The sequence below is a fragment of the Jaculus jaculus genome, chromosome 1, assembly GCF_020740685.1.
Source record: "Jaculus jaculus isolate mJacJac1 chromosome 1, mJacJac1.mat.Y.cur, whole genome shotgun sequence".
NCBI lineage: Eukaryota > Metazoa > Chordata > Mammalia > Rodentia > Dipodidae > Jaculus > Jaculus jaculus.
Genome location: NC_059102.1, coordinates 168,302,312 through 168,414,049, shown reverse-complemented (window position 1 = coordinate 168,414,049; position 111,738 = coordinate 168,302,312). Strand labels below are relative to the sequence as shown.

General features: G+C 39.5%; 2 protein-coding genes across 2 annotated transcripts; both read left to right on the top strand.

The window, feature by feature from the left end:
- Nucleotides 1–27,359: 27,359 nt before the first annotated feature.
- On the top strand, nt 27,360–43,325 carry Ms4a12 (membrane spanning 4-domains A12). Its single transcript, XM_045139047.1, has 6 exons — nt 27,360–27,626; nt 38,694–38,831; nt 39,357–39,413; nt 41,733–41,849; nt 42,929–43,039; nt 43,218–43,325. Exons 1-6 carry the CDS (start codon nt 27,360–27,362, stop codon nt 43,323–43,325), a joined length of 798 nt encoding a protein of 265 aa, XP_044994982.1.
- Nucleotides 43,326–56,737: 13,412 nt separating this feature from the next.
- Nucleotides 56,738–106,947, top strand: Ms4a13 (membrane spanning 4-domains A13). Its single transcript, XM_004667568.2, has 8 exons — nt 56,738–56,819; nt 61,294–61,400; nt 62,677–62,817; nt 66,901–66,957; nt 68,757–68,876; nt 72,756–72,851; nt 106,661–106,733; nt 106,823–106,947. Exons 2-8 carry the CDS (start codon nt 61,356–61,358, stop codon nt 106,945–106,947), a joined length of 657 nt encoding a protein of 218 aa, XP_004667625.2. The 5' UTR covers nt 56,738–56,819; nt 61,294–61,355.
- Nucleotides 106,948–111,738: the final 4,791 nt, after the last annotated feature.

Here is a 111,738-nt window from a genome sequence, read left to right as displayed (position 1 = left end):
CAGGATGAATGTCACCTAAAACTCTATATGCTAACCAAAAATCTTGTAAAAAATGTTAGCCTACAATGCTATCATTGTAACCTCTTATAGGGTGCTATGATCTAGTTGCTTCCAATATGGCAGGTAAACAGACAATGTATCTTACACTCCCTGTGCTACGTCTGCTTTGTTAGCAATTACCAGTGGAAGGTATCTGTAATTACTAAACAAGGAAGTAAAACTTCTCTCTATGTGAGGTCTTCAAAAGGAGCTCTTAATTGAATAAAATATTATGTTCTTACCTGCAAGGGATGATTCCAACTTGGATGCTTCCCAGTCTTTCTTATTCTATAATACCAAGCTATGGGATGCTACTCGAGCCTTGAGTCCATTATTTACATAACCCCAATCGGTGGTTGGTGAAAACCAGGTCATTGATGTTCCTGTTAGGATGTTCTTATATTCCCAAGGAAATTTTTCATCAATTAGATCATTACTGATGCATGACTCACTCCCATAAACCCACAGTATGATTCAACACATTCAATACAGGGCAGGTGTCTTTCATTAAAGAAGAAAAAGCTTATGACAGTGACTGTATCAATTCAGGGGGTGAAATTTAAAAATATTTAATATGAAAGATTCATTGCATGTTCTTCTTCATCCTTAAACTAGAATAGCTTGAGCTGCAGGCATACCTGACAAGCAACTCAAGGGACAGATAAGAGGAATGGAAGGGTTTCAGAAGGGGACAGGAGGATGGGGGAGGGGGAGGAGCTATAACCATCAATAGGAGCATGGAGGGATCACTGGTAAGAAGGGTCCTGGAGAGGGTGGGATGAAGCCTATCCCTAAAACTTCACTTTGGCTTATAACTTCTAATACCAGAAATTGGTTACAACCCACGTTGAATTGTTGATAGCAGAGACCTATGACATCTCCTAAATAAGACATACTTCTGTAAAAACACTTGATTACCCACCTGAGGTGAAAGGTAAGAACCTATTGCTGAAGACTCCACATGCTACCAGGCAAGGACATCAAGAGATCCAGCTGAATCTGAAAGGAAGCCAGTTGCCAGATGGTTATTCCATATAGTACTGAAAAGCACTACATGAGCTGCTAGGGAAAAATGGCCAACAACATTGTCAGCAAGCAGGGGACATTGCTATATGAAAGCAGCCAGCCTGACAAGATGTACACACCTGTGCAATAGTGGCACATAGCCTAGGTAGATAACCATTGGTTCTCTAGCTATAAGATCCACTCAGTGGAAAGGAACACATAGCTAGAACTGGGAACCAAGCCAGAATCCAATGGAGACCAATATTAGGACTCCAGTAAGAAGTTCCCACTAGTCTTTGGCCAAAAGTGAGGCTACCTCCAACCAAGTCTCTAAATTAACAATGTTTATCACCTTTAACCTATTCTGATCTCACTGTCCTTTGCAGAATCTGCTTTTTTATTTTCCCCAGAAAGCAGCAAGAAAAGAAGACAACTAGTATCTATGAACAAGGGAAGAATAGATAGCTGAATGCCTGTCAGCAGATCAACCACCCCTAGCATAGCAGCTAGGTCCCAGGTGAGACCACAGAGGAATTGGTAAGATAAGCAAGAGTGCTGCTTCCACAGCAAGCCTGACAGCTTACACCAGGATGATGGACACAATCACCGTAGTTACTCAAAATGCACCAAAGCAGAAATCCAGAAACTGCTGAGAACTCAACACTAAAGCAGACTTAAAACACACTCACCATAGCTCAGGAAATTTTTCAGAAGAGAGAGCAGAAAGAATGTAAGAGCCACAAGGTGGGAGGGACTATCCAGAGGTATTGTCCTCTACCTGCACAATGACTGACTGGCTCTCACGACTCATAACCCACAACTCCATGGTGAATACCAGCAATGCCACTGAGGAGGGCCCTCAATAAAGTGGGGGGAGGGAGGAGGAAAAGGATGGTACCAATACATGATGTATCCATACAAAGTTTCTGCTTAATAAAAAAAAAAGTTTATGGGCTGGAGAGATGTCTCAGTGGTTAAGCACTTGCCTGTGAAGCCTAAGGACCCTGGTTCCAGGCTTGATTCCCCAAGACCCACGTTAGCCAGATGCACAAGGGGGCGCATGCGTCTGGAGTTCATTTGCGGTGGCTGGAAGCCCTGGCTCACCCATTCTCTGTCTGTCTCTATCTGCCTGTTTCTCTCTTTGTCCCTCTTAAATAAATAAATAAACAAAAAATATTTTTTTAAGTTTAAAAATATTTAATTTCTAAATTTCACCCTGTCTAAAATGTAGTTGAGGATCTTTCTCTAAACTCAGTTTCCTAAGTAATCTTATTACTATTTCAAGTGATTTGTCTTTACAAAATTCACATATAACTTCTGAGATTTTTTTATGTTTATTAAAGAAGGAAAATCCTTGCTTTCTCCCCAGTTACCCTTTGTCAGTACAGGATTTAATAACATTGGTCAGTAACAAATATGTCTGTCCCTGAAGTGGAAGATATATTCTTTGGCTCTAAGTTGTATTTTCCTGCCAAATTTTATTTTTTACAATCAATTTTGAAATCACAAAGAAAAAAAAATTAAAATGAATTAGTTACAGAGGCTTGGGAGACTGTTCAGTAGTTAACAAGCCTGACAACCAGAGATCTGGTCTCCAGCACCCACATAAAGCAAGACACAAAGTGTTACATGCATCTACAACCCCAACACATGTACCACACAACAGGAGTTAGAGCAATCCTAATGTTCACAGGGCAGCTAGATTTGCCTTCCCAGTGGCTGTCTTAAAACAAGGTACCACAGCATCTGGGAATCTGAACTCAGGCAAGTGTTTTGTCCACAAAGCCATCTCCCTGGCTCCCATAATCTATATTTCCTATGTATCAGTACATCATAGACTTTTCTTCATTGATACATGTTTTATTCTTTATTTTTCTTTATTTGAGAGAGAGAAGAGACAAAGAGAGAGAGAATGGGTGCACTAGAGCCTCCAACTTCCACAAATGAACTCCACAGGCATGTACCACCTTGTGCATCTGGCTTACATGGGTCTTAGGGAATCATACCTTGGCCTTTTGGCTTTGTGGACAAGTACCTTAACCTCTAAGCCATTTCTCCAGCCCCAATATATAATTTTTAAAACAATAACTTCCCATTGCAACTTAAATTTCATGACTCATGATGGACTATTTTAACATTTCACTCTACTGGGGCATATAGGGTATTTTCTTTATTATTGTTTTACATTTTGTTTGTTTCCTTTTGTGGGTGTATTAGTCAGGGTTTTCTAGAGGAATAGAACTGCTAGAATGAATTACTTTAAAAAGGGAATTTATTGGATTATTTTACGGTAATCCAATAGCAGTTGCAGGCCCGAGAATCACGGTACCTGGTAGCTGCTCAGTCCACGTGGCCAGATGCCTTAGCAGTCCCAATCCAGCCCAGCACTGCAGATAGTGCTGGAAAGCCTGGAGGCTTCCTGAGGAGCCGCTGGGTTTCGATCCATGCAGGTCTTCAGTCCACGCCAGTCTCCAATCCACACTGGGAGGCAGCAAGTATCTCCAGCAGCCAAGTGGAAGGAAGGAAGGGCTCTTTTTACCCAGAGCTTCCTTATATAAAGTCCCCCTCTGAGCAGGGCCACTCACTGTGGGGGAAGGGCTCACTCTGGGGGAAGGACTACCTCCTTTAGTTGATCCTTCCTGGAAGCAACCTTTGAAACCCACCCAAAAGGGACTTCTGTAGATTACCAAACAGATCAAGTTGACAACACCTTAACTATCACAAGTCCACCCCTTGTCAACTTGATATCAAATCATATCTCCTTACATCATAATTTCCAAATGAAAACAGTAACAAGTTCATAATTCCACCTAACATGGTGTAACTATCCCACGTGCAACCTGAACCACAAAATCTTCCACACAACACAAAGCTTAGTATCTACAGTTAGCTAGTGATAAGAATCTTAATACTGGTGTAGATATGTACAAACACTCTGTTATCAAGGTAGGACAGAAACATTGCAATTACAGTACTTGTTTCTGTAACTGGTCATGTGGCCTTAGCTGGTATTTGTAACTGCCTTCTTCTACTACCTATTCTGTATTTCCTCCATGTTCAGCAAGCACCTCAGCAGGTCTTGGTTCCTTACCTGGAGGGGTGACCCATATCTTCATTCCTGAAGGATCTGGGCCATTTATCACACTACTTCTATTGGGTTGTTGCAGTCGTCCATTGACTTTGACAACAGGACATGGTAACACTAAGAGATGCCCTAAAGGATCTCCTGCACTCCAGGCATACTCTTCCTTATCTCCATTGTGAAGGAGCAGTCCAATTTCCCCCTGGAAATCTGGACCAACCACCCCTGCTGTCACTGTAACTCCTTTCTCAGCCTGTTCACCCAAGGGCATTAGGAGCCCAAAGTAACCAAGGGGAAGTCTTAGCTTCCAATTCAATGGAATGTTCTTTGTGTCTCCTGGAAAAAGCACTCTCCCCCTCTGGGACCAAAACTTGTAGTCCAGCAGAGCATAAGGTTGCGGGAACAGGAAGCAAAAATTTAGCTAATGGGTTATTGGGGGTGATGGTAAGTGGGACCATTCCCATTTCCACTCCTTGATTCCTGGACCCATGAATCCAGGCTATATGAGAAACAGTACCATATATAGAACGCTGATTCAGAGCATATACAGCCTGCTAGAGGACACTCCCCCAGCCCTCCAAGTTATTGCCACCTAGTTGGCGCTGTAGCTGTTTCTTCAAAAGGCCATTCTACTATTCTACCAAGCCAGCTGCTTCAGGATGGTAGGGCACATGGTAAGATCAGTGAATTCCATGATCATGAGCCCACTGCCATACTTCCTTGGCAGTGAAGTGCATTCCTTGGTCAGAAGCAATGCTGTGTGGAATGCCATGACGGTGAATAAGGCATTCTGTAAGCCCACAGATGGTAGCTTTGGCAGAAGCACTATGTGCAGGAAAGGCAAATGCATACCCAGAATAAGTGTCTATTCCAGTAAGGACAAAACGCTGCCCTTTCCATGACTGAAGAGGTCCAATGAAGTCAACCTGCCACCAGGTTGCTGGCTAGTCACCCTGAGGAGTACTACCATATTGGGGGCTTAGAGTTGTTCTCTGCTACTGACAAATTTGGCACTCAGCAGTAGCTGTAGCCAGGTCAGCCTTAATGGAAGTCCATGTTGTTGGGCCCATGCATAGCATGTATCTCTGCCACCATGGCCACTTTGTTCTTGGGCCCATTGGGCAATGACAGTGGTGGCTGAGGAAAGAGGTTGACCACTATCCACAGAACGGGTCAGCTTCTCTACTTGATTATTAAAGTCATCCTCCAATGAGGTCACCTTCTGATGAACATTAACATGGGACACAAGTATCTTTATATCCTTTGTCCATTCATAGAGTTCTATCTACATACACCTTCCCCAAACGTCCTTCTCACCAATTTTCAAATTGTGCTCCTTCCAAGTCCCAGACCATCCAGCCAAACCACTGGCACAGCCCATCAATCAGTGTATAACTGCACATCTGGCCATTCTTCCTTCCAAGCAAAATGCACAGCCATATGCCTGAAGTTCTGCCCATTGTGAAAACTTCCCTTCACCACAGTCCTTCAGAGTTGTCCCAGAAAGGGGCTGCAATGCTGCAGCTGTCCACTTCAGGGCGGTGCCTGTATAATGTGCTGAACCATCTGTAAACCATGCCCTAGACCTCTCCTCCTCAGTCAATTGATCAGAGGGCACACCCCTTGATGCCATAGGTGCATGCTTGGGGACAGAATGCATTGCAACAGGAGTAGCAACCATAGGCATTCAGGTAACTTCCTCATGTAACTTACTCATACCTTCAGGGCCTGCTTGAGCCCGATCATGTATCTACCACTTCCACTTAATGACAGACTGCTGCTGTGCATGTCCAATTTTATGGCCTGGTGGGTCAGATAACACCCAGCTCATAATGGGCAGCTCAGGTCACATAGTAACTTGATGGCCTATTGTCAAGCATTCAGTTTCCACTAAGGCCCAATAGCAGCCCAAGAGCTGTCTCTCAAATGAAGAATAACTGCAAATGATGGCAGGGCCTTGCTCCAAAATCCCAAGGGCATTCGCTGTGATTCACCTATGGGGGCCTGCCAAAGGTTCCAAACAGCATCCCTGCCTGCCACTGAAACCTCAAGTACCATTGGATCTGCTGGGTCATATGAGCCAAGGGGCAGAACAGCCTTCACAGCAGACTGGACCTGTTGAAGAGCCTTCTCTTGTGCTGGGCCCCACTGAAAACTAGTAGATTTCCATATATGGCATATGGGATGGAGTAAGACACCCAGTGAAGAATGTGCTGTCTCCAAAACCCAAATAGGCCCACTAGATGTTGTGCTTCTTTCTTAGTGGTAGGAGGGGCCAAATGCAACAACTTGTCCTTCACCTTAGAAGGAATATCCCTACATGCCCCACACCACAGAACTCCTAGAAATTTCACTGAGGTGGAAGGTCCTTGAAGTTTAGATGGATTTATTTCTCATCCCCTGATACACAAATGCTGTACCAGCAACTCCAGAGTGGTTGTACCTCTTGCTCATTTGATCCAATTAGCATTATGTCATTGATATAATGGATCAATATGACACCCTGTGGAAGAGACAGGCGATCAAGGTCCCTGCAAACTAAGCTATGACACAGGGCTGGAGTTAATATAACCTTGAGGTAAAACAGTAAATGTGTACTGCTGGCCTTGCCAGCTGAAGGCAAATTGCTTCTGGTGGTCCTTATGGACAGGAATGGAGAAGAAAGCATTTATAAGATAAATAGTTGCATACCAGGTACCAGGAGAGGTATTAATCTGCTCAAATAAAGATACCACATCTGGTACAGCAGCTGCAATTGGAGTCACCACCTGATTAAGATTATCCACTGTCATTCTCCAGGATCCAACGTGTCTTCTGAACAGACCAAAGAGAGTTAAAGGGAGATGTGGTGTCCTTCAAGTCCTTTACAGTGGCACTAACTTCTGAAATCCCTTCAGGGATGTAATATTGTTTTTGATTCACTATTTTCCCTGGTGGTGGGAGCCCCAATGGCTTCCATTTGGCCTTTCCAACCATAATAGCCCTCACTCCACAAGTCAGGGAAGCAGTGTGCGGGTTCTGCCAACTCCTAAGTATATCTATCCCAATTATGCAATCTGGGACTGGGGAAATAACCATAGGGTGAGTTCAGGGACCCACTGGACCCACTGTCAGTCTAACATTTGCCAAAACTCCATTGATCACCTGACCTCCATAAGCACCTACTTTAACTGGAGGGCCATGGTGCTTTTTGGGGTCTCCTGGAATCAATGTCAATTCAGAGCCAGTGTTCAGTAGGCCTCGAAAGGTCTGATTATTTCCTTTCCCCCAGTGTACAGTTACCCTAGCAAAAGGCTGCAGGTCCCTCTGAGGAAGGACAGGTGTAAGCTTAATATTGAAACTTTGGGGGGTTGTAAGAGGGTCCTTACTCAAGGGGACCCAGCCACCCCTTCAATCAAGGGGCTCAGGATCTGTAAACTGGCTCAAGTCTGGAAACTGATTAAGACGTCTTTGATTCCCTGTTGCTAAAATTCAAAGTGGCTTTATGTTCCCTTGCTCTGGAACTTTTCTGCTTATACAGACCAAGAAGAAACTCAGTAGGCTTCTTATCTATTTGGCTTCTGGGAACACCATGATCAATCAGCCAATTCCAAAGGTCCATACAAGTCATACCTTTATGTGCAGAATTTTGCCTACGCTATTACAAAAAACATGTTCACCCCACCTTCGGTGATTCAGTGCTTCCACTTGGCCCTTGTTACCTCGAGATCCAGTTATACCCATTGCATCTAAATCACCTAATGCAGCAACTGCAGCTCCCACTGTGAGGTCTTCCTTACATAAAAGACCAATGACAGGGGGCTTTAAGTATGCTGGTGCTCCCTTCACAGATCTGTTTCTTATAGTCTTAGTGAAGGGCACATCTTCTGGATGCTCCCATTGTGGGGGCAAAGAAAGTGGCTTTATGTTCACATGGCAAATCCACTCCAGCATTCCAAGTTCTCTGAGCTTTTTAATCACTTCGTTAACATTAAGCCAAAGGATATCAGGCAGCTCGAGCTTACTCACAGTAGGCCATCTTTGGATCCAAACTTCAGCCAATAAATAATAATCAAATCAAATAAACCCTTGGCACCCCTTCCAACTGCACAAGCTGCAGTGTTACTACAGCTAAAATCTCTGCTCAATGGGCCTATTTCAGCCTGATCTAATCTTATGTTCCTTCCTCCATCATCCTACACCCTTAAAATCCATTCCCACACATATTCCCCATGCTTCTGCCTGTACAAGTTAGAAAACTCCTGAAGTTCTTTAGGGGTGTACCTCACCTCCTCCTGTGTCACACCTTGTATCTCACCATTAAAGGCCTGCCTAGCCTTGTCTGGTTATAGGCCTAGAGGCAACCCTGGGTGGGAACTGAGAAGTACCAGCACTCCCTGCTGATTCCTCAGACAAAGAGGGATTAATTCCCTCAGGCAAGGATGGGGCAGATAATACTTCAGAGTGTGGAGGTGGGGATACAACTGCTGCTAAGGAGGGCAGAACACTTTGATGACCCCAGGTTCTTCAGGGTCTTCCCACACATCACCACCCCAAGTCACAGGATCCCACTCTTTTCCAATCAGTGCCCTCACTTTAACTTTGGATAGCAGATGAGACTGAGATTTGAGTTTATGTTGCAGGTTAATCAATCTTACAATGAGAGCTTGGGTTTGGTTTTCTGTAATCTGAACCCTGTTCTGGCTAGAGAGGAGATGTTAAGCCCAATTCTCAGCAACCCCAGTGACCACCAAGGAGAACCAAACACATATGTAAGGGCAAGGAGCTTTAATTTGGACTTAAGCTCGGTCTCTTGACTTCACCAATGCAGGGGGTCCATGCAAGAGCCCCGAATAGTGGGAGGGTAGGGTTTTTATAGGGATTTGAACATAGAAGAAAGGGATGGGTACATGATTGGTTGATTTAAACAGTGTCCTCCTCTGGTTGGTTTAGGATTTTGGTGGGCAAAGTTGGAGGGTGGGAGCTAGGTAACGAAGCAACAAGCAGCAATAACATTTGTATGTATTTTGATTGGCCAAGACAGGGAAGTAGAAGGGATCAATCTCTTAATTGGCTGGGGCAAGGAGGTAGGAGGGACAAGTCTTTGGCAAGTCTCAGGTGTCCTGGGCAGGGGGCAGAGCAGCTGCCCCTTGGTTCCTTTGTCTAAGCTGAAATTTGTAACTTAGGCCTAACCAAGGCAGCACTCTACTGAAGCCTGACATGGCAACATTCAGTTTCTTGGCCCTTCAGAGACTCTCCTCCAGGGCTCCCTTAGAAACCTTAAGGTCATGTATGTGGGTCTTAAGCTTGGAATTTTCCTTTTTGAGCTTCTGTTGTTTCCTCACTAGTTTGTCCAGAGATGCTAAAAGCAACCAACCAGCCTCATCATTGGTCATACTTTTCCACAAATATTCAAATGTTTTAAATACAGAGTCATTAAATTCCTCCCTCTTCACAAGACATGACTCAGGCTCACCAAAAACATATATCTCATGGAGTTCTTTAAATAATGCACACCATGGATTTTTAGTGCCCTCCTTATTTCCAGTAAAAGCACTTCTTTTATCACCAGTAGGGCCTTTAGTAGCACTGAAGTTGGAGAGCCAACCCCAGATAGCACCAAGCCCACTAGAGAAATCCATCCTTACAATTCTGTTTCTCTAGAACCGCTCCTGGTACCAAAATCTGTATTAATCGGGGTTCTCTAGAGGAACAGAACTGCTAGAATGAATTATTTTTAAAAGGGAATTTATTGGATTAGCTTACAGTAGTCCAATAGCAGTTGCAGGCCCAAGAATCACGGAACCTGGTAGCTGCTCAGTCTTCATGACCAGATGCCTCAGCAGTCCCAACCTGGCACTGCAGATGATGCCAGAAAGCCTGGAGGCTTCTTGAGGAGCTGCTGGGTTTTGACCCTCGCTGGTTTTCAGTTGATGCTGGTCTTCAGTCCGCCGGTCTCCAATCCACACTGGAAGGCAGCGAGCAGCTCCGGCAGGCAAGTGGAAGGATAGAAGGAAGAAAGGGAGGGAGGGAGGGAGGGAGGGAGGGAGGGAGGGAGGGAGGGAGGGAAGAAAGGAAGGTAGGGCTCTTTTTACCTAGAGCTTCCTTATATAAACTGCCCCTCTGAATGGGGGCCCACTCTGGGGGAAGGGCTCACTCTGGGGGAATGACTTCCTCCTTTAGTTGATCCTTCCTGGAAGCAACCTCTAAGACCCACCCAAAAGGGATTTCTGTGGATTACTAAACAGATCAAGTTGACAACACCTAAGTATTAAAAGGGGGTATTTATTTTCACAAGTCACTTCTGGAACTGCTGAGAGTACGTGCAAGATATATATATTGTATTCTCTTCTCATTATTCAAAATGTGACTTCATGCTTCAAGCTTTGTCAAAGTCTACCTGTAAGAAATACTACTAGAAACTAATAAATTGAATTATTTTTGTTATTGTTGAGGTAGGGTCTCCCACTAGCCCAGGATGAGTGGCCACTCACTCTGCAATCCCAGGCTGGCCTCAAACTCACAGCAATTCTCCTAACTCTATCTCCCAAATACTGGAATTTTTTTTAATATATTTTTTAATTAATTATTTATTTATTTGAGAGCGACAGACACAGAGAGAAAGACAGATAGAGAGAGAGAGAGAGAATGGGTGCGCCAGGGCTTCCAGCCTCTGCAAACAAACTCCAGACGTGTGTGCCCCCTTGTGCATCTGGCTAACGTGGGACCTGGGAAACTGAGCCTCGAACCGGGGTCCTTTGGCTTCACAGGCAAGCACTTAACTGCTAAGCCATCTCTCCAGCCCTGGAATTTTTTTAATTTTTAATTTATTTATTTGAGAGTGACAGACAGAGAGAGAAAAAGGCAGAGAGAGAGAGAGAGAGAGAATGGGTACACCAGGTCCTCCAGCCACTGCAAACGAACTCCAGACACGTGCGCCCCCTTGTGCATCTGGCTAACATGGGTCCTGAGGAATTGAGCCTTGAACTGGGATCCTTAGGCTACACAGGCAAGCACTTAACCACTAAGCCATTTCTCCAGCCCAAAATACTGGAATTAAAGACATGCACCACCATGCCCAGCCAGGAAATTGAATTTTAATCAATTTAATTCACTTTGACCAAGTGAAATCAGCAGAGATCATTGCACAAAATAGTGGACTCAGATTTAGCATGAACTCTTTTATGGAGATTTAAAAATTCTTGGTGAATAATAATTACTATGGGGGGGTATGGTGGTTTGATTCAGGTGTCCCCCATAAACGTAGATGCTGTGAATGCTAGGTTCCCAGCTGATGGAGATTTGAGAATTAACACCTCCAGGAGGCAGTGTATTGTTGGGTGCAGGCTTATGGGTTTTATAGCTAGTTTCCCCTTGCCAGTATTTGGCATAGCCTCCTATTCCTACTGTCTACCTGATGTTGGCCAGAGAGTGATGTCCACCCTTTGTTCATGCTGTCATTTCCCCATGCCATCGTGAAGCTTCCCCTTGAGTCTGTAAGCCCAAATAAACCTTTTTTTTTCCCCAAAAGTTTCTCTTTGTCTGGTGATTTCTGTCAGCATTGCAAACCTGACTGCAACAGGGGAGATAAATTTAAAATCTGTGTAGACTAAATCTACAATTCTTGAAGCAGTTTTCTCTCTGCTAAGCTTGTTAATGTGTTTTGAGCTGAAGATGCCCATTGCAAAATAACACCCCAGTGCTTCATATTAAATAATTTTTCAATTTTATAGCACAAGAGAGTATTACAAGAAAGCTACATAAAACAGGAAGTATTCAAATTGAATTTTGAAGAAAAGGTAGACATCACACAGTAAGAGAAAAAGAGAAGAATGTTCCACATAGGGGAAGAACTATCTATACCTAGTCAGAACAGAAACATCTATTTGTTCACAAGGACAATAAATGAATAAGAGGGCTTCCCTTCCCTCCCCTCTCCACTCTCCCCTTCCTTTCCCTTCCCTTCCAGCAGCTTAACTGAGATATAATCAGGGCAGTAGAAAAAATTCTGTAAGCACACTATACATAGCTATTTTAAACATTCTTTTCACCTAGACTTGAACTGGCATGTCTTAGAGAATCACTTCAGGTATCAGAGTAAAGAAGTAACAAACTCAAGTTTAGAAAAAAGTAAGCTACCAGAAGTTACCTGGGAACAACCTGAATTAAAAATAACAAATATTGGATTGGGGCTAATAGGTCAGTACTTGGGTACTAGCCTAGAAGGAAGAGTAGGTAAATTTTATTGTTATTTTGTAGTCAAAATTTAATTGATATGAAATATTTCATTAGATATAAACAATTAAAGGGGAAGAAATCAAAGGAATATCTCATTTCTGAGTTTGGGTAATGGGGAGGAAAAGAAAAGGGGTCAGACAAGTAGTGATTCTGATGAAAACATATGGCAAGCTGAAAGGAGAAACATGGGTTAGGGATAGGGTTATTCACTGGGAAATGAAGATAACATGGGAGCTTCAGACTATGAGAACAGTCTCTGTTTTTAAGATGTCAGGTTGTAAAGAAAAGAAGTGAAAGAATTCTGTGGTTCACATGAGAACCAGAGAAACTATTCACAATGGCGGGCAGTGTAATGCCTGTGACACACACGGAAATACAAGGCTGGATTCCCTTAACAAACTGAACAAAGAATCACAGAGCACTACTATGGGCTACTACTTGTTACTGTTCTAAGGATGGGATATATAGTACTGAGTCACAGACAAAACATCCTGCTTTGCAAAGTTTAAAGAATTCAGATGCATCAGTCTCCATCTCACTAGTGAGTAGTCAAGAAAATAATAGGCGCTGGAGAGATGGCTTAGTAGTTAGGGAGCTTGCCTGTGAAGCCTAAGGACTCATGTTCGACTCTCCAGGTCCCATGTAAGCGAGACGCACAAGATGACACAAGTGTGCAAGGTCGCACATGTACACAAGGTGGCACGTGCGTCTGCAGTTTGATTGCAGTGGCTGGAGGCCCTGGAGTGCCATTTCTTCTTTCTCTCTCGCAAAAAAAAAAAAAAAAAAGAAAGAAAGAAAGAAAGAAAGAAAATAATAGAAGCTCAATTGTCTTTATTCCCTTAGTGCTAAGGTTCACTAATAGCATTTCCAACTTGCTAATATTCTACTAACTTATTAAATATAGTCTAAGGCTTTTACATTATTCTTGTTCTGGAAAACAATTCATACTCATTTTTAGGTGTGTGTGTGTGTGTGTGTGTGTGTGTGTGTGTGTGTGTGTGTGGTAATGCACCTACCACAGTGTATGTGTGGAGGTTAAAGGACAACTTTGGATGTCAGTCCTTATTTTCTCGACCTTGTTTAGAAGCAGGGTCTTTAGCTGTTTACCACTAAGTTCAACTGATTAGCTGGCTCAGAAGCTTTTGGGAGATTCTCTTCTCTCCACTTCCCTTCTCACCATAGACACACTGGTATTACAGATGTTCATTGTTGTGCGTACTTTTATGTGGGTTCTGGCAATCCAAACTCAGGAATTCATGCTTGTATGAGACTTGTCCACCACCCTATGCTCATTTTGACAGGAATGACTACCACGGTCCATACATTAGATATGAATCTGTGGTCTGCATGCAGCATTACTCAATAGACAAACCAAGAAAGCCATGCCTTAAAGTATCCAAGTGCTCTTGACATGTTGCAACTCTAGCACCAGCTGCATTCTTAACTTTTACTTTTATTGGCATGCAAAGATTTAGATTTCAGGGGCTGAAGAGATGGCTTAGTGGTTAAGGTGCTTGCCTGTGAAGCCAAAGGACCCAGGTATAATTCCCTTCTGTCCACATAAAGCCAAATGCACAAGGTGGTGCAAGCATCTGGAGTTTATTTGTAGTGGCTAGAGGTCCTGGCAAGCCCATTTTATCTGCCTCTTTCTTTCTTTCTCTCTCTGAAGTAAAATAATTTTTAAAAAAACAATTAGATTTCATTACATTGTTTTCAAGCAAATTTTGTTTTGTATCCCTTTCCCCCACATGTAATCTATCTACAATTCTCTGTGCTTTTATCTTTATAGTAAATGAAACTTGTTAAAATTGTGCTTTTAGATTTTACAGGAAACAGCTGCAATGAATCTAAGCTTATGACATGGGTAATGCGTGTCACAAGATGTTAGCAAACTTTATAAAAAACTTTGAGACAGATATATAGTTCTTTTTTAATTTTAATTTTTGATATTTCCATATATTTATATAATGTATTTTGATTTTATTTCCCCATTTACCTTCTTCTTCCACTCCTCACAAAAACCATTCCAACTAATCCCATCCTACTTGCATGCCTTGGCTGGGGAAGAGGGGGTGTTTCGGCTGTTGCTTTATTTTGATGAAAGGTGAGAGGTTATGTGATTTCAAATAAGCTTGATCTTGGTGCTTGTCAACATAGTAAGTGAAGCAGAACTGCAAGAGATTCTTTCAAACACCTTCTCTTACTTGTGTATCATCAGGAATCTTTAAGCAGACAAACTCATAAAATAACAATGAATGGGACAAAAGGAGTAGATTTAAGTAGAACTACGTCTTGTCCATGCATTTTACCATCTTAATCTAGGAGACATGACTTTATAAAAATAAAATTGTTTTTCAACTGCAGGTACACCATGGAGACCGTAAAACCCGAGACCTTAGAACTCCAGATGCTTGAGTGCTAGCCCTAGGATTTTAATGGCTTCTGGACTCAGTTTAGGTGTGAGGGTTGTTTTGTTTTGTTTGCTTTTTAACTCCCTTGTGAACCTAATATGCATCAGTTTGAGAACCACCATTTTAAATTCTTTCTGTGGAGTCCCAAGTAATATTAAAACACAAAATCAAAAAAGATAGCGTATCTGTCCATCCTTCTTCTCTTCCCCTCTCACTCCCTCCTTTCCTTCATTTTGCTTACTTTGTACAGGGGAAGAATGGAGTACTTTTAAGAAGGTAGATGATATAATTTCTGAAAATTTAAACAGGAGGATGCTTTTGAGGAAATAATTCAACTAGGTGGTCAGAGATGGTGATAGAAAGATGCAATGAGCTAAAGGGGGTATGAATGGATTCTTAGTAGAGCAAAAGAGAAGCTTAGCATAATTCACAGCATTCTGTTACATTATCCAGGAGGAAGATGTTGATGATACAGAATATCCTTGAAGAGGCAAACTATGTCCTGTAACAGGTGGAAGGATCACAGCTCTTTTGTACTCATATGTGGAAGCTCAAGCAGAAGATGATGGATGTGTGCAACGTGGTCCATGTAATTAATCACCAAGTTCTGTATTTCCTCCAGCTGGATGGGAAGAAGAAGATATGGCAGACAAGTAGCCAGAAAGCAATGTTCAGACTACAAGGACTCTTCAGGCAAGGCAACTCAGAGTTGTGTTTGCATTTCAGAGAACTGTAGCAAGAAGAAATGTGTCTAAATACAAAAGCCACATCAACTCAAAATAGGAATAAGAAACTTTTTTTTTAAAATATACCATGTGACAAGTGTCAGCGTATAAATGCTATACTCAGTAAGTCCTACACAACTCACCTCCACCCAGTTGGTGTGTGATTCAATTTAACAGAAGAAATGGATTTAAAGAACTGTCACTTCCCAAGGCCAAGATCACACACTATTGAGGAAGGTATTTGGATATAAACTTTAGAATGAACTGTAAATCTTCATTCTTTCTCTTTGGAGTTTCTTGACACTAAAAAGAAAAATCTATTTCTATACAATATTTAAAGATATTACATTAAATCTTCACTCTTTTCCACACTGCAACATTTTTGAAATCTTACAGCATGATAGGATAAGTTCCAGAGTTTATCATAATTGATGTCCTACAAAGTAGTAGCGCATCTCACCTACCCTGCTATGATAACTTGAAGTATATATATAACTGACTCTTGACAGAAGTTCTGGCAGATATATTTAAATAATAATTATGATGATGATTATGGCTCAGATGCAGATATTGACTCTTAGATGAACATAGGGACCAAGAATAGAAAAATTCTGAGACGACCTGTTTTGTCTCTTTTTTTCACATTTAGTTTGATAGTTTTTTTGTTCTGACATATTCCACTTGATATCACTCATAAATGTCATTTTTACCAAAATTCTTTTGCTTTATCTGAAATTTGAAAAAGTACAGAGGGCTGGAGAGATGGCTTAGCAGTTAAGGTACTTGCCTGTGAAGTACAAAGACTCAGGTTCTATTCTCCAGGTCCAACATAAGCCAGATGCACATGGCAGCACATGTATCTAGGGTTTGTCTGCAATGACATGCCCATTCTCATTCATTCACATTCTCTCTCTCTCTTTCCCTAATTAATAAATAAAATATTTTTTTAAATAAAGAAAAATACGCCTCAAAACTTCCATTAATAGGAGCTGGAGAGATGGCTTAGTGGTTCGAGCATTTGTCTGCAAAGCATAAGAACCCAGGTTCCATTCCCCGAACCCACGTAAGCCAGACGCACAACATGGTATATGTGTCTGGAGTTTGTAGTGGCTAGAGGCCCTGGAATGCCCATTTTCTCCCTCTCTTTCTCTCTCTCTCTCAAATGAATAAAATATTTTAATAAAAACCAAGAATATAAGAAAACCTTCATTAATAATACAAAAGCTAAAGTGTTTATTGGAGAAAGATGTTCTGTAAAACTGAAGAAGGAGCAAGAACAAGAAAAAATTAATTTCAAGAGGTTAAGCCCATGATAGATGCCTTCTTTACCTCTTTGCAGAGAACAGCAACTCAGTGGAAAGGGATGTTCCTTGGATGGTTGAGATAAGAATGGTCCTGTGTTCTCCAACCCTCCTACCTCTGCTCCTTAGCACAGGGATGGGGTGGGGCTCCATTCTCCTCCTCCCAACCCCAGAGCTCTATGTTTTTCAACAGGTGGGGCCCAGAGCACAGGAAGAGCAGATAAAGACCCTCATGGCCACAGTATGGAAGAAAATTAAATTCTGCTTATAAACCAGTTTTCTTCTGAGATTCAGAGACCCAAGAGGCCTAGCATCTCAGAGGAAGTCCTGCTTAAAGACAAGGTCAAGGTTTTGAGAAGTTTTACCTCATCAAGCAGTATATATGCTTCTCTTATGAACTGACTGGATTTCAGAGCTGTGCATGCCACTGAGTAGATCTCTTTCTCATTGGAACATAAACTTCTTGGAGGTAAAAACTATTTATTCTCACCTCAGTTTCCTCAGTATATCCTCAGCCAGTGATCTTTGAATAATTACATCAGATCTCAGTGATTCTTTGAGAACACAGGAAAATCATCTCATCACAATTTCCAACAGCAACACTAACTTCTCAGGGCATTCAACTTGAAACACAAGTGTATACATAATTTTTCTTCCCTTTAAAGGAGATATATTGAAGGAGATTGATAAGTTAATTACTTTATCACTCTACACGGTAATGTATGAAAATATCACAACTTATGCTACAAACACATGCACTTTTTATCTGCCAATTAATGTGCTTAATAAATCAATTCAGAACTGGGGAGACGACTCAGCAGGTAAAAGCACTTGTTACACAAGCATGAGGAACCTAAGTTCAACCTCTAGCACCCATGTAAAAAGTTGGGTATAACCACACATGTTTGTACCCCAGTGCTAATTAGAGGGAGGAGACAGGAGAACCGCTGGAGTTATCTAATCAATCACTGTAGCTTAAAAAACTACAGGAACCTCCAGGACCAGTGAGAGACTCTATTTTAGAGAAATAGGACAGAACAATAGAAGAATGCACCAGATGTCTTCTTGTGACCACCACACCCCAATGTTTCTAATCCACACAAGTGAGCAATAAAAAAAGCCACCACTAGAAAATTAAAGCAATTGTCCAACAGATAACACATAGTGTGACTTATAAACAAATCTATACTCCATACTAAATTCTTTGCTCACCAGTGAATGAGGTCTAGAATTCGCCTAAATTCCAGGAACTTTCTAGGAGTTCTAAGCATCCAGAACTCTTCTTGTGTTTGCTCTGACCTAGTTGATATGACTAGCCTTTGTTCTTTTTCTTAAGTATGTGTGTGCATGCACACATGTGCCCACACATGCATGTGCCCACGGCATGCATACAGAGATCAGAGGGAAAACCCTGAGGTGTCTACAGTCTGCCTGCATTGAGAAAGGGTCTCTTATCACTGTAAACAGCCAGATTGCAAATACATGTCAGACTAGCTGGTCTGCAAGCTTGGGATTCTCCTGACTCCACCTCCCATTGTTATAGGTGCCTTGAGATCACAGATGCATACACCACTTTGCACCTAGCTTTATGTGAGGAATTGGACCTGGGCTAAAAGGCTTTGAAAGCAAGTGCTTTTAATTGTTAAATCATCTCCCAATCTCTAATCATAGTTTTTCTTTAGCCTCTTAATCACCATCTCCAATGCCATAAAGCTACACTTGGAGCAAGTCCTTTTAGCCCTAGCTATAGAATGAGCCAGTCTGGCAAACATGGAGCCATAATGACTGGCACAGGTGGCTGCTGCTGCTGCTGCTCAAACTATACACCACAGACAGATGCTGGATCTCTCTCTCAATCTCTCTTGTGATATCTCTCTCTCTCTCTCTCTCTCTCTCTCTCACACACACACACACACACACACACACAAACACAAAGAAAATATAAATACATAAAAACCATACAAAAGAATACTTGGTGACTTCCACCTCAATGAATGAAAAAAAAACATATGGACTATGCCAACCTTGCAGAACAAGCTGTATGTGCTATGAACTTTGCATTGTTCATGCTCTGTAAGAACACACTGCAATATGTGAAATGATAAGGTTGGTTTGGCAACTATAATCCTCAAAATATGTAAAAATTTGAGACAATGTAAAACTTTTTGATATTATCCAATGAGAAAAGTTGTTTGCAATATTTGAAATAGAGAATGAATAGTTTGCTTCCTCTTAACAAGAAGCCAATTTATTCTCAACTTTTCAGTGATGTGCCAATCATCAGATTTTCTTTTTTATATGCTATCTTTAATAATTTATCATTGTAATAATTTCATGCAGAAAAACTGCAATATATCTTTATGACATAATTTCAAGTGACACAAACAAGAGCTCAAAGCTTATTTATAGATACCTATCACATACAGCTTAATTTATCAAATAGCATGAAAGTGACAGAGAATTTTTTATGTCACATATCTGCATAAGTTATTACAATCATCTTGTAAATTTTATGTTCCATCAAAAGCACAAAATTTTGTCAGATCAATTCTTTGATAAACAGTAGAAACAAAAAAAAGTTAGCCTATCACTTTACAGAATAAGCTTTGGGTCTTTGAGCCAAGATTGCTGCCTAAAACTATCACTTTAGGTCCATCATAACAGATTTCCAGCATCTTTTCTCTATTTTAGAAAATCAACTTTCTGTCAAAGCACTTGATTACCCACCTAAAATATAAGAACCTATTGCTAAAGACACCACATTCTGCCAACACAGAACACTGAGAGATTTGGCTGGAATCTGGAAGGCAGTTCTCAGATAGCTAGCCCATATAGTGCTAGAAAACACTACATGAGCTGCTGGGGGAAAATAACCAACAACATTCTGAGAAAGCAGGAGACATTACCATAGGAAAGCAACCAGTTTGACAAGATGTACATAGCTGTGTAATGGTGGCACCAAGCCTAGGTGTAACCAATGGCTTACTGATTGGCAAAAAGATCTGCTCTGTGGAAAGAAACCCATAGCTGGAACTGGGAACCCAATCAGATTCCTATGAAGACCAAGATTATCAATTTCAACAAGAAGCTCCCACTAGTTTTGGCCAAAAGAGAGGCTACACCCATTAAAATCTCTCTAAATTATCCTTTTACCCTTTAACCTATCTCTTGTCCCTTTAACCTATGTTGGAGAATCTCTCTTTTTTCAAAAGGCAGCGAGAACCAAGGACAACAAACTTATCAACAAAACAGTAATAGATAGCTGACTCCCTGGCAGAAGATGAACCACCCCTCACACATCAGCTAGGGCCCAGGTAAAACCACTGAGAATTTGGCAAGATGAGCAAGAGCACTGCTGTTTCTACAGTAGGCCTGAAAACCTGTGCCTGATGGAGACAGATACTGAGGATACTCAAAACACACCAAAGCACAAATCTAAAAGCTGCTGAGAGCTCAACACTAAAGTAGACTTAAAACATACCCACCAAGGCTCAGGAAATTTTGTGGAAGAAGGGGCAGAAAAATTGGAAGAGCCACAGGACAGAAGGGAATATCCAGAGGCACTGCCCCTTCCCCAATGACTAACAGCTTCTCTCACAATTCATAACCCACAACCCATGGTGAACACCAGCAATCCCACTGAGGAGGGCCCTTAGTGGAATGGGGGCAGGAAAGAGGGGAATGATGGTACTAACACATGATGTGCCCAAACAAAGCTTCTATTTAATTTACAAAAAAGAAAGAAAGAAATTACACAAACTCACATGAGAAAGAAAACCTTTAATAATGCACATAAACAGAAAAGGATTTTTTAAAAATTTTCTGTATTCACTCCACTAACTTATTTAAGAATCTTATGTGAAATATGTGACAAATATGAGCTGTAAATGGGTCATGGGTCAGCCCCTAGTTCAAGAATCTTGGATCTTGATATACTCATTTGTACCTATGAGACACAAATAAAAACTAATAATTAGAACACAATAGAACATTTCCAAAAAATATAATAGCATGTCAGCATGAAAAATTGTAATGGGGGGGTCCACTAGAGAAATGACTTAGCAGTTAAGGTGCTTTCCTGCAAAGCCTAAAAACTCATATTCAAATCTCTAGGTCCCAAAGAAGCCAGACACACAGTGATACAAGTGCACAACATTACACATTAGCACAAGGAGCACATGCATCTGGAGTTCATTTTCAGTGGCTGAAGGTCCTAGTGTGTCCATTCTTTCTCTCTCTCTCTCTCTAATAAATTTTTAAAAAAACAAAGGAAAAATTATAACAGGCTGGAGAAATGGTTTAGCTGGGTGCTTGCCTGCAAAACCCAGGTACAATTCTTCCCCAGTACCCATGTAAAGCCAAATACACAAAGTGGTGCACACATCTGAAGTTTTCAGGAGCTAGGAGCTCTGATGCACACATTTTCTTTCTGTCTCTCTTCTGTCTCTCTCTGCTTACAAATAAATAATTCACTTACAAAAATTATATTAAAGAAGCCAGCATGGTGGAACATGCCATTAATCCCAGTACTTGGGAGACAGGGGAGACAGAGGTAGGAGGATTTCTGTGAGTTTGAGGCCACCCTAAGACTACATAGTGAATTCCAGGTCAGCCTGGGCTTGAGTAAAACCCTACTTCAAATATATAATAAGGGGCTGGGAGATGGCTCAGTGATTAAGGCACTTGCCTAAAAAACATAAGGAACTAGGTTAGATTCCCTAGAACCCATGTAAAGCCAGATGACCAAGATGGTTCATGTGTGTGGAGTTTGTTTGCAGTGGCTAGAGGCCCTGGCATGCCCATTCTCTCTCCATCTGCTGTTTCCTCTTGCTTTGTTTCTCTCTCCCTTGCTCTCAAAATAAATGAATAAAATATTAAAGAATATAATAGAGCTGAGGAGATGACTCACTGGTTAAAGGTGATTGCTTGCAAAGTCTGGGTTTAATTCACCAGTACCCATGTAAGCCAAATGCACAAAGTGGTACATGTGTTCTGGAGTTCACCTGGCACGCTCATTCTCCCTTTCCCCTTCTCTCACCTCACAATTACATACATAAAAATATTTTTAAAGATTCATAACATATGTTTACTGATATGCACAGAGGTATATAAATTATTAAGCTAAAGCAAGTGGATCAGACAATATATAGAATCTGATCTTAATTAGGCGATTTTACACAATTATAAAACAAATCAACATACAAAATTTGCAGATCTAAACAAAATATTATCACTGATTATGTCTAGGTGTTAATATTGATGCACCCCCATTCTTTCCTTAAATATCTGCATTTTCCAATTTTTATTCTATTTCATTGATGAGTACCAGCAAGTATGAAGGGTCTGTAGAAGCAAATAGCACAGTGCCTGTGGGGTGTCAAAACAGGCTTCCCACTACAAGGGAAAACAAAAGTACAAACTGCACAATCCATCCCGGGAAAAGTGAGCAATAAAAGGACTTTGGAATCATATAAAGATGGGAGATAGGTGGGTCTAGAGCAAGGAAGTCAAGGGTATTTACAAAAGCCAGACAAAAATCAGAGACCAGAACACAGCTTGGAGGAGAGAAACCGAGAGAGAAAACCCAGAGGTGTTGGGGAAGCTAAGTAAGTACATAGACACTGCTCTGCCCATCTTAGTGGGCATAAAGTGGCACATCCATCTGGGTAGTTCTCAGTTATGTTCTGTTTTCTGAGCTGGAGAAGTGAAATCAGTTCTTATTTCACCACCACCCCTTTCTCTTTCTCTCTTTCTCTCTGTTTGTGTGTACGTGCACATACATGTGTAGGGATGGGCTCTTGTGTGCTACACTGTGCATGTGGAGGTCAGAAGACAACTTGGAATGTCAGCCCTCACCTCCCACCTTGTTCAAGTCAGAGCCTCTCTTGCTTTTGCCACTACAAGCACCAGATTAGGTGCCCCAGATACATCAGGCTTCTCTCAACTCCACCTCCCATTGCCACAGGTGTGCTGGGATTACAGATCCATGTACTATCTACGTGGAGCTTTTAACATGGGTTCTGGGGATCCACACTCTTGTTGTAAGGCTTGGACCATAAGCATTTTTTATATTGTATTTTTATTTATTTATTTGACAGATAAAGAGGGAGAGAGTGAGAGAATGGGCACACCCAGGTCACTGCAAACTAACTCTAGACCCACGCACCACCTTGTGCATCTGGCAAACTCGGTTCCTGGGGAATCGAACCTGGGTCCTTTGGCTTTGCAGGCAAACGCCTTAACCACTAAGCCATCCCTCCAGCCCCCATAGGCATTTTTAATCACTGAGCTATCTCCTAGTCCCAAAACTAGTTTTCGATTCTATGTTGAGACAAATGGATAAATGAGAGGCAAGGAAAGGAAGAGAGGAATAAAACAAGAAAGAAATGAAATGAGATGAGATGAAAAGCTACTTACAAGCTGGGAAGATGGCTCAGTGGGTAACAGTGATTGCAGCACAAATGTAAAAACCTGATTCAGATCCCCAGGACTGATGCCAAACCCAGCAGCAAGCATTCCTAATTCCAGCCTTCCTACAGAGAGCTGGGCGGGGTGGGGGGGGGCGGGGTGGCAGAGACAGCCAAACTACCATACCCAGCAGTGATCAGCTAGAGACCATGTCTCCAATAGGTGCAACATGAGTGCCAGCAAAGAGGTGTCCTCTCACCTCCACACACACCCTCACACACACAAACACCCACTCAGACACACACTTTATGCACACACAAAATAATAAAAACAGAAAACCATCAGCTACTATAAAAACAATAAAAGGTGCTTCAAGAAAATTATCCGAAGCTAATGTTAAGGTACAAATGTATTAAACCAATGAATGCTGACCAATCAGGAGGATTTCTCAATGGTGCTGTGGTACCCGCAGGACCACAAAGAAGACAGAGCACCAAAGCACCTGCTTTCTAAGTACCACTCACTAAAGGTGCTTCGTTCTGGGAAGAAGGGGAAAATCCCCCTTTCACTAGCTCTGCATTTGCTTTTATTTGTGGAATGGCTATCTACCTTCAGAGGGACTGTGATTCTGTGGAAATGACTGTGTGTCTATGAGGTTTCAATGTTTGCTGTGCTACACTGTAAAAGATGATACCATCTTCATTCTGTCAAAAGTAAAGTTAATGTGGAAAGGAGACAGAAATTACAACAATATTTTTTCAAATTTTTATTTGAATTTACTTAATCAAATAGCAGACTGGAAAGTTGTTTTCTCCATATAACTATGTTCCTATACTCTAGATTTCATCAAACTTCCCATAGTTTTGTGACTTTGTGCTTAAAATAATGATAGTTGCTCTCATTTTTTAAAAGACAACTGATTGTAAATATCTTGCCCATTATTAAGGGAAAATATGTATTAAATCAATAGACGGAATCTATGAAAAAAAGACTATTCACTGGTTTTCCTTTTATTTTATCCTCTTCATTTTGATTGCATAATCAGTATCCCCCACGCCATGAGCATTTTATCTGCTTACACATTAAATAAATTGTTTGTTTGTTTGTTGAGGTAGAGTCTCTCTCTGGTCCAGGCTGACCTGGAATTAACTATGTAGTCTCAGGGTGGCCTCGAACTCATGGAGCTCCACATACCTCTGCCTCCCCAGTGCTGGGATTAAAGGCATGTACCATCACGCCCAGCCCACATTAAATTATTTTTACATGCGCTAAAAAGATAGGAACTGGTTCAGAATCTAACCTTGCAAAACAACATTCTGAGACTAGCTAAGATATTTATAGAGTTATCGACTAATAATCTGTATTCTATATGAAACATACACATATATATACATATATGTGTGTATATTATATATATATATATATACATACATGTATGTATATATATGCATATGTATATTTGTGTGTTCAGAAACTGAATATCAGAAAATGAGAAACTACTGATACATAAATTAACTTTTGAGGTTTTTCTTAGCCAACATTCAAAGAGATTAAGAGGTGCAATTGTTATGGTGAGGACCCCCAGGGAAGACCACAGGGATACCAAGTTATAGGAAAGAAATTTTTTTTAGCAGCCCAGCGACTACATCCAGGACTTGGGAGCCTGAATGCAGTACCAGGCTGCACTTCAGGGCTCCTTTTATAAGAGAAATCCGTAAGATTACACATCTTAGTTTTACAGTTCAAAAGTTTACTAATCAACCGGGCGTGGTGGCGCACGCCTTTAATCCCAGCACTCGGGAGGCAGAGGTAGGAGGATCTCTGAGAGTTCGAGCCCACCCTGAGACTACAGAGTGAATTTCAGGTCAGCCTGAGCCACAGTGAGACCCTACCTTGAAAAACCAAAAAAAAAAAAAAAAAAAAAAAAAAAAAGTTTACTAATCATAGTCTTACAAAACCAAGAGTTAACTTCAGAAGAAACTTTTCCAGAATCTCCCCTCCCTGCAGTTTCCCTCTCCTGCAACTTCAAGCAAACAGCAGTTAATACAGAAGCTATAGATTGCATTTAGCCATAGTGAGAAAAACATCTTGTCTTGTGATGACCCACTGTGTTAAAGTCAGCCAAGCATAAGGTTTAAGTGCAGGTGAGACCATATCCTATGGCGCCAGCTAAGCTGAACTTCCTTGTATAAATTCAAAATATGGAATCACTTATGTCCTTCTCCAGCTTAGGCCCTTGTCACACAATGAGTAAGATCTCTCTCTCTCTCCTCCCTCTCTCCCTCACACACACACACACACAACCACAGAACATTCAATGGTATACTTTTTTAAACTCAAGAGGATTTTTATTCTATTACTGTGCCTGTGATGCCCATATCCCATCTCCTTGCCCATGGTATACCCTCTACTTGAAATAAGATAGAAAACTTTGAGTTCTAAAAATAAAATAATGATCTTTTATCAAGCACTTGCCTCTTATTGGGAACTGTTATAGCAGCTTTGTGTGAATTACAATCCCTTGATCTTTACAACATCGCTTTAAGTGGTGTCTTCTGTCATTTTACACCATAGAAAGGAACACGGATTTAGTTGAGAAAGTTGCTCAAGGCAGCAGAGTGAGTAAAGTGACAAGTGGGGATTAGAAACCAGCTGCAACATTTGGTCTCAGAAACTGGATCCACAAAAGGAAAACCTCTCTGTGAGGATCCAGGGAGTCACTCAGGGAATATCAGTCACAGAGTTGGAGTTTTTTAAAGTAATCTTTACAAACACATGTTACAGACATATTTTCTCACTTCCCATCCAGTGTGTAGCACTGTCGACTGTATCTAGCATCTAAGCAGCTTAGAGTAAAACCTAAGGTTTAGGATCCCATTCTGTCACTGGGAAATGGGAATGATATTAACACTGTCCTGGGGCTTTTGTAAAGAGTAACAGACCATCTCTGGGCATGGAATTGCAGTAGTTGTTACCTGCACCATTCTAAGAACTTTCTACTTCCCTTGGCTGAGCAGTTCTCTTCTTCCTTAGTGCCATTTCACAAAGTGCTGCCAAAGAAAGGTCACCAAACTCGCCAGACAAGCTTCTGTCAGAGCCAGGATCCTAGGTCCAAGTTGACTCTCTTGACTAAACGTCACCTGACACCTGTTAATTGTCTGTGTGTTGTCCTAGCAAATGAGCATAAACTTACTGGTTTTAAACGGTGTATATTCTTTAATCTGACAGTTCTATAGGCCACTGGGCTAAGGACACAGATCTATAGGACCTAGCACATGATGTTTCCTTGTTTTCTCCAGCTTCCAGAGCACATATATTCTTTAGTTCATGGCCCTTTATGGCCCTGTCTTCAGGTCAGTAGCATTATACTTCTCTGAGTCTACTTATATCATCATTTTCCTTCTGATTCTTTCCTCCCCTCTTCCACTTTTAAGGATCCAGGAGATTATACCAGGCCTACCCAGGAATCCAGGAAAACCTCCTTGTTCCAAGGTCATTTCCAGCGGCAAGTTTGATTTCCTGTTGACTCAAAGCCAATACATTCATAGATTCCTAGACTAGGATATAATCATGTTGAAGAGGAGCATTATTCTGTCTACCACAGTCCCTTCCTTCCTTCTGTTTCCCTTCAGAAACAATGACCTCAGGAATCTCTCTATTTCTCTCTTACACACACACACACACACACAGACACATACACTTCATAAAACTAAGTAAAAGAGGGGGGGGCTGGAGAGATGGCTCAGTGGTTGAGGCACTTGCCTGCAAAGTCTGACAGTATGGGTTTGACTCCCCAGTGCCCACATAAAGCCAGGCACACAAGGTGACAATGCATCTGGAATTTATTTGCAGTGGCTGGAGGTCATGGTGTGACCATGTTCATTCATTTTCTCCCCCCTCCTCCCATTTACAAATAAATAAATAAAATGTTCCTTTAAAAAACTAAGAAGTACTGAAAATAACTGTATTCCCAACTTCTCCTTCACTTATTTTGAACCACAAGGTATACAAGACTCCAAAATCAAATGAGAATCATATTCCTATTGTGTATCATTGACCTGTATCTGCTGCCCTCCATTTGCATAGACAACTGACATCTCACAGGATATTCTTTCATTTCTTTTCTTGATAAATGTGTTTCTTTTCTACACTTTTTTCTACTTAGGACATAATGAAACCTTCCCAGAGACCAACCTACCCTGGAGTACATGAAACCATTCCCAATCCTTACCCACCAACAGGCTCCATGCTTCCTGAACCTCAACCACCTTTGGGGTTTATAAACCAAGGAAACCATGCACAGGTGGGCCAAGTCACCTTCATCACATCTCCGGCTATCTTTGATAGCAGCCAACCATGTCAAGGAAATATACAAATGGCAAATCCAGCCACAGGAACAGCAGCAGTAAACTTTAAAGAAGAAGCAAAGACATTAGGGGTGAGTCTATTTAGTACCAGAATTTCAAGTTTGCTTTGGCAAAACTTCCTTGTACCTATCAGTTATAGTAAAGGAGAATAGCACCTAGTAATTTTAAAGCTCTCAACATTATTCAGATAACTGTGTCCCTTTTAAACAGAAATAACTGGTCTGCAAATATGCTTCATTCTGAGTTTATATAACATCAGATTCACACAAGAATCTAACCACTGACAGACGCCCCTCCCAAGCAGGATGGGAGCGTCACTACTTCTAGCTCTCACTTTTGCAAAACCACTTTTACACAACCTCAATCCTGTCTTTGGTAACCATATACAGAATGATTAACATTAAAGTGAACACTGATGACTGCCTCAAAAGGTAAGAGAGGTGAGAAGAACCCATTTATACTGTTATTCCCACCAGTAGAAGTCTGGGAAAGGCTGAGTGTGAAAGAATTTTCATCTGCTGTCCCTCCCTCACCAATACCTTGAAATGTAATGGTTTATCTGCTGCCTTACTTTACAAAGGGTACTTTAAACTGGACACCCACACTCTTGTATCAATGACCACTGCAAAACATTCCTGACTTATAAATGACCATTCCACCCACCTAGGCACAGCTGTTAGTCTCTTTGCTGAACTTCCCACAAACCTCTACCCAATCCCATCATCTCTGTGTACAAGTCCACCATCTCTGCCTGTTTACTGAGGAGTCAGTAAACAGTGAGTTCTCATCATGCATAAGAACTCTTCTAGCATCTCACCATTTACATCAAGGGTTAATTTTTTAGGGAGTTAAAATGAGCATCAGTGCCCCCTCTAGCAGCCAATGTAAGCTGGGAAAGTGACTCCTCAGATCCTTCTTCTGCCAGTATGAGAGGATTTCCTATTTCCTATTCCTACTGAACAAATGAGACTTTTTTTTTTTTTCCACACAGATGTTGAAAAAATCTTAAGGGCACAAAACAGGTGCAATCTTTGCCCTCGAGGAGCCTACAGACTTGTAGGGGGATTAGGCTGTATAAAACATAAGGTAGCAAAACAGAGAAGGTGATGAAAAGTAAAGATATATAGAAGTAAGAAAGTAAAACAGAGATAAGAACCCAGCAGTGAAAGACTAGCCATTTCAAGTTAGTCAGAATAGGTGTTCCTTAGTATGTGACATATGAGCAAAGACTTGCAGTTAAGAGCCACAAAGCTGTCAGGAAAAGAGGAAATGATCAGTGTAAGGATCTTCAGATAAAAGATTACATTATTTGTCTGAGGAAGAGCAGAACCAACAAAATAGAGCAGAATGAGCAAGGGAGGAAACATTTTGAAGAAAGTCAAAGAGGTGGCAGGATCCAGATCTGGTGAGGCCTGAGAAACAGAAGGCAATAGCTTTCACTGGGTGGGATGAAGAACCACTTGTAGCACTCTCTCTGGTACAGAAGATAAGTGCAACCAAACTACACTTAAAGGAAGCTGGCACCGTGATGCACGCCTTCAATACCAGTATTCCGGAGGCAAAGGTAGGAGGATCTCTGTGAGTCTGAAGCAAATCCGGGGCTACAGAGTAAGTTATAGGTCAGCCTGACCTAGAGTGAAAGCCTACCTCACGAAAACCGAACATGCACACACACGAAAAGCAGAGCTGTGTTTTTTGTTTTTAATTTTTATTAACATTTTCCATGATTATAAAAAAAAATATCCCATGGTAATTCCCTCCCTTCCCCCCGACACTTTCCCCTTTGAAATTCCATTCTCCATCATATTACCTCCCCATCTCAATCATTGTACTTACATATATGTAATATCAACCTATTAAGTACCCTCCTCCCTTCCCTTCTCTTCCCTTTATGTCTCCTTTTTAACTTACTGGCCTCTGCTACTAAGTATTTTCCTTCTCACGCAGAAGCCCAATCATCTGTAGCTAGGATCCACATATGAGAGAGAACATGTGGCACTTGGCTTTCTGGGCCTGGGTTACCTCACTTAGTATAATCCTTTCCAGGTCCATCCATTTTTCTGCAAATTTCACAACTTCATTTTTCTTTACCATTGAGTAGAACTCCATGGTATAAATGTAGCACATCTTCATTATCCACTCATCAGTTGAGGGACATCTAGGCTGGTTCCATTTCCCAGCTATTATAAGTTCAGCAGCAATAAACATGGTTGAGCACGTACTTCTAAGGAAATGAGATGAGTCCTTAGGATATATGCCTAGGAGTGCTACAGCTGGGTCATATGGTAGATCAATCTTTAGCTGTTTTAGGAACCTCCACACTGTTTTCCACAATGGCTGGACCAGATTGCATTCCCACCAGCAGTGTAGAAGGGCTCCTGTTTTTCCACATCCCCGCCAACATTTATGATCATTTGTTTACATGATGGTGGCCAATCTGACAGGAGTGAGATGGAATCTCAATGTAGTTTTAATCTGCATTTCCCTGATGACTAGTGATGTAGAACATTTTTTTAGATGCTTATATGCCTTTCGTATTTCTTCCTTTGAAAATGCTCTATTTAGCTCCATAGCCCATTTTTGGATTGGCTTGTTTGATTCCTTATTATTTAACTTTTTGAGTTCTTTGTATATCCTAGATATCAATCCTCTATCAGATATATAGCTGGCGAAGATTTTTTCCCATTTTGTAGGTTGCCTCTTTGCTTTTTTCACTGTGTCCTTTGCAGTGCAAAATCTTTGTAATTTCATGAGGTCCCAGTGATTAATCTGTGGTTTGATTGCCTGAGCAATTGGGGTTGTATTCTGAAAGTCGTTGCCAAGACCAATATGTTGAAAGGTTTCCCCTACTTTTTCCTCTAGCAGTTTCAGAGTTTCAGGTCTGATGTTAAGGTCTTTAATCCACTTGGACTTAATTCTTGTGCATAGTGAGAGAGAATTTATTTTCTTCCTTCTACAGATATATATCCAGTTTTCCCAACACCATTTGCTGAAGAGGCTGTCTTTTGTCCAATGAGGATTTTTGGCATTTTTATCGAATATCAGGTGGCTATAGCTACCTGGACTTACATCTGGGTCCTGTATTCTGTTCCACTGATCTACATGTCTGTTTTTGTGCCAGTACCATGCTGATTTTACTACTATGTCTCCGTAGTACAGGATAAAATCAGGTATGGTGATACCACCAGCCTTACTTTTGTTGCTCAGTATTATTTAAGATATTCAAGGTTTTTTGTGATTCCACATGATCATCCAAATGAATTTTTGGATTGTTTTTTCTATTTCCATGAAGAATGCTTTTGGAATTTTGATAGGGATTGCATTAAATGTGTAGATTGCTTTAGGTAAGATTGCCATTTTCACAATATTGATTCTTCCAATCCAGGAACAAGGGATGTTTCTCCTCTTTCTAGTGTCTTCTGCAATTTCTTGCTTGAGGGTTTTAAAGTTCTCATTGTAGAGATTCTTTACATCCTTCGTTAGGTTTATTCCAAGGTACTTTATTTTCTTTGATGCAATTGTGAATGGGAGTAATTCTCTGATTTCATCCTCTGTGTGTATGTTGTTAGCATATATGAAGGCTACTGATTTCTGTGTATTTATTTCGTATCCTGCTACATGGCTGTAGGTTTTGATCAGCTCTAACAGTTTGCTAGTAGAGTCTTTAGGGTCGTTTATGTATAGAATCATGTCATCTGCAAATAATGATAACTTGATCTCTTCCCTTCCAATTTGTATCCCTTGCCTTATTGCTATGGCTAAGACTTAAAAATTATATTAAATACAGGTGGGGACAGTGGACACCCTTGTCTTGGTCCTGATTTTAGTGGAAATGCTTCCAGTTTTTCCCCATTTAGTAATATGTTGGCTGTAGGCTTGTCATAAATAGCTTTTATTATATTGAGATATGTTCCTTCTATTCCCAGTCTCTGTAGGACTTTTATCATGAAGGGATGTTGGATTTTGTCAAATGCTTTCTCTGAGTCTAATGAGATGATCATGTGATTTTTGTCCTTCAACCCGTTTATGTAATGTATTACATTTATAGATTTGCGTTTGTTGACTCATCCCTGCATCTCTGGGATAAAGCCTACTTGTCAGGGTGAATGATCTTTTTGATATACTCTTGTATTCTGTTTGCCAATATTTTGTTGAGAATTTTGCATCTATGAGGGAGATTGGTCTGTAATCTTTTTTTGTTCTATCTTTGTCTAGTTTTGGTATCAGGGTGATGCTGGCCTCATAGAAGGAGTTTGGTAGAATTCCTTCTTTTTCTATTTCCTGAAAAAGCTTAAGAAGCAATGGTGTTAGCTCTTCATTGAAGGTCTGGTAAAATTCAGCAGTGAATCCATCTGGGCCTGGGCTTTTTTTAGTTGGGAGATTATTGATAACTGTTTGGATCTCCATGTTTGTTATAGGTCTTTTTAAGTGGTTAATCTCATTTTGATTTAATTTAGGTAGGTCATATAGATCAAGGAAATCATCCATTTCTTTCAGATTTTCATACTTTGTGGAATATATGCTTTTATAGTATGTCCCTATGATTCTTTGAATTTCTCTGGAATCTGTTGTGATGTTACCTTGTTCATCTCTGATTTTATTTTGTGTCTCTTCTCTCTTTCTTTTGGTCAGATTTGCTAAGGGTTTATCAATCTTGTTTATCCTTTCAAAGAACCAACTCTTTGTTTCATTAATTCTTTGGATTGTTTTGCTGTTGTTGTTCTTTCTATTTCATTAATTTCTGCGCTAATTTTATTATTTCTTCCCATCGACTGATTTTTGGTTTGCCTTGTGCTTCTTTTTCCAAGGCTTTAAGGTGAAGCATTAGGTTGTTGACTTGTGACCTTTCTAATTTCTTTTTTTTTTTTTCGGTTTTTTCCATTATTTATTTATTTATTTGAAAGTGACAGACACAGAGAGAAAGACAGATAGACGGAAAGAATGGGCGCGCCGGGGCTTCCAGCCTCTGCAAACAAACTCCAGATGCATGCGCCCCCTTGTGCATCTGGCTAACGTGGGACCTGGGGAACGTAGCCTCGAACCGGGCTCCTTAGGCTTCACAGGCAAGCGCTTAACCGCTAAGCCATCTCTCCAGCCCTCTAATTTAATATAGGCACTTAAAGCTATAAATTTACCTCTTAGAACTGCCTTCATTGTGTCCCAGAGATTTTGATATGTTGTGTTCTCATTATTGTTTGACTCTATAAATTTTTTGATTTCCTTCTTGATTTCTTCATTGACCCCTTCATCATTTAGTAGTGGATTGTTTCATTTCCATGATTTTGTTTATGCTCTATAGCCTTTCTTGCTACTGATTTGTAGTTTAATTCCATTGTGGTCAGATAGAATGCAAGGAATTATTTCAATTTTCCTGTATTTGTTAAGATTTGCTTTGTGTCCTAATATGTGGCCTATTTAGGAGAATTTTCCATGTGCTGCTGAAAAGAATGTATATTCTGCAGCCTTTGGATGACATGTCCTGTATATATCTGTTAGGTCCATTCCTTCTATGACCTCATTTAGTCCAGATGCCTCTCTGTTTATTTTTTCCCCAGATGACCTGTCAATTGATGAGAGTTGGGTGTTAAAGTCACCCACCACCACTGTGTTTGGTGTTATCTGCGACCTTAGTTCTAATAGTGTTTGTTTGATGAATTTGGGAGCCCCCATTTTAGGTGCATATATGTTTAGGATTGTAATGTCCTCCTGTTGGAGTGTGCCCTTAATCAATATAAAGTGACCTTCCTTACCTTTCTTGACTAATGTTGGACTAAAGTCTACCTTGTCAGATATTAGGATAGCAACCCCTGCTTGTTTTCTGGGCCAATTAGCTTGAAACACCGTCTTCCAACCTTTCACCCTAAGATAATGTCTATCCTTTGTAGGAAGGTGAGTTTCTTGGAGACAAGAAATTGTAGAATCCTGCTTTTTAACCCAGTCTGAAAACCTATGTCTTTTCGCTGGGGCATTGAGGCCATTGATATTAAGAGATATTATTGAAAGGTGTGTATTTATGTTTGTCTTTTGTGTGTGTGTGTGTGTGGTTCCGGTTCTACCTGTGCTCTCTTGTGTTAACTAGTATTTGAGTATTGCTTATTTTCTAGTTTCCTTATATGTGTGCTTTTCCTTTTCTTCAGCATGGACGATTCTATCAACTATTTTCTGTAGAGCTGGTTTGTCTTCAAATACTCCTTTAAGTGCTTTTGTCATGGAATGTCCTTATTTCTCCATCTATTTGAATGGATAGTTTTGCAGGATAAAGTAACCTTGGTTGACAGTTGTTATCTTTCAGAACTTGGAATATATCACTCCAAGGCCTTCTGGCTTTTAAAGTTTGTGTTGAATCATCTGCTGTAATCCTGATGGTCTTGCCTTTGTAGGTAACTTGATTTTTCTAACTGCTTTCAATATTTTTTCTTTGGTTTGTGTGTTTGGAAATTTGATTATAATATGGCGAGGAAAGGTTCTTTCCAGGTTTTGTCTGGCTGGGGTTCTAAAGGCTTCCTGTATCTGCACTGGCACCTCTTTCCCAATTTGGGGGAAATTTTCTTCTATGATTCTGTTGAAGATGCCTACTATGCCTTTGGAGTGGAATTCTTCTCCTTCTACTATGCCCTGAATTCTTATATTTGATCTTTTCATAGTGTCCCGAATATCTTGAAATTGCCACTCATACTTTTCTCTAAGTTTGTGTTTCTCTTTGTTGGACTGTATTAGATCTGCCACCTGGTCTTCTAGCTTAGATATTCTGTCCTCTCCTTCATCCATTCTACTGATGAGATTTTCTACAGAGTTTTTTATTTCATTAACTGTGTTCTTCATTGCTAGTAATTCTGACTGGTTTTTCTTTATTATTTCTATTTCCTTATTTATGTCTTGTATTGCCTTCTTTATTTCATTAAATTGGTTTCCTACATCTTCTTTGATTTCTTCTTTGATTCCTTTGATTTGTTCTTGGACCTCTTTGAACATATTTACAATCATTCTTTTGAAATCTTTCTCAGGCATTTCCTCTAACTCGTTCTCACTGGAGGTCATTTCTGATGCATTAATACTTTTAGGTGGATTTATATCATCTTGCTTCTTAGTGTTTCTTATGTCATAATGTATATATTTTTGTAACTTGGATTAAGTTAATGCTTGGATTTTCTAATAATCCAGGTATTCTTAGCTGTATCAATTGATTTGATATTATATATTTTCAGGGTAGGAGCTTAAGGTGTTAGGTGTGGCTCTTAAGACTCTCAGAGTATCTACAAAGGTGTTCCTTGGGGTTGAGTTTCCCTGCCCTATGGGAGTATTCAAGCAGGCTGAGTGGAATAAAATACAGGTAGATTCTAAAATTTAACTAAACACTGTACACATTCAATCAAAAACAGCCCCAAGAATGTATGCAAGAGTAGTTATTATAATGACCAGATCCTCTATCAACAAAGAGGTTAAGATTTCTGGCCTGTTGAGGGATCCAGTCAGCTTGTGACCAAATGAGACCCTTCCCTGGTGCAATCCCAGTTACCTTGGATGATTCTGGTCTCAGTCAAGTTGCTGCCTGTGTCGTCGGGATGCTGTTCTGATTTCTGGAGCTGGGCACTGGCTTTTCCTGCAGGGCAAACTGAGCCTGGCAAGTGTGGCCCTGCTGCTCAGCACCCCCGCTGCTGGAACTGCTGCTGCTAAAGCTTCTGCTGCTGGGTCTGTCACTGTTGATGCTAAAGCTGCTGCTGCTGGGTCCACCGCTGCTGCTGCTTCTGTAGCTGCCACTGCTGGAGCCACTGCTGCTGCTAAAGCTGCTGCTTATGGGTCCACCACCGCTGTTGCCACTGAAGCTGTTGCTGCTGGATCTGCTGCTGCTGCCGCTACTGGATCTGCTGCTGCTGGGGCTGCTGTTACCAGAGCCGGAGCTGCTGATGTTGCTGACAGACTCTGCTCCTGCTTTGGTCCCACTGTCGGCTTAAGTTGGCATGGCCAGGTCCTGGGACAGCTGCTTTGTTCGCTGCAGCTGGGCTCAGGCAGTGGGGAGTGGAGGGAGTTGCAGCTGCTCTAGTTCTCTCACTGTTCCACGTGTTCTTCTACCTCATGGTCTTCTCCTCCATTGCTCACTGCCACTCTCCCTTCACATTTTCTGAGTTGCGGAGAGCTCCGGTGTGAGTGGAAGCTCCCCTACCCTGGCTTTTCCTGCAGCTCGAGCCAAGCCTGGCAGCTTTCTGGTGCGCCGCTGCCGCTACTGCGGTTGGCAGAGCTGCCAGGGCCGCTTTTGCTGGCCTGTGTGGGCTCTGGATGCTCTGGATCTCTTCTCCTTCTCCCCTGCCGCTTCAATTTCCTATACACCTCACTGTTAAGTAAAAGTGTGTATTTTGCTGAGGATTTTGGTCTTTTTTCCCCCACAGGCTGCTTTGGCATGGTACCTATGCTGCCATCTTAACCGGAAGTCCCAGAGCTGTGTTTTTAAAAGCTGTAGTTGGCAAGAAGCTAGGTCCTCTCCATGAAGACTGTATAGCTGTGCCATTACCAGCCTCCAATCACCACAATGCAGAGATCAAATATAGTAAGAGTGTATAGTGTCTGTAACAATCCATTCAAAGCCACCAAAATACATGACAAGTGGAATGTTCACATGGTTAGGACTATAGGCAATTTTGATCAGCAAATGACATAGCCAGAGCTTGATGAAGAGAAAATAAAGCCATCAATATCAAAGATACAACTTCCCCTCATCAAGATGACAGCAAGAATAAGGATGGCAAGTTTACAGCCAGATAACTGAATTGATACTCTTAAAAGAAAAACTCATAAAATCCAAATATAGGGCTGAGGCAACAGTCTCAGTTTGATAAAGTGCTTGCTACACAAAGAAGAGTACCTGAGTTGGGATCCCCAGCACTTACACAAAATTTCAGGCATGGTGGTTGATGGTACCTATAATCTCAACACTGGGAAAGTGGAGATAAAAGCATCCCCAGGACTGTCTGGCTAGCTTGTCTGAATAAATTTGTGAGCTCCAGTGAGAGACCCTGTCTCAAAAAATAAGGTGGAAGCCGGGCGTGGTGGCACACGCCTTTAATCCCAGAGCACTCGGGAGGCAGAGGTAGGAGGACTGCTGTGAGTTAGAGGCCACCCTGAGACTACATAGTGAATTCCAGGTCAGCTTGAGCTACAGTGAGACCCTACCTTGAAACACAAAAACAAATATAATAATAATAACGTAGAGAAAATAGAGAAAGACATCATATGTCGACCTGTGGACTCCACATGCACACACACAAACAAGTATACACATTTGAAAGCATAAATATAAAATGTAATGTAGGAGTCATTTAACTGGGGTGTGTCATGGCTTTAAAAAGGTCACCAGCTCCCTTAAGCTATATGCAAAAGAATGATGCATGTACATGTATGTGCAAGAATTTCTTTTAGGAAGTAAGTTCATAGCTTTTATTATTCTCAAAGAATATCAATAATATGTTAGCATACTTATGATTTCCTAATTTCAATTCAATTCAATTTCAATAAATACCTATTTATGGAATAAATATAAACTTGTGTGAAAATGAACTATAAATCTCTTATTGAGCTTTGCCTTATCACAACAACTGTTATTTCTTAGAAATATATGTTAATGCAGGACAAACAATGGTGCATTAAGAATTACAAAAAAAGGGGACTGAAGTTAGTGCTCAGAAGTTAAGGTACTTTCCTGTAAAGCCTAACTATCTGGGTTTGATTCCCCAGTACCCACATAAAGCCTGGTGTACAAAATGGTACATGCATCTGGAGTTCATTTGCAGTGGCTGTAGGTCCTGGAGTACTCATTCCCATTCTCATTCCTCTCTCTCTCTCTCTCTCTCTCTCTCTCTCTCTCTCTCTCTCTCTCTCCCTCTCTCTCTCTCTCTCACCCCTTGTAAATAAATTTTAAAAATAATTTTAAAAAATAATTACAAAGAAGGGGCTGGAGAGATCACTCAGTGGTTAAGGCACTGGTCTACAAAGCCTAAGGACCTGGGTTGAGTTCCCTAGTACCCACATAAAGCCAGATGCACAGGCTGGAGTTCATTTTCAGTGGCTAGAGGTCCTGGCAGCTTATTCTTTCTCTATCTGCCTCCCCCACCCTGCATCCCACAAATAAATAAATAAAATATTTTTAAAAAATTATAAAAGAAGGATGTGAGGGCAATCTGGCTACAACATCTGTCACCCCATTGGTCACCTGAGTTGATTTAGCTGATCTGGCTGGTTAGGTATTGTCCCTTTTCCTCTCCCACTGCTCCATGTGTGGCCCTCCCCAAGAAGCAGTACACTAGGAGAAAGAAGGAAACCTTCCAAAACAGAGGACCAGTCTTTAGTCAAGGGTGCCCCAGTAGCTACACTCCCCAACCAGAACCTCCAAACAAGCTCTCAAGAATTACAAAGAATTAAAAGGTCTGTCTCTTATCTTTAGATAAATACCACTTACCTGATAAGAAATGGTCTCACACTATCAAGAAAATCAAGCAATATAAATGAATATAAAACCAAGTAGTGGGTGTGTTTTATCTCTTTTATATGCAAGAGGAATTTACAAAGGAGAAAAATAAGACAGATCAACTTGACAGGTGAGGGAATGAAACAGCCAGGAACTCTGGAGTCAAGACTACTGCCAAAAGTCCCTGTATACGCCCAAATTTGTAGCTATGTGACCTTGAGAACCTAATTTCTTTATGTGCCTGCATTTTGTCAAGTATATAATTAATACTCAATAACTGACTTTATCTTTACTGATTCCTTTGCTCATTCTAATATTTCCCAGAAAATTGTTGTACTTTGAAAACATAGTCACTGAATTCCCAGTTAAGGGATTCTTTTTTCCCTAAAAGGTTTTATCCTGCAGTACAGGTGGCTGGAGTGGGAGGATGCTAAGTGGTGCTTAAGAAATTGCACTTCCTAAAGCATTCTCCCTGGGCCTCTCCACTTCCTCGGGGGCCTTTGCGCTCTAATTGTTCCAATGTACACCAAAATACTCAGAGCTTACTTCCTGCTTAGGTACATCTTCATTGGTATCCATGGATCCTGGCAAAGTGGACAGTAACTAAAGAGGAGTCACGATGATCATAATATTCCACAGGCTAGAACAGAGAAGTAATTTTAAATGCTTGTTTTCTTTCCAGGCAATCCAGATCATAATTGGACTGTTGCATATTGGCTTTGGAGCTGTTCTGGGTTCAGTGAGCATCAATCATTATTCATATTGGGGGTTTACCTCCATAGCTTTTATTGGCGGATATCCATTCTGGGGTGGAGTCTGTGTGAGTAGATTATTGTACTATTTCTCCCTATAAGTTACAGTTATCACCAGTGCACTCAGCACTCAGACCTACATCTGAAAGCTAGAGAATTTTGAGAAACAACAGTTCTGATGTTTCAGTGCTCTAGAAGGAAGAACTTTTGTTCCCCATTTTTAACTTGCAGCTTAAATCCATCCCCTCATATTTACTCTGATTAAGTAATCAAGCCAAAATTTTAGTTCCTTGTGACATTTTAAACCAAAACCTATGTGTTGGGTGGAAAGTTACAAAAAGTGATCAAACACATGCAATATGCAAAGAAGATTGGGTGGGAGGCTCAGAAGTCATCTATGGTTTACAAGAGTTCTTTATATGTAAGAAATTAAGAGAAAAAGGCAAGTCGTGGACATTATCTCTGAGAGTTTCTCTAGAAAAATGAGAAGTGAAGGAAAATCAGATGAACATAGATAGCCCAACCTCACATATAAGTAGTTCCCATACATAACCAGAGAACCTACAATTTCACAAATTTATTTATTTCTACAGTTCATTATTTCTGGCTCCCTCTCCATAGCAGCATCCAAGGATTTATCCTCTTGTCTGGTAAGTCGGCCTATTTATACTTTTTAAATTCCTTTAAACATTAGATTGACTTATTAGGGAGGAAAATTGAGGTGGGAGATTCATAAAATGTAGATGGAAGTACTCTCTCAAATTTTCTTCCAGCTGCCCCATTATATCTTTGCAGGGGGCAGGGAATGGTCCACACAACTGGCAACTCAGCAAGGACAGAGCTCCACATCCTGACTCTTGAACACATAAGGATGGGAAGGAGTAAAGATAAGGGGTGTTAAAGCTTTAACCCAACAGCTCCCTAGCTCAGTCAGGCCCCTGCATTTGTGAAAGTCCAAAGGAGAATCCAGGAACCAAGAAGTCCCTATGTGCCACTTCCAGTAATAATGTCACTGGTGCTGACTGGTGTTTCTTAGCTCTGTCTTCTGTTTTCAGTTTGTGTTTTTGCATGTTTCCTATTCTTATTCAAAATGGCTTCATGATTTACAATTTGTTAAATGGGCATTTTAAAAAGCATCTAGCTCAGACCATAAGACAAGCTCATACAAATGAGGACTGAACCGGGGTTTTAGTTCTCCCATAATAGCACCCCATCTTGTCACAATTCCCTGGTGTAACTACAAAGCAGAAGGAAAACCTTTTCCCAAAAAAAAAAAAAAAAAAAAAAAAAATAGAACAGAGGTGGTTTCAAGATTGTATGTAATTAAGCACAAGAGGAAAATGTGGGGAAATAAAACATAAAACCAGAGTTCTCAAGCTCTTCCAGACAAAACAAAAATAAAGAAATAAAATAGAATTAGATTGAATTAAGATCTGCCTGATTCTGATTAACTTGTAATTAAGAGACTTAAAATAAAGCATCCTTTCCTGCGCAGGTCCTTTCCTCTGGCTAAGACTGTTGCAAGTATACTCTGTGCACTAGGACAGGACAACCAAGACAAATTCAGGACTTAGCTACTTCAAGACATGCTAACGGACTGCATTCTATGGATGCTCGCTATGCCACCCAGCAAATCAGCTGGGATATGCTTTCACAATTATTCTTCCCAGTGCCTTAATCTCATAAGAACTCTCTACCCACAAGCCTAAACAGTTTATCTTTCTAAATTTGGAGTTCCTCGCCTACTTCTCTAGAGACTTCATGGCTTTAATTAATTATTAAATTTATAAACAAACAAAAGTTGTGTGTATTCCCACATATAGATGGGAATATAAAAATCAGATACTATAGTACCAAATGTCCATCACAGAATAGTTCTCAAAAAAATGTTTGAACTTGGGCCAAGGAGATGGCTAAGTGAATAAAGTACTTGTCATGCAAGTGTGAATACCTGAGTGCAGGTTCCCAGCACCTACATAAAACCAGACTCTGTAGCAGACATGTGTAATCCCAGCACACCTACATCAAGTAGGGAGGTAGAGACAGGAGAATCTGCTGGAAGCTCACAGGCCAGCTAGCCTGGCACATGCAGGTTAGTGAGCAAAAAGATCCTGCCTCAACCAAGGTGAATAGTGAAGACCAACATGCAAAGGTGGTCCTCTGACCTCCATACACATGCTGAAGCATTTATGCACTTGTACTTATACACATGAACTTACATCATATATACACCCCAACAAGCCTTTGTTCTTTCATTGTCTTCATAGAGCATGGTTGTTAGTGTGAAGGAAAACATTACAGAATTACAATAAATGAGCTTCTGTTTTTTATTATTGTCATTTTTCTGTGATATGTGTATGCATGCATGTGCATGTTTTCATATGTACATAAGGATGCCAGAGGAAAACCTCAGGGGTAAACGTCCCAGGAATACCACCCACCATTTTTTTTTTCTTGAGACAAGGTCTGCCATTGACATGGATCTCACAAGTATTCTAGAATGGCTTCCCAGCAAGCTCCAGGAATTCACCTTTCACTAACTCCTTAGTGCAGGGATTATGAGCATGGATTGCAATGACCAGCATTTTTACATGGCTTCTGGGGATTGAACTCACATATTCATGCTTGTAAAGCAAGCACTTCACTGACTAAGCTATGTCTGCATCTCTTCCTTCCAAACTTTTCAGAGGGGCCTGACATCTAGGCTGCAAATGAAGTGTTTTGCATTGCAACTTCCCAGAAGGACAGAAGAAACAAATGAGTTCATCTTCAAAAAGTATTTCAAGTGGGGGATGGAACTCAGTGGAAGAGAGCTCACCTCATATGTACAGGTTCCTGGGTTCAGTCCCCAGTACCAATAACAGTTAAATTAGTTCAAGATATCAAAGATGAGCAGACAATAATTTTGACTGACTTGTATTTATTTATTCATCCTCCATGTGATTTATTTTTCTTATTCCCACCATTAGATAAAGGGCAGCTTAGGAATGAATATTGTTAGTTCTATCTTTGCCCTTACTGGAGTGATTTTGTTGCTGGTGGATCTGAGCATCAATGACCAAATTCATCAAAACATTTGGGCATGGGTAAGTATCCTGCCATCTACAATGTGCCTGCTCTCTGCTCAGTGCCAGAGTGTATGTCCATTTTTTAAAATTTATGTTTATTAGATATGGATATATTTAGTATGTACACAACAACTGTTGGTACCACCCTTTCCCTCCTCCCTGCCCCTTTTCCGAAGAGGCCCTCTTCATTGGAGATGCAGGTCAACCGCATGGGGATGGTGGGTCATGTGGTATGGGGGCAGCAGTCTGTTATGGGAGAGAGGCTATGTCTCTGTGCATAATGACTCTAAAAACCTTTCCACACCCTCTTCTGTAAAATTCCCTGAGCCATGTTGGGTGCGTTTTAAATCTACTTCATTGATGGGCTCTCAGCAGCCTCTGGAGCTCTGCTTTGGTAGGTGTTGAGTGTCCTCAGTGACTATCTCCTTCACCCTTATGCAGATAACAGGTTCACCAAGGAAACAGCACTAACCCACTCTTCTTTGTGCCTTGTGCCTACACATAGAGAGATAGAATAATAGTCATCAATCAATTCTGGTCATTTTCAGGTAGTGGCATTTGAGATGACTGATTAGCCACTATATATATTGCTTGTTTTTTTAGCAACCAAGCAATTTTTTTTATAAAAAAGAAACTATTGCAAAGAAATAAATCTGTCACTTCTCTAATAACCTCAGTAGTCCACTTGCCAAATTACTTCTGATATTTTTTTAAAAAATCAAAATAAATTCAATTTCCCTGGAATAATCATATGATCATATGCTAAAATTATCACAGAGGGGCTGTGGAGATTTCTCAGTGGTTAATGACATTTGCTTGCAAAGCCAGGTTCAATTCACCAGTACCCACGTAAATACACCCAGATATACAAAGTGGCCCATGTGTCTGAAGTTCATCTGTAATGGCAGAAAGCCTTGCAGTGCCCATATTCATATATTTCTTTCTCTCTCCCTCCTCACTCTCATAAATAAAAATAATTCCAGACTGAGCTGAACATGGGTAGTAAGATATTTGATGAGTCAAAAACTTTCTGAAGTCTATGTTGAGCCCTTCCTGATTACCCATGAATTCAGTATACTACTAACTTCTGGTTTCAGCGTTCTAAGAAAGGAATTTCAGCCATGTTGATGATCTTCTCCTTCTTGGAGTTCAGTATAAATTGTACCGTGGCCCATTTTGCCAACCAGACAATCATGCACACCAACAGGGTGAGTTGGATCTCTTCTTTGTAAAATAATATGAGCATATGCTAGATAAATACAGGCCCAACCATCTGCTGAACCCCTCTGTGAGCTTACCAAGCATGGCCAGTCCTAGACTGTTGAAACAGAGGAGACTGAGTAGGATGCACTAATAACATTGCCCGTGTTTGTTCATTCTTTCTAGTCTGTCCTGGTGGTTCCACAAGTGTGTATAACCAACCCTGTGGCACAAGAGCTTCCCCCAGCTCCTCCCATGTATGATGGCCTCCCAGCATATGCTCCTAGACACTAAAAGAGAAAAATGTCATTGCATTTCCCTGCAAAAATATATTAATAAGAATGTGACTTTTGGCCGGGCTTGGTGGCACACAGCTTTAGTCCCAGCACTGAGGATGCAGAGGTAGGAGAATTGCTACAAGTTCAAGAATCTGACTTTTGCTGTCCACGATGTTCGCATATTGATTTCAAGATTGTTTGAGATTTGTTGTTAGGCTGATCACCAATAATAAATAAATGCATCTTTCAGCCACTCTCTCTTCTTCGCATTACTACATGCCAGCAAAGTAAAGGACAAAAAAAAATTTTTTTTTAAATGACTATGTAATGCTCTTAACAGTAAAAACTTCCTTGTTAATGCTACCTTTTCCTCAATAACATATCATTGGGAACATAAGCCACTTTTGGTATTTTTTATAACTTCTTCCTGATCTAATACTGGTTGTACAGAAGTAGCTCTGACAAACACTGTGAATAAGACTGGCAGTTTTCTTAATAGTGATGTTACATGCCTAGTCACTGAAGCTCCTTTGCTCCTCCCCTGGGCCACATCATTTTACACATCCATATTGTTCCTATTGAGTTGTCTGGGATCTTCTGAACTAGCCAAATGGATAAATGAGTAAGCAAAGGGTAGCTTTCTCACTGTGGGCATGTCTCGGTCTTTGAACGTCATACACTGGACTAACTAACCACTGCAGCCTAAGACTCTAGTTTCTGAGAAATGGAAATTTATTTCTCCAAACTCTAAAGGATACAGAATTATAGATCTAGATGCTCACATCCAACCAAGGCTTATGTCTCTTAACCTTGACTGTTATTGACCCCAAACTTAAGTGACCAGAGATCTATGGCTCATAGCCACCATTAGTGTTGCCAGAAGCAGACAATGGACAATATAAGAGTGCTTGAGTCCTGAGACTCCTAACAGCAGCCAGTGTTCCAGGAACAACATCCATTCAATCAAAAAATGCAACAGTGCCTATGCTGTGGAGGTTTGAGAAAAGCAGGCAAAGATTCTGATCTTTGGAAGTTTTCACTGTTTAAGTGTTAGGATTAGCATGAACAATAAAACCAGCTAAGTTTGATTTTAAAGGTTAAACGCCTAAGCTTTCTGAACATGCACCTGTAATCTGACACATGAGGAGATGATTTCAGTAGAAATATTATATATCCCTTGGGCTGGGAAGATGATTCAATGGGTAAAGTGCTTGATACGTAAACATGAGAGCCTGATTTAAGAACCCCTGAACCCACATACAAATGTCAGGTACAGTAGTGCACCCCTATGATACCAGCTCTAGAAGGCAAAGATAGGAGGTTCCCTAGGGCTTGCTAATTAGCTAGACTAGTCAAATTGGTCAGCACTAGGTTCAGTAACATGACACTATCTCAAAGAACAAGGTAGAGGGAGGAGAGGGAATTATCATGATTTACTGTTTGTTAAAAAATAATAGAGAATGATTAATGAAGACACCTGATGTTAACCTCTGGTCTACATGTACACACACACACACACACACACACACACAGACACACACACACAGACACACACACATGCATGCATGCACCCATAAACACATGATCCTACAAACACACATGCACACACACACGCACACACACACACAGAAAAAAGAGAAAAATGGAAAAAGAAGAAATATATATTTACAATGATGTTATATGCTTACTGCTATTTTCATCCTGACATATCTTTAAAAACAGCACCCATCTGCTTATTTGCTTTAAAAATGTATTGTGAAGGATAACAAAGTTACCAAGAATAAGTGAGTACTTTGTGCTCAGCCCTAAACATGTCATCTAAACACAAACTACACCTCCCTACACTCACAGGACCTCATAGAAGAACAGACAGAAACAATGTAAGAGGATGAGAATGAGAACTGAGGCTACAGAATGTGTTCTTCTGGATTTCTGGATACAATTTTGCTATATTTCTAAACTCACAGCAGATAGGGATGCCTGTACATCAATGAGCCTATCAGTATCTCATCATAGATGAGGGAGGATACAAAAGACCCCAATTCCCAGAGTAAAAAGTGAAAGCTGACCACTGAGGGAGAGGAGAAGTTATGATTTCTAGGGGTATAGCCACTAAAAAATTCATTAGGCAAGTAACCCTGATTTAAATCAGTGGGTCAAAATCTAAAATAAACAAGGCAGGGAAACAGGATGGGGTTTGATGGGAAGAAGCGAAGAAAAGGGAAGAAAGTGGTAGATAGGGAATCAACATGTATTCTACACATGTATGAAAATGTAAAAAAAAAAATGAACTTATTGTACTACTACTTTCTGTCCACACAGTACTACACAGAATTTAATCTTTATATGTTTTCTTTTATTTGCAGTGGAGTGGAGTGCAGTTATATAGATGTTGTTGATGCACACATAACTAATGGTAGATCTGAGTACAAAGGTTTTTTTCCAAGAAACATTATGTCTGCGTGTGCATGCATGCACATGTGTGCACATACACATGTACACACACAAAACAAGACCATCCAACAGGTCATCTCTTTCCTTCTCAGAGCAACACAGGTTATTATTATATCTCTAGGGCTCCAGGACCTCCCAATTATAAAATCTTAGGCTTTGTAGAATAAACAACTATTAAAAATAACACTCTTTAGAGAACAGAAACATTCCCAACTATATTCATCATGGAGAACATGAATTACAGATACCTACTTAGAGGTCATGAGAGTACCTGCTGTACATGTATATTCTGGGCCCGTGCCTGGAAACACATGATGGAAGGTCTCTCCCAGAGCACAGTTTTGCACTTGCCACAAGTCTCTAATAATCAAGCAGTCACGTTTGCCCATTCTCCCATGGAGCAGATGCTGGCATTGAAAGCAAGCACAGTCTTCCTCTCTTAGCATACATAAATGTGGGTATCATTCATTTTGGCATTTTCAGATACAATTTGTTTTTGATGACTCTCCTGTCCTCTGGTATGTGGATCCTAGCATATAATAACTATATGTGTGTATAAAGAAATATAGGGTATTCATTACAAGATGATTTGTAATTAATTAAGGCTTGCTCCTCTCTCTTAAGTCTCCTTTTCACTCTTTACTTGCCTGTCTTCATTTTTAAAAAGAATAATAGTTTACTGAATTCTACCAGCTCAGCAATACTCACAGGGCTCTATTAAAACTCTCTGTTCATCACACATACTCACAGAGATCTCTACATCTATTATTTGGCCTCATATTTTACAAGCCTTCCAACTTACCCCAAGTATTTAGCAACATTTAGATTACAACATGACTGTTTCAGACAAGTGTCACTTCAAATAGTCATGTAATGCTTGATGTCATATGTCTCATTTAAGATCCCAGTTTCATAGATGGCAAAACAAAGTCAAAGAATAGTACAGTGGTGCCATATGCCTTTAATTTGTGAGGCTGTAGGAAGATCTCCATGAGTTTGAGGCCAGTCTGGGATTCTAGAGTGAGTTCCAGGTCAATCTGGATGACAGTGAGACCAAACCTTGAAAAATATATAAATAAGTAAAAATATTTTTTTTCAAAAAGAATAACATTGTACAAGTCAGAAATGGAGTTAAGAACCATTCCCAGTCCTTGTAATTTTAATAGCATTCTTTATACAGCTTCAATATAGTCAAAAATTGAAGCTAGTCCTGGAGAAAGACAAGAGAAAATGAAGGGGGCTGGATAGGATGCATACTCTAACACTCCACTTGTATTTCTAGAGTAAGAATCTCAACTCTGGCATTTATAAACTATGTGGCATGAACAAGACGCTTAACTTCCCCAAGATTCATTATTCTCAATTGCTAAATAAGGGGGAAATGTGTGTGTGTCATAGGAATGCTACAAAGCTAAAAATAATGTCCAACTACACCAAACCAAATAAAAAAAAAACAAGCACTTAACATATAGACTCAATACAGATGAAAAATGAACTATAAACTAGTAGTTAGCATTTCATTACAGAACAGGATTTTAGCAATGTAGTAAATCTGAAACCTCAAATTATTGTACATGTCTGTGTGTGCTTATATACATATGTGACTATACAGCATTGCTTTTGTTATTTTGGAGACAGGGTCTTACTAGCTAGCCCCAGCTAGTCTGGAACTCACTATGATATTCAGGATAGACTCAAACTCACAGTTCTTCTCCTGCCTCAGCCTCCTGAGTGCTGGGACCCCAGATATGCATGACTATGTCCAGTTTATATATTATGTTTCTATAATCAAAATAATTATTGGATATGCTTATAGAATAATATAATAGAATTAAAATAGTCTTACTTTCCACAGAATAGATAGATTTAATTCCATTTTCTTACTAGAAAACCCTAGCTTACAAACAGAAAGCACTTATTTTCCCCAGTTTGTTTATAAAATGATACCTCATAGAGAAAATTAGATAAGGCATTTTATCAGGGCTTACACCCAACAGGGTTCTAGTGATGCTCAACAATGCCTTCAAGAGCACTATATAAGGTATGGTGGTTCTAGTACCATTCTCTCTTAATACCTTTTGTATCCTGAGAACCAATTCCAGAGGTGTGAAAAATATAACCCACATGAACTATTTAAGCTGGTAAAGGTTAAAAAGGAGGTCATATTACATGTCAGGCTGTGACTGGATGGCTCTTCAATTTTGAAGGAATACAAAGCTTTTAAAATCAAATGGTAAAAATTAAAAAGATGCAAGTTTTAAATTTCAGACTCCAAGTGACTTATATATAGAAAAAACAGTGCTATTTAATGACTTGTGTTGTTCTCAGAGGAATAAATAAGTGCCACACAACACTCCCTGGCTCAGTCTGGCTCACTCTTATTCTTTCCTGACTCTATAATGAATACATTTTGGCCTGAAGGACTCAGAAACCAGAGGAATGCCATGACAGGCTTCAGAGTCACCAGTAGGCCTAAGCTTCTGTTTCCTAGCAAGGTTTAAATAAGAATTTAACAGTTACTGAAAAAAGATCACAAATTGCTTATGCCATACATTACTATAGTCATAAGACAAGTAGCTTAAGTTCCTCAAACACACATAGCCAATCACAATAAAGGTTATCTAATCTGCTTGAAATTCCCCTAGCCCCCTGCCCACCAGCTCTGCCCCCCAGCATCCTAAGCCTACCAGAAAAATACAAGTGCAGTTACTATTGAAATCTACCAATCATATAACCATTCCCTACTTCTTTGTTCAAATCCCTATAAAAAAACCTGCCCCCCAGCTGCTCAGGGCTCTTGTACAGATCCACTGCATTGGTGAAGTCAAGAGTCCAAGCTTAAGCCCAAAATAAAGCTCCTGGCCTTTGCATACGTGTTTGGTTCTCCTTGGTGGTCACCGGGGGTGCTAAAAACTGGGCATAACATTTGGGGGCTCGTCCGGGATCCCAGAGCTCCTGAGGACCCCCAACATGTGGAGCTCAGGTTGCCAGCTGGTAAGTGTGTTTGTTTTTGTTCCTTTTCTTTTTTCTTCCCTCTTTTTTTACTTTCAGTTTGCCAGCAAGCCGCATCCGCTGCATCTGTAATTCTGTTATTCTAATCAGGTCATAAGTCCTGGTAGATGCGCCATAAGGACAGACCTGGAGGAGGCATGAGACATCCTGCCCCCTCATCTGAGTGGGGGCTCTGTCCTGGAAAGAGAAAACCTGCTAATCTGAGTGGGGGCTCTGTCCTCTGGGACAGAGCAAACCTGCTAATCTGAGTGGGAGCTCTGTCCCTGGCAGAGCAAACCTGCTGGGGAGACCTGCTCCCATCTGTACTGTGTTTGGCATTATTGAGCCATCCCTTAAGGACTCAGACTCTTCTGGCCACCACGGATCTGAATCTGTAGCGCACATCTGTTTTTGGGGGACCCTGTGTGTCTGTGTCTTGTGTCTTGTGTGTCTTGTCATTGCCCTAATCCTATGGACGTTCCTCCCAACTCAGAAACACGGGACAGATTCCTTCCTCCCCTTTAGGACTCTGAAAGGACATCAAAGCAGTTGCCCATAACAACAGGGTAAATGTTAAAAAAGACAGATGAATTACATTTTCTTCCACTGAAGGGCCTACCTTCAATGTAGGATGGCCACCAGAGGGGAACTTTCATCTAAATACTATACTTGAGGTTGGGAAAAATGGTTTTTCGCCCTAGGAGTGGACACCCTGATCAAATCCTTTATATTGTGACCTGGAGGAACCTGATAGAAGAGCCTCTCCCCTGGGTGAAGTCTTTCCTCCCTTCCTCACCCCCTTTTTTACAGGTTCTGGCAGTTATACCCAAAAGAGATACCAAGCCCACTGCTGAAGCCTCAGCCCCAATTCTTGTGGGGAGCACTGATGAGATGGACAGGGTGGGTGAGTGCTCTTCCAGAGGGACTGGGAGACATTGGCCCATGCAGCCTTGCCTCCATGTTTTGAGGGCTGGCAGGTTTCTCTTTCTCCTCCTTTATTTTCGATTTGTGCCATCGCGTGGGACCAGACATGACAAACTGGCAACTGATGTTTCTTGGCCAAGGCCACTGTTTGGTATTGACTGAAGGCCAGCCTTCCTCTGCCTGGACCCCACCAGCATTCCTCTGCCTGGACCCCATCAGCCCGTTGGGTGTTGGCAAAAACCCTCTATTTCTCCCTCTCTCTCTCTCTCTCTCTCTCTCTCTCCTCTCTCTCTCTCTCTCTCTCTCTCTCTCTCACACACACACACACACACACACACACAAAAGAAAAAAACAGGTAACACATCAACCTCTTAAAGGCCTGTAGGGCAGGTCGCCGGCCTCTTAAACTTGTGGACAGGCTCATACCCGGAGCTTTAGGGAATCCCCCGTGTGCTAATCAGCCCTCGGGAATGTTGCCCTCTAGTCTTGGCGTTTTCTAATCTTTCTCCATCATGGGTAACATTGCCTCCCACCAATATATATATAGAGATAGATAGATAGATAGATAGATAGATAGATAGATGATAGATAGACAGATAGATAGATATCTCAGATTCACGGAATAAGAGCTCTTCTGAAAGTTAAAGGAATTAGCCCTCCCAGAGGGAGGCAAGCTCCTTTTGGGAAAAAGTCTTCCAGGTCATTTCTGGATTTCTGGGCATCCATGTGGACCTGCATAGTTTATCTGTTTGGGAAATAAAAAGTTCAGGAAGGAAATTTCCCCTCACTCCCTTTAAGCAGCAAAACTACAAGCCAGCTTTGCAAGCGCTCCAAGGTGGCTTGGGTCAGAGTCAGATGGCAGATAGACAATGGCGCCTCTGTCCATGCAGGTGTCATGTCTCCGCCAGTGGGCTCACTCCTTCTTCAGCAGCCTCCCAGTGGGCTGCCTTCTTCAGAGGCCTCCTGGCAGTAATGGAGGCCCCCCTTTCCCCTTCAGGTAGTCAGAATCCTTGGCCTCCCAGCAGTATTCTTGGCCATTACCTCCATGTGTACTAGACTGGACCCCTGGGGAGTGCCGGGAGTAAGGCAGGGCTGATGTAAGGTATATACAAGCCCCGCCCAGGCACAACAGTGCACCAAAAAGCAGCAAGAGGAAAAAAAAAATTTTTGTAATGTCCTTAAAAGGAGGAGGCAACTGACCTGACTTCTAGGCCAGCCTGCCTCAAGATAACAACAATATTTGCCTTAGTTTAATGTCTTAATGATATAAATGACATAAAATTATCTTTAGACTGCTCATTTGTTAGTGAGTAATAGAACTGATTAATTTAGTATAGTTTTTCATAATAGCCTGGTAAGAAACGTGGTTAATAGTGGGATGAGATAAGTTAATTAAAGAAACTGGGGGAAAAAAATTCAATGTTGGACATAGAATGCTCATTAAAAATGCTCTTTGAGTGGTACTTAGATAAGAATGTTAAAGTATGCAAATGAGGATGCGTATATAGAAAAGAATTTTCAGGCTAAACCTAAATGCAATGCCTAAAGTTAGAGGTTTTCCAACTGTTTACAAACTCTTAAGGATACTCTCAAAAGTTTTATATAGAGACATAGTCTTAGTCTAAATTTATCTTATATTAGACACAGGTGATGCCTATGCTAGGTGGGTCACAAAGTCATAAGTACAGATGTAATTAGAGGTTTAACCAGGTTAAACATATTCAAGAGTCTATCACCTTGTGTTTTGCAAATGGGTAAATTTACTATATAAAAACAAACAACTTCACAATAGAATAAGGAATGTCAGGACACTCTGCTCTGTAATTTCATTTTGCTCTTGCTTTCCAACATATGCTACTTAAATTCATAAAAAGCTGGACTCTGAGAAAACAAATGGAACCCCCTTTATCTCAGACCCCATGCAAGTTTAAGCCATGTGTCCCCCAGACTCTGACGAGAGAAAAATGGCCAATTGTCTCTGACAAGGAAAAAGGAATACAGCATATAACTGTGGTTCTCTTTAGTTCTTCTCTTTTGAACACCTAAAGTCACATCTGTTAGATAAAATTTCTCACTAGACAAAAAGTTAAATAGGTAAACTGAGTCACGGTATTTGATCAGGTTACAAACTCCTTACATAAGATAAGCATCTGGCTTACCTAATATGTATATCAGGGTAAGGGCCCCTTCATTAAAACATTTAATTGGGCTGGAGACATGGCTTAGTGGTTAAGCGCTTGCCTGTGAAGCCTGGGGACCCCGGTTCGAGGCTCAGTTCTCCAGGTCCCACGTTAGCCAGATGCACAAGGGGGCACATGCATCTGGAGTTCGTTTGCAGAGGCTGGAAGCCCGGGCATGCCCATTCTCTCTCTCTCCCTCTATATGTCTTTCTGTGTCTGTTGCTCTCAAATAAATAAATAAAAATTTTAAAAAAAAACATTTAATTGTATTAAATCTAATGTTTACCTGATGCCAAGGTTTTAATCAATGGAGAAACTGAGTCTTATGATAAGGCCTCACTCATTAACAGGTCACTGATGCTAACTTGTTATGATTTAAGGGTTATAAAACTGGCTTTAAGACACTCTCAGTAAAGTAAGTTATAAAGGCTCACATAGAAGTGGTTAATTTCCAAAGGTAAAGTACTCATACCTAAAAACATTGTGACTTTAAAAATAGCTTCTGTCTTATTTATGCTAATTGTATTGAATGGTCATAACTAGGTTTAATCACTTAGGTTTAAATGATTTAATTTCGGTAATGATAACTTTCATCTTCCTGGGATATGTTGGGATAGCTTGTTTAAGCTTTATCAAATTTAAGTCAAGGATAAAACATAAAATTGTTTTATGTAAAAAAAAATTTCTGTGGTACATAAAATCAATAGCTATCAAGTTTAAGCCAAAATCATCGGTTGTCAAATAGTTTTTTTTCTTTCAAAAAGATTTATCAAGGGTTATATTAAAATATAGCTAGCTATTTTGGTTTAAAAAAATAATTTAAAGCTCTGTGGTTCTGTTTCCAGTATTCTATGGGTAATTTGTACCAACACAGGTATCTGAACAAATCAAAGATGTTTTCAAACACTAAGACTTTATACTGTCTTACTTGTCCTTTTCTGACAATCTCTAGGTTAAACTAGTTAGTTTGTAAATCAATTGGTACTGTTTTCAAGACTGATAACAGGTTCTGCCTATATTTATAAATGTTAGATATTTAAAATGTGAGATGTGCCTACTTTCTATACCTTGTATATAAGGCTTATGCTGCCATAGTACAACTAAAATTTTAAAGATAGGACAAAATGATTTTAAAAGCCCTTGTGACATTCTTTAACTAAGTCTATTTCAGTAATCAAATGTGCTCTATATGTACATATACCCAGGCTGGTTTAACTTCCTTTCTGAGTGTGATGATTACCTACGTAAAAGCCAAAGCCAACTGGAATCATCAGAGCAAAAGACGCCAATATTTTGGCCTGTGCTCCAGGTCATGAGGCCCCTGGAGATGATGGGACACTTCTACACGGGCCCCCTGGTAAGTCACCTGTCTTCCTGAGCAGGGAGGATACGGAGACCCAAACAAAATTGGTGTATAGTCTCAAATAGGAAAGTCACAATTGAGGAGCAATCAGTCCTCCTGACTTCCCAAAAAAGGGAAAACTAATTGGCCAGCATGGTCCTCACTTATCCTAACAGACAAAGGACACCAGTAAGCTACTGGGCTTCTCCTGGGTCCCTAAAGTCTCTTTGGAGAGCCATTAATGACCTCCAAAATCAATCCTTAATTAAATTTTGGCTGTCTACATGGTCTTAAACACTCAGAGAAAATGTATAACCAAAGATTAAAAAAAAATTTGTACAGCCTTTAATGGCACCCAATAACTCTCTATTATCAAGGTTAAATGTTGTGTATATGTTTCTGATAACTCTGCTAATGTTTCATGTTTTATAAGTCATGTTGAATACTACTGTACCATTTAATGAACAGTTCTGGAAGAAAATCTCAGCTAGCTCATCCTCAGATAGTCCTGAGACAATACAAGCCTGTCAACCTGAACTCCCTCGACCTCAAAAAGGACCAGTTTGCTATGTGCTCACTTCTCATTAATTCCTTACATTTATGCTTTGTCCCCAGTGTTCTCTTCCAAGACTATCTTCCTACACTCTGTGGTTCATTGAAATACTTCCCCTCTCTGGGAGCGACTCTCTAACTGCAACAAATCCCCACATTGTGTCCCATTCAGTGGGAAGTAGCAAATGATCTGATGTCTTCATCCCAGTCCCCTAAAGCATGAGAGGGAGAAACAAAAGGGGATTAAATCTACTGTTCCTACAACAAGGAGGACTATTCCAAGTCCTGGGAGAGCAATGTTGCTTTTATATCAAAAATTCAGGTATCGTGAGGGATCGCTTGGCCATGGTCTGCAAGAAACTAGAAAAAAGGGCTAAAGCTAGACAGCAGAATCAAAATTGATATAAATCCATGTTTGATTGGTCCCCATGGCTAACGACCTTGCTTTCAGCCCCAGCTGGACCCCTGATTCTATTATTGTTGTTACTAACCCTTAGGCCCTACTTAATCAATGAACTAATTTCTTTTGTCAGGGAATGAATTAACGCAGTACAACTCATGATGCTAAGAACCCAGTACCATCCATTACAACCTCTTCCCTAATAAAGATCCAAGATTGGGTCCTCTTAAGGTACAAGCAGAGGGGGGGAATGAAAGACTCAGGAACCAGAGGACTGCAATGACAGGCTTCAGAGTCACCAGTAGGCCTAAGCTTCTGTTTCCTAGCAAGGTTTAAATAAGAATTTAACAGTTACTGAAAAAAGATCACAAATTGCTTACGCCATACATTTCTATAGTCATAAGACAAGTAGCTTAAGTTCCTCAAACACACATAGCCAATCACAATAAAGGTTACATAATCTGCTTGAAATTCCCCTAGCCCCCTGCCCACCAGCTCTGCCCCCCAGCATCCTAAGCCTACCAGAAAAATACAAGTGCAGTTACTATTGAAATCTACCAATCATATAACCATTCCCTACTTCTTTGTTCAAATCCCTATAAAAAAACCTGCCACCCCCCCCCCACCTCCCCAGCTTCTCAGGGCTCTTGTACTGATCCACTGCATTGGTGAAGTCGAGTCTGAACTTAAGCCCGAAATAAAGCTCCTTGCCTTTGCATATGCGTTTGGTCTCCTTGGTGGTCACTGGGGGCACCGAGAACTGGGCCTAACAGGCCCATTGTAAGAAAATGATCAACAGGATGCAAAGATTGCTCAGTGGTTAAGGTGCTTGCCTGCAAGAAAATTATCAGACCCAAGATAATTTCCACAAGGCACTGACTGAGACTTAAATGAAAAAAAAAAAAAAATTAATCCTAGAAGTAAAATACCAGAGGGATACATCTCAACAGAACTGGCTCTTTCTACCCCTATGTCCTACTAAATCCATATCATTCAGGCAGAAGACGCACCTAAGTTTGTTCTTTCTACAGCATATGTTGTGCATTTAATGCCATCAGTATTTATAGATCAAACACGTAAGAACACAAATGCTAGTGTAACACTAAGTGCTATTCTGTTACGAATAAAGCCGGCACCTTCAATAATACACTAGTGTTGTAATACTAAGTACTATGCTGGTTAAGAATAAAGCCAGTGTCTTCAGTGATATACTAGCCAATATGAAATTCAAACACTGAAAGAATTTAGACTTTGTTTGTTTTTCTTTTTTTGAGGCAGGGTCTCATTCTAGCCCAGGCTGACCATAAATTCACTATGTAGTTTCAGCATGGCCCCAAACACACAGCAATCCTCCTTCTTTTTCCTGAGTGCTGGAGTTAAAGGTGAGCACCACCATGCCTCGTGGATTTAGACATTTTATTGCTGTAGTTTTGAATGGACTTTGGAGTCTCAAATATAAGGAAGTTAGCTATGAGGATAAAAATAAAGTCATCCAGTTTATAGTTGATTTTTCAGGCTATAAAATGTTCAGAAATGACCTTGGTAATAACTTTAAAACCTATTCACTGTTTCTCTTCGTAGCTTAAGCTATGGAAAATATTGCAGTTAGAAAATTCTTTAATTTTTTTTTTTTATTTATTCGCAAGGTGGGGGGAGGAGGAATGAGCACTCCAGGGCTTCCAGCTGCTACCAACTCCACATGCAAGCGCCACTCTGTGCATCTGGCTTTATGTGGATAACTGGGAAATTGAAGCCAGGCCTTTAGACTTTGTAGGCAAGCGCCTTAACCACTGACCAATCGCTCCAGTCCAGCAAAGTTTTTGATATGAATAAAACATTTAGCTATCATTCACTAAATATTTACACTGTGAGCCAGAACATTTTTTTTCCAAAAAAAGGAAACATAAAATTTTCAGAATTCCTAAGTGCTGCTTGCCCTTCTTCATAAACATTGTTTGAACCATGGCCTGTATCACACATTCCAGGCAGATACCCTGAAAGGCCAGACCCCTTAGCCTGGGGATCAAACACTCATTCTGCCCATTTGCTGAACACTCCCTTCGTTTCTTTCTTTTGCTATTTATGTTGGAGGGAGGATGAAGGGAGGAAGAACTGAGCCATTAACTCAGATATTCACCTTTTAAAATGTTTAATCCATCTAAAGCACATTCGTCTTCAAAAATTTTCACTGGTGACAGAGAAGGTGGAAACCTGGCCTCTGCGGCCTGCCTGCGTCAGCAGAAGCACGTCTGAAGGGGCCAGGGGCCGACTCACACGCAGCTTCCGGAAGCCGTTTCCAGAGACTCCGCGGGTCGACAGCCGCTGGTCCGTCACGTGGCCTGTAGCCGCACTGAGCCTGCGCAGGGCGCGCCCTCTCCACTCCTCCCCTCCCCGCCCCTCCGGAGTGGGCGCGCAGGCGCAGGAGGGTCCGCGCCGGCCTTGGCAACCCGTGTTGCCTGAGGAGCCCGAGGAGGCGCAGGGGTGTCGGACTCCACGCTGCCTCTGTCATGGACACACAGTGGAGCCTGGAGACCCGGCGCTGAGGGAACCACCTGCCAAGATCTGCCTCCCCGGCAGGGCTGGGCTCTGACGTGAGGACTGGAACTCAGCCTTGGCTCGCACCTGAGAGGGTGAAACTCCATCTTTGGGACTTTAAAAAAATGTAAGGTAATAATGTCACATTTCCTAAGTGTCAAAAAGAGCACAAAGTCCGAATACTGTAACACCCCTCCACACACACACACACACCACCACCACCACCACCTCCGCACACACACACATACCACGCCATCCCTTGCACTTTTATTTATCTATATTTTTTAAAATTTTTTTTATTTATTTATTTGAGAGCGACAGACACAGAAAGAAAGACAGATAGAGGCAGAGAGAGAAAGAGAATGGGCGCGCCAGGGCTTCCAGCCACTGCAAACGAACTCCAGACGCGTGCGCCCCCTTGTGCATCTGGCTAACGTGGGACCTGGGGAACCGAGCCTCGAACCGGGGTCCTTAGGCTTCACAGGCAAGCGCTTAACCGCTAAGCCATCTCTCCAGCCCTATTTATCTATTTTGAGAGATGGAATCTCACTAGGTTGCAGAGGCTGCTATCCAGCTCTTCAGATCAAGCAATCTTCCTGCCTCAGCCTCACAGGCAGCTGGCTATGCCACTATGCAGGACTCACTTGCTTATTCTTGAATTCATTCCACGTCGAGTCTCTGTATGTGACTAAATTCTTTTAACACTCATAGCTTAGCAAGGGGAACACCTCAAGGCTCCCACCAAAAGCTGCCCCAATCAGAAAAGAGGGGAATGGGTTGATGCATACATATGGCCAGTACAATAAATAGGACTGGCCCTGAGTACATGGAAACGAATTCCTTGGCTTCTGGGAGCACACAATAACTTTGGAGTCACTCTTGAAAATCAAAGGGTAGAAAATACCAGGGTAGGAATAATGGGCAGCATGTTAGGAGAATAAGCAAGTTATCTAACACACTTGTGAGTCAGCAGGATTTTCAAGCCAGTTACTGTTAAAGTTGTTAGGTTGAGACTGAAAGTGGCCAAATGAGTTGAGATATTAAGCTAAGAGCAGTTCATGAGGAAATTTATGTGTCTGCAGAAGAATTTGGACTTAATTCTACTTTTAAAATATGTGTTTTCATATATTTAGTTTAGTTCTATCTGAAGACATTGAGGGGTTGTACCTCTGCCAATGATGCCAAAAATGTATGTTAGACATGAGCTCCACCATTCCAGAGTATCTGTGTAAAGTTTAGTATGTGGTAATGGGGCTGGGAATAAGGACTCAGGGACTTCTTCACTGACTCTTAGTGATGGGATCATCAAAAAATAAATTACTACTTGCTTATTTTTACAAAATTGGGATGCTAATTGGATTTGGATCTGTAGAATAACAAAATTAGAATTTTTTTTAGAAAGAATTCTAACCAAGTGCAATTTATTACAGCACGTTTTTCTTAGCTGAGTTAAGCTGAAGATCTTGGGCACTTTTTTCTGATTAGTATTTTTGTTTGTCTGAGGCAAGCCCAACATACTGGACTTTTTTAAAAAATATTTTTTTAATTTATTTATGATAGAGAAAAAAGTGGATAGAGAGAAAGACAGAATGGGCATTCCAAGGCCTCTAGCCACTGCATAAGAACTCCAGACACATGTGCCCCCTTGTGCATCTGGCTTACATGGGTCCTGGGGAATAAAACTCAGGCCCTTAGGCTTTGCAGGCAAATGCTATAACCACTAAGCCATTTCCCCAGTCTTCCCTTTTTGTTTATATGAAAGAGCAAGAGAAAGAGAGAGAGAAAGAGAATTGGTGCACAAAGGCCTCAAGACACTGTAATTGAACTCCAGATGCTTGCACCACCTTGTGTGCATATGTGACCTTGTGTGCTTGTGTTACCTTATGCATCTGGCTTACATGGGATCTGGAGAGTCGAACATGGGTTATTAGGCTTTGCAAGCTAGTACCTTAACCACTAAGCCAGCCCTGATTAGTATTTTTTCGTGTTTTTATGATTAGTATTGTTATGAGTGCTTCACTTGAGGTGACTTTAGTGAGAGCCTCAAATACTATAGTGATGCTACATATTTCATTCCTGTCATCTCATGATGCTTTAGCTGTTAAACTACATGTGAGAGTTTACTAATATGTATAAAATGACTGATTTTCTCTTTTCATGTTTTCTAAAAAAAATTACATAATAACAAATAATAATATCTAGATATGTCCTTTCATTATTTATAATTCCATGGATTTTTACAGTCATGACAAAGAGATTAAACTCAGTTGCCTGAGTCAACCCTCTCTTGATTACTTACAAAGATGGTGACTGAATGTGTTGCAACTTTTCATACTGTTATTTGTCTCATGGCCAGGAGAAATTAGGAACACAGACAATAACAAGACATGAATAAGACAAACGAAGTTTATTGAGAAGAAAGTGTCAGAACAAAAGCATGCTTGGGATTTTGGCAGGTATTCAAAGAAGAGAAAAAATGGAAAAGTTGCCCTTTTAGAGTTAGAACTCAGAAAAGTGGGCAGGCTCTGTGAGGGTAAAACTGCCCTAAGGATGATGATTCTTGTGGGTATAGTGAACTACAGTATATTAAGGGGATAACTATTCCTTCCTCTTTAGGATGTCTGTAGTGGTGAGTGTAATCTCTTGACCAGGTGAATGATTGACAGGTTCTATCTCCTCAGGTCAGAGGAAGTAGCTCTTCCCTTTCTAATGGTACCAGAGAAACCAGAAATGGGGTCCTTCCTAAATGACATAATAGATACAGAATTCCAAGCCTACAAGGGGATACAATTCCACAGTGGAATATAATTATTAGCCAAGTTTATCTATCTTGCTATAAACTATAGATATGAAGATTATCTAAACAGTAGAGAGAAATACAGGAATAACAGAAAAAAGTGAGATTTTGAGATTGCAGAGGCACTGCCTTCCGAGTGCTGGCATTAAAGGCGTGCACCACGACGCCAGGCTGGGAAAGAATTGTAGAGTGGCTTGGCATGCCATGTGAACCTGAACTTGAGGTTCAGTCTTGAGTTTGTGTCTGTGTCCTGCCTTGTCTAGTTGATTAGGAAACATCTGAGCTGTGCCGTTAGATAACTGTATGGCTTCTCCACAGTGGGAACGATGCTGAAGGAACAAGGGAGGGGGACTGGGAAGTAGCTGGACTGACTGGAGGAGGCAGTAGCCCGAGGTACTTGGATGTGACTGGAGGACTGTGTAGTGTGTGGCGCCTGCAGGTCTAGGAAGACACTGTGGGGCAGCCCAAAGGCTCTGAGGTAGAGGTGCCGAGCCCAGCCTTCCCTCGACCTCCGCCACACACTGATGTGGGGTCGTCTTTAGGGGCGTATCTGATGCCACGTCTTGCCATCATTTTGAAACTGAAAATGGGTCTTCTGAGCTCATGCCAAAGCAGTGCGTCGGCAGCTGCAGCACATGTGTATCCCAAATTTCTCCTAAAGGCAAACTGTAGGTTTTGCCTCATTCCTTTGTATTTAAAGTTGCACTTGTTAACCTAACCAGTGTTTACGAAACCCTGTGGTTGGGGTGCTTTTTCTATAATAAAATACTATCATTTGTGTGTGTGTTGCTTTTAGCAGAAAATAAAATCGCCAGACAGCAGACTAGAAAGGATGACGGCCCTTGTCAAGGAGGCAGGCCTCCTGTGGAGCCTGCCCCACGTTCCTTCTTTCTACCCTCCAACTCCAAAGCTCTGCTGCCGTCTTGTGAGGGTCTAGTTAATTGTCATTCAAGACCCAACATTCAAATACAGTTTAACCCTGACCTAAAAGCCAAATATGAAACTCAAAGCCAAAAAAAAAAAAGAAAAAAGATTGCAGAGGCAACTTTGACAAGTTTTTTGTTAATATAAAAAGCTTTGGGGGCTGGACAGGGCTCATAGGTTAAGGCACTTGCCTGCAAAGTCTAAGGACCAGGCTTCAATTTGCCAGTACCTATGTAAATCCACATGCATCTGGAGTTCATTTGCAATGGCTAGAGGCCCTGGCATGCCCATTCTCTCTCTCTGTCTCTGTCTCTGTCTCAACTACATAAATATTTTTTACAAAGTTCTTTCAATGTACAAAGAATAGCTAGACAGGAAGTATGTGTCAGAAAAAAATCAGTTTTAGAAATGTAAGCACAAAAACCTGCTTTTAAAAATGCAAGCAAGGGGCTGGAGAGATGGCTTAGCGGTTAAGCGCTTGCCTGTGAAGCCTAAGGACCCCGGTTCAAGGCTCGGTTCCCCAGGTCCCACGTTAGCCAGATGCACGAGGGGGCGCACGTGTCTGGAGTTCGTTTGCAGTGGCTGGAAGCCCTGATGTGCCCATTCTCTCTGTCTCCCTCTACCTGTCTTTCTCTCTGTGTCTGTCATTCTCAAATAAATTTTTAAAAAAATGCAAGCAAGGCATATGAATAGCATTAAATTGATTGAAAATGTAAATGAACAGTTGAAGAGGATACTACTCTCTGGGAAACCTTTACACTTTATCATCTAGAGTCACTGGTAACTAGGGACAGCTAAGTTTGGAAGGTTGTTGTCAAATGATTCAAATATGTGTCTTTTCTTTGAAAAAAAAATCCTGTCTATGTGTTTTGTATTGTTTCATAGAAGTTTGACAAAAATATCACCAAAGATTATAAACAAAACCAGCCAGAGGAAAAGCTGGTAATATGGCATGTTCAAAAATCTCTACAGCAAATATCCTTGTTTTAGGGGTAAGTAAGATTTCACTTTGAATTCAAGATCATAAACTATTTCAGTACTGAGAACATAGAGTATAACCCAATGGGAATATGACCAATATGCAATATAATAAAAATTAATTGATTAATTCGAAATGGCAACCTTGGACCTGAAAGGAGCAGATTTGATTAAATCAAAAAGCAAAGAGATTGTTGTTGTTTCAAAACATGTTGAGGTTGGGGAGACATCTCAGTGGACAAAAGTGGTTGATGTGCAAGCATAAAGACCTGAGTTTAATCCCCAGAACCCACATAGAAAAGAAGGTTTGGCCATACCTAAGTATACACCAGTGCTGAGTGGGGCAGAGACAAGAGGATTGGTAGGGCTCTGGTCAGCAGGTCTAATTTAAAAATAAAAAAGTAATCTCAGGTTCAGTGAGAGAAAATAAGGCAGAAATGTGATAGGGGAAGATGTCTGATGTCCTCCACCTGCCCCACATACCTGCACACAGGGCACACACATCTGCATATACCACACACATGCCACACATTGAAATACTGCCTTCTACAGATTTTGTCTGCTCCCATGTACCCTCATAAACAAATGTGTACATATAAGTATACTGACTAAATCACCACACACAGGGTAATAAGAAAAATCTAAATGAGCAATTAAAATTAAAGGCATGCAAGTTAGAAAGACTACCAGACTCTTTTAATAGCTGTACTGCTGTCTATACAATAAGATGATTACACATTTCTATTAAGTTATGAACCTGTGGGGTTCCAGTTTATCTAGCTCTCTTTTAAAATACCAAGGAGCTATCAGAATCAGGTGCTTTGAAAAATAGGGAGGAGAAAACTCAAGTTTTCCTCTGACTTATATACTGTAAAGACAATTGTCTGTCTCCTATCTGATTAATGAGTAGGGATTCTCAGTTTTGTGGTAACAGAGTACTCTTGGCACAGAATGAAAGCTCTAAATATTTTCCCCAGAAACCTGTACATATAGCAAAACTTTGGTGGAGTAGGCAGGAGGAAATCCATTGACAGGCTCTAAAATATCTTTTTTTGTTTTTAAAGAAAATCCTGCCATTCTCCACATGTTGGCAGAGTTCTTTACAAGCTTTGGCTTGTCCTTCCTGTTTAAGGCCTTCTTTATGGAATAATCTACCAGAGGAATACATTGTTAAATGCCTATTTTACTCCCATCTTTAAAAAAGATGTTAAACTTTTTTGTAGTTTATGTTTACTGAAATTTTGCTTTTAAATGCATTGATTCAGCACTAACAACTCTCTCTTCCCACAGGTTATACAAGTGATGGTCGGCATCTTTCATGTTTTAATGTGGTATTTCTTATTGGTTTTGTATATGGGACAAATTAAAGGAACATTTGGGACTTATGAACCTTTAACTTACAAAACAGGATGTGCTTTATGGGGAATTTTTGTGAGTAGAACACATTAATACAGATTTATTAATTAGTATATAATATTCACACCAATTTTAGAAGGTAGGGTACAGTTTCTAAATTTATATATAGGAAAATTATGGTGAAGCAAAGTCTTGATTAGAGCTGGACTAGGAAACATAGGAGAAGAGGAATTAGAGACACCAAATATAGATAGATTCTGTAAAGGACTTTGCTATAATGTAATACAGAGAAATGGGATGATAGCTGGAAAATTTGGGGCAACAGAAATGTAGGAAAATAAGGTGAGATCTGAAGAAATTTATGTCTCTATGTTTTTGCTGAGTTGACTAAAGCAAAAGAAAACAAAAGCAAATAAAATGAGATAAATAAGGAAATACTGTAGACATGTATTTATGCAGGGAAGAGAAGGTGAATGAGCTAAGAACATAAGTAATTATCATCTCCAGAAATGTTTCTCCTCTAGAGGTCAATTTACTTCTTAGAAAGCATTTCATAATACCTGGAGATATTCTGAATTTTTACATCTAGTGGGCAGAGGCTAATACTAAACATCCTACAATGCAGAGGACAACCTGTGCCAAGGATCATCAACATTAATGTAGTGTCAAGGTAGGGTAACAAGAGGGAGAAGCTGAGGGAGAAAGATTTTGACAGGAGGTTGGGAACTTGTAGAAGATTTCTTAAAGTAGCTTCAAATACCATAGTGAGTTAGGAAGCAAGATAGGAGATGAAAGTGAGGACAGGCAAGTGGGTTGGTGATTGGAAGAGTGAGGAGAGAATATGAACTGGCTATCTAGGGAAAGGAAGAGACTGTATGGATTATAGAAAAGTAATTTTGTTTTCATGCAGCATTAAGGACTCAAGATTTAGGAACATGATCATATGGTGAGATAGGCTGTGTGTCTTTTACAGCCATGATCAGCTTCATGGGTCCAAGTATAGAATAGACAGGAAAGTACATTTAGTCAGAATTTAATAAGATAAGAAGGATATGGGAAAGTTGAAAATAGATAACAGGGGAGTGTTTGTGATGGCTGACTATGGAATTTGGGCTGGTGATAAAGAATTTCACAGGGAGCTAAGGGTCTGAGAATATAGATAAGGTGGTAAAAGGATTGTTAGAGTTTTAATGCCAAAGAACATGACCTAGAAAAGTACAAAGTAGTGTTCGATGTGGATACATGAAATTAAGATTTGAATACACTGGCTCAAAAGTATTAAAGGACAAGCTCTAAATGAGCAATACATGTTTAGTAAGTAACACACTAGCTCACTAGGAACAAATAATAAATTATTCATTAACTCATAAATATCAAAGCATTGCCTTGGGAAAGATAGAAGAAAACAGGTAATTTCAGACAGAATTGAGATAAATGATGCATATCCCTTCATGTTTAATTATTCGTGTTAGAAAAACTGCAGCACTAACTTCTACAATAAACTATTTCTTTTCCAAATTCAATCCAATGCAAAAGTTGTCATTTAGGTTATAAACTTTGAAAGGAATTTTGTAAAACTTGATAATATGTAATAAATTATTGTTATTTTAACTTTGTACCTTGAGCTAGTAGCTAACCTTCACTGTCTACTTCCTTAGAAATCTTACCTGTTCTATTTTCATTCTCTCTCTCTCCCTCTTTCTCTCTGTCAAATAAGTAAACAAATAAAGAAATAAATAAAAATATTTTTTTTAAAATAAACCTTACCAGTTTTAACAAAATTAGGTACAGAATGTATGGATTTAAATTCTTGTGGAATTTGTAAGCTTCAATGGTTAGTCTTCCCAAATAATGTATGTAGCATAAATGCTACTTTTCCAAAGGTTATCTTTTGCCAAGACCACTGATACAGAAAAATATTTTGGGAAAATTGTGTAGCTTTTAAATAGAACAATGCTTTATATTTCTCAGAAAATACACTTCCTGGGCTGGAGAGGTGGCTCAGCAGCCAGTAATACTTGCTTGCAAGGCCTTATTGCCCAGGTTTGATTCCCCAGTACCCATGTAAAGCCAAATGCACAAAGTGGCACATGCAACTGGAATTTCTTTGCCGTGGTGGGAGGACCTGGCATGCTCATACTTTTCCTACCTCTCTCTCTCTCTCTCTCTCTCTCTCTCTCTCTCTCTCTCCATTGTCTAGTAAGTAAATAAAATTTAAACAAATAGACTTCCTGACATGAAATAATGCAATACTTTATATATTTATTCATTTTTACTTTATTTTTATTAGCATACAAAGAATTGGTTTCATTTTGGAATTTTTTGAGCAAATTTTCTTTTTGTTTCCCTTTCCCCCTATTTCCATCCTCCCTTTTGCCCCCCATACATAGCCTCCTTTCTACTTTCCTGCAATATGTTTCATTTTGTGTGTCCCCTTCTCCACCCTTTCTCATTATCTCTTGTACTCCTCTCATAGTCGCCTATCTAGTTTCATATCCTATACCACTCTAAGATGTCCATGTTTACATATAGACAAACACTAAAAGTTAGGACATACATATAAGAGAGAACTTGTGATGCTTATCCTTCTGCACCTTGGTTTTCTCACTTAATATTTTTTTTCAGTTTCATCCATTTTAATGAGAATTTCATTGCTTCATTTTTCTTTATAGATGAATAAAATTCTGTTGCATATATGTATCACATTTTCATTATCTAGACACCAGTTGATAGAAATGTAGATGGATTCCATTTCCTAGTTATTGTGAATACAACAGCAGTGAACATTAATATGCAAGTATCTCTGTCATAGCATATAAAGTCCTCTGGGTATAAGTCTAGGAGTGGTAGAGCTGTGTCATGTGGTAGTTTGACTTTTTAGTTTTTTGAGAAGCCTCCACATTGATTTTCATAATGTGGAATGCCTCTTTTTTGTTGCTGTTGTTGTTTTTGTTTTTTGACGTAGGGTCTCACTCTAACCAAGGTTGACCTGGGATTTACTATGTAGTCTCAGGCTAGTGTCGAACTCACAGTGATCCTCCTGCCTCCCAAGTGCTGGAATTAAAGGTGTCCACCACCACACCCAGTAGAGAGAGAGAATATCAGGGACTGTAGCCACTGCAAAGGAACTCCAGATGGTGAACTGAACCCTGGTCGTTAAGTTTTGCAGGTAAATGCCTCAACCTCTGAGGCATCTTTCCAGCCCTAAATACCTTTATTTTTTTTTTCTTAGTTTTTCAATATAGGGTCTTCCTGTAGCTCAGGCTGACCTGGGATTTATCATATAGTCTCAGGGTGGCCTGGAACTCATGAAAATCCTCCTACCTCTCCTCCCAAGTAGTGCTAGGATTAAAGGTGTGTATCACCACACCTGGCTTCCAGAATACCTTCTTTTTTTTTTTTTTAATTTTATTTATTTATTTATTTGAGAGCAACAGACACAGAAAGACAGTTAGAGGGAGAGAGAGAGAATGGGTGCGCCAGGGCTTCCAGCCTCTGCAAACGAACTCCAGACACGTGCACCCCCTTGTGCATCTGGCTAACGTGGGACCTGGGGAACCGAGCCTCGAACCAGGGTCCTTAGGCTTCACAGGCAAGCGCTTAACCGCTAAGCCATCTCTCCAGCCCCAGAATACCTTCTTAAATAAGGCAAAAGATTGTCACTTTCATAGTGATTATACTCTCTCAAGAATCATTTTCTGTGCAGTCACAAAGCACAATGGACTTATGGGCCGTTTATGCTGACTTTTTCCTTTGGATATGTAGTCATTGCAATCAATGACATACTCTCATTAGGAACAATAGAATAATAATAATAACAGAATGAGTTGTGTTTGAGGTATCACACATACATATAAGAAAATTTGGTCCTGGATTCAGGATTGCTTAGGCTATCATTGCCAGATACCACTTGAATTCTGCCTACTATCCTCTGCATTAGTCTGTTTTGACTCTCCTATTACTTTCAATAGCAGCTACCTTTTGATTACATCATTACTTCATGAAGGTACCTTGTCTTCACCTTGTCATCTGAAACCTCTCTACTTTGTACTGTAAATATTCTGAAAACAATTGACTTAGAAACTGGAATTGATTAAAAATGTGTTTTAAGTTGATGAGAATTATCAATGAGCACTTATAAATATGTTTTATATCCAGTATATCCTTGCAGGGGCCTTCACAATAAGTTCAGCAAAAAAACCCAGTCGCAATCTGGTAAGTTGAAGGTTTGAGTATGTCTCTAGAAATCACTCATCACAAAGCAATAGATTTTAATGTCAAGAGAGTAAGTGTAAACTATAAAGAAATTTTGTGAAATTTCTTCATTTCCCCTATGGAAAAAAAAATAAGGAATTAAGTAAAGATCCATGATTGACTATAAGTTAATATAGAAAAATTAATATAGAAAAATTGCTTTACTAGTTAAAGTTATAATTATCTTAAAGCTTTTATGTTTTTAATATTTTTATTTATTTGCAATGAAAGAGAGAGAGGGAGAACCTCTTGGCTTTGCAAATGAACTCCAGATGCATGTGCCACTTTGGGCAGCTGGATCTACGTGGGTACTGGAGAATTGAAACCAAACTGACAGGTTTTACAGGCAAGTACCTTTATCCACTGAGACATCTCTCCAGCCCAAGCTTCTATTTTTAATGAAAGGTTTTGTTTTAGTGTCCTGCTTTTTAAAATTATAAGAATATTATGGGGCTAGAGAGATGGTTTTAGTGGTTAAGGCACTTGCCTATGAAGCCTAAGGATTCATGTTTGATCTCTCTCCAGATCCTATGTAAGCCAGACACACAAAGGTGAGCAAGCACAAGGTTGCACATGCCCATTAGGTGGCACAAGAGTATGGAGTTCAATTTCAGTGGCTGAGACCCTGGCATGCCAATTCTCCCTCTCTCTTGCTATCTCTAAAAAAGAAGAAGAAGAATATTGTGACTAGGAAAAATATTTAATAGGTTTTCATGCCTATACATGGAAACATTTTAGTGCTGTAAAACTTCAGTTTTTTAAACTATCCACTTTGGGAATGAGGTTGTTCTTATATAAGAGCAGGAATCTTATCCAAATAAAAGATTTTTCTATGTTATAGATGGAAAAATATTGAGAAATATTGGAATATTAGACTTGAAAGACAGCATAGAAATAATTTGGACTGATCTTAAACTTTTACAGATATTAAAAAAATAAACCTAATGTCTGCCCCAAAATACAAATTTTCTCAGCTAATGAAAAGCAGAGATTAAAACATTTTGGTTTCTGTTTAACTTTATTTCTATAAGCAGTTGCCATTTTCCATTGGGTTTTGCTTGTTAATCTTTAATGGAACCCCTTAACCTTCCTTGGAGGTAATACACTCAATTGTAGAAGGAAATGTCTTTGCGTCCCAGTGGACTTCAAAAGTTGATGCTTATTATTCTGATGATAATGTATATTTTGCCTCTTGATTAATGAATTAATGAAAACCAGAAAATATTTTGCATGAATGGAAAATATATTACAGTGATTTAAATCAACTGTTTCCCATAAACTCATGTGTGATGAATGCTTTGTTCCCTGCTGATGGCAATCTGGGAAGTGGAGCCTTGCTAGAACACATGAGCTTGATTCCCAGCTAATGACAATTTTGGAAGTGGAGCCTTGCTGGACATGTTTTGGGGGTGGGCTTAGGAATATTTTAAATAGTTTGCCTTTGCTAGAGTTTGGCTCACTCTACTGCTGATGTTTTAACCTGATGTGGGCAAGTAGATGATGTCCACCCTTTGCTCTGCCATCTTTCCCCTGCCATCATGGAGCTTCCCTTGAGACTGTTCGCTAAAATAAACATCTTTCCTCCCATCAGCTGCTTTTGGTCGGGTGTTTTATGCCAGCAACAAGAAAGTAACTACAACATGTATAAACACTTCAAAAGTCTCACAAACTACATTCAAGTTTTATTTTTAATCAAAGCAAATAATTTAACAAAGTGTTTATTCTGAGTATAATAACTTTCTTCTATGTCTTCTTCTCAGGTTTTATGTGCTTTGACCATGAACATAGTTTCCATAATCCTAGTACTTGCTGCAGCAGCTCTGACATTAAGTGAATTGTCTCGTTTCCAAACTGTGTCATATAGAAACTTTGCACAAGCAGTAAGTGATGAATCTATAAGAACATCTTAATTTCAAAATTGTTATTTTTAGTGATTCTGAAGACTTAGGAGGTAAATATTGTTCCTCACAATTTTTTTTTTATTTAGTGGTGAACTCATAATTGAAAGCTTTAATTCAAAACTAAGTCTAAGGCCAGTATGTTGTCACATGCCTTTAATCTCAATACTGAGGTGGCAGAGGTAGGAGGATAACCATGAGTTTGAGTCCAGCCTGAGACTACATAGTGAATTCCAGGTCAGCTAGTCTAGAGTGAGACTCTACCTTGAAAAACAGAGTAAAAATGCTAAGTCGCATATGTAATATTCTAGTAAATAGTAAGAAGCCATTTAAATTCTCTTTCCTTGATAGGAGTAAGGCTTACAGTCTGAAGAGGAAGTTTTATCATGGCAGGGAAAGGATGGGAGAGGCTGGGCATCACATCTTGCCATAGCATCTGGCAGAAAGCAGCAAGAGTGAGATGAGCTCCCACTGGCAAGGGGAACTTCTATCATACCCCTAAGCTCATACCCAGAAGCACTCCTCTTCAGCAAGGTTTCAACTCCCAAATTGCCACCAGCTGGGAACCAAGTATTCAAAACCCATGATGCTATACTGGACATTTCACCTTTAAACTACCACATATCACCCTTGGCTCCCATAAGGTCATGACCATCTCGTGATGCAAATGCATTTACTTCAACTTTAAAAGTCCCCATAGTCTTTACCAGTCCTAGCACTGTTCAAAAGCCCAAAGTCCAAAAATCTCATCTGAAACCCAACATAGTCTCTTAAGTATAAGTAAGCATGTAAAATAAAAAACAAGTTAAATATATGTAATGGCTCAGAGTAAACATTCTCACTACTAAAAGAAGGCATAGCAGGAAAAAAACCAAGCCAATGTAAGATCTAAAACTAGCAGGGCAAGCATCAAATACTGTATCTCCATGTCCAGCGTCTGGGACCCATGATGAAATGCTGGGGTACAAATTCCATCACCCTAGCATTAGCTAATTGCTTTCCAGGGAGATTCACCTGAGTCAGACAAGCAGCTTTCTTTGGTAACCATCCTGGCATCTCCAAAATCTTAGGGTCTCCACTGCAACCACAGGTCATCCTCATGACTCAATGCCATGGCAAATCATAACTTCTAGTCATGGACTATGATCCTATTCCATATCACCTAAGGGCATTCTCCAAAAGAACACATTAAAAATCCAATGACCTTCTCTTTCCTGCATTTATCATACTTCCAAAACCAGTACTAACTATGTTACCAAACTTGTTAATCCACGGGGAAATAAAGCTGACTTTTAAAAGTCCAAGGTTTTTCCTTCAGATCCACTCTATTAAAATGAGAATCAGCTCTCCCACTGTCTCCATAAAGAGTAGTTGGGCACATCTCAATGTTGGTAGTACCTCAAAGAATTGTGGCTGTACTGACTATAGTCTGTAGCCCAAAACTTTTATTTCTGTCTATGCTGAACTTTAAATATCCTTATTCTACTTTCCCCACCAAACACAGGTCTATTACTTTTAAAATCAACTATGCTTAATTTCTCAGGACCTGAACAGAGCACAGCCAACCTCTCACATGAACTGCCTCTGGCTCAGTCCTTACAAATTTCTTTTTCCCCTCATAATCCAAGCTTCAGAGACTCTTCATTTAGGTCTTTCATTTCTCACCAAAATAATACATTTAGTTCTGCTTATAGCACTGCAAGGCATCTCTTAGTCCAGTTTAAAATGCTCCAATATTCCTCCCACAGCTCAGTTTCAAAAGACCAAAATCCACATATTCAGGTCTCTAGCACTTTGCTGGTACCCATCTTCAGTTGTAGTTGTCTACATGTTTCTGGGTCAAAATTCCTTATAAAAAGCAGCTGATGAGAGAAGAACATATAATTTGGCTTACAATCTCAAAAGGAATCCCTATGATTACAGAGGAAGGACTATAGAGCAGAGGCTAGGTATTATGTCTTATCACAGCAGGTAGAAGATAGCAGCAAGAGTGAGCTCCCATTTGAATTCTTTACTTGCCCAACAAAATAAACAAAGGGAAAAAAGTAAGGTTTCAGGTTGTAGAGATTGCTCAGTGGTTAAGGTATTTGCCTACAAAGCCTAAAAACCTGGATTTGATTCCCTAGTACCTACATAAAAGATGCACAAAGTGGCATATGCATCTGGAATTCGGTTGCAGTGGCTGAATAACCTGGCATGCCCATTCACTCTATCTTTCTTCTATCTCTCGCTGCTTGCAAATAAATAAATATATTTTTAAAATTTTTTAAGTAAGGCTTCAATGATAATTGCCTGTACATTAGACTAAAGTCACTCATGTTATCTTTTGGAAGTTGGGGGAGTGGTTTTTTTTTTTTTTTCTTACTATTGCTATTAAGACAGGAACTTACTATATAGCCCAGGCTGGCCTCATACCCACAATTGCCCACCTCTGCCAGGTAGGGATTATAGACTTGAGTCACTAAAGATCTCTTAATATAAGAAAATTATTCCAAACTTGAACAAAAGAATTTTGCAATTGCCACTACTGGTTCAAAATGTAAATATGCAATAATTTCCAATTTAACATAGCCTTTTCTTAATAGCCCATTTTGCATCTTATATGAATTTTTCTCTTAATTCCTCAAATACTAACTATAAGTGAATCTATCTTTCTTCTTTTTAATTGAATATCCAATCACATACTTTGTACTAAATTATTGCATTTCTTCCTTAGATAGTAACATGGTTCAATAAATGTGAGCATTTACACTGATAATACAGTACAATTATTTGAATGCATTAAACTTTAACTTCAAAATCACCAAACGTTAGTGCTTCAAAAGACTTTAGCAATGCTTGTGAAATAAACTTCATTTGGAACCTTTAGGGGGTAGAAGAACCTTGCCGGAGGAAGTGGGTCACTAGGTGTGGGCCTTGAAATTTTATGATCTGGCTCCACTATCCATTCACACTCTGCTTCATGACTGTGTATGCAATTTGACAAATCAGTCTTCTGCTCCAGCAGGCAATCATGTCTTCCCCGCTATAGTGGACTACAACCCTGAAACTATAATCCAAAACAAACCCCTACCTTCCATAATCTGGTTTTTTTGCCAGATATTTTATTATGGCAACAAAAAAGTAAGTAATACATTAAAATGTCAACCATTAGTATTATTCCCAAACCCTTCCCTTGAAGTGACACAATGTCTGGCAGAGAAGTTCAAATAGGATAGTAGCAGAGAGAATATGAAACTGAGTTCTCAATACATCATCAAGATGTATCAGATCTTAAGTACATCATCAAGATGTACCAGATATTACTTAAGTCAATGAATTTTTCTTTTGCTAAAAAAGAAAAGAAAAGAAAATACTTGAAGGCTGGAGGTATTGCTTAGTGGTTGCAGCACTTGCCTTCAAAAACAAAGAACCTAGGTTCAATGCTGCAGTACCCACATAAGCCAGATGTATAAGGTGGTACATGGATTTGGAGTTCATTTGAAACAGAGGGAGGCCTTGGCATGCCCATTCCCTCCTTTCTTCCATCCTTCCCTCCCTCTCTCTTTCTCTCTTTTTCTTTTCCTATGTCTCTTTCTCTCTGTCAAATAAATAAACAAATAAAAATAAAATATTTGAGCTGTATTTCCTGTCACTTAAAACTCAGAGGACCTTAGTTTTAAAAGTCAAATAAAGAATAAACAAAAATAAAGAATAAACCAACTACAATGACAGTAAAAAGAGATGGGTCAAGATTTTGGGACTAGAAAATCAAAAAAAAAAAAAAAGGGATTCTTGCACTGCAATACTTTAGAGTGTCCCTTGAGAAAATGTATACTTCAAAATAATAATACATGTTTTTTCCCTGTTTCCTGGTTACAGAAACTGGGGAGGGAAGTTTCCCGTGTTTTACTGTTGTCCTACCCCTTGGAATTTGTTGTGGCACTTGTATATTCAGTCAGCAGCTGTACACAGTTGGTAAGTGTTTATTCTGTCATTTCAAGAGATACTGATTTCTAGTAAGCACACAAATGCACTACACAATATGTTTGGAACAAAAAATGTAATATGCAGTAGTATTTTCTTTACTATAATTGTTCCAATGTCTATTGGATAAAAACATAGTTTTAAATTAAAAATTAGAAAATACAATAAGGGTGTTTCCTAATATCATACCCACATATTCAAATCTATGTTTAAAAAATCATCACAAAATGATTTCTCTTTTAATAATTGTGTGATAATATTCACAGTATTTGTCCATAGCTATTTTTATCTACCATCATAAATATCCTTCCATTCCAAAATATATGTAATTGCCTTTTTAATTATTCTTATTTATTTTGATAGTCGTATGTGTGGAAATGGTGTGTACACATATGTATGAAGTTGCAGTATGCCCCACTCTTGCAGAGGCAGAAGAGGACATTAGATATCCTCTACTATCACTCCTCTGCCTTACTTCCTTGAGACAGAATCCCTCACTAAACTTGGACCTCTGTTTTTTGCTTAGACTGTTGCTTTTTACATGGATTCTGGGGTTCATTCTCAGGTCCTCATGACTACCCTGCAAGTACTCTTACTTACTATGCCATCTCCCCAGCTTTGTAATAGTCTTTTAAGTAACTTTACTGTGTTTCTATTTTTTAACATTCCCTTTTATTAAATATTTTATTTTTATTAATTTATTTGACAAAGGCAGACCAAGAAGCAGAGTGTGTGTGTGTGTGTGTGTGTGTGTGTGTGTGTGTGTGTGTATGACAGAGAGAGAGAGAAAGAAAGAGAGAATGGGAGCACCAAGGCCTCTATCCACTGCAAACAAACTCTAGACACATGTACCACCTTGTACATCTGGCTTACATGGGTCCAGGGGAATTGAACCTGGATCCTTTGGCTTTGAAGGCAAGTGCCTTAACCACTAAGCCCTTTCTCCAGCCCAGCATTCTCTTTTCCTTGAATAGTTAGCTTTGTTTGCAGTTTATCTGAATTTTAAACTGTGATTCAGTGATCATTTTTCTTTTCTTTGTTTTTAACAATTTATTGTCAGTTATTTATTTAACTGCCATTTTAAAAGATAACATAGTATCATAGTAAAATTTAATATAATCAAGCCAAATTTTTGTCTATTAGAATAGATGCTTTGAGAAAACATACAAACTTAACATTTGGATGTAATTTAACAATAAATTTTAAGTGTCTTCTTTATTAAAAAAAAAATAAAAAGAGCCGGGCGTGGTGGCGCACGCCTTTAATCCCAGCACTCAGGAGGCAGAGGTAGGAGGATCGCTGACAGTTCGAGGCCACCCTGAGACTCCATAGTGAATTCCAGGTCAGCCTGAGCCAGAGTGAGACCCTACCTCGAAAAACCAAAAAAAAAAAAAAAAAACAAAAACAAAACAAAAAAAATATTTGTTTTGAACAATAGAGATGGTTTAGCAGTTAAGGCACTTGCCTGATGAGCATAAGGACCTAGGTTCTACTCCCCAGAACCCACATAAGTCAGATGCACATGGTGGTACATGCATCTGGAGTTTGTTTGCAGTGGCTAAAGATCCTAGTGTACCCATTCTCTCTCTCTTTCTCTCTCTCTCTGTCTCTCTCTCATTCTCTTTCTCTCAAATAACTAAATTAAATTTAAATTTAAAAATATTTATTTTGGACTGGAGGGATGCTTAGCAGTTAAGGCATTTGCCCATAAAGCCAAAGGACCCAGGTTCAATTTCCCCGGACCAACATTAGCCAGATACAGAAGGGAGCACACATGTCTGGAGTTAGTTTGCAGTGGCTGGAGGCCTTAGCATGCCCATTCTCTCTCTCTCTCCCTCTTTCTCTGTCAAATAAATAATAAATTAATAAATATTTTTTTAATTGTTTTAAGCCATTTTAAAAACATTGCTAAGAGTGGAACAATATTCAAGAAAGCTTTAAATTATAAAAAGAAGAATCAAGCATTAGTTTTAGACTATTGAAATTTTACTTCATAAATTTGATAGCCTTTAATAATATAACCAACTTAGTTATACCTGTGTTATCATTTTTTAGTTTAACTCTTATAATCGTTTTAAAAATGTATTTATTTATTCATTTACTTATTTTCAACTGGGAACTTTAATATATCAGCATATTACAAACTGATCATAACTCACTGATTTATACTCTTAGGTCCTCACTCCCCTACCTGCATTCCCCAGAAGGTCCTCTTCAGTGGGCTATTAATAGTCTCTGTTGAGCCAGGGATGCAACAGACAGTTCCTTTGAGGAGGACAATGCCTTCCAGTAAAGCTTCCCCCACCTGGCCATCTAACATTCTTTTTTTTTTTTTTTTTAATTTTGAACATATTTTTATTCTTAATTTAGAAAATGTATATAAATAGAGATTAGAAAAAAAAATCCAAATCTAAAAGAATGCTGACAATATCTAGCTAGTGGGACCATGATTCACATTAATGCATTTTATATTTGCCAAATAATTTTTTAGGTCAAACTTTATATGAATATTTAATCTGGCTTCATAAATACTTTTTTTCTATCTTTGTAGTCAGTGAAGTTCAAGTTGGTGCCATTGTTAGCCTCCTCCCTGTCCTCCCCCTCCACTAGGACCTATGGATCATGCATTGTGGGGTTAGCCTTCAGTTTCAGTACGAGGAAATGTCTGTGTATCATGACCCAACGTGTGTCTCTGACATTCTTTCTGCCCCCTCTTCCACAAATTTCCCTGAGCTATGTTGGGTTCATATTAGGTCTGCTTCCATGTTGAGATCTTGGGTGCCTCTGTGTCTCTGGATCTCTGGTTTGGTAGGGGTTGATTATTCTCTGTGTCTATCTCCTTCACCATTGTGCTGGTTCCTGGTTTGCCAAGAAAACAGCATTCTTGAATGTTTCCCCAATTATTCTTAGTTTCAGCTGGGGCCCTTTTGAGGTTTGATGGGGTGGTTCTGTCCTTAGGATTTGCTTCTATCTGAAAAAGAGAAGCAGATTCTCTAACAGAGAGTAAATAAGCACCAAGTAGATGTGTTAAACATTGTTTTTTTAGAGATAGTTTAGTGGAGAGCAGGTACATTTTTGGATATGGTTCTGACTTGTTTCCCAGCTCCAGCTATGGGTTCTGTTCCACTGAGCAGATCAATTAGCCAAATTGAGAGCAGTTGGTTTCCCACCATAGCTATGTGCCACTATTGCACTTGTATGAGCATCACATCAGGTTGTTTGCTGCTAAGTAAGATAGACCATGCATTGCTTGGAGAGATATTGGTCTTTATCACCCAGTTGCTCATGTAGCACCTTCTAGCACTAGATGCACTAACTGTCTGGGGACTACCTCCCTTCCAGCTTCCAGCCACCTCGCTCCATGCTACATACCAACACTGTATGGTGTCTTCAGCAGTAGGGTCTTACCACTAACCTATGGCGGGTCCTCAAGCACTCTGACATAAATCTATCTTCTTTTGGGAAACCTTGTAGGTCTCTGTGACCAAAAGCTCATTGTGGATGATTACTCCTGCTAGTACCGGTACTTACAGGTCAGTGGCCAAGAAGAGAAGGAAGAACCGTATAAAGTGATATAAAAGAGATAGAGGGATGAGAGAGAAGAGGGAGGGAGGGTGTGTGTGTGTGTGTGTGTGTGTGTGTGTGTGTGTGTGTGTGTAAGAGAGAGAGAGAAAAGCATAAATAGGAGGAGATAATGAACAGTTTTATTCTTACCCTTGCCAGGCCTTGTGAATCTGATGTTCCTTCTAAGGGCCTGGTGGAAATTCATCCATTTGGTCTGTCTTTGGGGATGTAGAGTTTTATGGTACCATTGCCTTTTGGGTCAAGTTTTGTGTACCCCCTCCCTTACTTACCTTCCCCTCCCTTCCTACCTTCCCTATTGTCCGGTAGGTATGTTGGCGACTTGGGTAGATTCAAGTTAGTAGCTATAGATAAGTGAAACTATGTCTCGATTATCTTTCTGTGATTGGGTGAGATCACTGAAAATAAGCTGTTCCAGGCTTGACCATTTTTTTTAATTTCATTGTGTCATTTTTTCCTTACTGCTGTATAGAATTCCATTGTGCAGATATACCACATCTTGGATATCCATTTTTCTAGTCATGGACATCTGGGTTGATTACAGCTCTAGGCTAATATTAATTTAGCAGCTACAAACATGATTGAGCAAATCTCTCTGAGCTGGGGCATGGAGCTTTTAGGGTATATGCCCAGTAAGGGAATAAATGGGTCTGTTGGTAACTCTATAGCTAGTTTTTTTAGGAGCCTCCATATTGTTTCCAAAATGGTTGTACCATCTTACATTCCTACCAACAGTGGACAAGGGTTCCTATTTCTCCACATCCTCGCCAACATTTATTTTCCTTGGATTTTTTGATGCTTACTATCCTTACTGGGGTAAGGTGTAATCTCATAGTTGTTTTAATTTGCATTTAATTTGCATTCTGTTTTTATTACTATGGCTTTGTAATACAGTTTTAGCTCAGTTTGGTGGTTCCTCCAGAGGTGTTTCTTTTGCTGAGGATATGCTTGGATATCTGTGGTGGTTTGATTCAGGTGTCCCCCATAAACTTAGGTATTCTGAATGCTAGGTTCCCAGCTGATGGAGATTTGGGAATTAATGCCTTCTGGAGGGAGTGTATTGTTGGGGGCGGGCTTATGGGCTTTATAGCCAGTTTCCCCTTGCCAGTGTTTGGCATACCCTCCTGTTGCTGTGGTCCATCTTCTGTTGGCCAGGGGGTGATGTCCACCCTCTGCTCATGCCATCGTTTTCCCCTGCCATCGTGAAGCTTCCCCTCGAGCCTGTAAGCCAAAATAAAACTCTTTTTCCCAGAAGCTGCTCTTGGTTAGGTGATTTCTACCAGCAATGCAAACCGGACTGCAACAGTAAAGTGGTACCAGGAGTGGGGTTGCTGCTAGACACCTGACTATGTGGCTTTGGCCTTTTGGAGCTTATTTTCAAGAGGAAAGTGGAAGGAGTTGAAACCTAGGCCTAAGAGATGCCTTGCAGTGCTGTAAGTACAGCTTAATGGACTATTCTGGTCTGAGCTCTAAGACCTGAATGCAGTAAGAACTATGGACTGTGAGGTTTGGCTTATGAGGGTGAGAAAAAGCTGTGCCTGGACTGGGCTAGCAGTTTGTGTGAGAAGCTTGCTCTTGTGCCTGTGTCCTGAGAAGTTGTGCAGGGTTGCTTTGCGTAGAAATGAATTGGTGTGAGCAGAGGGATATGGTACAGAAAGAAAAATCTTTGGGTGAACTGTTGCCCGTTCAGCTGCAACTGAGAGATTACAACCTTTGAGACTGGGCTAGCTGACCTGCGCTGGAGCAACAAGAAGAATGTCAACTCTTTTGAAGGGGCCTGAGTGCTCAAGGAGTGTCTTGTTCTTCAAAGTCTGCTTTATTCCCCCCTGGATTAACAAATTGGCACCCTACCTGGTATTGTGGAGTATAAGAAATGCTGGAAAGAGGGTCATTGAGTTTGCAACACGGTTTTGTGTTTTGGAAATGGCCATGGGCAGTGTGAAGCAGGTTTGCTGGTTGCCTGCATAGAGACCCCATGGGGCCATGAGGATGAACCATGGCTTGCAGCGGAGACCCAGCGGAGATGCCAGGGCCATGAGATGGCTGCCAAGGAGCTGCCGGCCCCAATGAAGTTTCCCAGGTCTGTGAGTAGCCTAGCTGGAGGGGCGGAATTGGAATGCCAGACACTTGTTGCTGGTTAGAATTATTGGACTTGAAGATTTGTCACTGACTAGAGTTGCTGTACTTGAAGCTACAGAGTTTGATGTTTGCCCTGGTTGTTTTAAATCTTGTATTGGTTAAATGTTTCTTTGCTATGCCCAATGCCATCTTTTGCAGTGTGAATATTTATTCTGTGCCATTATGGGTTTTTTGAGGTTATATTTTGGTATTATGGCTCAGTTAAAAGGTCTTAAACTATGGGGATATATGAACATCATTGGAATTGATAAAAACTATGGGAATTTTTAAAGTCAGACTGAAAGCATTGTATTTTACATCATGTATGGATATCAGTTTATGGGGGCCAGGGGCGGAATGTGGTGGTTTGATTCAGGTGTCCCCCATAAACTTAGGTATTCTGAATGCTAGGTTCCCAGCTGATGGAGATTTGGGAATTAATGCCTTCTGGAGGGAGTGTATTGTTGGGGGCGGGCTTATGGGCTTTATAGCCAGTTTCCCCTTGCCAGTGTTTGGCACACCCTCCTGTTGCTGTGGTCCACCTTATGTTGGCCAGGGGGTGATGTCCACCCTCTGCTCATGCCATCGTTTTCCCCTGCCATCGTGAAGCTTCCCCTCGAGCCTGTAAGCCAAAATAAAACTCTTTTTCCCAGAAGCTGCTCTTGGTTAGGTGATTTCTACCAGCAATGCAAACCGGACTGCAACAATATCTGAGGCCTTTTGCTTTTCCATATGAATTTTGAGATCAATTTTTCTATCTCTGTGAAGAATGAAGTTGGGATTTTGATGGGAATTGCATTAAATCTGTAGATTACCTTTGGGAGGATTGCCATTTTTACAATATTAATTCTGCCTATCCAGGAGCATGGGAGGTCTTTCCATTTTCTTAAGACCTCCTTAATTTCTTTTTTGAGTGTTTTTATGTTTTCATTGTATAGATCTTTCACTTCCTTGTTGAATGCTCTTCCAAGGTATTTAATTTTTTTGTTGCTATTGAAAATGGGACCATGTCCCTTATTTCTTTCTCTGTATCTTTGTCATTTGCTACAGAAAGGTTACTGATTTTTGTGCATTGATTTTGTACCCTGCTACTTTGCTGAAGGAGTTTATCACCTTTAAGAGTTTTGGAAAGCAGGTTCTCAGGTCTCTTACATATAGAATCAGTTTGTCTGTGAATAGTGCTAACTTAACTTCTTCATTTTCAAATTGTATTCCCTTTATTTCTTTCTCCTGCCTTATTGCCTGAGATAGGACTTCCAGTACTATACTAAAGAGCAGAGGTGAGAGTGGACACCCATGTCTTGTTCCTGATCTCAATGGGAATTCCTTCAGTCTCTCTCCATTAAGTAGTATTTGGGCTTTAGGAGCTTTGTATATAGCCTTTATTGTGTTAAGATATAAATCAAGCCGGGTGTGGTGGTACATGTCTTTAATCTCAGCACTCGGGAGGCAGAAGTAGGAGGATTGCCATGAGCTCAAGGCCACCCTGAGATGACAGAGTTAATTCCAGGTCAGCCTGGACCAGAGTGAGACCCTACCTCAAAAAACCAAAAAACAGATATAAATCAACCATGTCGATTCTCTACAATGTTTTGATCATGAAGTAATGTTGTGTTTTGCCAAAGGCCTTTTCTGCATCTGTTGAAATGATCATGTGGTTTTGGTGTTTAGCCTTGTTTATGTGGTGTATTACATTAACAGATTTCTGTATGTTGAACCACCACTGTGTTCCTGGGATAAAGGCCACTTGATCAAGGTGGATAATGGATTTGATGTATTGTTTAATTCAGTTTGTGAGGATTTTGTCCAGGATCTTTGCATCCAAGTTCATCAGGGAAATGGGCTGGTAGTTTTCTTTTCTTGTGGCATCTCTGCCTGATTTTGGTATTAGAGTGATGGTAGCTTCATAGAAGTAGTTAGGATCTTTCCCTGATCTTCAATTGTGTGGCATAATTTGAGAAAGACTGGTTTCAGTTCTTCCATGAAGGTTTGATAGAATTCAACTGAGAAGCCATCTGGTTCTGGACTCTTCTTTTGGGGGAGGTTTTTTTTATCACCATTTCAATTTGGATAGGTGTGATAGATTTGTTTAGGAGATTAATCTGCTCTGAGTTTAGCTTCAGTAGATGGTATGTGTCTAGGAAATTTATCCATTTATTCTATATTTTCAAATTTCTTAGAGTAGAGGTTTTTGAAGTAAGACCTGATAATGCTCCCAATTTCACTTATGTCTGTTGTGATCTCTCCTTCATTTCTAATTTTGTTAATTTGAAGTGCCTCTTTTTTTTTTGCTTGATCAAGTTGGCCAGGGGTTTGTCAATCTTGTTTATTTTTTCAAAGAACCAGCTCTTTGTTTTGTCAATTTTCTTGTTTTTTTAGTTTCCAGTTCATTAATTTCTGCTCTGATCTTAATTATCTCTTTTCATCTGGAGCTTTTTGGGTTGGATTGTTCCTCCCATAAGTTTTGGTATGATGTGTTCTCATTGTCATTAATTTCCAGAATTTTCTCTATTTCATTTTTTATGTTGCCCACTACCCATTTATTGTTTAAAAGTGTGATGTTCAGTTTCCAGGAGCCAATGGGATTTTTAGTGAGTGGTTTGTTGTTAATTTCTAGCAATATAGCATCATGATCTGACATCATGCAGGAGATTATGTCAATCTTCCTAAATATATGGAGGCAGGCTTTGTGACTCAGTATATGACCTATTTTAGAGAAGGTTCCTTGTGCTGCTGAGAAGAATCTGTACTCTGTGGATTTGGGGTGGAATATTCTATAGATGTCCATTAGGTCTAAATGTTCTATGGTTTTGTTGAGCTTTCTCACTTCCCTGCTGAGTTTCTATTTGGATGATCTATCTATTGCTGATAATGATGTATTGAAGTCCCAAACTATGATGATGGTGTTGGTGGTTATTTCTGTTTTATTGTTGAGTAGGTTTTGTTTTTTGAATTGTGGTACCCCTGTGTTTGGTGCATAAAGATTTATGATTGTAATATCCTCTTGCTGGATTGTTCCCTTGATCAGTAGGAAGTAGCCTTCTTTGTCTTCTTTGATTACTTTTGGTTTGAAGTCTATTTTGTCTGATATTAATATGGCTATGCCTGTTTGTATCTTATTCCCATTTGCTTGGAATATCATTTCCCACCCTTTCACCCTAAGGAGGTATCTGTCTTTAGTGGTGAAGTGGGTTTCTAGTAAACAATAGAATGAGGGGTCTAATTTTCTCATCCATCCTGTTAGCTTGTGTCTCTTGATGGGTGAATTAAGGCTGTTGATATTTAGGGTTAAGACTATGAGGCTTTATGTGACCACTGCCATATTATGTTGGTTTATGTGGCTTGGTGTTTTCATGAACTTTGAAGTTTTTTGTGCCTTCTCTGAGTTAGGTTAATATGATCTGCTTCTTGTAGGTACTTGAGGTTGATTATTTGATGCTTCTGTGTGGAGAAATTCCTGAAATACTCTCTATAGGTTTGGTTTTGTGTTCATATAGTTGTAAAGTTGAGTTTTGTCATGGAAGGTTTTTCTTTCACCATCTATTATTAGGGATACTTTTGCTGTGTAGAGTAGTTTGGGTTGAATGCCATAGGTTCTTAGAGTTTTCAGTGCTCCATTCCAGGCCCTTCAGGCTTTCAGGGTTTCCATGGAGAAGTCTGAAGTGATTCTGAAGGGGTTACCTTTAAATGTTCTACCAATAGCTTTGTCAGGGTTACATTGCTCATAACTTCATTTTGGGTTTCTGATCCTACTGTCTCTTCTATGTTTTGATTGGAGATTTCCATGGTAGGCCTGGGAGATCTTATTGGATTTACTTGCATTTGATTTTTCATGGTTTTTCTTTTGTGTTGTGGTCTACCCATCACAGTGTGGGAGCAAGGAGAATGGGACTATGGTTGAGATGGGATGGGGCAGTGGTACAATTTGCAAGGGGTGGAGACAGTCACGAGGCCAGGGGTGGAGCTTGAGGGTGAGTAGCAAGGGGTCTGGACAGAGAGTCCAGGGTCAAGACCCCCTTGGGGACTGACCGGGGTGGGGCCGAATTGGTCTGAATTTGCAGGGTACAGGTGCTGGGCCAAGCACAGCACAGCAGAGCAGAGCAGTCTGAAGTCTAAAGGGTTGGGAGTGGATCCCAGTGGAGAGGGTCAGAATTCATGTGAGGGCAGGGCACAGGGGTTGGATCTGATGCCCTGGCAGTGGGGGCGGGGGCGGGGCCAAGCAGAGTGGGTGGAAGGAAGATGCAGAGCAAGGCAGTTGGGTGGAAGTCTAGGGGGTGACAGGGCAAGGTGGAGGGAACTGCAATGGCAGGCTGGGATGGAGCACGGAGACATGTTGCTTCAGGACAGAGTGGGAAGGTTCAACACTTGCCTGGGGCTGAGGCAGAGTGGAGAAGACCAGGTCTGAATCCTCTCAAGAGGCAGGTGCAGGTCCCAGCAGGGCATAGCAGAGCAGGACTTAAGTCCAGTGGGTTTGGGGTGAAGCAGAGCGGAGGGGGTTGGATCTGACCTGTGGGGGCGGGGGCAGGGCCAAGCAGAGTGGGTGGAAGGAAGAAGCGGGCATGGCAGGTGGTGGATATCTAGGGTGTGAAGGGGAAATCCCATCCAACATTCTTTCCAATCCCTCTTCCACAATGTTCCCTGAGCCTTGGAGAGCATGTTATAAGCCTGCTTTGGTGTTGAGCTCTCATCTTGTTTTCTGTGTTTTGTTGTTGTTGTGGCAGTGGTGGTGGTGTTTTGCCTTTTATTGTTCTTTTTTACTTTTGATGTATAATTTTTATTGACAACTTCTGTACTTACAGACAATAAACCACAATTATTCCCTCCTATACTCCACTTTCCCCTTCAAACTCCACTCTCCATCATACCCCCTCCCTCTCTCCATTACTCTCTCTTTTATTTTGATGTCATCATCTTTTTCTCCTTTATGAGGGTCTTGTGAAGGTATTGCTAGGCACTTCGAGGTCATCGCTATTGAGGCCAATTTCTTTCTGTTGCATTGTAAGGTGTCATACTCATCCTTTGGCTCTTAAATTCATTCCATCACCTCTTCCACAATGGACCCTGAGCCATGGAGAGTGTGATAGAGCTGTTTCAGTGCTCCAAACTCCTCTGTCACTTCTTCTTAGCACTCTGTTGCCTTTTGGGACATCCCAGTGGTCACCAACATCTGAAAAGAGAAGTTTCTCTAACCAAAAGTGAGAGTGACATTATTATATGAATATTAACATTAAGTATAGTGCTTACAGGGCAGTTTGATGAGCACAGTATATGCATTTAGCCAGAAAAGAGCAGGATTTATACCCAAAGGCTCATGACTTCTCCTGCCATAGGCTTTTTTGTTTTGTTTTCAAGGTAAGGTCTCACTCTAGCCCAGGCTGACCTGGAATTCACTATGGAGTCTCAGGGTGGCCTCGAACTCATGGTGATCCTCCTACCTCTGCCTCCTGAGTGCTGGGATTAAAGGCGTGCACCATCACGCCTGGCGGCTTTTGATTAGGTTTTCATTACCAGTCATGTATTCCCTCCCATAGAGTAGGCCTTCAATCCAATTAGAGAGCAGTTAGTTTCCCCCAGAACAGCCATGCCACTATTACACCTGTTCAGTCATTTGGCCTGTTTGGCCAAACTTGAAGCTTCCAATGTTCAATGTTTTAACCACTGATAACTTCTGTCTCCCATAGGGTTGCATGCAGTGCATCTTTTTCCAGTTTTCAGTTGGCTGGTCTACAGGGAGAAGGTTTTCAGCTCAGCATCAGTTTCATTTATCTGTGACCTTGCTGCCCAAGCATGTGAAATCTTCAACAATAGGGTCTTACCCTCTGTTTCTTGTGGGAAACCAGGGTTCTTGGCAACAGCATGTAATGTTTTGGAGGCAACAGGGACTTCCCTAGTCAACAACTCACTGGAAGGTATCATATCTCTGGCACAAAAATTTATAGTAACAATCTATGGCTTTTGGATGTGCCATTATGTGAAAAATTGGGCTTTCATATGTCTTATTCAGAATATCTTGAATTTTTATTGACCCTCCCCTAACTCATCTTTTACTCAGTCTCTTCCCCTAGCCTCACTTAGGCTATTCCATTCCCTGTAATCTCTTCTTCTACTTACATATATATAATACCACCCCTTAAATCCTTCCTTCCCCTACCTCCCTTTTAGACTTTTGGTAGCTTACTGCCTCTGCTACCAAGTTTTGGTTCCAGCTCACACGAGTCTAAATATTTATAGCTAGGATCTGCATATGAGAGAAACATGTAATGTTTGGCTTCCTGGGCCTGTATTACCTCAGTTAGTATAATCCTTTCAAGACCCATCCATTTCCCTGCAAATTTCATAATTTCATTTTTCTTATCACTAAATAGAACTCAACCATGTAAAGGTACCACATCTTTATTCATCTACTGAGAGACATCTTAGGCTGCTTCTATTTCCTAGCTGTTGTGAATAGAGCACCAAAACATGGTTGAACAAGTCTCTCTAAGGTAGTGAGAAGAGTCCTCACGATATATGCCTAGGAGTGCTATAGCTGGATCATATGGTAAATATATTTTTAGATGTCTCAAGAACATCCACACTGATTTCCACAATGGCTGTACCAGATTACATTCCCACCAGAAGTGTAGAAGAGATGCCCTTTTTCCACATCCTCACTAACATTTATTGTCATTTGTTTTCTTGGTGATAGCCATTCTGACAGTAGTGAGATGAAATCTCAAAATAGTTTTAATTTACATTTCCCTGATAGCTAAGGATGTACAACACTTTTTTAATGTCTTATTTTTCATTATTTGAGAGAGAGGAAGAAAAATAGGCAGATAAAGGCAGAGAGGGAGAAAAGGAGAAAGAAAGAGAGAATGGGCACCCCAGGGCCTCTAGCCACTGCAAATGAACTCCAGATGCATTTAGTCCCTGTGCATCTGGCTTACACGCATCCTGGGGAATCAAACCTGGGTTCTTTGGCTTTGCAGGGAAGTGCATTAAACACTAAACCATCTCTCCAGCCCTAGAACACATTTCTAGATATTTATATGCAATCTGTATTTCTTATTTTAAGAACTCTCTATTAAGTTCCATAGCCCATCTTTTTAATTGGGTAGTGTGATTTGTTGTTTTGTTTTTTGAGTTCTTTGTATATTCTATATATTAGTCCTCTGTCAGATGTATAGCTGGCAAAGATTTTTCTCCCATTCTGTAGGTTGCTTCTGCTCTATTTACAGTGTCCTTTGCTGTATAAAAGCTTAATAATTTCATGAGATCCCAGTGGCTGATTAGTGGTTTTATTTCCTGAGCAACTAGGATTATATTCAAAGTCTTTGCCTATGCCAGTCTGTTGAAGGGTATCTCCTACTTTTTCCTGTAGCAGTTTCAGAGTTTCAAATGTGATATTAAGGTCCCTGATGCATTTAGACTTGATTCTTATACATGGAGAAAGACAAGGATCTATTTTTATCCTTCTACATATAGATACCCAGTTTTCCCAGTACCACTTATTGATTGTTTTTTTCTATTTCCATGAAGATGCCATTGGAATTTTAATGGATATTGCATTAATTGTATAGATTGCTTTTGGCAAGTGACATTTTCACAATATTAATTCTAATCCAAGAATAAGGGATGTCTTTCCATTTCCTAGTATTGTCTGCAGTTTTTCACCTGAGTGTTTTAAAGTTCTCACTGTAAAGATCCTTTACTTCCTTGGTTAGGTTTATTCCAAGGTACTTTTTTGGTTTGTTTATTTTTATTTTTATTTTTATTAATTTTTATTAACATTTTCCATGATTATAAAATATATCCCATGGTGGTTTGTTTATTTTTAATCCTGCTGCATTGCTAAAAGTGTTTATAAGCTCTAACGGTTTGCTGGTAGAGTCTTTAGGGTCCTTTATGTATGGAATCATATAATCTGCAAATAATAATAATTTGATCTCTTCCTTTCCAATTTGTATCCCTTTTATGAGTGTCTCTTGCCTTATTGTTATAGCTAAGACTTCCAGTACTATATTAAATAAAAAATGGGGACAGTGGACACTCTTGTCTTGTTCTTGAAGTTAGTGGAAAAGCTTCAAGTTTTTCCCCATTTAGCATTATGTTGGCTGTAGGTTTATATAAATAGCCTTTATTATGTTGAGACATGTTCCTTCTATTCCAAGTTTCTGTAGGACTTTTACCATGAAAGGATGTCGGATTTTGTCAAATGCCTTTTTTGCATCTATTGAGATCATGTGATTTTTGTTCTTTGGTCCATTTATATAGTGTATTACATTTATCCATTTGCTTACTATTCTGAATCTCTGGGATATAGCCTACTTGGTCTGGGTGAATAATCTTTCCAATATATTCTGATATCTGTTTGCCAATATTTTGTTCAGAATTTTTATATCAATGTTTATGAGGGAGACTGGTCTGTAATTTTCTTTTCTTGTCCTGCTTTGTCTGGTTTTGGTATCAGGATGATACTGGCTTCATAGAAGGAATTCAATAGTATTCCTTCCTCTTCTATTTTATGGAAAAGTTTGAGAAGCATTGGTGTTATTTCTTCCATAAATGTCTAGTAAGATTCACCAGTAAATTCATCTTGGCTTGGACTTTTTTTACTTGGGAGTTTTTTTTTTTTATAACTACCTGGATCTCTGTACTTATTATAGGTTTATTTAAATGTTTTATCTCATCTTGATTTAATTTTGGTATGTCATATAAATCTAGGAAGTCATCCATTTTTTCAGATTTTCTAACTTAAAGTATATGTTCTTAAAATATGTCCTTATGATTTTCTGAGTTTCTTTGGTATCTGTTGTAATCGTGCCTTTTTCATCTCTAATATTATTATTTTGTATTTCTTCTCTTTCTTTTGGTCAGATGGCTAAGGGTATATCAATCTTGTTTACTCTTTCAAAGAACAAACTCTGTTTCATTGATAGTTTGGATATTTTTTTGTTTCTATTTCATTAATTTCTTCCCTAATCTTTATTAGTTCTTCCCATCTACCTATTTTCAGTTTGCCTTGTTCTTCTTTTTTTTTCCCCCTCTTTTAAAAAATCTATCTGTTTATTGTGTGTTGCAGCTGTGTGAGTGTTTATGTGATGCATGCAGGCACTTGCAAGCCACGCAGCATGCGTGGAAGTCAGAAAACAGCTTTTGGGTTTGTCTCCATTCAGCTTCTATTTTCTTTGAGGCAGGGTCTCTTGCTGTTCACTGTTCCCCACTTCACTCGTGATATCCTGGAAAACCCCCTCTCTCTGCCTCCCTTCTCACCACAAGTGCATTGGGATTAGAGAACCCCACCAAAGTTTCTGGCTTTTATGTGAGTTCTGGGGATCCAAACGCAGGTACATAGAGTTGCATGGCAAGTGTAATATCCAGAGAGCCATCTCCCTATTCCCAAGAATGGTTTCTTATGTGGAGTTGAAGCTGGCTCAGAGGATTTCTGTGAAAAATAACATCAGTTTGTGTGAAGGATATTGGTATTTGCAGGAAGATGTCTGTGACCTTCTGCTTTTGCTTATTTGGTCATGACATTCTTTTTTTTTTTTTTCAAATTTGTCTTATTTTAGAGAAAGAGAGAGAAAATTGATGCACCAGATCCTCAGCCACTGAAATCAAATCTATCTATTTCAAAATCAAATCTAGTGGGCATTTGTGCCCTTGTGCTTGCCTCACCTTTGTGCATGTGGCTAATGTGGGATCTGGAGAGTCGAATATGTGTCCATAGCCTTAACCGCTTAAGCCATGTCTCCAGCCCAACATTCTTTTTTTGTATGTCTTTAAAATTTTGTGTGTGTTATGTGTGAATGTGTATTTGTGCTTACGTGTGCATGTGTGTGTGTGTATGTGTGTGCACGTGTGCGCACACTCGTGTACATGTGGAGCCCAGAGGACAGCCTCAGATATCATTCCCCCCAGGTGCCATCTACATTTTTCTAAATTTTTTTTTAATTTTTATTAACATTTTCCATGATTATAAAATATATCCCATGGTAATTCCCTCCCTCCCCACCCCCACACTTTCCCATTTGAAATTCCATTCTCCTGTTCTTCTTTTTCCTAGGCCTTAAGATGAAGCATTAGGTTGTGATGTGATCTTTCTAATTTATTAATATACTCACTTAAAGCTATAAATTTTCCTCTTAAGGCTGCCTTCATTGTGTCCCAAATGTTTGGGTATATTGTATTCTCATTATCATCTGATTCTGTAATTTTCTTTTCCTGCTTGATTTCTTCAAAGACTCAATCGTCATTCGGCAGTGTACTTTTTAGTCTCCATGATTTTGTGTATGCTCTGTCGTTTTTCTTGTTGCTGATTTGTGGTTTAATCCCATTGTGAACAGATAGGGTACAAGGAATTATTCAAGTTTCCTGTATTTGTTAAAATTTGCTTTGTATACTAATACGTGGTCTATTTTAGAGACTATTCCATGTGATGCTGAGAAAAAAAATGTGTATTCTGTAGCATTTTGATGGAATGTTCTGTTGATATCTGTTAGGTCCATTTGTTCTATGACATCATTTAATCCCAATGCCTCTATTTTTTGCTGGGATAATCTGTCATTTGATGAGAGTGGGGTATTGAAGTCACCCACTACAATTGTGCTTGTTATCTATGACCTTAAGCCTAATAATGTTTGTTTGATGAAATTGATCAAGGTAGATGATACTTTTGATGTGTTCTTGAATTAGATTTACAAAAAAATTATTGATAATTTTTGAGTCTAAGTTAATCAGGAATATTGGTCTAACATTCTCTTTTCTTGTGTGTCTCTGGTTTTGGTATTTGTATAATGTTGGCTTAATTGAAGCAGTAAGTAAGCCTTCCTCCTTTTCAGTTTTATGAAATAACTTGAGAAGTAATGGTTTCAGTTTTTCTATAAATGTGAATCCATCTGTGTCTGAACTTTTGTTGGTTGAGAGGCTTTTAATTACTGCTTCAATCTCATTAGATGTTACAGATTTATTTAGATAATTGTGTCTTCTGAGTTTAATTTTGTTAGTCCATATTTTTTACTTTGTTAGAATATACATTCTTTTAAATATGTCCTGATGATTCTCCCAATTTTATTGTTACTTTGGAATATCTCCTTTTTCATTTCTAATCTTGTTGATGAGAGTTCTTTCTCTCTCCCTCTCTCCCTCCCTCCCCCCCCCTCCAGAGTTTTATTCATCCTGTTCATTTTTTCAAATAACCAGGTCTTCATTTCATCAATTTTTAAATTATAATCTGCATTTATAGTTCATTAATTTTTTTCCCTGGTCTTGATTGTTTCTTTCCATCCAGACCTTTTATTTTGGATTGTTCCTGTTTTTCAATGCCTTTAGAACAATCATTAAGTTATTTATTTGAGATCTCTTTATTTTATAATGTAGGCATATAGAACCATAATTTTCCCTTTTATGACTGTCTTCATTGTGTCCCATAAGTTTTGGTATTCTATATTTCATTCTCATTGAATTCTAGGAATTTTTATTTCCTTCTTGTTCTCTTCAATGACCCATTTACTATTCAGTGGTATGTTGCTCAATCTCCAGGATGCCATGTGTTTTCTGTTATTTTGTTGTTGTTGTTGACGTCTAGCTTTATTTCATTGTGTTTAGATCTAATGCAAGGAGTTAGGTGAGTTTTCCTAAATTTGTGGAGAGTTGCTTTATGTGAGCCATTTAACTTAATTATCTCACTTTTTTATTGCCATTAAAAATTTTTTTTTGTCAGTATCTCTGTCTCTTTATTGGATTACATATTCCTTTCTTGGTTTGACTCTCTCATTGTATTTAGTTGACTGTACTTGCTTGGAATTCATTCTGGCATTTGAGCATGTCCTTTTTGAATTGATTGAATTCATTCCATTGTTCATTGAGTTCCTTTTGCTGATTTGCTTCTCTTTTATTCATCCATTTGTTCACATTGGGTATATATGCTCATCATAAGTGCATTTTGGAATTATTTGTCTGAAGTTTCCTCTCAGCAGTTTTCATTGGAGACTTCAACTATGAGACTGGGAATCATGGGTGGGAATATTTTGCCTTTTGTTGTTACTTATTTTGTATTGGGGTTTGCCCATTTGGAGTTAATCCCTTTTTCTTGCCAAGAATGCAGCAACCACAAATACACTGAGGAGTGTGTTGAGTAGCCTGGTCTACCTTGCTCCAGGAGGACATGGGAAGGTGGTCTTACCCACAGGTTTAAGCAAGGTATGGTGATTATGGCTGTGGAATGCTGCTTGCCAGGGTCCTGAGAGCTGGTTTGACTTAGTCAGGGTTGGAGTTGGCAGAAGTCCTGGGTACATGTGGATGTGAAACTAGTTCAGTACAAAGGAAGTACTTGCATTGACTCTGGGCAGATGCTACCTGTAATCATTTTGTGTGTGTATGTGTGTGTGTGATCATTTTTTAATACAAATAGTTTTACACATAAGAGACATGGCTGGAGAGATGGATCAGTGGTTAAAAGTGCTTGCTTGCAAAGCTTGCTGGACAGGGTTCAATTCCCTGGGCCCACATAAAACCAGATGTACAAAATGGCACATCTGTCCAGAGTTGATTTACAGTGGCAAGAGTCCTTGGCATGGCTATTTTTCTTTCTCTCTCTCCCTTCATTCCCTCTCTCATCATAAATAAATAAATAAATAAATAAATAAATAAATAAGAGACTACTATTTATGTAAATGATGGATTCCTAAAAGTATAACATCCCAGAATTTAATATCACCTCAGAATTCCATAATAATTCACAATATCAAAAGTTTTTGAGGATGATTTTTCATAACCTTAAAATACTTATATATATATAACATAAATTCATTTTTTTCTCAAATATTTTTGGAAGGTCTATTGCTGCACAAAAGGATAGAAAGGTTGAGATGGCAGTGCCTCTACTATCAGGGACTTTGCATTCCAATTAAGAGAAAAACAAAGCCAGGCATGGTGGCACATATCTTTAATCCTAGCACTCAGGAGGCAGAGGTAGGAGGATTTCTGTGAGCTCAAGGCCAACCTGAGACTACATAGTGAATTCCCGGTCACCCTGGGCTAGAGCAATACCCTACCTCTAAAAAAAAAAAAAACCAAAAAGAGAGAGAAAAAAATACATATAATGTTTTGTAATATACTGTATAGTTGATAGATAGATAGAATAATATCAAGATTATAAGATGTCATGAAGTAAAAGCAGAGTAAGAAAATAAGGCAAAGGGAATTTTACATAGGAGTCAGGAAATAAAGTCTAAGCAGGGACTAACTGAAATCCAGAAGCAATTAGAGACTATGAAACTGGAAATTTTGAAAAATCACAGACTGAGAAGAACTTCCAAAATGGCTGACTTAAGAACACAGAAAAGCTCAAGAAAAAAATAAATAAATTCAGGAAACTCACCAATATATGCACCATATTAAGTACTTATGAAAAAATCACTGTAAATAAAATAAATATTTGCAATGTGTTGTCTTGGGTCTGGTCTCCACATTCATTTTTTTCTCAATGTTGTGACTAACCTGAAAAAAAGCAACTGAAAAACCAAAGGGTTTACTTTGGCTCGTGATTTTACTGTATGATCAATCATGGTGCAAAAGGCATGGCAACAGATGCATAAGGCATCTAGATGCTCACATGTGTTCACAGTCAGAAAACAGAGCATGATAAATGCTAGTGATCACTCACTTTCTCCTTTTGTTCAGTCTGGAACTCCAGCCCAACGTCACCCACATTCAGGTTATGTCTTCCCTCTTCAGTTAACCCTCTCTGGAAGCACCTGCACAGACACCCAAAGGTGTGTGTCCTAGGTATTTTTAAATCCCCTCAAGTTAACAATGAAGACTAACCATCATACTCACTCATCCTAAAGGTCAGGGGTATAGAACTTTACCTTGGTAAGTCAGACTTTGAAGACAGGCAACCTTGCTGTTTCAGAGCTATTTTATTAATAGTTATTTAGAGAGAGAGAGAAAAAAAGAGAATGGGCATATCAGGGTCTCTAGCCACTGCAAACAAACTTCAGACACATGCAGTACCTTGTGCAGCTGGCTTATGTGGGTTATGGGGAATCAAACCTGGATCCTTAGTCTTCACAGGCAAGTGCCTCAACTGCTAAGCCATCTCTCCAGCCCAGAGCTACTTTTTTAAACAGAATACAGGAAGTTTCATCACCAGGCATATTAAAACAATAGAGATCTCAGTGGTAAACAAGCAAACAGCCAGAAGACACTCAACCTAATTGAGATCTTAATATTGTTGGGGCAAGAAAGTGAGGAACAAATTGACAGATTTGGAGACCCAAACAGCTACAAAATGGGCTCATACTATTCTATTTATTCATATGGCTTGGAGGAATGTATGTACAAGGCTATGCGTACATTATGAAATCTTGAGACAGTCATAATGATCTACTCAATATGTTGAAAGAAGCAGCATGCAAAGATTAGGTAAAAGCTACAGTAGACATACACAGCCTAAGCTTTGAGAACATTTCTCAAGCTACCCAGAAGTCCTACTGGCTGAAAGAATGTAACATTTTCCTAATATTACCACAGCACTCCTAAGCACTACATGATTTGAACAAGAGAAATTTATTTTCTCTACAACTAGAAAAACTTCTAGAACCTATAGAGGCTAGAAGCTCATGACCCAAGTGTTACAGGGTTAGTTAATGGTGAAACCTCTCTCCTCAGCTTTCAGATGGATGCCTTCTCCATACATACTTACCAGGGCCTTCCCTCTGCATGAGTTGCATGTCCTAATCTCTTATAAGTATACCAGCAATATTGGATTAGGGACCAACCAAATGATATTATAACTTCAATGCCACTTTGGGAAGTTTACCTCCAGATATTATCACATTCTGAGAGACCAGGGGTTAGGACTTTAATATGTGAGTTTTGTGGGATATAATTCAGACTATAACAAGGTGCTCAAATACAACCTCTGAGTAATCATTGGCTGAGCACTTGTGCTGGCCCTCAGAAGAAGTCTAGGAAACAAGAAGATAAAAACCAAGAATCAGAAAATGATAAAAGTGAGTCAAGATATCAGAGGCCATACACTACAAGGAAAACAGTGCACAGTTAGCACAAACAAGTCACTAAAAATATCAGAACAACTGGGGTTGTAGAGATGGCTCATCAATTAAGGCACTTGCCTGCAAAACCTAATGACCTGGGTTTGATTCTCCAGTACTCATGTAAAGCCAGATGCACAAAGTGGTGATGTACCTGGAGTTTGTTTGCAGTGGCTGGAGGCCCTGGCATTCCCATTCTGTCTCTCTTCTATTTCTGTCTCTGCTTGCAAACAAATAATTTTTTTAAAAAAAAAGATTACAACAACTACCATTCCTCAGGGAAGATGAAACAAATATATTATCTGAAATGTCCAGTTTTAAACAACATCATAAAAACAAAGAACAAAAACTAGTAACAAGCCAGGCATGGTGGCACACACCTTTAATCCTAGCACTTTGGAGGCAGAGGTAGGAGGATTGCTGTGAGTGAGTTCAAGGCCACCCTGAGACTACATAGTAAATTCCAGGTCATCCTGGGCCAGAGTGAGACCTCACCTCAAAAAAAAAAAAAAAACTAGTAACATATACACTTGATAAAGTTCTCAAGATCTATGTAATCCCAGTATTGTACTCACAAAGAAAGACTGCAGAAAACTAAAGGAAACCTATAAAGGATGATGACAATGAGTCATCCAGCAAAAGTATCAGCAAAAAATATAAAAATAATAAGGAATAAAGTAGAAATTATAAAATTAAAGATTATACTAAGCAAAATGAAACTCACTAGCAAAGCCCCAAATAAATCTGCACTGACAGAATACAAAGCCAGCAAACACTAAGACAGAACAAGGTAAAGAAGATCACTTAAAAGTTGGGAGGCAAGCCAGGCATGGTGGCACATGCCTTTAATCCCAGCACTTGGGAGGCAGAGGTAAGAGGATCACCATGAGTTCGAGGCCACACTGAGACTACATAATGAATTCCAGGTCAGCCTGAGCTAGAGTGAAACCCTACCTTGAAAAAAGAAAAAAAAAATTGGGAGGAAAGCAATGAACAGAGCCTCAGACACTGCTGGGACAAACTAAATGGACTAAAATTATTGTCCCACTGAAATGAAAGAGAAAGAGGAAAATTGAATAATAGCTAGGTATCTGGTTAAGCTGATATAGAGAATAGTATTCTATACATTCATGAATTTAGTGATTTCTAACTATAATAAAGAAAGATCCTTTCCCAGGTACTGCAGTCAAACTGGTAAGAATGGTGTGTCTGATTTGATTCATGTGTCAAATTTTGCCAACACATCCAGAAATCCTAAAAGGTAATATAAAAATCAATGATTATAATACAATATTGCTTGGCATATAACACACTTATATCTATTGTGTAATGGTTACATATTAAGAGGGTATACACAGCTGATATATTTCATTGGAATTAGCACTCATATAGAATGGTTATAAGTTAGCATGCATATTTAATGATTAATAAAACTGAAAAGTATTGTGTTAAAATCAAATAAATCACATAAAAAGTAATAATAAAACAGATAAAAACACAAAAATGTGACATATAGAAACAAAATGGTAAAATCTCACATAAATCCAACCATTTCAATAATATTAAAATTTGGTGATATAATGAAATATTAAGTGTCTAACAAAATGGCTAAATTTAAAATTTTTGAAAATTCCAAGTGATTATAAAGACCTTAGATATAAAGAAATATCTCTCATACTTCTGGTTATAATATGAAGTAATGAACCACCTTCAGAACCTGTCTGGACACTGACTACTTCAAGTTAAGATGTGTGTATTCCTATGATTAGTAATATAAATCCTCAGTATGCACCCAATGTTTGAACATATGTAATAAAGTATACTTATAAGTATATATGTTATATAATGTGTATGTGTAGTTATAATAGCTACAAAGTAGAAACAACACAGAAGAATAAGTAGTAAACCACAGGGTAAATTAATAAAATTCCACATAACAACATAAATGACACCTGCACTTAATAGCATGGGAAAACTTCAAAATATTGACTGTAATAAAACTGACACCAAATAATGCATGTCTTTATTTCACTTATTTGAAGTTTGAAGCCAAGAAAAACTAAGATAACTATAGTGTGTAGTGGTGCAAGCTCAGTTGTTAAATTAGGGGAGGAGAGAGAATGGATCACTTAAAAGTTAAAAATGGCATCCGGGAGGAAGGAATAGATAACAGTTGGGAAATATCACACAAGGTTAGGGTGAATTTTGGAGTGCTTCTTTCTACTTATGTTTTAGTATACCATGAATATTTTTATTTTAAAAATAAAAAAGCATGGAAAACTTTATAAAGGATCAAGTACAAATTAAGAAGTAGATAAAGGTGGGAATAAGAGATAAATAGGACAAGTGATACTGAGCTCTTATTCTGTAGACACCAATATGACATGTATCTTTTAAATTATCTATTACTTATGTAAGATAACATGATGTGATTCATAAGAGACTATTTTTTTTTCTCCCCAGGGTAAAAGACGTACAGACAGTGTTGCATCTGTTACAACAGAAGTTGAGACCAGTTTTTGAATACTTGTTTTTTGCTACTGATACCTGATACAGGAATTAATGGTATCTCTATGCAACAATGCTGCCATAAAACCCAGATTGTATGCAAAAGAAAATTAAGAACAAATTGGACATTTTCTTCATTATTTTAGAAATTTCTATGCACACCATTTTTTAGGTCCCAAGGGGAAAACTTTTCCATATATAAATAACAGATTATTACAAGGAATAATTTGTTATAGATAATCAAATCATTTGTGATCCATAGAGGGCAGGTTATAAAAATGTGAAGAAGGATGCAAATTCAGAGGAAAATTCTAAATAATGTATGCCCCAATAATTGAAAGCCCACTTCACATTCTGATTTCTAGCTGAACTATCTGCTATCTTAAGAAATCACCAAGTCCATTCAAAAGGCTATCAATCAAGGTCACTTTGTTGTTTCTTGACTTCTGCCCTCATTAAAGTTCCTCATTAAAGTCTGTGTGTCTTTCTTTCTCCTTTATTGGCCCCGCTTTCTCCTTGTCACTGTTTAGGTCATATGCTCAGTCACCTTTCACTGCAGATACCACCTTTCCACATTGAGAAGAATTTCCTAGGAACCTGTTAGGAATTCAGTTCACTCTGTATTCAAATATGGCATAATACTTCAGAAAGTTGTACTTAGCAGTGGTAATAATTCTAATGGACACCAGGACTTTGGGATGTATTGTTGTTTCCCCTCCTAACACTCAAGATGTTTCACTGTCAATCAAGATTTCTCTACTCTACAAATTGCAATGTTCAACTCCTTTCAGAATACCTACTATATGCATTGGATGTGTTAATCCCTGAAGCATCAAAAATAAATAAAATGCCTGACAATAGGAGCTTATACATTAGGAGAGTAAATGAACAATTAATAAGTCATGACTGTTCACGAATAAAGAGGACTATTAAACAGAAATAGGAAAGAAGAGGTCACATGCCCTATCTATTGTAAAGATAATAGTTTGATGAAAACTTTGGAAAGGAGACAAGTAGTTTGTCAGCTTGAAGGGTGGAGGGCATTTCTGATAAAAGAACTAGCTCACTGAAATATGAGAAAGACAAGGCAAAGCAAGATGGCACAATACAACTCTCTAGTAATATCCCCATAGAAGCATCAACTGAAAAACTATCCACACACAAAAATACTTCACAAAAGAACATAGCACCCAGTAAAGTGAGGGGGCGGGGCAAAACAGTAGGGACAAGGGTGTGTGCAGCAGTTTGGGCTAAAGAAAGATGAGTAAAAAGGATATTCTATCTCTGAAGGCTGAGATATGGAGGTCCCACAAGCCAAACTAGCCTGTGTTCTTTGAAAAAGCCCATCAAAGTAACAATAGAGAAAAGAGGGAGAGAGGTGATGATGAGAATTCAACAGAACAGACCTGGTATGACATTGAGTAGCAAATAAAAGAGTAATAAATGTGAAAAGCAGAAGGCTGGACGGGGTACAGATTCTGAAGGCATTCTCTCCTGATTGCTAGATGCAGCTTCAATTCTCCTGCTATTCCCTCTCAAACTCCCAGATCCTCATCATGCTTCTGGACAGTCTTGAACAGTCAGGCTGTGACTATTTTTCTTGCCTCTGAGTAGTTCCCTGTGAAGTCGAGGGCGAGTAACAGATGCTGGTCCTGTCCTTCACAGGTCAGGTCACAATTGCCAGTCATGCCTCTGAGCTGTCCTTCCCAAGGTAGGGCATACTTTTGGAGCATGTGTCTAAATTCCCCTGAAGACTGTCTCCAAGCAGGCTTCCACCCCGCTGAATACTGTGGGGTTCTGATGCAAAGTCTCTTCTTGCAGCCTAGGGGTATTCTACTGGACAGCTTTCAGTATATGCTTTCTCTGAGTTTACTGAGACAGTAGTTCACCAAGGCTCTGGGGCTGAATCAGTGAGGTTTGCTTTAATATGTATATATTTTTATTAGTTTACAAAGTAACAGATTTCCTCATGGAATTTTTATACAGTGTTTATTTGGTTGATTTCCCCACACATTCCAGCTGCTCCTCCTCCACCATCTCTCTGACCCCTTCCTTTTGTACCTTTTCACGTCCAGTAATCAATCCCACTACCATTCCAATAACTCATTTGTTCTATTGTCTTCCCTGCATCACTCCCTTTTTCCAGTTTCACAGGCCCCTTTCTAGTTTTTTGGTCTTAACTCACATTTACTTCCACCTAGGAACACATAATTGAATAGAAGATAGGACAAATAGATGACAAAAAAAAAAAAAAGCAGTGTCTATCTTTCTGAGCCTAGGTTACCTTGTGTGATGGTTTATATCAGTTGTCAACTAGACAGGATCTAATACCACCACGTAGGGGTTATCTCAGTTAGGTTAGCCTCTGGGTATGCCTATGAGTAAAGATCTTTATTAGGTTGAGGGTGGAAGATAGACCTTAACTGTGAGTGGCACCATTCTATGGGCTGGGATCCTGGACTATAGAAAAAGGGGAAAGCTGGCTGGGCAGGAGAAGGCACCATTTTTCTATTTACTCTTTGAGGTTTTGACCATGGGACTCTGGCTTCCTGCTCCTGCCATGCTTTTCCCACCATGATGGACTTCCCTTGAAACTGCCAAAAACAAACCCTTTAATTCCTTAAACTGTTTCTGATGTGATACTTTCTCCCAACAATTGATACAGAAAATTCTCAGCAATTGACAGGTCATCCCAGAAAAAAAATACAAAATGCAAAAACTACAACTAGCAACAGGAAAAAATTACAGAGCATAAACAAATCCATGGAGACTAAACAGTACAATATTGAATGGTGAATGTGCCATTGAAGAAATCAAAAAGGAAATCAATAACTTCATAGAATCAACTGATGATGAGAATACAACACACCAAAACCTTTGGGACATAATAAAGGCAGTCCAGTCTTAAGAGGGAAATTTATAGCTCTAAGTGCCTATATTAAGAAATTAGAAGCCAGGTATGGTAGCATATCCCTTTAATCCCAGCATTCGGGAGGCAGAGGTAGGAGGGTCACCATGAGCTCAAGGCTGAAACTACATAGTGAATTGCAGGTCAGCCTGAGCTAAAGCAAGACCCTACCATGGGGAAAAAAAGAAGGAAAGAAATTAGAGAGTTCACAAGTAAACAGTTTAATGCTTCACCTTAAGGCACTGGAAAAAGAAGAACCAGGAAAACCAAAAATCAGTAATTGGGAAGAAATAATAAAGATTAGGGCAAAAATTAATGAAATAGAAACCAAAAAACAATCCAAAGAATCAATGAAACAAAGAGTTGGTTCTTTGAAAGGATAAGAAAGATTGATAAATCCTTAGCAAATTTGACCAGAAGAAAGAGAAAAGAGACAAAAATTAATGAAATTAGAGATGAAAAGGCACTAATACAACAGACAACAAAGTATTTCAGAAAATCATAAGGACATACGTTAAGAACATATATGCCTCTGAGTTTGAAAATCCTAAAGAAATGCATGATGTCCTCAATTCATAAGACCTACCAAAATCAAATCAAGATGATATAAACCATTTAAATAGACATATAACAAGCACTGAGATCCAAGCAGTTATAAAAAGTCTCACAACTAAAAAATGACCAGGCCCAGATGGATTCACTGGTGAATTTTACCAGACCTTCATGGAAGAGCTAACACCACTGCTTCTCAAAATTTCCACAAAATACAAAAGGAAGGAATTCTACCAAACTCCTTCTATGAAGCCAGCATCACCCAGATACCAAAATCAGGCAAAGACAAAGCAAAAAAAGAAAATTATAGACCAGTCACCCCCATGAACATAGATGTGAAAACTCTGAACAGAATATTGGCAAACAGAATACAAGAATGAACCAGGAAGATTATTCACCCAGACTAAGTAGGCTTTACTCCAGAGATGCAGGAATGGTTTAACATATGCAAATTGATAAATGTAATACACTATATAAATGGACTGAAGAACAAAAATCACATGATCATCTCAATAGATGCCGAAAAGGCATTCAACAATATCCAACATCTTTTCATGGTAAAAGTCCTACAGAAACTGGGAATAGAAGGAACATAACTCAACATAATAAAAGCTATTTTGAGCAACAAATATAAGGCTGGTGATATTACCATGCCCAATTTTAAAATATATTACAAAGCCATACTAACAAAAACAGCATCATACTGGCACAAATCAATGGAACAGAATTGAGGGACCCAGATATTAATCCAGGCAGCTACAGCCATCTGATTTTCAACAAAAATGCCAAAATAGTCATTGGAAAAAAGACAAGTGGTGCTGAGAAAACTGGATATCTATATGTAGAAGGATGAAAATAGATCCTTGTCTTTCTCCATGCATAAGAATCAAGTCTAAATAGGTCACAGACCTTAATATCACATTTGAAACTCTGAAACTGCTAGAGGAAAAAGTAGGGGAAACATTTCAACATATTGGCACAGGCAATAACTTTCTGAATAAAACCCCAACTGCTCAGGAAATAAAACCACTAATCAACCACTGGGATCTCATGAGATTACAAAGCTTTTGTACAGCAAATGACACTGTAAGTAGAGCAGAGACAACCTACAGAATGGGAGAAAATCTTTGCCAGCTAAACATCAGACCAAGGATTAATATCCAGAATATATAAAGAACTCAAAAAACTAAACAATAGGAAATAAAACAACCCAGTTAAAAATAGGCTGTGGAACTAGAGAGGTCTTAAAAGAAGAAATACAGATGGCATATAAATATCTAAAAAAGTGTTCTACATCCTTAGCCATCAGGGAAATGCAAATTAAAACCACTTTGAGATTCCATCTCACTCATGTCAGAATGGCTATCACCAAGAAAACAAATGACAACAAATGTTAGGATGCAGAAAAAGAGGAACCCTTCTACACTGTTGGTGGGAATGTAGTCTGGTACAGCCATTGTGGAAATCAGTGTGGAGGTTCCTGAGACAGCTAAAAATTGTTTTACCATGTGCTCCAGCTCTAGCACTCCTAGTCATATATCCTAATGACTCTTCTCACTAGATTAGAGATATTTACACATCCATATTTATTGCTGCTCTATTCACAATAGCTAGGAAATGGACCCAGACTAGATGTCCCTCCACAGATGAACAAATAATAAAGATGTGGTACATTTACACAATGAAGTTCTATTCAGTGGTAAAGAAAAATGAAATTTGCAGGGAAATGATGGATCTGGAAAGAATTATACTAAGTGAGGTAACCCAGGCCCAGAAAGCCAAACATCACATGCTCTTTCTCATATGTGGATCCTAGCTACAAATGTGTAGACTTGTGTGTAAGCTGGTACCAAAAATCAGTATCAAAGGCCAATAAGCTAGAAAAAGGGTATAAGAGAGGGAGGAGAGGGAAGGACTTAAGGGGATAGTATTGCATATATGTAAGTAGAAGAACAGATTACAGGGAATGGAATGGCTTAAGTGAGGCCAGGGGAAGAGACTGAGTAAAGAAGGGTGAGGAAGAAGATCAATCAAAAATCAAGATATTCTGAATAAAACAAATGAAAGTGTACTTTTTTTTTGATAATGACACATCCAGAAGCCATAGATTGTTATTAGAAAATTTTCAGAGCCAGAGATGTGATACCTTCCAGTGAGTTGTTAGCCAGGTAGGTCCCTGTTCCCTCTAAAAGATCAACGGCTATTGCCAAGGCACTTGGTTTCCCATAAGAAACAGAAGGTAAAACTTTATTGCTGAAGACTGTACGTGCCTGAGTGGCGAGGTCACTGAGGAATCAAGCTGGGGCTGAACTGAAAACCTCTTCAGTATAGACCAGCTGACTGAAAGCTGGAAAAAACTGCAGTGCATGTAGCCCTATGAGAGAAGTCATCAGTGGTGAATACAATGGAGACTGGAAACCTAGACAGACCAAATGACTGAACAGTTACAATAGTGGCATGTCTGCTCCATGGGGAAACCAACTGCTCTCTAATTGGACTAAAGGTCCCCTCTATGGGAGGGAATACATGCCTGGTACTGAAAACCTAATCAAAAGCCTATGGCAGGGGAGGTCATGAGCCTTAAGGGTATAAATAGCCTGCTCTTGTCTGGTTAAATGCATATATTATGCTCACCAAACTGCCTTGTAAGCACTACATTTAATGTTCATATTCATATATTAATTCTACTCTCACTTTTGGTTAGGGAAGCTTCTCTTTTCAGATGGTGGTGACCACTGGGATGACCCAAAAGGCAACATAGTGCTGAGAAGAAGTGACAGAGGAATGTCCAGCAGTGAAACATCTCTATCACATCCTCCAAGGCTTAGGGTCCATTGTGGAAGAGGTGGCACAAAGAATGTAAGAGCCAAAGAAAGGGTATAACTCCTTACAATGCAACTTTCCAAACAGAAATTGGCCTTGATATCCATTACCTCGCAGTGCCTAGAAATACCTTCACAAGACCCTCATAATAGGTAAAAAAGGTGATGACATCAAAATAAAAGAGGGACTAATGGAGAGTGGGAAGGGATATGATGGAGAGTGGAGATGTGAAAGGGAAAGTGGGGGAGGGAAGGGAGTTATCATGGTTTATTGTCTGTAAGGATAGAAGTTGTCAATAATAATATTATACATTAAAAAATAAAAGTAAATAAATAAAAATAAACCTTTTTCTTCTTTAAGTTATTTCTGATAAGGCATTTTTCCCAGCAATGGGAAAGGTTACTAATATGCCTTGATTAATGTTTTCTAATCCATTCATTTTCAAATTTTATAATTTAACTTTTTATTGTATATTTGTACTACATGTTCATTATTCATCTGTTGATGGACAGCTAGGTTGTCCCCATTTCCTTTGCTATTGTGAAAAGAACAGCAGTAAATCAGAATGTGCCAGTATCATTGTTGTAGGATATAGAACCAGTAAGAAATTATCCTAAGTGAGATGAGCCATGCACAGAAACAGTGCATAATTTCATTTTTGTGCAGAATCTAAACATGTCAGCCTTATGGAGACAACTCCACCTTCTGACCACATAATGCCACAATGCCCCACAAGTTCCACATTGCTTCAGTTCCTTTTCTTACTTCTGTAACCAAATAAATACCAGATAAGAGCTAACTCAAGGGAGAAATTATTATTCTGACTCACGGTTTGTGAATACAAGCATTATGGCAGGGAAGGAGTGGTGGTGGGAGTGACTCATAACTATAGAGGCAGCAGTGTGAGGCTGCCTGCTCCTGTCTAGGTGAATCAAGAAGCAGAGAAAGGATCAGAAGCAAGATTAGGGTATACACTCGTGGCCTAGCACCCAGGGATTCACTTCCTCCAGCCAGGCCCCACTTCTGAAAGGTTCTAAAAGCATACTACAAGAAGTGACCAAATGTTCAAACACATAACCTTGTGAGGGACATTCAGATGATAGCAGGCATGTTTACAGAACGGTAACTAGCTGGATGAGGTCAAACCACAGTGTCTATAGACAGAATGTAGGACTTTCTGAGAAAGTACACAAAAGGAAATCATGACACTCCCTCAATGACATGCTGATGTATTATAATTTCAACATGTATGTGATAGAGTATTGTGGAGGCATAATTAGTAGATTCATGCTTATATTTATGGTTAGTTTCTTGTAGAAGGAATGTAGAAAGTTGAACTGAGGAAATAGATGTACCTAAAGTAGCTAATCTAGTTAGGTAACTGAAACTCTCCAGAGGACATATGGTTGACATATGGCTGAAATAAAATAGTGAGAGATGCAAACCAGGGGGCAAGTTTAGAACTGTGTGTGGGAGGCATTGGTAGTTGGAGGGAAATTCAATCTTAGGTTTGGCCAGTTAGCTAGATGCCGATACTGTTGATCAGAATGAAAACTTTATGGGAGAAGTGTTATGTGCTGGTTGGATTAGTTTTTATCTGGCTTGCTTTTGGGGTAAACTATGGAAAAAACATTTTCAGAAATTTAAAAATTCCTATGGAAATTCATTAGTAAGTTTTATGCTAGAAATTCAGCTTTAGAAGTTAAATACAAGATTATAGTACACAATGTATACACAAACGCCATTCCCTTAGAAAAAGTTCAAAGCCAGCCATCTAAATATCCACAAAAGCAAAACTTTAGAAAGTATGAAACTTTAGAAATTAATAGCCATATGATGCCTTAAGAAATACATCCAAGCTCTCAAAATCAGAGGTGAAAAATTACAGAATGTGGGCTGGAGAGATGGCTTAGTGGCTAAGCGCTTGCCTGTGGAGCCTAAGAACCTTAGTTCGAGGCTCAGTTCCCCAGAACCCACATAAGCCAGATGCACAAGGTGGCGCATGTGTCCAGAGTTCATTTGCAGTGGCTGGAGGCCCTGGCACACCCATATTCATTCTCTCTCTCTCTGCCTCTTTCTCTCTCTGTCTATCTCCTGCTCTCAAATAAATAAATAAATTTTTTTTTTAAATTACAGAATGTGTCAAAGAAAAAAAATTCCTTTAAGATTGTAAACAAAATTGTGATGTGTCATCCAAAAGCCTTTTTCATTGTGGGGGTGGTGAAAATAAAAGGTACTTTAGTGAAAAGTATTGCTTAAAACCACAATATATAGCCAAGTAATAGAATTGGCAAAGTAGAGTAACCTAACAGAACACACAGAGAGAGAGAGAGAGAGAGAGAGAGAGAGAGAGAGAGAGAGGAACATTTACAAAGAAGAGACAGGTTGTTTTAATCACAACTAACAACTTTATATTTTCTATAATTTATAGTAACACTTAAACATACTTCCTAATACTACCCAACACGTTTTGCACAATTTTGACTACAAAGTTAAATATTCACATGTCATCATATGAAAACAGTCCTCGTGTTCATCCAGCACATACTCAGATCTCCACTTACATTTAACCTCTGGGTATAAACAATATAGTTAACACTTCTACTCTGATGGAGCTAGGATAAGATATAATAAAAGTTTAAAAATAGATTAACAAGAGGTGATAGGAAATAAGCAGGTCAATGGAAAGAGAGTAAAACGTGGGATTAATAATTGTCACTTCTTTATTTAGAACAAAAATTCCTAACAAGTTGACATTTATGTTGGCCATAGTAAGGAAAAGTGGAAACAGCCATTTTTTAAATCAGAAAGTGAGTTTTCCAAGCAGAAGAAATTGAACAAAATTCTGAAGTGAGAAAAGGCTTAGCTAGTTAGAATATGATGTGGATAGAATTCATTGATCAAAAGGAAAGTAATTAAGGATGAAATCTGAAGAATAGGCAACAACAGCCCAGCACCTTTTGTACTTGTTGGGATTGTAGAAAACAAGGCATTAAGATGGAAAGAACTAAAACAGAAAACTTTTTTTTTTTTTTTTTTGGTTTTCCAAGGTAGGGTTTCACTCTAGCTCAGGTTGACTTGAAATTCACTATGTAGTTTCAGGGTGGCCTTGAACTCACAACAATCATCCTTCCTCTGCCTCCCGGGTGCTGGGATCAAAGTCATATGCCACCATGCCTAGCTAGAAAAACATTTTTTTAAGCCAGTGAAATTGTAATTCAAGCCACACATTAAAATTTTATAGTAGCTACACTAATAAAGCAAATAGAAACAGATAACCCTAATAATACAACCAGGCTAGAGAGATTGCTCAGTAGATCAAGGTGCTTTCTTGCAAAGCCTGACTGTCTAGGTTCAATTCATAAAAAGCCAGATGCACAAAGTGACACATCCAGCTGGAGTTTTATTACAGGTGGCTGAAGGCCCTGGTACTCTCATATTCATCCTCTCTCTGTGTCTCTCTCTCATAAATGAAAATAATTTTAAAATAATAATAGCCTAATTTTATAAGCCAGAAAGTTGAAAGAAAATGTGCCACATCTAAACAATATGAAAAGTTGATAGTTTGTAGCCTTTTCATCATACCAAGTCATGGAACTGTGACATGCATTCCCTACATAACTGCTTGTCAATTCAAGCTGACCACTTAGAACGCTCAGTGGCCACATGTAACTACTGGATGTTCACTGGGCACTGTGGGTTTGGAATCTTCACTAGAATTCCCAGGAAGTGTACTCTCCATTCTCACCACCAAAGAGCTCTGAGCTCCAGGGAACGAGCAAACTTTGAGAAAGAATTGACCTCACAGGAAAGCTGGTCAGCAGGTCAAGGAAGGCAACATTTCCTGTGGGAACTAAGCTAACAGGGGTCTATGTATGAGAGATGGCAGATTTCAGAGAACACAACCCAAAGCCTTCCTACCCCATTCTCATTTCAACTGATGGTTTCACTTTTTTTCCCCTTCAAGATTATTCCTATCTACACATATGTTCTTACATTTTCTGTTACAACAAGAACAACTCCTTGGCTCTATTTTTCCCCTTACTTATGACCACTTCTTTCCCTATGATATTTTCTTCACCACCTATCACCAATACATAGAACAATGCCTGGTGGGTTACACCTAAGGCCTAAGGTTTCAACAAATGTTAATCCTACTACCTATGAGAAGCACTCCTTTATTGAGCCACCAAGCGAGTCATTTTTGCTTGGGATTCAGTACAAGCTAAGCTTGAATAGATGACCTTCGATTCATTGCTTCATTTTAGTTAGGTGTCAGACACAGCAGCACCCTTACACGAAACGTTCAGTGGAGTGGAAGAGACGGGCTCTCCATCACAGGTAGAACCTGTCAGGTTAGGAGTCTGTTGTTGGTGCTAGACTATAGCAGTCAATTCCAAGCTTTCTATAACCCAATTTTGCTTCCTTAGGTTGGTATGAACCCAGGAAGCACACAGAACAAATATTACTTCAATTGTACAGAATAAAAAACCTAAGGAACAGAGATATTTTGCTCAAGCACCACCAGAACCCAGGTTTCAACAGTACTCTTTGAGGGGGTCTCAAAATAGAAAATTTTACTGGAGATGGCATGTGCTTAAATGGGGAAGTCTGTGGAAAAGGAGACAGTCAGGGAATCTACAAAGGGTTGGAGTCAGGCGCTGCTTGGATGGCTGGACAGAGAGCATCGGTAACTAAATAGTCAGGAAAGGGTGCGACTATGTCAGCCCCCTGCGGCCGGCCTACGCCTGCCCGCCTGCCCAGCGTCCTTAGGCCAGCAGACTCCGTGGAACTCCCAGGCGCCACAACGCTGGCATCTGCGTGCCCCTCCTCGCGCAGCGCCCTTCACAGGCGCCTGGCCCTAACCGCAGCATCAGAACCACCAGAGGTGATGAGGGACACCTTGAGGTGGCAAAGCCCAAGGGGCAGGTGCTGCCTCCTGGAGTCCCAGGGGTGGAACATCTGGAACTGAAGGCCACACACACCTCCATCCTAGCCTGTGGATAGATTTGGGATTAAGGACAGGCCTCGACCCATCTAGTTCCTCGTGAGTTTTAAATTTGTATGAGCTTCTTTTTGTTCCCCAATACAAATCTACAGGGGTTTTGATCACCGAGATAAAGAGCCTTTGAAAGACTAAACTACATACACACAGTCACGTAGTAACTGGTAAGATTTTAACTCAAGTGTTTTTGATAATTGTTATCTTAAACCTTAAGAGTTCATTGCTAACATAAAAAGAAGGGAGATTTTTATAAGTGAAAAACTTGGAGATACTATCTTGGACTTTAGAAATGACTGTGAACAGTGTTTGAAGAAAAGAAAGAACTGTCAGGCATGATTGGGGATTGGGGAGGACAGGTTGTCAAAGCTCAAAGCTATGGGACAGAAGATGGAACGGGCCAACAGGCTGTCCCTGGTGGTGCACGCCTTTAATCTCTGCACTCAGGAGACAGAGGTGGGAAGATCCCTGTGAGGTGGAGGCCACCCTGGGACTACAACATGGGTTCCAGATCAGTCTGGGCTAGAGTGATATCATACCTTGAAAAAAACAAACAGAACAGAACAGGAGGCCATTGAAAAAAAAAAAAACAAAACTTTTAGTTGTAAGAAACAAAAATTTCTCTTAGTCACTTTAGCAAAATCCATAAATATTTATCATAACATAAACAGATGCGCTTACATAATATAAAAGCAGGAAATCAGCCTGGCTTCCAAGAGAAACCGGAACTTAAAAACTAAAGTCACCAGAGTTGTGGGGATTTCTGCTCCTTCTCCATCTGCCTTTTATGAACTGCCTTCCTTCTCACGCCAACGCTTGCTTTCTGCAGGGCTCTGTCCATTAGAATAGACCACAGCAATGCCATCCCTCCTTGATTTTGCCACATCTCAACAACTAACCAGTATAAATAATGTTGGAAAGAGACCATCATGAACCCTGTTCCAACCAGCAAAAAACAGACAATTTTGAAGGATACTAAATATGGAAGTTAGGGAGGGTTACGATATCTCCTCAGTTTTAATGATAGAAACCTGTGAGTTATAATCTTATCAACTGAACACCCTCTCTCCATTTTTATTCATCTATGACTTAAGAAGGTACCTATAATATATAAGTACTTTCTATTCCTGCCTTCCCTGCCACTCATGTAAGTATGTGACATGGCTTCTTCAAGTCAGGCACCCCAACCCAGACTTTAATTTGGAATGTGATAATAATGAATCATATAATAAACCAAAGCCAATAGAAGTACAATATTTGGATGCATTATGTGAGAATATCAGTAATTTCATGTATATGTATATATGTAATTTCTAGAGGGACTGATGTGATTTGAGGTAGCTACCCCATGGTATTTACTCTGGTCTAACTTAAGGTTGCTAAATGAACAAAACTTTTTGAGAGGTAAATATTGGATTTTTGTCAAGACTAATATTCATACTCTGATGCAAAGAAAAAATCTTTCACAAAAATACCCATTAGTTTTTATTGTAATATATATGTATATGAAATTGTCAAGAAAACAAATCAAATAAATTATTCATAAACAATGAATAGCTATAAAATTAGATTACTCCTCAAGACTTTTACTCAAGAAAGAAGAATTAATAAATTACGTTAACTTCAATGTTTGGGGGTTGGGGAGAATGCTCAATGGTCAAAGGTGCTTGCTTACCATAATAATTTTAATTATTTCCCACAGTTTCCCACAGAAAAGCATTTATCCTCTCATTTTCTCTGTTGTGTCATAGCAAAAAAAATGCCACAGAGTCATTTATGGATAAAAGAAGAGATGAAACTACTGGGGGTAAGAACCAAATGCTACTTAATAAATAAATAAACATAGAATAAATAAATGATTATAGTGTTGAGATTTTATAGTAGATAACGTCAGATCTTAGCCACCTCTACTAAGAGTCCAAGTGTAAGTTGGGACATTTTGCACAGAGACGTTGCCTCCCCTCTCCATAATGCATGGCCCACACTCCCCATGGGATTGACCTGCATCTCCAATGAGGAAGGCCTCTTCAGAAAAGGGGCAGGGAGGAGGAAAAGGGTGGTACCAACATGTGTTGTTTACATACAAAATGTGTCTATATCTAATAAAAAACTAAAAGAAAATAAATATTTCTATTAACTTAATGTACCTTAAAACCCTTGTGGAAAAACATGTGAAAATATTTTTAAGCAGGTTACAGAACTTCATAGAGATTGAAGAAGTCTTAGGGCCATATTTTTCAGTATTTCTGTATAATGTGAACCAGCAAACAATTTAAAAATTGGAGATGTTTTTAATGAAGTAGTGAGCAGTTATACACAAATATTATATTAAGTCAGAAATTCTAAGTAGTTACCAAATGTATGTCATGATTTATCATTCTTTTCACCTGGTTCAATTTAAATTAAAGTGTTCATCATGGGGCTAGAGAGATGGTTTAGTGGTTAAGTGGTTATGCTTGTGAAGCCTAAGGACTCAGGTTTGATTGTCCAGGTCCCACATAAGCTAGATGCACAAGGTGGCATGCATCTGGAGTTCGTTTGCAGTGGCTAGAGGCCCTGGTGCACCCTTTCTCTTTCTCCCTCCCTCTCTCCCTCTCTCTGTCTCTAATAAATAAATAAATAAAAGTAAATCTTAAAGTGTTCATCATATACAATGAAAAAAAAAAGAGTCCAAGTGTAGGAAATCTAAAGTGGTCTGCAGTAGTAAAATAGCATCTCTTTTCCTCATGCATCCTGAATACATATTCTGTGTATTAAAGTGAAATAAAGTAGACATTATGAGTGTGTGCTCTATTTTTACATTACCCAGTATCATCAAAATACACCCTAAGTCTGGAAATGGATAGAAAGATCTCTTCTTGCCCATCAATCACTTATTTCAACCTTATGGTAATAATACCCTAAATGAGATAGTCCAGTTCCAGGAACTACACTGAGAAGAAATTACAGACCACTGAGCTCTGTAAACAGCAGTCACCACAGCACCATGCTTTCACCATCATTCCTCAGATATGCCCCTGTTTTCCCAGGCATCTCATCACTGTTTCAGGAATCTACCCTCACTGCTGAGAGATGTTGCACTATCCAGCTATACTGCTACATTATTTGCTCATTGTTGGATGGTAGAGTCAGATTAGAACTTAAATATTTAGGCTGAAAGATTAGTTCAGGAAAATCTCCAATAACCAACAGGGGGAAGAGACACCTAGAAATAATATGTGAGTTGAACAAGGTCACAGATATAAGATGAATTGGGTTTCTATATAATAATAATAATAATAATAATAGGTGTGTATAAATCAAAAATTTTAAGTGTAATACCATCTTCATTCACTGAAATCTGAAATTCTTAGGTATAACTAAACCATGTATAGGACTCATATTTTTAAACTTACTAAATACTGATAGAAAATTTGAAATAGGTTACATAAATGAAAAGACATGTTTATTAATTACAAAGCAACATAGTAAAAAGTTAGTTCCCCAAGTTGACACAGTTCTTATCAAAACCTCAGCAATATCTTTTATAGGCATAGATCAAAATTATATAAACTTTATATGAGAAGGAAATGAGCAAAAAAGCTAATGTTTTTGAAAAAGAACAGTGTGGGAAGTCACACTGGTTGATGTTAAGCCGCAAATATCTAATAAGTAATCAAGACTGCATGGCATTATATGAGCAAAAGACACTTAGACAAATGACACAAAACAAACAATCCAAAAATAAGCTTCACAGACATGGCCAACTTGTTTGAGGGTATTTTTTTTTTTAAATTCTGAAACAAGGTCTTAGTACCCCAGTGTGACCTCAAACTACAGATACTACCTCAGCCCCCTCCCAAATTTAAGAATCATAGACATGTGCCATCATAGCTTTTGATGAAAGTAATTCACTATAAGAACCATAGTTTTGTCAACAAATAATACCAAAATAATTGGATAACCATGGGTTAAACAATAGAATTTCAATTTGTCTCCCACCTTATATAAAAATCAATTCAGAATGAATCATAGATGTAAATATAAATTTATAACATTTTAGTAGGAAATACTTGGTACCTAGAACCCAATGAATAATTATAGACATGATTCCAAAAGCATGATCCATCCATAAAAGAAAAATATCAATAAATCAAATTTCTTCAAAATTAAAAGTCAGGTGTATTGGCTCACACCTTTAATCCCAACAGCCAGTAGTCTAAGGAAGGAGGGTTATCATGAGTTCAAGCCAGCCTGGGTGTTGTAGTCCGGTTCACATTGCTGTTAGAAATCACCCAACCAAGAGCAGCTTCTAGGAAAAAGAGTTTTATTTTGGCTTACAGGCTCGAGGGGAAGCTTCATGAT

Bases quoted from the DNA above. Each gene is read 5' to 3' on its own strand.
- Ms4a13 (XM_004667568.2), top strand. From the start codon at position 61,356: ATGGCATGTTCAAAAATCTCTACAGCAAATATCCTTGTTTTAGGG. The intron at 62,818-66,900 runs GTGAGTAGAACA...TTTTATATCCAG, and splicing joins GTGCTTTATGGGGAATTTTT to TATATCCTTGCAGGGGCCTT. The intron at 72,852-106,660 runs GTAAGTGTTTAT...GCTTCATTTTAG, and splicing joins TCAGCAGCTGTACACAGTTG to TTAGGTGTCAGACACAGCAG.
- Ms4a12 (XM_045139047.1), top strand. From the start codon at position 27,360: ATGAAACCTTCCCAGAGACCAACCTACCCTGGAGTACATGAAACCATT. The intron at 39,414-41,732 runs GTAAGTCGGCCT...TCCCACCATTAG, and splicing joins AGGATTTATCCTCTTGTCTG to ATAAAGGGCAGCTTAGGAAT. The intron at 43,040-43,217 runs GTGAGTTGGATC...CATTCTTTCTAG, and splicing joins CAATCATGCACACCAACAGG to TCTGTCCTGGTGGTTCCACA.